This window comes from Struthio camelus, chromosome 1 (genome assembly GCF_040807025.1).
Source record: "Struthio camelus isolate bStrCam1 chromosome 1, bStrCam1.hap1, whole genome shotgun sequence".
NCBI classification, from domain to species: domain Eukaryota; kingdom Metazoa; phylum Chordata; class Aves; order Struthioniformes; family Struthionidae; genus Struthio; species Struthio camelus.
Window position 1 is genome coordinate 124,887,461 of NC_090942.1, and position 102,323 is coordinate 124,989,783.

A 102,323-nucleotide genomic window follows, 5' to 3' on the forward strand; every position below is an offset into this window, starting at 1 on the left:
TGATATTAGCTGTAACAGGAAGCATACCCTTTCCAGAGACATTCGGTAATCTGATCTGCGGTGAGTGCGCACATTAAAAGATACATTTTCAGAGGTGTTTTCAGTTATATCCTTTTCTTCAGATTGTTACAGGTTTGTTCTTTGTTGCTAGCTCCAGTCTGCACTCTGCTCCTTCGCTGTCCTAGTTTTTTCCTGTTAATTCTGTCAATCAAATATAGGTTTCCCTCATTGCATCAAAATGTATGACTTCTGAGACCGTTTCCTCGACTATGATTGCTTTAGTAAATAACCGAATTTCCTCATTCGCTGAAGACCCACACAAGGAATCATCTGTAATGACAAACATTTTCTATTTAGCTGTATTAGAAACTGAAGCACTGATTGCAGAAAGCTGTTACGATTACAGACAGTTTAAGACTACCAGGCATTCATGATTTTAAATGTCATTTACTAGTCGCGTAATAGCCTCATCAGCACCAATTAGTCCTATTAGTGTAGTACCTTTGCTGACGAAAATCATGAAGTTGACCTCTTTTTTCCACATAAAACTATTTAGAATTTTGTTCATTTATTTTGCATTATCTCTGGGTTTGCAAGCAGAGTTGTGAGTTCAATGATTACTACACAGTAAGTAAAAAATAAACTACATGTTTCAAAATATAAGAAGTATTTTCTGGTGGTATAGCATCTTTTTTGAAAAACATGATTTCAAACTCCTCAGCACGTAGGCACGCGAATAATTCCAGCATAATACATATTTGTTTGTGGGATTAAGGCTGACAGCTTCACACTGTATAAACTACACAAATACCTAAGGTGAAATGAATTATGCAGCTAGTCATGTTTAAATCTACAGTACTTCTTTCTGAGTTACGGACAGCTGTTGTAGATACAAAAGATAAGTCTTCATTTATGCATCCCATATTTGCTTGTTAAAATTAATTCACATTAGTGACAAGAGTCCTGCATTTCATTACAAGAGAAGTCTCATTGTATGTTTATCCTGCACCTTTCCCTCGACAACTTTTCGGTCGCTGAAAGATGCAATGCCAGATGAGCCTTTGAAATGACCCATATGGCCATCTGTCTGGTCTCAGGGCATCATGGGCACACTAGGTCTCCTTTGCATTGTATGAGTTAAATTTGGGTAAACTAACCAACCTGAAATATTAAAAACAGTTTTACAGTTTCCATTTTAATTTCTCTTCCCAGTGCTGGACAGCCCTCCATAAAAACAGCAGCAACAACAACAAAAAAAAAGGACAGAAAAGGCAGAAAAAGACTTTATATCATCCTATAATTTGAAGCTATTTCTACTGTTAGGTGGTGAAGCTTGTTAATCTATTGATGCAAAGTAAATGATGGAACTGCTCCTATCTGTTGGCCATACTGTGAACACTAAAATAAAATCAATTGCCAGCAATCAGGACCCTTCTGTTCTAGTTCAGTGATTTGTCTTTGGCTAGAAAAGCTAGCATAAAGTGAAAAAATCTGTGGCAGGGCAGTTGTGTTCCTCATATATCTGTCTCATGTTCCCTGAGTTTTTCAGTGAGAGGCTCTGTACAGCATCTCAAGGCATAGACCAAAAGATCCAGGAAATGAAAACAGGTAAATGTGGCCTTCTCCACTGCCGGCTTTGCTGCAGACGCACGCACGTGAACTGCCTGCATGGCTTCCCCCTCACGGCCGGGAGAGAAGGAGGCCTTTTTGGGCAGTTCAATTCACCCTATTAGGGACGTCTGAAATAGTCAGATGGTGGCCCAGAAGCGTCTTTTTGTCTCTGAGGACTGTAAATGGAGGCCAAGGTGACTAGCTAAGGTGTGAGTAGCCCAAAGAGTGGGTGTGAAAATGAGGAGGGTCACACCTCACACCTCTCTTTCTGCAAAGCTGTGACGGAAGCTTCTCTGCCCTCCTCTTCCAGCTACTCTACCACAGCTTTGCCTACCACCTTCAAATCCTCAACAACTGTAGCTTTTATTCTGGTTTTACCAGCTTCTTTTCTCATCAAAAATTTCATTTTTAAGAATTCTAGACAGTTTTTCAAGTGTATTTGGGCAGCAGTGGATAACAGTCTCCGCTAGCCATTTAATATAAATTTCTGAGAGTGCCATTGTCCATTAGGGCTTGTTTTCGATGACTGATCCCTAGGTCATGATTTCTCTGTGCTGTAGAGCTACTAACTCTTATCTGTAACCTCGAATGTCCAGAGCAGCTACTTGAGCCGCTGCCTGGGCACAGCAGGCTGTTGAGCTGTTTGTGGCACAGCACACATAAGTTAATGTTTTTTTGCAGGGAAGATGCTCCTGGGGCCTTGCCATGCCCAGCAGCAGCTAGTGGTTGGTAAGAGCGTAACACTTGGTCCTTTTGGGGCCAGCCTGCTGCCAGTGTGGCTTCATTGACACCCTTCAACGTACAGACTGTTTTGATAGAGATTTAAGCAGCTCCCCAGAGTTGAGTGTGCTGTTCTTTGCTGGGCTGTGTTTCCAGATTAGGTTTTGCAGCAGAGAACATACTGCTAAGCTGAAGGAGCATGACTGAGTTACACCACTGTACCCTCCACCACCCTTACTAACACACTTCTGATAATAATTATTCGTGCAAAGCCAAATACAACTCCAGCATGTTGTGGTGGAGGATAGGCAGCAGGACCGCTAACCTGTCCCTGCCTTGCTGGTACCACCCCTGTGGAGCAATCTGGGAGAGTGAGACAAGCGTAGTAAGCTGATATCCATCTGAGCCTGTTTTCCCAGAATACCCTCACATCCCCCTAAAACGTTGTGTTGCACACAGCAGCACATCCGACTGCGGAAGGAAAAGCCTTTTGGTGCCTATGTGTGGCTCTGTAAGAGCTCTGCCCTTGAAGTCGCTGACTCCAGAATCCTAATTTCAATCCATGCTGATGATTTACTATAGCACTACTTAAGGTGACCCTTTTCAGCACGGTTGGGACTAAATCCTTAATGTTTCTGCATTTTCATTCTCCCAGGATGACTCTTACATAGACCCTATTACCTGGCGAATGCACTCAGTTGTTGCACCAAATTTTGCAATGCAGCGTCATCATGATTAGGCTATACTTAGGCCTTCCAAATTCAATTGGGCTAGACCCTCTAAACTTTCCTTAACAAAGACCTTCAGGAGCCTTAGATTACTGCTCATATTACAGCTAATATCCTACTGTTTTCAAACTATATTATTGACCCTACCGCAAGTATGAGATAATCAAATTTTATGAATAGCTAATTTTGCCCACCTGGATAACAATCAGCATAAAAGAGTGCTTACAGAAATCCCTAAGTAGACAGGTGTCTTCATTTTTCTCTCTCCTTTCTGCTAAGCCACTGACCATGGCTTGCTGTGAGGACATTCTTATATTACTGATTTTGTTCCCAAAGGTACTCATAGAGGTTTTTTGTGGTACTATCACTCAGATGAGCCAGGAAAGCATTTGAGCTCTCAAGCATTGAAGACAGTGAGGAGAAAGCATTCACACTTGACTGGAGACCCAGGAGCTTCTCTTGTGTCTGGTGAGATACAACAGGCTCTGTTTTAGATACTGACCTGGGCCAGTGGGACCTGTTTCTTGACTTGCTTTTAGTGTTCCAGAGGCTGAATCGGACTCTTTTTTGCACGTGAACTGCTGGACTTGCCAGTGGTGAAGCTGATAAACAGTGAACATGCAGGTGATTTAGCTGCAAGTTGCATCAGCTGTGGGTCAGCAGCCAGAGGCCCATGTTACGTTAGGTGCAGTGCCACGTGGGTTAGGGACTGACTTGTCCTGAGCAACTCTGTGCCCAGCTGGTAAGGGGAATGAGGGATGGCAGGCATCAGAGGTAAAGCGATGGAGGGACCAGGCGGTGCAAAGAGCAGGAGGTCCCTGAGTCAGACCAACTTGGTGGTCAGCTAACAAAGTTGTCCTTCGCTGTGTCTTGAGGGGAAAAAAATAGCAGCTATAGCTATATACAAAGAAATATTAATTTTTTTCCCAGTATTCAGAAGGGCCAGTGGCCCTTGTAAAGCCATGTATCACGTAAAAAATGCAAATGATCTTTTGTATAAACCAAGCAGGTGTGATGTAATACTAACACAAACAGTAAAAGGGCTATGTTTTCTTTCAGAAGTGTTACTGACTATTTTCTCATCTGTGGGATGCTGATTTCCTGGGAAAGAGAAGTACACAGCTTTAAAATAAAGAAACACAAAACTTATGAATTGTATCAGTTCTTTTATTTCTTTGAAAAACTGCACAGTACTAGACTACTGAAAGAATAAAAGCTGTGATTAAGTATCTTCAGAAAGGAGTCAATCCGAGGGAAAAAAAAAAAAGACCTAGAAATCTTAGCTATTACAGAGTATGAAGTTTGAGCTGGGATGTCTGGCTGTTATTTCCTGTTTGAGTAAGTCCAGAAATGGAGAAGTTATTGATGGAAGTTTCTAGTTTAACAAGCTGTGGAGGAAAAGAGAAGAAACAGGTTAAGGGATATATTGTTTTTCCCTCAGATTACAAGAGGTGTTAGAAAGTACTTGCTAGAAGTAGCATATCAAAAAGAGTGTGTGCATGCATCAGGCAATTTTTACCAATTGCTTGCCCACCCATCCTTCAAAGTGCCTACTAACTACGATTCCATTTAGTAAAACTGAATTATGGTGAATTTTTACAGGGACAAAATACGCTATGAGGTGGGTTGGAATCAACTGGGGCTACTAATTATCAGATATGCTGAAAGGTTTCTCCTAATTAAAAAATGGAAGGGGGAGGTATCAGAAATTTTTCTTAGGTTCATGTCAAGTTTCTAAAGCAAAGTACTTTATCTCTTAGCATAAAGCAGATAGATAGCTGCACCTCTACTGTCATGTTTGTTGAGGGCTTGAGCTCACATGTGAGGCCAAACTACCTGCACAGCCACATCGCTTACAACTGATTGGCCACTAACACCTGCCTTTTTTGCAAGAAGTTGGTCTTTTTAGGATTAAGCCACCAGCTCCTCACACCTTTGGCAATGGAGCTCTGAACTTACACCGGTAAGGAAGAGAGATCGCATCCTGCTTGTTGCCTTTAACGCCACTGCTCCCAATATATGACTTGCAGAGCAAACCAAGAGCAGACATGACATAATGCCCTGCTAGGAGCTGTTGTGCGTTCCCAGGGAAGAATAGGAAAATGTTTCATGCGGGTCCTTACCTTCCTGCACTGTGCGGCGGTAGAAGCACCAGGGGACACCAGCGGGGTGTGGCACAAAGCAGCAGCCCAGCTTTTCACACTGTTGAGCTGTGATGCCGGGGAAGCCGCAGTTTACTCTGGCATGAACCTCAGAAGGACATACTTTCTTGACTGCGTAAAACAAAAACAAAGGAAGGGAGGAGGACATATTACTTTATATTTCTTTTACCTGGTACAATATTATTACTCTGACTGGGGAGCCAGAGCTATAAATGAGCAGAGCCTACAGCCACGCTTAAAAGGCAGGGCAGAGCCTGTGGTTGTCTGTTACCCTCTCATTAAAACTCCTTGGTAGTACAGAGGGTGGAGACCCAGGCTCCCTGCTACACCAAGCACAGGCAGTCACACAGATGATGGTGGGAGTTTTGTCACAGCCTAGGTTATAAATCCCTGGTGAAAAGAGCGTTATACTAGCTGGAGCTGCCTAGGATGCAGTTGGCTGCCTTGCAGGGCGCAGGGCCTCAGTCCTCCAGTGCCTTCTGGGGTACAGCCAGCTACATTTGTGCCAGCAAGCCTCAGAGAGGAACTGGGGGGCAAAACCAGAGCATTCACCACAGCAGGGCTGAGCTGCTGCGCTCTAGGGCTTGGAGGGTGCAAAATCCTGCCCTGTGGGCAGAGACCTGGCTTTACCCTTCTATAGATCTAGTGATGGGGTGAAAAGCCGTATGTCTCCCATAATGATGCCACAGATGCTAGCTTTGGTCCAGGGTGTTGCCCGGAGGTGGCTTGATGCAAGGAGCTAACCTGAGGGCAGCCTGGCTAATGCAAAAGAGTTGGCTGCAGTGAGTGGGAGGAAGGACCAGCCACCTCTGCATGCAAACTCCGGTTATAGAAAGGAGGTAAGCCATTTATGGGGAAATCATTGTAATCCTGTTCAAGAAAAGAAAGGAAAAAATGAAGGCAGGAGTTTAAATTTTCCAGTATGGATTTACTGGAAATGCAATGGAGAAAAGGATCTGCCTGAAGTAGTTTGATGATTTCACTGGATGGTGACCTGGAGCAAAATAGGAGAGAGAGAGAACAACCGAGGGGAATTATACTGGGAAGTGGGCTGAAAAGGAAGGAAGCAGCAAGTATCAAAAGAACCTGGAGAAAAGAAGACAAACCTAGAAGTTATAGGATGCCTGGGGTCTTTTAAAGAGTCATTAAAAATCTGCAGATGGACTCACCTACTGAGGACTTTCTGATTTCTTTGCTAGGCAGTGCTAAGGTCCTCATTAGCCACTTAAAAAACCTGTTTAAATAAGTGCTGAGGATCCCTTGCTCCACTGATGAACAAGACAATGGCTGGCAGTGACACATTTTAAAATCATTAGCTTGGGTTATTTGATGATTGGAAGCCTGATGGGAAAAGAGGTGGTTGCTGCAAGGATAATGGGGTGCAAGACTGATGGGTAAGCAAGGTCTAAGTCTGCATGCTGCTATCAGCAGTTTTCTGTTACAGGTCTATGCCCACTTGGTTGGCCTTACTGTAAAAGTAGAGCTATTCTCCAGTTTTACACATTTCCGCATAATCAAGCACTAGGCAGATCAGTGTTTCTGGCGGATGTATTACCTCTCCTTTCTTTTGGAGCGAAGCACCAGGGAACGCCAGGGACTGAAGCACTGAAACAGCATCCAGCTCTCCTGCACTCTTCTGCTGTGATTCCTGGATGTCCGCAGTTCTTCCTCTCAGTGGGGGCCGTTTTACACTGGCATCTTGCTGTTGAGGACAAAAATAGTAAGTTATTGGGTGCCTGTTGGTGTGCTTGTTAGTGGAAGTCCAGGTATCAGTTGTCTATTGGAAACAATGAACTTTCCCTAGACTATGGCAGTCTTGTTAGCATACATTTTCTGCGGCTTGCTGAGATCAGAACCTGAGTGGTTTAAAATCTGCTATTGGTAAAAAGATATCAGGTGAAATGCTGGACGTGTTACTTTTGGGGTGAAACTCCCACCGATTTCAGTAAGAAAAGTATAAGTGAAAAGTGAAGTAAGCATACTTCACTCATTAAGAATCTGTGGTCTCACCTGCACCCTGCCCAGCCCAGCACATTGAGGGCCAGGCAGTTCAATTAGACCAGACCTAATGGTAAAAGAAATGTAACTTACACTAGCAAATGTTTGTTGTTTTGCCCATCTCACAGAATCACAGAATATTTGGGGTTGGAAGGCACCTCTTGAGATCGTCAGGTCCAACCCCCCTGCTCAAGCAGGGTCAGGTAGAGCATGCTGTCCAGGACTTTGTGCAGTCAGTTTTGAATATCTCCAGAAACGGAGGCTGCACAGTTTCTCTGGGCAACCCGTTCCAGCCACCTTCACAGTAAACAAATTTCTTCTCAAGTTCAGGTGGAATTTCCTGTATTTCAGTTTGTGCCCACTGCTTCTCATCCTGTCAGTGGGCACCACTGAGAATAGTCCGGCTCCATCTTCCTTACTCCCCTCGACCAGATATCTCATTTGATGAAGGAAAGAGTTAGGGATATTAGAATAGGTGGAAAGATGCAAAATCTCTGCACTGTCTTCAGGAGAGCACAAAAAATATAGGATTATGTACAAATAGTTACAGCTGTACTTTCAACATTTTAAGTCTACCTCATAGACATCCCCAACCAAGAAACTCTGGAGATGTCGTTAGGGATCTGTTACTGAGTTACTTACTTCTCACTTTTTAGATTGTCTAAATGACTCTCTTTTATTGAGGAGGCAGATAGATTTCTTTGAACTTGCATTCACATAACAAAGTAGCATAAAATACATGTCAGAGGACTATTGAGACAGAGCTAGTTCCTGCAGTCCTTCTGGAGGAAAGGTTTGTCTAGTAAACTAGGTAAGTCATTTTAGGTATTTCTGCCCCTCCGCCTTTATAGCAGACTCCTGATTGTTCTGCTAACATAAGAGTTCTCCTGGAGTCTGCTCCTCATGTTAATACTATATATACATGTATATTTTTTTGCCTTAGATTTCTCTGCAAAAATTAAAAAAATAGACCCCAGTTTCTGGATGCATATCAGAGCAAGATATTCACTATTTGATACATAAACTGGGGACATGCTCTTGCTGCAATTACAATCAGTAGCAGCAGGCCCACATACATACCCGTTAAAGCAACAGCAAGCAAGCGTACTTACTCGGTGGCAACTTTGCTTCTGCCAAGGTGCTGAGGGCTATGACGAGGATGACGGAGAGCACACAGATCCCTTTCAGATCCATTGTTGTCAAGAGCCCCCAGGCCTCGAACTACTTTAAGTAGGAAGGGAGATCGAGGTGAGGTGCTGCTTTCCCTCGGAGCAGCTCATTTTATACATTCCTTGTGTTTGCGCAGCGAGACCTGATAACATTGTTCCACAAGATGCTTCAGCCAGAGGTTGTTTTTTTTTCTTTAATTAGGAAATGTTACTATGTATATTCTGATATCTCTGATCCCTGAGATAAATTTCCAGGCTCTTGTGACCAATTCCATTACCGTGTGCCTCTGACAGCCTCAGCTGACCTCATTGTCATTAGAGTATTTCAAATCTCTGAGCAGCTTTAAATGATTGCCACTATTGAAAACACATGTATATGTATATAAAATATAGTCTATTTATACATACACACGCACACACACAACATATATATATATATATATATAAAAATTCCCTCTCCAAGTATATCCTTTCTGCCTCAGACTTTCCTTGGCCTTAAGTCCAGTTCAGGTTACGCTTACTCTGAAAATGGTAAGGCAAGAGAAGCTGAAGGTCTGACATCTCCAAGCTTTGGAAGACCATAGCATGTGCTTTGCTGGGAAACTAAGATCTTTTCTAGTCCAGGGGTTGGATTCAAACATCTCAGCTGATATTTCGAATGATATATCCAAAGCAAGAAAGAAGATCAGACTCTCTGGAGCAAACCCCATCAGGCCCTGTAGAGTTTTTCTTGAGAAAGTCATGGTAGAGTCTGCTTTCCTTTTCTCCGCCCTGTAGAGAAAACTACCTGAAAACTAACTTCTGAAGCACTAGGTTTAGCCTGTTAATTTCCTCATTGTTTCCTTTCTGATTTAACAAATGACTTTTAATGCAGCCTTTGGACTGTATCAAGACACGGAACCTTTTGGACTGGACTGTTCATTCAAGTTTTAATCTCCCTTTTGGACCTTTTTGCATCATTTATTGTCAGATTTCTTAACTTTTAACTACTTTCTAGTGTTTGAACACAGTTAGTCCTGCTAGATTTCACACTTAATAGAACAGAAGGCACCATTTCCCTGGGGAAATTAATTTGATTCCTAACTCTGGTGGGTTGCATGATGGAACAACCATGATTCTCTAACCAAAAGAGAATGAAACGTGTCTTAAGGAAAAGACCAAAGAAGAGAAAAGAAGAGAAAAGAAGAGAAAAGAAGAGAAAAGAAGAGAAAAGAAAAACCAGATCAAAGAAAAATCAGTTCCTCCTAGCAGCAACACTCACTTGGAGAACAGGCACAGTCATTCAGGGACCGGCACGGGAGGGAGACCATGGTTGCAAACTGGGGCACCTGCGGAAGGGGCAGAGATGGCCACAGCTCACATCAGGCAGTCACAGCACCCCTTTTCATTACACTGAAACATGCTATGGGGAAGCTGGGTCTGGTGCATCCCAACAGGGGACATTGGGCTCAGGGGCGAAGAGTGCCCTATGGCAAAACTTGTGAGGCACTGGACTGACATTTCCAGAGAAACTCCAAGGAATCAGATGCTTTGCTAAGAAGTGTTGTATTTACCCCACAGAAATCTTACTTTTTTAAAGAATAGCTTTTCATCATTGAAAACCTTGTTGCCTGAGTTAATTGTTTTTTCTTTACTAGTCTCAGTTATGTGAACCTAGATAAAACATACATACTGTCAATATTAATAGCTCTGCCTTCTCAACCACCAGGGAGTTCTTCCTGTTCATCAGTAGGAAGAGGATTAAATGTATTTTTTGATCTTTGATAGGACTATGTCTTTGTGTCTTTGGTTATTATATATGAGGTTGTTTTGTGCCTCTTTCGTTGACGAAGTTCAAAGCAGGAACATTTAACTTCTACAGTTGTGCTTTGAGGGTAATTTATCTGTTGAAAAGTATTTTGAACCCTGTAGGAGGGTGTTGGGTCTACAAGGGCAAAAATAACGGAGCTCATTTTCTTACTGTCCATCTGCATTTAATACATTAATGGCATTTCTTATTGAAAGGTATGATTTGCAAAACAGACATTTTGCGTATTCTTCAATTCACAAACCATCAAGCTGCAAGCAGAAGGGGACTGTGCTCCAACACTCAAGCAATATTGTAATTTTTACTTCCATCACTGGGAGAAAAAATTGGATCTAAACTTCAAAAATCCAGTCTTTTCCTTACGTGCGATGTTGACAGTGATCTTGATGATCAGCTGTGGTGCTAAATCCACTGAAGTTATTGGCAATTTTTCCACTGATTTTATCTGTGATTTTATCTGGACCAACACCACTTCATGCAGAAGGTGTGAACGGCTGAAACAGTGCCTTTGTACAAAACAAAAATGATTATGTGGAATGGGGAACTTTGTTGCTTTCAGGGAGCTGCAAGAGTTCTCAGCAGATTATCAGCCCATAGTATGAGTCAGGTGAAACTGCTGATAAAGTTTGTCACTCCTGCCTCTTACTGAATACTTAATTAAATCCTTATCCATCAGCTGTCACCTATTGGGCCTGATCCCACTGCATGCACAAAGACAAATCTACCACTGAGTTTTCACTGCGGAAAGAGTATATGATTGGCATCTTAAACAAATATCCTGAAAGAAATAGGCTTCTTGCTTTTTGCCAGCAGATTACTTTAAATTCTTTAATATATTTGTATAATAAAGCCTTGAAAATTAACTTGGATTTCATTGCAAAAGCTTTTCCTTCTCTTGGGCCAGCATCCACCTAGACCATTTGGTAACTCCATGTTGAGTGCCCAGGCTCTGCTAGTCCTTGAAGAGCTGACCAACCACTACAGGCACCGAGAAGGGAGGCGTGCTGGGGCCAAAAGGGACTTGAAGGGCTTCTCTCCTTCTCTCCTAGCCTCCTTGTCCTCTCTCTCCAGCCTCCTACTGCCTCATGAGGCTTTTAATTGAACTGTGGTGCTCACAACAGAGGTAAGCTTCTGCCTCCCAGCCTATTTTTCCATCCCAGAAGTAGCACTGGGAAATGAGAAATCACAACAGCTGGCTGCCCTTTTTTAAGGCTGTAACATTTTATTCTGATATTTCAGAACTTCTAAAGGGCATATTTTTTCCCCCACTTCTTTTAAAACAAAGACCCAGAAACCGACAGCACAAATTAGTTTTTCATCCTTGAGAGTATTTCTATTTTAGTAACTACCAGTGAGTGCCAATCTGAAAAATCTGTCATTTGGCCAATACTGCTGTATGTGCTCCTACAAAACGTGTCTAAAGTTTCATTATAAAAGAGAAAAAAATAGAGAGAAAGGAACAAAGAACCTCTTTGTTGGAGATGTGGAGGTGTTGGGGGTGTTTTTTTTCATTCCTTCTTGCTACGAGAAGAGCATTCACCTGAAGGAGAGACTCAGGAGAAGTGATAGTCTGACAATGCTACTTTGGGCATAAGCAACTTCATGCCACTCATTTACTGGAATGCTGTTTTTAAGAGACTATTTATAGAGAGGATAGCCATGAGTCCCATATCATGAGACTTACTGTTTGCCTTGCTCCACTATGGTCATTCATGTCATCACCAGCTATCACCTTCTACCCTTCCTCTGGCCCATTTGTGGGGAGAAGAGTCAGTACAGTGACTTCCATCTCCCACGATATGACCAGGACCGCTCTCCTCAGTGGGCTAACCAGGCAGTTTGCCTGCAGAGGTCTCAGGACTCGACTCCATCAGAGATGGAGGCAGGGGCGCTGCAATTACCCCAACAGGAGCAGCCAGTGGGGCCAGAAGAATGAGTAGACTGGATTTTGTGTGTCTTTCTGCAACAAGGAGGTGAGGCAATGCCCCCATGCAGCTCCCTGCAGCTGCACTCCCCTTCACGGCTTGTCCTTGCAAGACATGATGCAGCAATGAGCTTCCTTGCTGCTGCTGCTAATACCTAGAGAAAACTAAAAAAAGTTAAATAAAGAAAGGGACTGGATTTGGAGCTGCAAGTTTCCGCGTACAGCAGGTTTCCTGGGCAATAGCAGAAACCATTCCGGTTTGCCCCAATCCCTGATGTAAGTTAGAGTGACCCAGAGACTGAATAACTTGCAGCTTCAAGTGACGTTGTAGTCAACTCTTGGTGCTTTTTCCTGTCCTGTGAAAGAGTAGAGCCAGTGCCCATTTATTTCTATGTCAAACACACCTGGAGATGGGAATTTCAAGAGGCCAGCAGGGACATGTGGACTGTGTAGGGGTGTGCATTTGGATAGGAGCGAAAACATCAGGAAGAGGTGCTCAGTAAGAGTTGCAGCTCACCCGTTCAGGTCAGCTGCATGACAAACAGGTGGGCTCAGTGCGCGGTACCAGAAACCGCCTCTGCTCGAGTAGCAGGTGTCACGGTCTCAGATTTGCATTTGGTTCTCTAGCAGGGGTTATTCTCTACCTGAAGTAACAAATACATGTTTTTGAAGCTAAAAAGACAGTACTTTGAGTGGATGTGAGAGGAGTTTGTGTTATTTGTAGAAACAGACTTCATCGAAAAACAGGCCCAAGAATTTTGTTTTCCACACAGCAAGGAAGCTGTTGTGCTGACACTGTGCCACAGCATGGAGGTGTCTGCGCAGGGCGCTAGGTGCCGCCTTGCACACATGTGCCACCCTCACCAAGCTCTGGCTGGGCCTCGCTTGCCCCTCTTTCAGAGTGGCACTGTGCTGGAAGCAATCAGCGAAGTCATGTTTCAGAGCCAAGCTTAAAAACACCACTTCTGGAAAAACACAGCCAAACCTACCTAGAGAGTAGAAGTCCATAAAGCTTGAAATTGTGCATGCCATTAAACGCAGACTAAAATCTGGGACAGGTGAGATTTTGGAAAAATTTAAACACTTATTATACATCTAAGAAAGCCCCTACAGTCCAGCCACAGATTTTGTAGGGCTCTATTGCACAGCTGCTATCTGGCTTACTTCTGCAAGCCACACTACAGAGAAACCTTTCTTTGTTGCTTAGAAATCTCAGCCATTGGAGCAGGGGTAAAGGAAACCATAGGGAGGTGTTGGGTCAGGAGAAATAGGAAAGAGAGAGGAACTCTGTGACCTTATGTACATGTAGGTACAGTTGCACGTTACTGCAGCAAGGAGTGTCTCAGAGTACTTTTTGTCTCCCTCAAGCTGCTAAGTCCACTGTCAAGGGGACTAAAATCTGAGCTGGGTGGGTTTGGAGGCAGAACTGTAAGCCTCAAGCAGTAAAGGAAAACAAAACGTGACAGTAGTAGAGACAGAGATACTATATGGTGTCTGACAGGTCTGCTCACTAAGATTTGTGATCCGTGCCTCACGGGTAGTGAGAAAACCTTGGCATTTCCAGTGTAAATGAGGGAGGGCCATTAGCCTCCTATGTATTTTAACAAGGTGAATTAGTGCATAAAAGCCCTCAGTTCAGGTTGTTATCTACCTATCTACCAAACAACACTGTGAGTTCAAAAATAAACAGAGAAAAGCCCTGCATTTTAACTCTGGGAATGAACAGTTCAAAGTAAAAGTTCAGATCCATTCAAAAGCTGTTATATCGCCTAGATAAACATATCTACGTAAGATATACTAATGCAGATGCCAAAACCAACTTTGACTTGGTGTGTACAAACTCATTCAGGGGACTTTTGTAAAAGAATATATCATTTCTAAAAAACAGAGGCATTGGTGGAAGAGGGTTTTGTCACATCTCTGTGGTCAATATCCACAAATGAGGTAAAATGGAAAAAAAAATTAATTACCTGAAGTTAATTAGATATATAAGTCGGAGATGAGGCAGATCTAAAAGTCTGAATTTAAATATACAACACATTGCAAAAAGATTCAGTTTCAACTGCAAAATTCAATGCCAATTTAGAAATACAACTCTGAGTCTATTATTTTCCTAATGCTTCTGGATTCTCCAGCCAGGACATGATGCCTCCTTTGCCAGCATTCACTTTTTTTTTTTTTTTGGGGGGGGGGGGGGGGTGAACACTGAAGCAACACCAACAAATGCTTATTGTTTCTGAGATGAGGCAGGGGCCAGTACAACAAATGAAAAAAGTACCCGAACACCTGAAACACATTGGCTGTAAACAGCCAGTCAGGGAAAGTGCATTTGGTAGTTTCTTTTCTAGACCTCATAAATCAGTGCAGAGTGGAGCAACTTGTCAGACACCCCAGAGGAGGACAAGCAGCTTTCAAATTGGTCCTGAGAAATGCAGAAGATCTGGTTCAAGACATGGCCGTTGAAGAGTCTCTTTATCACAGTGGTTGGACATATTCCAGTTTACCATGCCTTCAAGAGTAAAAAAGCCCAAATCTTGAACTATTACCTTCTGAAAGGGGAAATATATAAACTGGGAAAGGTTATTAAAAGGAACTTAAAGGAAGAACAAAATGAGTGAAATGCTTGCAAACAGCAGGATGCTATTTAAAGACACGATACAAGAGGCTCAGAGTAAATATTTACCACCAAATAAAAGAATAGGAAAAGGACGTCCTCAGGCATACACACCGAACCAGAATAGTTAAGTAGTTCAGCAAAAGAAGCTGCTAGAAGCAAAAAGACTCTCTTCAAAAAGGACCCTGGAGCCAAATAAGGAAAATAAATAGAAAAACAAACTGACTGCAGGGAAATAAAATAGTAGAGAAGTAAATAAATGACTTCTTTTAAGAGAAGAGACAAAGGTCAGCTATCAAAAGGGAGAGAAGAGCATTTTGCTGTTCAATATATTCATAAATGATCAAGAAATGTTGGTGAATAATGAGGTGATGAATTTGATGATGACTCATAATAATTATTTTCCATATTTTTCTTATTTTTCAGAAGTGCAGGTAACTGAAAAGCTGCAGAAACATATCAAAAGACTGAGTGACTGGATGATAAATGGCAGGTGAAATGCAGGGTGGGTATGTGCAAAGTAATGTGCATGGAGGAAAAATAATCCTAATTATATAAACAAAAAGATGGTCTTTAACTATTGTCACTCAGAAAGAGAGCCTAGCATAACCGTAGACATGCCAACTGAATATTCAAAGTGTCAAAAAGGCAAATTGAGTTTTAGGAGCGAAAGAATTGAGGATAAAACAGCAAACATCATTTTAATTACATTGAAATTGATGCTGCACTCATGCCTGGATCACTCTGTGAAGCTCTGGTTGTCCCAAGTTAAAAAGGAGAAAATATAACAGGGAGAGTAACAGGAAGAGCTCTCTGGCTCATGGTAGCTATGAGCAATGAAAAAAAGTTTTAAAAACTGTAAGAATCATAGAAACTAAGTAGTCACAGGATAAAAGGAGCAGTTATCTTCTGGATAAATAGCTTTAGTAATAAGCAGAGGGGAAAGTCAATGGTCAATTTTCACTGTAGGGAGAGGTCATAAGGAGTCTCCTGCAGCTATGCTGAGACCTTTGCAGTGAAACAAATTTATAAACTCTGTCGGGAGAAAGAGGTGCAAGGGCTAAATTTATTGACAATACAAAGTTTTCATGGTGGTAAAGATATAAGGCAACTATGGAGAAGGATTTTACAAAATTGGATGGCTGCAGAATGAGATGGTGGGTGGTGTGTAAATATAAAGTGAATGTACACAAGGAAGAAGAGCAATCCTCCCTTTAAAAATAAAATGATGGGCTCTGAGCTGCTTATTATCACTCAGGTCTGAGAGAGTGTAAGTAGCATCATATCAGCATATGGAGTACAACAGACAGTTTTGTGAAAACAGCAGCTCCGTGCTTAGCAGCCACCAGAAAAGCAAATGGAAGGTTGACAACTATCAGGGAAGGGATAGAAAATAACACAGAGAACAGAGTTATGCCTTTGTAGGCTGACTTTTTAAATACTGTATTCTCAAATTCCAGCCTAGAGCTGTAAAATGTCTCATGAAGGGCAGAAGGGAAGGTGAGAGGCACCGAACAGCACCCAGGCTGTGAGGAAGCATGGCAGAGGTCTGTAAGAATCAAAAGAGGCACAGGACAACAATTCGTTTGAACAATAATTTGTTGTCTCATCTAAAATAAAAGTTATATTACCTCCAATAAAGTCAAACTCCTGAGTTGCAGATTTAAAACAAGGGAAAGAAGACAGTTCTTCACAGAACATGTAGGTAAGACGGAGTTTAGCTGTGGGACTCCTTGCTACACAACATTCTGGGTGCTAAACCTTTATATGGGTTGGAAAACCAATTGGACGAATTCATAGAAAAAATTTCAGTTGATGCTATTAAATCCAAAAACCGTAAGTCTATCTCAGGAAATCTCTAAGCTGAAAATCACTGAAGATTAGAGGAAAATTTTAGGAAAGTATCACTGCCTGACTGGCCTTAAACTCTTTCCTTGAGGACAGGATACTGGCTGGATTTTAGGTAATATTGCTCACTATTTCTCATAATACAGTAACAGGAGAGCATTCAATACAATGCTGAGGCAGTAGTTATAAATAAGAAGAATATAGTGTATGAGTGGATTAGAATTCAGAGCTCCAAAAGTAGAAGGCCAGAGACACGAACAAAACAAATGAGAAGAATTCCTAGAGGAGGAGGCTGTTAGCCGTTGTTATTTACGATAGTCCAGATACACACTCTGTCTTTGGAAGACCCTAAAGCTCTGACTGTTGATCCTGGGAAGATGTCCAAGGAGGATTGCTCTATAATGTTTTGTAAAGTTTTCCTGTAAGCATCTGTAACTGGTCATTCCTGATCCTGGGAAATGGACTTTAGCCTGGCTTAGTCTGGCTTAGTCTATGTTTTAATCATTATACTTTTTCATCTTTTGTCTTTTTTTTAGGAATACCTTTTCAAACACTCCTTTCAGATTGAGGAGGTTAATCATCTGGTGAAAGTTTTGAGCCCAAAATCTACAGACAGTTTGTTTTTAATTCTGAATCTGATTAAAAAAAAAAATGCGTTTTCAGAATAGAAAATATTGCCATACATAGAGTTTCACAGATGCTGCTGAAACTCACCAAAAACCAAAGCAAACCTACCCTCACAGATCAATTGTGTTTGCCAGAATAAAGATGCAAACCTAGAACCGCTCATGAAAAGTGGTGGTGGCTTTTCCGGATTAGTTCCCCTCCATGGTAATTAGCAGGAGGGACAGATCCTTCCAGGTGCAGGGAAATTGATCAGCCACAGGATGATGAATGAGGGATAGAAACAAGCCAACACCTCTCACCCGTGCTGGGGGGAGAGGATGGCGTATGCATGGAGATGGGCCAGCTACTTGGGAGGAAGATAGATATCCTCCCAGGCAGGCACTTTCGAGATGCTCTTTGTGGAAGACATGAATCCCTGAAGGCAAATCGATTGTCTCTTAGGGCTAAGCATTTCATAGATCAGCAAGCTCTAGCCTGCCAAGACCTCTCTGCTCCTGGCTGTTCAGAAGGACAGAAGGGAAAGTCGTTTTACAGTCCCAGAAACTTCCTTCTCTACAGGCACATGGGGCCAGGTAATACCCATTTGAGGACCTCATAACGTCTGGATCACTGATGTTCTGACAGCAGTTATGCAGAACAGCCAATAAATATTGCCTATATTGTACCATCATTCGATAATACCATAGCAGGTGGTAGTATTAATAGGAGCGTTCAGGGTTGGTAGCCATTAGTTCTGCAAGCTAAGTGTAAACATTTCCCTTCTAATTTTCTTGCAGCTTGTTAGACCAGATTGTGAGCTCTGATTTTCACCTTACGTTTCCAGGACTGAACATTTTTCAGGACAGACAAAAAAAAAATGCCTGCTTCTTTAAAAGCCTGATAATCTGTAGTTCTTATTTGTTACTATGGAAGAGTGAGTGGTCAAAACCCTTGAAAAGGGGCAATACAGGCAAAGGGGCATAAGGTTATTTCTGGTACAAATAGCTAAAGACAGAAATACAAATGAGAAATTCTTGAGAAAGGAGAAGCAGGAAACCTAGGAAACAATAAGTGAGCCTAAGACATCATGTGGGAGGAAAGGGTCAGAGCTGTTTTGCCTCACCTATTTCAAAAGAGAGTATGAAGAGGATACTTACTAAACCGCTTCGTATCCAAATAGCAGGGAAGACTGGAGGTGGCTGAGAAGCAGGTATCAACAGAAGATTCTGTACAAAATGGAAAAAAAAAATAGAGGTCAGAAAGTGACCTGGACTGGCTGGAACCAAAGCAGAGCTGCTAACAAAAATTACCTACTATGATGGCAGAGTGCTGTCAAAACAATTGCTGTTTTCAATACTTTTCAATTATTGCTATTTTCGTTAGTAACTGTGAATGGAGGAATTACCAGCCAGAAAGTGTTTCTTTTGTACCAATTAATTAAACTCTTAGGTTAGTGTGAGAACATGGGGAAGAACAGAACTACTTCAGGGGAAAACCCTTTCTCTACACAGTTAAATTCTTCAAAGGAGTTAACAAATGAATGAGGGAAAAAAGTAGATGTGATGCATTTTGATTTCGAAAAGAAAAAAATGATTGCTATAAAATGCCTTTTAAAATCTCCTTTTAAGAGTTTTAAGGAGAGTAAACTGTAAAGTTTGGCAAGAAACAGAAAGGGAAAAAAATTAAACTACATGCAGTATTCTCCTCCTCTGAAAACTAATGAATCTTAATAAGAACATTTTCCTTTCGTGTCTTTTTATCATATGTTACCAGAGGTGAGAGCATGTTTAGATTAGGTTTAGATAAGCATGTTAGCGGTCTCCAGCAGAGGTGGAGAACAGCAAGGCACATGAAATGGGACCTGAAGCTGCCCTTTCTGGATCCTGCTTTCCTGGTGTAACCTGCCAAAAGCTGATAAAATACATTGGAGTATACCTGAAATGTAAGAACTAGATCGAATGTACTCAGCAGGATTAAAACGTTACTCTTCAAGAGTTGGTTGAGAATTTTTTCATATAACGTTCTGTCAAGATCGTTAAAATGGAAATTTAGCACATGAAAGGATTATTTTGACAAAATGCCACTGTGAAAGGTCTTCCTGGTTCAGATGGCATTTTGGGATGTGACAGAGAGCAAGAGAGCCCAACCTAACAAAAAGCAACGTGCAACAATTCCTGAAAGGGAAAATCTATTAAGTCTATTAAAAACAAAAATGTCATATTTGGTTCATGATTTTCCTGAGTCACAGTATCCAGAGGCTGGGAGCATATTAGAGGTAAATGCTTGCCCTCTTGTTGTCACAGCTGACACTGGTGTCTGGGGCACAACTGTAAGCTGCAGGACCTTGGTTTGGCCCAATACAATCAGAGATATCAAGATGGCCATTAGAGCTGTGGGAGAGGCAGGTTCAAGTCCCTTCTCCCACACCGTACAGTGCGAGCTTTTTGCAAGTACTGGGAAGGCCAATGCGTTATTCTGAAGCCAAATAAGAAAAAAATGTCAAAATCTTTAAAGTTTAGCAGGGGGAGTAAAGCATTTCCCATTCAATTTGTGTCCCCTCTATAACAAGTTTTTGTCTTGTCCATCTAGCCAAAACCAGATACATATCATAATGCAATTTATAGATAGCAGGACATTTTTATAGCATTAGCTTGCTTGGGAATGGTTATCTTTTTATGCAGAGAGGAAGTCAAAAGACCTGTGTACCACAGCAAAAAGTATGGTTCAGGAGGTGCTATAGGTTCCAGATTCCGATCACAAGTGTATCTTAAGTTAATGGGAGAAAAATGATACAATTCCATCAGTGCAGTTTCTCAGTCTTGATGGGGCCTGGGTGAACCTCTTGTACAGGTGTGGCCAGCCTGTAGCTCTTGAATATCTCACATACAGCTCCCCGTAAGGAAGGAGTATGTCTTGGTCCAAGGCTGAGCTGGAAATTGGAAACCCTGGCTGGGAGGAATGCAGGTGGGATCAGCCAGAGGTGGGTGCTGAGGATGATGTCCTTGAGGTGCCCCGCACGCCCTTGAATCTGCTGCACGCCCAGGTCCACCCAGCAGTGGCAGAGTGAGCCCTATTGTGGGCTGTTTCCTTCTCCCATATGTGGTGCAGTCTCCATCTCTCTGCAGTGTATGGTCTGTGTTGTGTGGTCCTTTGGCTTGGGAAGATGGATTAAAAGGTCAGGGCTGCTGGCCACCACAGTCCTAGGACCTGAGTGCAAACAAGGGTCTGCAATGAGCCGTTCTAGTGCAAATAATTTTCATTCTGTGTGTTTAAATACATCCAAAGGCTAAAGATGACAACTATAATCTAGAAGAAGGGGCTTTTGTTCCTAGCAGTTCTCCTAATGTTGGGCTTCAACACCCTTATAGAAGGCAGTGAACTCTTGAGTGCATATACTTCATATTTAATTTTGAAATGACCTACGCTAGCTTGATCCTTCTGCTGTTGAATTCAGTGACAAGACTCATGTTGACTTCAGCGCTGGCAAGTGCAGCCCCTGGATTCTTTTGAAAATAAGCACTAAGTCAGATTAATGGAGAAGCCTGTTTAGAGTTGGGCTACGCATTATAAAGGTGGAAAGAGATTTCTTAATTGAGTGACATACCATATCCATCTGTCTAATAAGTTGGTGCTTTGCAATTACAGCCTCCTCATTCTTCTTCAGACCTGTACATTCATTATCAAGGAAAATCTCTGAGTTTCTTCCATACTCCAGTCATTTCCTAACTCAGAGAAATGATAGCAATTATCATCGAGGTCGGAGTAGCATTCTGCAAGTGTGTTGACTGTAATGCTCCTTATTTGCCCATGGTTAAAAGGTGGGGAATACATTTGGATTTGAACACCATAGAAACTCAGGAAGGGTACTTACACTACCTGCTTTGGCTGCCCAAGTAAGATCAGTAGAATCATAGTCATCCTGCCCATGTCCTTGGAGAAATGGACAAAAGGGCAAGTCAGTGGAGGGTCTAACCTACATGTCCCATGTCATGCTCCAGAAGAGCTTCTCTCTCTGCATGGTCTAGGTCAGGAAACTAGGTCATGGAAACTAGGTCAGGCCAAGCTGTGTGGTATGCATATCTTTCCTGAAAACAGAGTCGTATACATTGAGGAATGCACATGATTGATAGCTTTCAGTCCAGGCCCAGTACTGTCAATTTTACCATGGCAGAGAAAAAGGGGACCAAGGGAGTCAATACATACAGATACAGATAACATCTCTCTATGCTATTCTTAGGTGTGGAAGCTGCAGGCCTCAGCCTCTGTACAGCTACGCTACAGCTACACTGAAGTAAATGGAGCTTTGCTCTTTCACACTTGGTAAGAACATGGCACCAGCTCAATCTCTTCCCCTTTGGAATAAAACTATATCTCAGTTCTGTGAGGCAAAGTGAGAGCTAAAGCCGGAAAACCCCTTTAACGGTGAGAACACAAGGCCTTTTTAGTGCAAATAGGAAAGTAATTAAAATTTGATGATAAAAGATACTGTTCACATAGTCTATCCATGTCACACAGATAATACAGTGGCCCAGGAGGGCCCTCACGTGTGATCACTGGATTAAGTCTCTCGTTTGTTGCACAACCAAATAAATTCTTGACTGTACTTCTGGCCACAGTATTAAAACAGCTGTTGATTCACGCTCATAAACGCAGGGATGAAAATATTTCAGTAATCAAGGAGCTTCCATCTCTACCATATTTTGCTTTTCAGAAGTGAGACCTGAATTCTCAGTGTCTCTCTGCTAATGGAAACATTCTAAAACGTCATTAAGAAGTCTCTATTCAATGGGCTGTGGAGAATTTACAACAGTGAAATTGTGTATGTCAGACAAATATGCTATTGATAGTCTTGTGGGAACTAATGATGAAAGGACTACACATAGGAATGAAGGAGCGAGAAAGGAAATACGCCGTAGGCTGGGCTTAGTTTCAAACAGCTGGACGCTAGGGTGCAGGCAGGCCAGGGAAGAGAGAGGGCTGGGGTTACGCTGGTGTCAGTGCTAATGAACCACCACTCCTAGAGAGGTTTTGATTGGAGAATGAGAGATGCTTTGGGAGGTATTTCTCAAAGAAGGAGAAGATGTGGTTCAACTCTGGGTGAAAAGGTCTCAGCTTTCCACCACTCCTGCCCTGCAGGCTTTTGCAGTCTGACACTGAGGCTGGCTGCAAAATGGACTAACGTAGCCACGAATATGTTTCTCTGGCACTGTCAGCCAGTGATAAACCAAAAGAGCTTTCTGGAGATGAGAAATGTTCTGCGCCCATCCATAGAGGCCCCTCCAGCCTGCACCAGCGACCTGGGTTGCAGAGGGGCTGGCTGCCCTATCTCTGCAAACCTTCAGCACCTAGGATGGCATCAACCATCCCACCAAGCATCCCTAACCAGCCATACCAAGGACCCCACGTGGAAGGCAAAGACAAATACTGAAATAGAGCACCAGATGCCCTACAGAGATCTGCTGTGCACACGGCCCCAGCTTTTCCCAGCTTTTTCTCCCTGCAGCTCCCTCCCCAATCCGACTTACGGCCCTCAGTCACGTCAAGAATTTGATACCTTGCTCATAGGCTAAGGTACATTAGCCACATCTGAGCTAGCTAATAAGCGCTGGTGAGCCTGTGTAAGCAGGGCTTCTTGATGGCCCTTTTCAGGCCATCTGTGAAGCCACATGCATGTGGAGGGGAGGCTTTACCATTGATCATCTTAATTCCTGATGCAAACCTGATAGACTTCAGGTTTAGTCCATGGTATTTGTCATTTCACCAGACAGAGATCGGAAACTACATTTTCTCCAAAGTCAAATCAGGTTTCTCAAAGCAGGAACAGGCCCTCACTCAGCTGTTACAGGCACTTTCACACTACTCAAGTAATGGAAAGCAGCCCAACTTTCACATCAGATCTGTCCCACGGCAAGTGTCTCCTGGGCTGCAGATGCCCCCTCTCATGTCCCTAGAGACCCACTTTGCTGAGAGCAGAGTTACTTTGGCTGGCTCCTGTTCCTAAAACAACTTAAGATTCAGTAACTTAAAAACTGACTGATGAGTTTTAGGTTGCTAGAGCCCACAGTTACTTTGCTCCCCAAATGCTCTTCCTGGGTTTTAGTTTGGGGCTGACCAGGCAACCACCTTGCTTGGTAAAGTTCTACAACTGTTTATTAATCTCCACGATAACAAAGGAGACCTTTCAAAACGTGAGAGACACAAGGCCCCTGTGAGAAAGGCCCTGATTTCTGAACAGCATGCCAGGTGCCTTTACCTTCCTGCCAAATGTCCTTCTCATTAGGCAGTAGTGTCAGCCACTTTTACCTAATGTGTATTTAATTGTTTGCATTAAGGAGGAGAATTTCTCCTCTTGCAAGAGGAGAAATTGAGGGGGGGAGTCAGTGAGTCAGAGTGTGGCTTTGGGAACTAGGAGCCTCTGCCAGGTGCCCTAATCTATAGGTTTCCGGCTCTGCTGGTTTGGGGATTTTTCCCTCATTCTCTACAAATTTCAGCCTGGATGGGAGGTAAATTCCTGACTCAATCCCTTTATCCTTTTATAGCGCTTTTCTTCAGTGAAATTATTTTCATCAGAAAAAAAAGTTCCGCGGGTAATTTAACTCATTTATTACCCTCTATAGCCTGTGATGATTGTGGTTGGAACATATTCAGAGTAATTATTGTTTAGCAAATGTTTTATTTGTGATTGCTAACTGTAGCTTTATACAAACTTTGATCAGATTTTTCCCTGCCCAGCTGTCCAGTTAACGGAGCCAACACACTGTTCAGAAATTTTTTTCCCCTATGTTATTACTAAACCTGGCTATTATAATGGTATATAGAAGCAAAATGATCGTTACGTAAATGAAAAATTCAGAGAATTCTAGGGTGTTACATTACTTCAAGAGATTTTTTTATGTTCAAGCAAATGCCCCCTATTGTTGGCCCCTGGGAACCTAGCAATGGTGCAAAGCAGGGACCCTGATGGGTTATTCTCAGCCAAGATGCTTCTGAAGAAATAACTTCTAAGCAGGCTTCAAATAGGAGATACCATCAGCAAAGCTGAGAGGTTCTCCAGAGGGTAACTTAAGAGTGATTTAGTTAGGCTTGTTCCTTTTCTGTGTTGCTTCTAAAAGAGACTCTTTTCCCACTGGCCCTGGACGGAGCCAGGAAGGAGAGTGTCACTTGCTTTACACAGAATCACAGAACCATTGAGGCTGGAAGAGACCTCTGGAGATCATCTAGTCCAACCTCCCTGCTCAAGCAGGATGGCCTAGAGCACAGTTGTGTCCAGACGGCTTTTGAGTATCTCCAAGGAAGGGAACTCCACAACCTCTCTGGGCAACCTGTGCCAGTGCTCAGTCACCCTCACAGTCAAGAAGTTTTTCCGCATGTTCAGATGGAACTTCCTGTGTTTCAGCTGGTGCCTGTTGCCGCTCGTCCTATCTCTGGGCACCACTGAAAAGAGTCTGGCCTCGTCTTCTTTGCACCCTCCTTTCAGATACTTACACACACTGATCAGATCCCCCTTCAGTCTTCTTTTCTCTAGGCTGAACAGGCCCAGCTCTCTCAGCCCTTCCTCATAGGAGAGATGCTCCAGTCCCTTAACCATCTTAATAGTTCTTTGTGGGACTTGCTCCAATAGCTCTGTGTCTCTCTTTAAATAAGCTTTTGTGACCAACCATCAGTATGTTGAACTTTGTCTTTAACAGCTACCACTGAAAGTGTTGCGAGAGTAACAGGAAGCCCTGCCCATACCCAAATACCAGTGAAAGGGAATGCAAGAACGGTGGGTGTTTTTATTCCCAGCACCCAGGAGTACCCCAGTGTTTTCATCCTCTCATAAAAGCAGGTAAATGATCTGCCTGAAATGTGTTGGCTAATCGTGATTGGCTGGTGGTTGAACATACACACACATACAAACACACAAATCCTGCTGATGGGGAGTATTTGCTTCACAGCATTATCTTACACTCCTTGACTGCATTTTATGGGTTTTCCTGTGAGCTGCATAGCTTTCTTTTGCACGTAGTCTGTTGGTCCACACAGTCGTAAGTCACCCAAAATTTTCTCCCTGTAGGAATGGCTGCTCATGTGCCAGTTTGAAAACATCCCCTGATGTCTAGTATAGTAAGGAGACCTTCATAGGGTGCCTTTTCTAACAAACGAACAGCAATAAAAAGCACTTCAGCTGATGTCAGTAGTACAACTTAGCTGTGTTTGTTAGCATGTAGACACACTGTTGGGGATAAGAAAACAATTGCTTTGTTTTCTTCACAAAGTGTATAGCTGAGTAAAAAATGTAGACAAAAATTTCTTATCGGCTGAAGGGATGGTTGGAAACTTGAGGCCAGAAAGGAAAGTAGTAAAATGAACAGGTTAAAAATACTTGGCAATTTCTCCTTAGAAAGTTGTTTTAAATAGCTTTAGAGAAACTCCTGCCTTCTCCAGCCAGAAAAATTATTATTATTTTTTCCCATGGGCATTGTAGCTATACTGCCTAGAGGGATATGTAGTTCATACAGACATGGGAGACCCATGAGCGGTAGGTACTGTTGTTTTTCTGCTGAGCCTTTTTTGGCAGCGAACACTGTACTGGTGATCAGGGCTTCGGTTCTCCATGAACGTTTGGTTCCCATTCATATTAGATGAGTAATCATCTTAGTTGCAGCAGGATTTACTGATGCTGGCTTGATCTCACTCATTTACCCTTTTAGCAGAAAGAAAGAAAACAAGTTCACGTGTGTTTTTGGAAAGACCTGTTCCTGTGCTGTGGCCACAGCAAAATGGGTGGAAGAGGATAAAAGGCTTTATATGAGCCTCTCCATCTGTCATCATTCTTCATCTGTCATCTGAATCTTCTATGATATAGAAATGTGAGTCATTTATTTGTAGGCCTGATTCAGAGAAAATAAACCCTTTATTATATTATTTATTTCTCTCTCTCTCTCCCACTTTTTTCTTTCTTACTATTTGATAGGTGCTGCACAGGCAAGTGTGGGACTCAGGATGGTGCAGCCCATAGGAGATGGGTTTGCTCTGGGGCGCTCCCCAAGAGTTAAGGAACCCTGGGTGCACTATGGCCGGAGTCAGCACGCTCTGGGGTTGCTGTAGCCCTCCAATGACCCCATGAGTGCTAAGCAAACCTAGTCAGCAAAGGGGAAGTGACACTGCAGTCTCGTACTGTAGGCATCTAGGTACTGTGGAACTTTGCACGGGGTTATCTGTTGAACAACCATACTATTATCTGTTGACCATCCTGCTATCGGCTGAAGCCGTGTATTCTGTTGTGTAACTGTTGTCTGGCTTTGTTCAAATGGATAATGAACTAAGCCTGGGAAGGACAAAAGAAAGCAAGCCGCCTACCTCTGTGCAGACTCAGACTCACTGTCAGGTGGCTTGTGGACCTGACATCCCACCCATTGGCGTGGACACCCCTGATGCCAACTGCCAGGGAGAACATGAATCGTCCCAGCACAGCTCAAGTGTGGTGACAGCAATCTGGAGATAAGTACACTGGAGGGGTGGCCCCATAAGAACAAGGAAAGGGTGAGAACGGTCATTGTACCGTGCATCCATGGATTAACTGTAGAGCTCTGATATGTATATCTATTTTTAGTTCTGTTATATTTCTAGCTTCACTATGCTTTTTAGCTTTGTTAGACTTGTAGATTGTTCGGTGTTAAGTGTTTAGTGTTGTCCAGCGTCCGTCATACGTGTAGAACCACTTAGCTCTAATAAATTCTTGTACTTGACAAATGATGGTTTTTTGAGTTCAGCGCAACTAATCCCAGAATTTGAAAGAATCACGGACTCTCCTCTATTGGTGCATCACACTATTCTCAATCAGTTAAATCACAGCAGCTCTAGGCATATAGATGTCTATGAAGCAGAACTTTTTAAAATCCTATGCTTTGTTACATTAATGTTCAGGTCATTCCTGCCTTGAACTCATTACTTTCCTGTGATACAGCTAATAACTGGAAGGAGGAAAAAGTTTTCAAAAATATATGCCTCTGAGCACCCTTTTACCCTGTAGGTATTTTAAAATAGAATTTATACATGATATAGCGAACACTAGCTTTAATAGTTTTCATCTTGCCTGTTGCACTGCAAGTTACCCTCCATGCATATTCATGCAGGGGACTGCATGCTCCCTGAGCTCAGTGTGGAGCAGTGGTGGCTTCAGAGAGCTTGACGTGACTGCATCTTGCAACATGGGAAAACAGCTCAGCTATTTTTATTTTAAATAAATATTTAAATTATTTAATTTATTTTAAAATTATACTTAATTTTATTATATATAAGAAGGCTTACACTAACGTTGCTGGTTGGTTCCCACTTGGCCTGGTGGGTTTTAATGTGATGCATCTTGAACTAGTTTTCAGGAAAATGCTACAGCAGAACCAGACTTACAGAGCCAATCATCCTTTGGCCTGCCTTGATGAACCAGGGGGTTGTGTTATACTAGTGCAAATAATAAAGGAAAACTTCCTAGTAAACGCAGAGGTCCTGCCTGCTGCTGCCAGGCCTGTGCTCCATGGGCCTGACCTGAGGCTCTCCCACTGCCCAGATGCTGGTAACCGCCTGGCAGAGAGCGATCACTACTGCGATGTCCTGTGTTGGCATCACAGCAGAGCTGTGCAGAGAAGGTGAAGGTTGGCCAGGAAAAGCTGAGCAGGGATGCTGAGCCCCACCAAAAGCCTCCACTTTGTGTGCTCCCCCCTTCAAGTCCATGCGCTCCCAGCTGTGCAGGGGACAGAGGAGGGGGAAGCGATGGGGCTGGTGCTGGCCCCTGGGGAGGCAAGGCTGCATGTGCTAGATGAGCCCTCTGCCCTGGGCTCTGGGTACCAGACTTCCCATCAGGGCTTGTTAGCCCAGTTTGCTCAGAGGACCTGTGCAACAAGCCCTCTCTGCAAGAGCAGGAGGAAATCAGTTTTCAGCAGGTCATATCTTCCTCTGCCCCTGCTCCCTGCCCCAGCAAGGCCTGAGCAGTGAGTTTCAGAAGGCATCTTTCCTCTCTTGCCCTCTGTACGAAACCTCCCGCACCTAAAAGCCAAACAATGAGCAAAACTATTTGGAAACTGGCTTTCGCAGGCTCTAGGCTATGATTAGTTATCCAGATTCAAAATCACTGAAGCAAACCCCTTCTGAAAGGCAATATACCTGTGGGAGATGGGGAAAAGACAGAGTTGCAGCAGCTGCTGCACTGGGCAGGTTTCATGGTGTGCTTGGCACATGGCGCAGCACAGTGGCTGTTTGCCAGCACTAACAGCTTGCTGCTTGCAGGGGAGCACCTCTGAGACTGGGGGGGCAAAAGGTTCATTTTTGCTGTCTGAGCCTTTCCTTCCTGCTTCCCATGAAAATACAAATGTCCAAAGGTAAAGTAGCAAAAGTTCAGTTTTAGGTGAGCCGTGGGAGGGCAGACTGGACTGCAGCTGCAGCTGGACTATCCCTGCCTTGCCCCAGTCTGCCCACAGCGGTGGCCAAGGGGCCACTCCTGACCCAGAGAGCTGCTCCTCACCCAGAGCAAATTCCTGCTCTGCCAGCCCACACCATTGCACACGAGGGATCGATAATTGCTGTATTTTTCTCCTGCTTTCTCCTCTGCAGCAATATTTTGGAACTGGAAATATGAAGGGACTAGTTATTGGAGATAAAGGTCCTAAATTTTTGTTTATAAACTGAGCACACTGAAATAAGGGAGCACTGATCTTCCAAAGTGCTGAGCCTTGGTTTATGAGCAGGCCTTGGACTCCCTCTTCTGGCGTACGGACCAGGTGCCGCTGAGGCAGGAAGCTGTGGGACCATTATGGTCTCCTGCAGAGATGCTGGCTGCTCAGAGGGGTTGCCAGCCAGGCCTGCCACAACCCGCACAGCCCCACTGCCACCTCTGAGCTCGCCCTGGCCGCCCTCACCTGCCATGCGAGGCCCATGGTTCAGGGGGGCTCCTCTTGTCTTGGCTAGAGAAACTGCTTGCCCTTTTTTTGACAGGAGCCTCCTGCCCCTGCTGGGTAGTGCAGACCTTGAGGGGGTCCTGCAGCAGAGAGATGGGGAAATGTCCCAAGGGCATTTGCTTGTGAGCTGGGTTTGCACGCTTGAGGGTCTCTGAAAGCTTTGGATCACAGCTCAATTCAGTTGTCTGCACCCCTAGCGCTGGCTGAGCTGCCCCAGGGCGTCTGCGACACCCCTGGGTGCTGGTGACTATAACACAGGACCCAGACCCCTGGGTGCTGGTGAATATAACACAGGACTCAGCGACTGGGAGTTGGTGGCCTGGGGCACCTTAGGGGTTTCCTATGGGGCACTCGACAGCTGTGTGTGAACCACTTAATCCAGCCCTCAGCCGTGCTCTTCTTTGTTACGGTTTCTGGACACACACTACCCTGTACTCCTTATTTAAGTGGTCCCCCGCAATCCAGGTGCCAGGGGGTCCTAAATGGTCATCCTCCTGTTCCCCCTTCCCCTCCCCCCATCCATCAGCCACTGAGCACCCTGTGCTGAAGCACCACCACAAGTGGTGCTTCTAGTGCTTTCTAGTGCTTTCTCGTTTGCAGAAAGGGAAAGGAAATGGTAGTTTCTAGTAGTACTTAATGGCCTTACAATATGATTGTTTCCTCTGATTTGGTCCAGTATGTGGATACCCATGAGCACCTCCTACTAACACTTTTTCTTGCTCCCCAGTCACCCTTGTGTTAGCCTGGAAGAAAATTTCTCAGATATTAGCCTATGATGCGTAGGCTATGATGCATATTGTAGTTGTTCGAGTTGACTAAAAGTTTTTCTTGGGGTACAAATCTTTGCCTATTTTTTCCTCTTCCTTTGGAACTGCCAGATGCAAATTTCAGTGCTTGGCTTCATTTTTACATATGACCTAGGCAAGTGCCCTTAACCCTGCTTTGCGTTTGCTGTTACAGATCAAAAAGGCTTGTGCCAATAGCATTGCAGGGCTAGCAACAAGAGCAGCACTGCATGGGGACCGAGCTGGGTCAGGCTCTCCCTGGGATGCAGGGAAAAACAAAATTAGTCCCTGCCGAGATGGAGGGACTGATGTAAAATTGGGATGTAGCTCGAGCAAGAGAGAAAGATGGTCCTGATGTTGCTGAGGGAGGTGTAAGCTTGGGGCACTGGCGGCTACTGCTCTTTCCTGGATACAGAAGCATCTGCTGCGCGTGCCCTGAGCTTGCTTGGATCCCAGTGCTTTACACTGGCAGAGGATGTGGTGGGATTACGCTTAGTTCACTTTCTGTCTCAAGGACTGTATCCAACCCTGCAATGCAGTCTGCTTGCTGCTTCGTGACCCCCACCCTCACCCCTCAGCCTGACACAGCGGAGCTGCCTAGCCAACCACGCAGATCATCATGCACGGGGAAAATGAAGTGCTGTGGCAGCAGCTAGCAAAACCTGCTCTTGCTGGAGTGCCGCTGCGTGGCATGGTGCAGCCCATCCTCCATACGACTTCTCCTCTCTTGTATGACCTGACACTTCAGACATTTTCTCATGGTGCTTCCTCATATGCTGAAGCTAGTGACATGGCATGATATAAGTAAGTGCTCAGCATTGATTTTAGTAGCAGATTGATTTGTAGGCATTTCTGGGATACCTAGAAGCTTAGAAGTTGGACACTAGTATGCAGCTGCTGAAATTCTGCTAAGTGTATTTGTTTCTAAAGCTACATCTGAGAATTATTAGTCTTCCTAGCTACTCCCTTTTTCTTCTCTTCTTGCTAGAGGACAGAGTAAAAGCTTCTCTGCAAGAAGCCCAGAAGACTATCCTAGGCATAGTTCATGTCAAAGCACAGAAAACCTGTGCTGAAACCTCAGCTGAGAAGGGAACCCCATGTTCCAGGTTTGCACTAACAAGTGGCCTTTGCCATCTCCCAGTAAAGCCAATGAAAAGTTGTGATGGGAACTGGATTAAGCCCAAGATAGCTTTCTATTGAGAGCTTCCATGACAGGTAGCTCTTGTGTTTTCACCTCAAAGCTGCAGAGCTCACCTGCTCTCTTCATTTACATACAGTTTCATCTATTCGGTATGTAAATGTTTCTAATACCGGTGGAAAGATGTGTCCTAAAACCTGAAGAGACATAATTCTGTTAAGGTTAGTGCGGGCAGAGGTATTGCCTGCTTCTCTCCCTTGCACTGTGTTGCACAAACTATGATGGAGCGAGAAGTGGAATAAGGAGATAATTAACTGATCCTTTATGCCCTGAGGGCCCAGTAAGACAGCTAAGAAGACTAACTTTTGATGCCCTGTGTCAGTTTCTCAAACTTTTTCTTAATGTGCTCCCTGCAGGATCTATTTCCTTCCTTCTCCACCCATCTCCTCCCCAAGCTGAAAGCCGTGTCTGCTGCTTTACGCTTTGTCTGTGCGCTCCTTGCTCATTCCCAAATGCACTATCCCACGTAGAGCAAAGAGTGGCCTTTGCTTCATCACAGTTCCTATTGATTAAATGACAATGTAGGATATTCTTGCCCTTTCGCTTACTTTTTGTTCACAGTCTTGCTTTCTGTTTTATTAACAAAATGCTGCTGAATGTGTTTAACACAGGAAAGTTGCTAACTGATTTCTCTGCTAATTGGTTTTCCTCTGTCTTCCAGGGGAATGAAAGAAGGAGGAGAGGTCTCACATGGTTCATCTTGATTCTTTTAATCTTTCAGGCAGGGAAAGAGCCAGAGGAAAGAAGGTGAGTGGTAAACTAAATCATCAAGAAGAAAAGAGATGCTCAGAAATGGCCTGGCCAGGCGTCAGTGAGATGCTGGAGTAGAGCTACCACTAGCACCGCTTTCTGTCACTGCTGTTAGTTGAGGACTCCAGGGTAGAGACAAGCTTCCGGTAGAAACCCGTTTTAAGGAGGGTAGTCTGAATGGAGACAGAAGGAAAAAGAGATGGTGCAAATTAACATTGCAAAGTGCTTCATAGAGCTCAGCCTGTCCTATGAAATCTTGCATTGACACTGAGAAATGCAACTCAAAGTTATGGTGCTGTTTATTTTCCCGCTGTTATTACTTATGAAATGAACCACTGACTTGAGCTCTGAATATGCTCACGTGAGAGGATGGGGAAAAGATGGTGCTGAATGGGGGCAGAGAGACAAAAAAAGGGAAGATTGGAACTGGTAGAACAGCATTTCTTAAGGCATCTTTCACAACCTCCCACTTTCTGTGCCCCTTTCCACTGTTTCTTTATCTTCTTTCACTGACTATTAACTGCAAACAGCTAATTTTGCAAGTGCCTGCCTTGAAGGGTTATCCTCCCTTAATTCCTGACTGTTGGCTACACAGCGCAGTGTTACCACGAGTGGAGCTAAGAGGGTTCCCCCGGCCTAGTATTTCCCAGCACCTCTTCCCGTGCCGCAGCCCCAGCAAATCACATGCACAGATTGCACCATGCTGCAGCCTTGCCTCCTTGGCATGACCTGAAGGTGGTATGTCCCAGGGCCCTGGTGTCATCAGGGCAGAGGCGAAGCAGCCTTTCCCTTAGCCCCCCAGTCACCTCAGGGCCATGCCTGCCCCTGCTGTCGTGCCCATTAGCAGGTAACCAGGCATGTAACTATATACTGCTTTCCTTCACCTTGTGGCATTGAGCTATTAGCAAGGGAGCAACAGCTGCTGCAGGTGGTGTGATATTTAGTTGACCCTGGCATCTGTTCTGCAAGTTCTGGCACTGATCTTAAAGCAAAGATGCTCAGCACCTATACTGAGCCCTCAGTGTGGCACAGAGCTAGGAGCAGCCTACAGGCAGAAAGGTATATGTTAATTACTGAGGAGAACTGGCAGTGCTTCTCATGGACACTCACAATCTGGAGACAGAGGTCCGAAGCACCAGGGCACGTCTGGGATGACTGAGTCAAAACAGCACTTTTGTTCTAAGCATTCTGTCTCCGTGATGCCTGGAAACCCACAGTTTTCCCTTGCTTTGGGGTGCACATTGCATTCACTAGAGTCTATTCAAAGCAAAGGATAAGGTAAAGAAGGTGCATATCCGTATATGTCATGCAAACACATGTGTGCATATGCACATGTACACATGCACGCACACACACACACACACACATGCATACAAACACACGCACGTACTTAAGCATAGAGATAAATATATATTTTTCCTTACTAATCAGTGCTGCCACTGCAGGGTTATAAGCCTGTGTGTTCACATATCAGATGTATCTGTCTGATGAATTCAAGGATGTGTTGCCTTCCACTATAAATAGGTTCAGCGCAGGTCAGTCCTTTAAGCAAAGGGCTACGTGGTGAAGTGGGTTATGGTCTTGGCCTGATATGAGAGGTGGAATATGTTAATTTTCATGGTTAAATAGTTTATCTCTCCTCACAGTAGCCCTAATACATATCTGTGCTGATGGCCATAACATTGCTGCACAGATTGGTATGCCTGGCAAGGTCACCCTGAGGAGCCTCTGAGGCTGTGATGCTGTGCACTGCGCTGCTTCACTGCAGAAACATGCAGCTGATAGTGGTGGCAAGTTGTCAGTGTGAGATACAGAACTCCGTTAGGCATAAACATGAAGCCGGGAATGACTTTGCAGCAGTAATGTGAGAGTGACACCACCGAAACTGGGGTGTTGTGTTAGGGAAGGGCCATGTGAAAAGTAAGTGGGGCTCACTCAAAAAGTTTCAGCTCCAATACACCAGTGGAGATGGACTTACCTAGTGAGGTGCCTTACTTACTTTGCACATCCTGTGTAAAACCATGCTTTTTTTTACCTTCATATGTTGGAAAAGCTGTTTCAGGCTTCTTCACAGAGGATGCCCTTGGGACAAGACATCAAGCTGGAGCTACTTGCACTGTCCAGAGGTCTGAATCCCCACAGCTTGTCTCCCCCTATCTAGGCACTAAGTTCCCACAGCAGGAATCCTTGTTTTGTGTTTTATATTGTATTACCTATACACTCGTACCGCAAACACCTGAGAGAGCCTCTGACTGACCCAGTGGCTCTTAGGCCCCTCTTCTCTGCCAGAGAAGCTGAAGGTACCTGCGTAAGGAACATTTCCGAGCCTTGTACAACAAGGATTATACATGACAACACCTTAGAAACTCACACACTTAAAAAAATCTTTCTTATTAGCACTTATCGTTAGCACTAGATAAACTAAATATTTGGAAAATCTTCTTTACTTCTTAGTACTGGCTTATTTTTGGATTTCATTTAACTTGCAGAACGAAAACTGATTAGATCTTTTGTAATGTAATCTTTAAGGATGTTCCCAATACCGCTTTATTTTTCCTGATGTCACTTATGTAATAGAGTGAAAGGCAGCCATACACACTCTGAAAGCAGCTAAACAGCTTCACTCTCCATTTCTCTGCCAGTAGAATAATGCTTGCCTCTTTGAGCTGCTGAATAATTTCAACACAAAACAGAATTTGCTTTTCATCAACTCAAAAAAGAAAAAAGTCCACAGTAATTTCTGACAGGATTCAGAAAATTGTTAGTTTGGGCTGTTATTTCCTAAAATCAATTCTCCCAGTGAAGAACATGAAAATTGCCCTTCTCAAAAGTTACTTCTCACTTCATTACACTTCCATATTGTGTAAGCAGTTGTCTTTCACATACTGGAGCACATTGGTCTCAAAGATAGTGTTATGCTAACTTTTTTTCCGAACTTTGTCGCAGCACTGTCCTGTGTGCTGCAGGATCCCATATGCCTATTAGAGACTACCTGGAGATAGGATGACAAGCAGGAATCTCTCCATAGAGCAGATGTAGGCAGCTAGTGCAGCAGCTTCACATTCCTCACTCCAAGGTAATATTGTGAACAATTCCTCAGAAGGAGGTGTTCTCATTCCTTTTTCTCCCCTTGGATGAATGCAACTTGCACGGAGGTCCGTGGAAGGTCAGACCCTCACCACTGTCAAGGTTTAGTCCTTCTCAGAGAAAGGCTCAACACGGAGTATTGCTGGAAAAACAGACCTACTTATGGCTAAATTACCACAGCTAAGAGGAACATAAATCGTCAGCTCCCAGACATCTTTCCTCCCTCCTTTCTCGCTTCCCTCTGAAGGAAGAACACTGAGTCCTAATTTTTTGTATCTATCTGTCCAATTGTTTATGATCACCTACTTCATTATGTTATGTTTTACATCTGCACATAGCTTTACAATTACGAGCATAATGTTTGATTAAAGTTTAGCATTTCTTATGAACGAGGCTATTTAGCAGCCCCTCCTAGCTAGTAGCGCCCCTCACTAGGACAGGCTAATTTCAGATAGCTTGATTTTACACCTGGTACAATTCCTGGATGCTGATATAGAAACTTATGCACTTACTTTCTGAGGTACTGCTAAGCCCTACAATCATCGAGATGGTCAGGAGCCAAAAAACCTTGCTTTCCATTGCTGTCCTCCATCTGCAGACTTTAGGCAGAATGTGTTTCTAGGGACATAAGTCACTTTTAAGGCTTTTATTTTATACCAGTTTTGTTTGTCCCAATACTCTAGTTTACATTTGCTTAAGGAGGAGCTTTTTGGCTGTTCTGTTTTTTTAATCACTCTTGATTAACATGTTGTTAGCACATCCAGTGTCCCATAAACAGCCAGGTAGCTGGTACTGGGAGAAGACTGACAAAGATACTCAATGTAGTGTAAGGTCAGTGTGGTAGAAAAGTTTGCTCTTCAAATTGGTCATCCTAACCTGCCCGCCCAGCAATCTTTTATCATTGCATGTGTTCTGCCAGTTGCTAAATAGGTTATTTTCAATACACCAAGTCAATGTTTCTATGTGTACCTACAGCAAATTTTTTTTTATTTACTTCTTGAATTATGCAGATGATGGGAAGTCTTAAAATAATGTTCAATCTAGGGGCAAGATGAAAAGTGGCTGCAAGTCCTGGGAAAAGAGCAGGAACTGGGATTTCTTCTTCAGTAGGGTATGTACCTACACACAGAGCCAGCTGCTAGTGGATTGGCAAAGGCAGCTGTTGCTACCTCTCCTTTCTTTTAACAGTGCCCAGTAGATACATGCCCCCAGGCAAACGGCAGGGGAGCAGTTGTGCAGCCCCTTGGCAGCCCCATTTCTCTTCTCATTCCCTTGCTGGTTAATATGCATAGGATGTCCTCAGCAACAGGGAAAACAGGGATGCAGCACAAGCGCTTCTCTCCTTCATGGTGCAAAAACGTCAGCAACAAAGTAGTCTGAAAGAAACATCAAGCTCCTGCATATGTCTATGGTTTCTGTTGCTTCTCAGAAACTTCTCTCTTAAATGATATCAGCAGGGCCTGAAAAAGGTCTTTAGGACATTACAGGCACTATAATTGCAAATGCCATCCAGAAGGGCTGGTAAAGGCAAAGTCAACAGTACCAAGCTGGTGGCTTGGGTGCAGTGGAAGGGGTGACACTCAGTGCAGTGAGGTGGAGGGGTTACGCCTGCGGTAGGGGTGAGCTGAGTGGCACAAAGCAATGTAGAGCAGCATAGAGTTCTTTATGGGACAATTCGCATTGTTTTTTGGGAGGAATTCTGAACTGCTGGTTTTATTTTCCAGGATTCTGTACAGAAAAGCAGAATTTATAAGCATCATTTACAATAAGCCCTTCACTCTATTCTAGTAGTTTCTTGAGATGTTGCTACTTGCATACACTGCTGACACGCATATAGGAAAAAAGGCCAACAAGCCACAGCTCAGCATCACAGCTTGCCTGAGGCACTCCCGAGGTAAGAGCCTGTTTTATGAGAGTGGGTGAAGCGATTGTATCAGCAAGTGGGCTCGCTGATGGCATTTTAATACTTGCCAAATGCAAAAGAGCCCTGCTATTCGTCACAGGAGGGCTGGCAAGGGTCAACCCACACGTGGTGGGGTCAGTGTCTGGGGAAGGGACAGCCCCATATCTGATGTCTGGCGATATATGGGCATTTGGCAGCTGTGCAGAGACTGGACCACAGCTGAGCGATGCTGAACTGGGAAGGGAACCTCAGGGCAGAGCTGGGTTGGACTATGCCCAGTGGTGCTGGTGGGGGCTCTCCACTAGCTCCGGGTGGATGCTGGTTTTCTCCTGGGAAGGCCTCAAGTCTGTGCTTGTTCTACTGTATTTTGGTTATTGGGTCCCAGAGTGCAGTCTTCACAAAAACTACATTTCTTCTGCAACTCTTTGTTATACAAGACTGGGATGGCAACAGGGTTGTCTCTAAACGAGAGGATAAAGTTGGGTTGCAGGGAGGTGCTGCATACCCGTTTCTTTGGCAACACCTTGTTCTAAGCCATCTTGAAAGGCATATTCTGGGCTGCTAGACTGTTTATAAGTGTGTGTGTATGTGTGTATGGTTTATAAAATTCCAGTGAGTGATAAATCCCCATGACATGCAGATCTGTGTAAGGAAAGGTCTTGCAGTGATATCCCTAGTGCCTCGGAAAGGGATGCTACGAGAGCTGAAAGGGCTGCTCTGAACAGCAACTGCTGCTGTCCTCTCTGACACCTCTGTCTTAATGGGGGATGAGTAAAGTCAAGTCCTGTAGGAGTCAACAGTCAGCATTTTCTTACTGGTCTACCACAACATGAGGGGGAATTAATTCATCATCTGGAGCAGCATTTCTGAGCCTACAGTCCCAGTCTGTCAGAAACCAAAAGCTGGTCTGCAGCATGGCTGGAAAAAAAAAATTAAAAAAAGAAAAACTAGTTATTTCTAAACATAAGCACACGTCCCTGCACACAGGCAGGTGAACAAAATAAGGAAGCTAGTGAAAATAAACGAGTAAAAACATGTGGACCACATGGTACAAGATGGTCCCCAGTTTTGTTCAAAATGACTACCTAGTCCTCCGTTTCAGAAAGGTGGGAGATTCCAATCTGAGTGTAGCATACATATGATGCGTCTGACGTTATACAGCAGGTAGGGCTGTCAGCAAAAAAAGAGTTTGGTAATATGTAACTCGGGATCCTTCCAATTTGCTCTTCCCACTGCTGGCAGAAGAGATGGGGGCATAGCTGGGGGGAACAACTATGAGTCCCTGTGCCAAAGGCAGGGATTCACCATGAAGGTCCTCACAGCTGCCGGGGGGGGGCAGTGAAATGTGACCCGTCTCTGTAAGAGCTGAGCTGGATTTGATTTTTCTCTTTGAAGCTCAGTATCCACTGAGCACAACCTTTGAGGCTGAGGGTTGCAGTGAATCACATAAGCAAGCTATGAGGCCATGGAGGGATGCTGAAGGTGAAATACAATGCTAAAGTTGTTAAACTTGTTGGTCCAAGGCTATTTTTTTGTATATTTTCCTACTCACTCTTGTCTCTTAATTTCTCTGTATTTCTGAGGCTTCCTTCCTTTCTCCTATTCATCTAAGAAGGAAAATGTCAAAAGGCTCAGTAACCTCAGGCAAAAGAACCTGAGCTCAGATCACCTCCGTCGGAGGTGCTGAGGTTGCCCTAGAGGTGACGAGTTCTTAGTGCTTTGACTTCCCCATTGCCACGCTGCGACTCGCGCGTGAGGTTCTCTCATTGCAGCAGGGAGGACGAGGCTCTTCCACACTCCTGCATCCTGAGACCTTTTATACAAAGGTGACAGAGAAACTGAGGTCTCAACATTATTAAGTTCTGGTAAGTTTTGCCTTAATTTGCAGCTAGGAGGAAGAAAGAGAACTGAATCACTGTCTGTGCTGAAAAAAGGCAGGGAGGTTTCAGGCTTTCTTTCAGTATCAGATCAGCCTCTCGGTTGACTTTTGAACAGTGCCTGTCTGCCTCTTGCCCAGCCATCAGGCCAGATGATAGAGGTAGAGGACACAAGGGGCAGCTAGAGGAATTTAAGGAGGGAAATGTGTAATTAGGGATACAGGGACAGAGAAAGTGAAGCACTTGTGAGGCAAGAAAGAGGTCTTGAGACGTGGAGGGGGTCTAAGGATATTGCAGACTGGAACTATAAAAAGCACAGAAAAGTTGGGATTACCGTGGCACGGGTGCGTATAAGGATGCAGAGCCTGACCTCATGAGTCCTTCTAGAAGAGCCACGTGTTATTTCTGCCACAGAGATAAGCAGAAGGATGAGGTGAAAGAAGCAAACTTAAAATGGGTGACCAGCCTTTCCGTCCTCTCTCGCTGCGGTCTATGTGGAGAGATTTATGGAATGATACCGGTTTCAGTTTATCAACAGGAGAGCTAGGTGTGGAGAGTATCTCTGATAATAAGGCTATTTCAGTCTTACACATGCATAACACAATCCAGCACCTCACAACTGAGGCTTGACAAAGAAGAAACTTCAAAAGAGATATAATTTGTATATATTTAATATAAAGGTAAGTAGACTAGGGGTAAGGTCCTTAATTGAACTGTTTACCTGGAGATATATTTTCACTGTACTATGTGAAATGGGCACTGTGATTGAAATAATCAAAATAGTTCATTTTAGCTTTCTGTTCTGGATATCCATTTGCTTTTGATGGTTGCTGTTGTATTTAGGTGTCAATGTGCACTTTCTGCAAGTGGAATTACGTAATTGTGTCCAAAATACTTGATGTTTGTGAGGGGAAAGACAGTCCATAGTGAGATGAAGTAAGTTGTTTCTGGAGACGCTTAGCTTTCATTTCTGTATCAGGATTAAGGCTTTCTTAACATTAAGCTATCTAAGGGGTATCTGCACATGACTGTAAATGTCTAGCATTGGGTATCCATACTAGAATATTTTTATGTGACAGTTATTTTTTTGACCTGATGCCTGTAAGTGGTGATACCATCATAGCCTGGTGCTGGTATAAAGGCAGGCTGTTAAAACTTTAAATAAAGTTATTTTCTTTCTGTCATTGGTAAGTGATATAAAATGTTTTTTAGGGATAAGGTTTATTTTAATTATTCAATTACAGTTTCAGTCTCCAATGGGAATAGTCAGGCCAAGTAGTTCTAGAAAAGATACTGCCCATTAGATCTCTCTGGATTAAGACCGGCTCCACAGCGGTGTTTCACAGCTATTTCACAGTCCCATTTTTGTTCTCATTCTGGTTGCTGAGACACAAACTAATTTTTTGTTGTTGTAGTTATGGAAGATACAGGCAAAATTTTGATGTATGCTGCCATCTGCTGTGGGCTGAATATTATCCTGAGCATTTCAACTTTGTTGCTGCAAGTTGTATTTGTGCTGAGGTTATGAGCGCCTGAATAAATGATACACAATAGTCATGCTGGTTCTATAAGAATGATCTAAAACTCACTTCGACTTGACCTTCCGTGAAAAACATACTTCACGAAATGCTGTCAGGGTAAAGTGCTAATCATAGTTTGCTTAGCTTACAGACTTTTGCAAAGCCCTAAAAAAAAAGGAAATGCTGCAAAACAGCAGTTGTGGACCAGCCGTGATCTGGCAGCTCCGCTCTGCCAGATAGATAAGATACGGGGGTGAGCTGCAGTGGTATCAGCACGCGGTGCACTCTGCTCCCACGTGCCTGCCTCTGCTGCAGCCAGCACCCAGCTCCCCGCGTGCGCACGGACACCTGGGCAGGGTGCCAAAGCTGTCTCACTGCCTCAGAGGATGAGGCTCCCTTGACTTACTGGTCCTGCTGCTCTCAGAGGACAGATCATGGAGGGGGGGAACCGAAAGTAAAGGGGCAGTGAGAGCCCCGCACACTTCCCTCAAGAAGGGAGGGAAATTTGTCACTTAAAATACAGAAATTGATGTTGTGAACCCTGATTCTTTTGACTGAGCAACAGGTAAGGACCTGTCGCGTGGGGGAAACACATAGGAAGGATTGATGATGATTTTATTTTTAAGTGCAAATGATTTTGCCCTCAAGTTTCATGCTGTGTAGCTTCAAGATAGTCTTATTCTTTACGCCTTCTTTCTCATTTTTCATTCTCTTATTGCCCTTCCTCTCTCATTGGAAAGCTTTGGGGGAACCATATTTATTTTAAAATCACACCTCAGAAAAGGCCTCGTTCCTCATAACGCCCTTGGGGACTATGTTAGTGCAATTCAGCAGTACCCACGTAAACAGATCTTTTCTTGCAATTACAGCAGTTGCTTTGCCCTTGTCTTCTAAGGCTTTGTGCCGTTAATGTCATTTTTGCAGGATAGCTGTAGCAAGCCCTGGAAACGGGGACACATCCGGGAGTGCTGACAACCTAAGACCAGATGTTTAATGTAGGTGCCTGAAGTGAGAGCTTTCAACTGCCTGCTAGGCTCTTAAGGCAGCCCCAGTCACATGCCTTCATCTAGACTGTGTAAATGCACTCCAGCATTAATATATGGGTTATCGACATCTTTCCCTCTTACCTGTTATGCTGTAAATGTTCATCTTGCTAAGACTGGCACTTACCAAAGCGTTCTTGAGAAAAGTGAGTCAGGTACAGAGTCAATTGACTTTAATCAGTAAAAATTGTTTTGACCTTTTTGTGCCATCCACAAGGCTGCCTTATTACCTCTTCTATGCCAAGTTTGGAAGCAAACTGCTCAAAATCCTACCTAGCTAACTGGTGTCTGGGTGGGTGATACAACTCTGTTGCATTGTACTGAGGCAGGAGTCCCACCAGTAAGAAAACATGTGCCAATAACAACAAAACAAACAAAGAAGCCTCAGTCCCTCTAAAATATGTAAAAGCAGAGATTAAAGGCAATGATGGAGTGTACTTTTTCAGCTCAGATAAGAAACGCTTCCTTGTTCCTTCCCTGAAGTTAAACAGTTGATGTAAGCTTATTGCTTATTGTACCTTATGTAATCTCTTAGGTTCCTGCAGCATGTTAATGTGATACTGCTTCTCACGGGGATAGCTGTTCAAGAAAAAAGTCAGACCTGCGTGTCTTAAAATGGCACTATGCTCACAGAGATATTGAAGAACGTACACCTTTTAATGATCAAACAGCAAAGTTTACAGCGCAGCACTTAGAACATAAGATTTTTGACCTCCTTTGTTTGAATGTCAAAAATTGGATCAGCAAGATCTATTGTTTTTTAATTTAATATGCAATTGTATCCACGTTCTCACACTTACAGGAATATTGACAGAGGTAAAGCTTTTAGGAACAGAGCTCTACAACACCTCTTCCTTTCTGTGCATCAGCTGCTTCCTGATGTAGAATGTGTTAGTATGGAAAAGCAGGCAATGCCTCAGAAAACACTTTTACTTTCTCAAACACTAAACTTACTCATGCTTTTGCTTTTATGCTAATCTCTGCACCTTTAAAGAAATTGCCTATTTATTTAAACATCTCAGGTGAAAAAAAAAAATTCTGGATTGGCCAAAGGAGAGATGTGATATCTCTGTGATATTTATCAGAGTTCTGTAGCATATCTGGGAAAACTGCATGTGGAATAAAAGTTTCATCTGGTTCATCCAAACTTATCAGCTTTGTTTCGGTTTTCAGACTTAAATATTTATCTATCTCGATGACAGAACAGGTGATGGGAAAAGGATTTTTTTCGTATGCTGAATGTTCATTGTAATGTTATACATTGGTTTCATATTCGAAGGCTATATCACATGTTGTGGATGTAAGTCTGCGCCACAAGCTATGCATACAAGCAGGTTGTATTTCTAAGGGATACTATGACTGTAATGTAACCCTGTGTCAAATCAACCATTTTAACCAGTGATCAGGGTTTACAAGCGTCTCACCAGCCTCTCTAATAATGTAGTGGAAGTACACCCCTCTAGTATAAAGATTTTAAGTACTTCCAAGATGTTTACTACAAAATTCCTAATCAGAAAACTTAGTTAAACTGGAGCTGTCCTCACCCCTACCTGATTTGACAGGCCTCTATATGTGCAGAAGCTGTGTAGCTAACCATATGAATTGAACAGAAAGAAGAAAATCCAGAGGAAGGGGCTTGGTAACCTATAGTTACATCAACTCCTTGCAAAGTTACTTTACTATCTGCCAGTTAGACTTCATTCCAGCTGTAATATTGACTACCAGCAGAGACTAAAAATTCAATTACAAGGTTTTTATCTACTAACCTTTCTGGAGGCATAGTTCGAGGATATGACAGAGGGTAGCTGTGTCTGGCAGGTGCTACTTAAGTTTAAGGTATGGAGCTATGCTAATTTCCAAGGCATCGGATGGTAAACATTGCCCTAACCCTGGAGCACAGTGGCTGCAGCGATGCCACATGGTGGTCTGTGCTCTGGCCAGGCCACCCCTGCAGTGAGGCAGCCCCCCAGGCCCCTGGCCACCCCTGCCTGCCTGGGCACAGCCCCCTTCCTCACCCTCCTCCAAAAGCAGGACATACTAGCGCAAGCATGCACTCGCAGGCCATTTATACTTTTTTTTTTTATATCAACAGAAGAAAGTAAAGATGTTCTAAGCGTGAATGAGATACAGTCCGTTAAAACTGACCGCTCTTTGAACAAAATGCCATACTCACCTCCGTATAAAACCCCCCCTTCTTCACCTGGGTGAACTCAAAGAAATATGCTCATGCTGTGGTCATATTTATTTTTAAGCCTCCTGCAAACATTAATGGCATAAATTGGAGGAGGAAAATCTAGCTTTACAGACTGAATTCTGGTAACAGCGTTCTGCCTATACCTAAAATGCCACAGCCAGGGGCATAACAGAAACCGGGGAAAGATTGGCTTTGCAGGCCAATGAGAGCGCTCTAGGTCCTTCCATAACTGATTGTCATTGACTTGGGGAAGATGTGGCTTCTTGTACTTATCTGAAAAACTTCACTAGCTTTCTAAATTCTGCATTAGATTCCTTTTTAATACATAGGCAAACCACAATGGGTATTTATTGTACAGTCTAACTGTGAAATTAGAAGGAGTTGAAAAGATCATTTCAAGATGTTTTCAGAGATATGAAACAGCCACTCCGTGAGCTTAAAGAGCAGTCCCCTCATCTCCTGCCTGCTGATAATAGTAAAATATGAACTGTTTACTGAACTGAATGCTAGGATAACAAACAATTGGATGTTAAAATACTTCTGAAAACCTCTTATTTACACAAGACTTTGACATACTTGGTTTTAATTTTGTCACAGTTCAGGCAAGCTGAAATTTCCCATTTCATTCTAATTTTTATGTGAGATAGTTGATCATGATTCCTTCTTCTTTGTAACAACATGATTTCTGGAAATGTTATTCCGATTGCACTTGCAGGTTTCTTTATGGTGAAACTTATTGGAACAGTCATCTCTGATACCAAAGTGAGTGTCCACAGAACAGACTTTGGTTTGACAGTTCGTGCTGGCTTGCTGGTCTCTCCTTTTTAACCTGATACATTGCAGTAAGACTGTAGTTCAGACTTCTCCTGTGCTTTCTTGCAGAAGTGGAGGATATCTGTGATGCAGATATTGATTTAGAGGCAAACAGACTGCATCCAAAACCTCATTTCAAGCAGACCAGCAGCAGCATTTGATCAGATGGCAAGGTTAGCTTTGACTGGTGTTGAAAAGCTCTGACAATAATCTCTATCATTCAGCCTACCCAGCCCCTGGCACTCAGTTCTAAAATTGTTAACTTGCGTCCCATGATTTTTACAAAGAGCAGGTGCAAAATGATCAGATACTTTGCAACCTAACCACAAGAGGTGGTTGCATTAGAATGGCTTGTACATCAGGAAACCACAATAGAACTTTAGATATTTTGTCCCTGCATTAGCTGCTTGCCCTACTGACATCAGTTCACCTGCACCGCTGCTCTTGCTAGTGGGTACAGAGACTGCAGGATCTATACTGTGCAGAGAAAGGGAGAGAAAACAGAGAAGGTAGTTGAGCATGAGTGCCTCAGTGAACTGTGCTGTGTTATGTGAGCTTGGGAGTACCGAGGGTATTTGATAGATATTGCCCTGCATGGTACACTATAGATAGAACACTGTTTTTGGAAAAGCAGTAAAGAAGCTCCCTTTAAGGTTGTTTAGCAATCTCAGAATTTGTCAGTAAAGTTACAGCTTGCGTGTTGCTTGTTCCAGAGCCATTTACAGCAATAAATCACCTCAGGTTTCAATTTTTAGAGATAAGGTTTGCAGCCTCATGATAAGGATGTGCATCCAGTTTTTTTTTCTATCAGGAGCTGAATGTACTCAGAAGATTGCCAGCTGCTTGCTTCCTGCTGGCTTTATAGCTTTCAAGAAAGCTGCTGATACCTGTGCAACAGAGCATGGACCTTATATATGAACACTTTCAAGACAGAAGTCTTTTTGTAGTATGGTTCTTGGAAAAGAAGAATTGAAATAGTAACTAACAACCTAATTTGAAGTGCCTGTAGTCTTTAACTTTTGTTGCTTGCAAAACTTTAATTATGATAGGATTCTGGATTCTCAGTCTTAGCACTTTTTCTTTAGGTGAAATTTGTAGTTGACAGTATATATGCATGCTCGTCATCCACTCCTACTGGCTTGTTCTATCTGAAGAAGGCTGAACGCACAACAGTTTTCATTTAGTACAGTGACCAGTACCAAAAAAAAGATGATAAGAAATAGTTGCTGAAGGTAGGACGTTCAGAGCAGGTGTCCAAAAGTACATCCTTCTCTGCAGCTGGAATTTGATGTGGATTTTCAGAAGTCCAGGGAATCACTGCTCTCTTCAGTTTTGCAGTTCTTCTCTCTAGAAATCAAAACCAATTATGTATCTATTCAAATGTTCCTGTTGCTACCTATTGAATTCTGAAATGGAGTGACTTTTTTTTTTCTTTTTGTGGTACGGTTACGAAAGGAACCGTGAAGGTGCTGAAGCCGTTGCTATTATCTGGCAGTGTTCATTCTTCAGAAAAATGCATCACCTCTTTAAAAGAGAAGCAGACAAATTCCCATTGCATGCATTGTGAACCTGAGCACACACAATTAGCTTCTGTCACCACCTTAATTCACTGATTCTCAGCCTTGTGTGGGCTGAGACAGGAACAGAAGATTCATTAAAAAAATGTGGTTATGGGGGTGGAGGAATATATTAGTAGTGATGGAGACTGTGCGTGGGTCAAGTGAGTGATACAGGCAGCTAAGTAGATTTTGAAGGGATTCATGTTGTTTCTGCTCAGTTGCTCCATTGCTGGGTTTTTTTTTGCTGAGGTGGGCGCCTTTCACATCTATTCAGATTTAATAGTTGAAGCATAGTATTTCTCAGTCAGTAATGTGTTTAGGTCTCTGATACTCCAGTTACATGCTATAAACTCTTTGCTTCCTCTGAAATGGGAGAGCAGTTCAAAACGGAGGAAACATCCTGCTCACAGTGTTGGAGAAACATCTTGTTAAACAGTATCAGCTAATTTTTCCCATCTAGGGGAAAGCAATAAAAAAATCTTTTTGGACTTGCGGGAGAGAGCTATTAGCAAAACGGTTGCAGGATCAGAAGATCAGAAAACACAGATGCCTCCTCCTTGATCGTGCCTTGCATTAGATGCTTTCGCCACTGAAAGGTGAGCAATTATTAACCTAATTTCCAGAAAGCAAGCCTTTAAGTGCATGCTCAGTGGCCAGATTCCTTACCTTTCAGATCTAGACCACTTTTTCCTAAATGGATCCCTTTCCTAACTCCTTCAATAAGCTTTAACCACAAGAGCTGATTTAATCTAAAGAAAGTACAGGAACTTCAGGAGGGACCAAGCAAACCCCGACGTTAGTTAGTAGTTAAAAGCAGGTCAGGACTGTTCTACTACAGTACAGACTTGTTAGGCACAAGCCAATTCTCTTGGCCCTATTTGCAGAGGTACACTGTTGTTACTGCACTTGCTGGTTTCTTCTGGAGCTCATCAATGCCAAAATTGAAAATCCTTGTTAAGAGGATAAGGTGATAAACTAATGTTTACACCTCACGGACGTCCCTGCCAAAACTTAGAACGTGGTAGCACCCATTAAATAAAGACTTAACTGTACTTTCCCCTCCTTGATTACTTATTTATAATGGAAATCTGTGCATTTGAAATGTCTGCACTTCTAGGATATGTGCAAAATACCAGCCATTTCTGGAACCTCTGCTTAGACTTTGGGGAGTTTCAATGACAAAAACATTTATGGGAAAAAATTAGAAATAAAGCTGACATTCCTTAAACTTGTTTTCCAGGCTTCTTTAGCCTTGTTGAGCAATGGCTAGCCATGTGATAACAGAAGCCTTTGTGTGTAATACTGGTCATGAGGACTGTGTGCGTGTCATACAGTGTACAGATCAGGGCTGAACTAAATTTGCACGTATAACCTTATTTCTAGCATTTCCTTGTCTGTGAATGCTTGACATTGCACTTTACTTTGAAGATCAAATCTTAAATATTTCACAAATCAGGAAGAGAGGGGCTAGTTCTGCCACATCGCATCATGGTGACACATGCTGGTGTCAAGGCAGGGGAAAGGAGCTGCTTTGCTCCCGCCAAATCCCCAGTCCTGGTGGTGTTGGAATAGCAGCACTGTTGTCTTCTGTGAGGACCAAGGCTAGAACAGGCTGGGTCACGCGTTTTGATGCTTAGGGCGGTTTTGACTTGATGCTAAGGAAATAACATTTCAGAGTCTGCACACAGGTGTCAACCTGTGAACTATGTGTCTAAGTGCCTACCAGAGCAGTGGAAGCAGGTTCAGCTTCCTGCACATGCACTGCCCAGTGCCATCTAAGTTGCCCTATGGCACTTTGCCTAACCTCCAACAGCTGGTCCAGGAGGGCCCTGAGCTCCCATAGAGCCTGGGTTGTATCTGCCAGCCCCAAGCAGGTATCTGCTTGGCATCATCTTCAATAACAGATACTTCAGTGTGAACCGCTGAACTGAGCCCTGCAGATTGTGTCGGTGGTGTCTGTAGGGCTGGGAGAGCTTTTCTGCTGATCAGCCACCTGAGGCATGATTCAGCCACCTACATATGGTGTCTGGCACCACTTGAGACATTGCAGCGTACCTGAGACACCCTCAGGGCAATGGCAGATATGACCAAGGCTGGCTGGAGATCTCTGGCCTCCTACAAGGACAACTGGAAGCCAGGCAGGACACCCTTGGGTGTCTAAAATGGCTAGATGCTTCTGCTTAGGCAATAGATCCCCCTAGCCTGGGGTCCACCCAAAGCAAAATGACTCTCCCAACTCTGCCAGCTGTGCCCACCAGCTCTTCAGCAGCACTGGAGGGGGGCTGAGGGCTCAAGCTTCGGGGAGCAGGCTTTTCTCAGGGAACTGGCAAAGGCAGCTGCAGTGTCCCCCCCTTTCCCTCACACTGCACTCGGCTCCTTCCAGCCCGCACAGTCTCTCCCCTGTTCCCAACTCCCTTCTCCCCACTCAGCTTCCTCTCCCCAGGTGCCTTTGAAGTAACCTCATAGCTCCAGGTAAAGTCCCCTGGCGCCTCTTCCCTGGCTCCCAGTCTCCTTGCTCAGCCGTTTCACATCTCCCCACTCCCTGCTCACCACTGCCAGGCTCCCTCCTGGTCATGCCTACCCTCCTTTTTCATCTCTGTCCCAGTCCCTGTCTTACCTAGGCCTCCCTAAGACCCCCATCCCAAGCCTCCCTAAGACCCCCATCCCAAGCCACTACCCCACCTCCTGCCTTTGCCACACAGGCCTTCCGCCTTCCCTCACCCCAGCCCAGCACAGGGAGCACAGGATAAACAGGCTTTGTGCTCTCGGCTTATGGGTTGCCGTACAACACAAGTCAGCTGTGATAAATGTGAGCTAAATCCCGTGCGGCGCAAACAGGCAACACAAAGTTGTTACCGGACATGAAGAGAAAGGGCAAAGCCACACCTCCATCTGCTCGTGTATCCAGTCCAGGAATGACGTGGTTCGGCTGTAGACTCCTGGTTTGTTCTCTTCTGCGCAGCCCACCCCAAAGCTAGTGGTCCCCACCAATTTCCAGATACTCGTGTCTTCGCATGCTAGGGGTCCTCCACTATCTCCCTGGAAAACAAAGAATTAAAACAAAAGTCAGTGCCCCAGAAAAGGAAGGGAACGGGGGAGCGGGGCATAGTCTAGAAATTCAGTTTTTCCTGTTTTTGCTCCCTTTTGGGTCCTAGGAAAGGCATATGTTACAGCAGAAGTTCGCAGCTTCTCAGGGAGGTGTATTAGATCATATTTTTCTTCTCCCCTTAGGAGTACAGTGCCACAAAAGCAAGATTTTAGCCTGTGGTTAGACAACATTGAGGTACTGGGGAATGCATCTTTGTTCTGGAGGCAAGGCATTGCTAATCTGCAGTCTCCAAGGCATGGTCTCTCACAGCTGCTTCTCTCAAAAAGTTCCTAGCTATTGAGCTGAGCTGATCCAACATTTTCTGTGCCTGGATGGGAAGCTCATACCTCCCTCCTTCGCCTGCTCCTGCCTGCAGGCTCACACGCTGCTTTGCACCAGCTCTGGCCCTCCCCAGATACTTTGCTGAGTAGCTTCGACTCAACTGACTCATGCTTAACTACTGAAAACTCCCAATTTCCTGAGACAGCTTCTTGCCCTTCTAGCATCGGAGCCAGCGCGATAAAAAAAGAAAAGGGAATTTAGAAAGAGACTGTCCCTTCTGAAGTAGGACTCATTCTGTTATATAAAGCCATACCGTGAGCATGCTGACTTTGGATGGCTCTCCTGGGTGCAGTGCTGGGCTGCTGCTGGGTACCTCACTGCAGGGGTTTCTGCTCTTTTGCTCTAGCAAACAAGCACTTAAGTGAAGACCTGTATTCTAGGCATCTAATTGCCTTCATTTTGTCTTGTACCTTGTGTAGTTGGGACTGAGCAGCTCGTGAAACATTAAGCCCTCATCCCATGTTGCTCTTCATTCATGCCTAGCAAGGTGATGCTGTGTTTCTGTGTTTTGGGATGAGACCTGGCACAAGGTGGGCATTCTCATGATGCAAACAGTAATTTTGGATCTTTACCACCCTGTGCTGTTAAGGAGCCTTGGATCCTCTGCCACTATGAACCTCTCTCCCTCGCAATTCATTATGGATCCTGTGAGCTACTCAAACCCTTCTCCTACTCTCCTGCCACATTCTAGTTTTCGCAGATTTAAGTACTTCTGCTTCTCTCTTGCTGTATGCTTTGGCTGCTTTTCGCCTTGGAATTTCTGCACCTTGCAGGTCTTCCAAGCTATTCACGTTGCCAACTTTTCCCTTAGCCAGTGGCCAAGGCAAAGAAAGGATGGTACCATGCTATAATATATACAAGAAATTAAAAATTTCCTTAAGTAAATTTGACTTTAGAAGTAGCAGATATGGTTCACAGAAGAAATAAGAAAGAAATTGTAGCGTACGAACGTCAACACAGTCAGTGGTATATACTTATGGTAAATAGAGCAAATGGCAAAAAAACAAATATTTGCCCAACAGAAGCATGGGAGTGCCTCCTGATAATGTATTACTCATGCTTTTCCACAGCTGCTGTTAAAGAGCACAGTTGTAGTTTGGAAACTTCCATACCTGGCAGGTGTCTACGCCTCCCTTTAGGAAACCAGCACAAAGCATTGAAGGAGTTATGATCCCACCATAGACATCCCTGTGATTGCAAATTGTATTAGAAATCAAAGGAACACCTGCGTAATTCATGGTCTCTGATGTATCACCTGTACCAAAAAAAAAAAAAAAACTCCTTATCAAAGTATATTTTTTGATGTCCTGAAATATTTCCTTGAAACTAAAGTATAATTATGAACAGAAAGGTTTTAGAAGAATTGGCAAACAAAGGTAAAAGAAATATGACAGTATACAGGTAAGGAACTGGATGTATCCTCACTTGCAGAATCCGGAACTAGCAACTATATAGAGCTTTGGATTAGCACAGTATATACTATATAGCTGCACATTATGTTTCTGCCTCAAACTAGACAATCAATGTCTACAATGAACTTAAAGGCTGGTTGGACACTCTTCTAATACTAGTACGTTGATCTGTTTTGAATTTAACCCCTGTTCTACGAGTCAACAAATCATCTGCAAACATCTGGTTTATTTTATAAGTATTCTCCAGAGAGTCTGAATGAATCATTTCCACAAATGGGAGGATTTTCACACTGTATTCTTCCAACTATTTATACCTGACTTTTATGCCGTGCAGTAAGTCCTGCTTTCTTTTTCTTTTTTCTTTTCTTTTTTTTTTTTAATTCTGACTTTCCAAAGCAGCTTTTGCTATTTATTATCTCTAGGTCAAGTAATATTGTTCTTGTTCTCTGAACAATGGGAACATTTTAAATGAGACAGATGAAGAATGAATAAAAAATAATGACCTGAGCAGTCAACCACTTTCAGTGAAAGTGATTCAGTATGTATTATTGACTAACATAACCCGTGAATCAGAGTAAAAAAAGGAATCACTTTCCTTTGTGACATTATTCACAAATCAGTTTTCTTTGTCACCCAGCCGGCCTGAAAATACATACACGCTTTCTCTGAAATAATAGCTGCTTGATTCTTGCATTCCTGCTGTTCTTTCTGTGCTTGAAGTTACAAAAACACAGCCAGTTTCACCAAGGTCTGAATACAATACATTGGATGTCATTGCTGTCTACATGTGATTTTCAGCCTTCTCATGGAGTGTACCCATCCATTCCTTGTGGTAAGGGTTTGAACAGCACTTTTGCCTCAACTGGCACCATACAGAAGGTTGAGTTTGCATGCTGGGCAAGCATAAAATTTAGGAAGAGGTCGTTTGTTTTTTTTTCCACCCAGAATTCCAAAAAAAGTAATGTTGAACGGTGCTACAGCCAAATCCTGTATTTACTCTGTGTGAGACGTTTTCATGTGGTGTAACTAAAGCAAACTTTTAAAATACCTCCTTCAACAGTTGCTCCCCATCCTGATACCCAACACATTTTCCCTTCTGGGAACTGCTCACCAAAATTAGGCAGACAAATTGGCTCTATGTGACCTATTTATAAAAGAGAGAGAGGAGAGAGAACTGTTTTAAAATGCAGCAAAAACTGTATGCCTGAGTAAAGCTTTCAGAATCTGGCTTACAGTGAGCTTGTTTTGAAAATCATCTAATCCCTGCATATAATAGCCTGGCAACTCTAATTTTTTCATCTTACAGCCAAGGTTTGAAACAAAACCTACACCAGGGCTACCTTGGTTCAAGTAAGAAGTAATAGGATGACGTGTTGGCATGTCAATAAATTAAAATACGAGCAAGCAAGAAATACACATAGTACTCAGCTGACAGGTAGAACAGAGACCCCCACTAGGTTCTGTGTAATTCCACGTGATAAGAGCCCTGAGCGCACATTACTCTGCTCTGCTGAAAGGGCAACAAGTCGCCTGGGCTGCCTTTTGCTTCCTGCCCTCCAGCTCAGAGATGCAGTGCCTTTGCACTCGGGGGTGCTGATTACTGTGCATTATAAGCAATGTGCACACTTGTGATGCTTATGGCGACAAACTGCAATGTACCAAGATGACCTGGCTCTGAGCAAAGGGAGGGAAGATGTGGGAATATCACTGAGTGATTGGTAGCGGTTCAGTTGTCCCTTGTGAAATGATCCCAGCCTAAAGCATCCAGCCGCAAACATGGAGCCCCTCAAGTCTCCCTGGGCTGCATGTCAGCTGTCCGGGGCATACTGGGTGCATGGTTTGGGTGCAGAGCTGTTGCTGTTCTTGATAGCCTCCCAAACTTATTCCTGAACAAAAGAAAACAGCAGTAGCAGACATTTAAAACAGAACAAAATCCCTCAAGCTTAATTTTCATTTAAACAAAAAGCTCAAAAGATTTCAAGAGAAGTGATTTAGGAACTGAAAATCAAAATAAGTCAGAGACCACCAGCCCCTCCTTTGCAGAAGGGCCCACTGTGATTAGGAGGCATTGGCAGGCTATAATTTAAATCTATACAACATTACTACTCATTATTTCAGTTCACTCACTTTGTCAGCTGCAGGTAGCATCCTGCTGAGAAAATAAGAGGGGTTGTCATTTAAATGAATCATTATATTTTAACTGCCTTGACTTCTCTTTGAAATTTAAGCTTGATTTTCAGCTTTAAATACTGCTGGACCTTCCCATACTCACAGAAATGAGGACAGCAAGGACATTGTAAAAATCTCTGTGAATTCCAATAAAAACAAGGTAAGGCATTTGTTTTAGATAAGACAAAATACTTAGAAAGAGTAAAGATAATATAGCTCAGCATAGGTTACTTCCCCCTCTATTGCTCTCACATAGCTTTGTTTTGCCTATTATTAAATGATTTCAATAAGCCAACAACAGAATGTACTGAAATATTTTTTCAGAGCCCTATATTCATATTATGCTTTCTCTTTGGCTGGATAATGAGTATGGAGGAGTTCCTGATATTGAGGACGGGGGGATTTTCCACTGCCACGCAGGGCCAGCACCCATCGGGGCAGCCAGGACCCTCTCCATTGCTGGAGGGGATTGCTGGAGGGGAGTGCTGGTGCAATTTGAACAGGGAGTCCTTGCTTTGCAATTACAAGGACAAACTCACGCCATCAGCATAGCTCTGATCTGGCCTGAGCTGAAAACCAGGTTGTGCTGTTTTTTGTTTCTGGCCCAGAATTTGAACTGCTATTTGGAAGTTCCTATAGACAAACCTGAAGCAGAGCTGACCTGAGAAATATTATTTCCTGCCAGCAACACAAAACAGCAGGTTTTTAAAAACTGAGGTAGTGCGTTGAGGGATTTTGCATTTCCTCACCTCAGTGAGCAGCAGAGGGCATTAGTTCTCCATCCTGGTGCTGCCTCTCGCCATGCCCTGCACTGCCATTGGCATGGCAGGGCAAAGGGGCAGGTAGGCACTGTCATGGGGACCGGGAGCAAGGCAGTGACCGAGGCAGGTTCACAGCTCACTTCCCTGTCAAATTAAGTTGGGTTTGCTCTCCTGGGGCTTGGTAGTGGTGCGGCCCGAGCAGCAGCGCCCATGTGAGGATCTTGCACCGAGCCTCCCCACAGGACGCCTGACCTGGGCTCTGGGCTGAGCCCCATTGAAGTCGGTGGGGCTTTTCCCCTTGCTCTTAGAGCAAGTGGGGATCCACCCTACTGTCCCGGATGAGGCCTAGGATGCTGACAGAAATGTCCTTGGTCTATCCTAGGAGGGATACTTTTTACTTTTAGCTAGAAAGGTGAAATGAAGTGAGAACTAACAAAGGATTACCGTTGAGAGCAAGCGGTGCTGCTAGTTTCATCAGTGCGATATCATTTCCCATTGTCTTGGGTTTATAATTTCGATGGTATATGATTTTTTCCACTGAATACGGGTGAACTTGGGTGTCTTGCTGAGTCACAAAGCCAACCTGCACGCTCCATGAGCTCGGCAGGTACAGGCTGAAACAAAGAGGTAAGAGAGTGACAAACCTTCAAGAAAACTCACAGATTTTCCAGTTATCACCTGACCTTACAAACTACATGAATCTCCACAGGCAAATAGCTACAGTCAACTGTACTTCCTTACTGATGTATTAATATTGGCTACGTTTTAGATCTAATTTCAATATAATAGAAAGAATGGTAAGTGTTAGCAATGTACTGGCTTACTGGCAATTTGTTTGTGTAGTTTTCTACAAATATTTAAGAGCTTTGCCTCTTTGTACCTTTAAAAAGCAGCTTCCTTGCTATGCAGCCCCACAGCAGTTGATACTGTCAGATCAGTTTTTAGATTAATTTAGTGGCACTTGTGGCAAGATGTTTTCAAGGGAGTGGCTTTTATTCTCGGGCTTACTTCTGCCCCCAGTTCATTCGTAGCCACACCTTCAGCATGTAACTTCTCTTCTCTTGGGTTTGCCCTGCTGTGCTAGTGGTAGATTAGTGGAGGTCCGAGAAAAGGACTCCAGGGATGAGGGTTGCCAGCTCCTCGCACAATCAACCTTTGAATAAATCAAATCAAATCACAGTCAACCTTTGAACAAATGATTGGATTGTGGGGGACAGAGCTACAAAAGTAGAGAGATGCTTAATTCCTAAGTAACTATTTTTATGGCAACATACGGCTTCAAATAGGATCTGGGAGTGGGATTTGTCTGTCCCCTTTCTTCTCTCCACAGGCTACAAAAGGATCCTAGAGGACTTGATTGGAAGTCATCCACCCGTGTTGTGGATGTCTAAAACTGGTTGGACAAATCCCGTTTTAGCTGTCTTAAGTGACTTCAGTGAATGCGGTTTGAATTTGGAATTTCCTAAGAGCAAGAGATGCAAGCTTGTAGCATTTTCAAGCAAACATGAATGCACAACTGGACAGCTGCTCTCATTATAAATAAGAGATGGGACCATGTTTATTGTTACACTAAGAAGAAGAGTCTAAGTAATTATTTAGCATCTGTTTACAACTCTAAGGATACTTTTTACAGCATAAAAAGGAGCAGTGGACCACGTGAAAGGCATTAGGAAGTATACTACAACTCACTGACTATGATTGATTGATTTTGTAAAACTTGAAAAGGAGCTTGTAATTTATTTTGGAGCTCCTGAATACCAGAAGAGCCAAGTACAAAATCCTCCTGATCAATTCACATGCAGTAAAGCCAAACCACAGATCAGGAAGCCTAAAAACTGTCACTTCAACTTTTTTTAGGGTGATTTTCCAGGCAGCTGGGAGTGCCCAGAATATGTGAAGACTGGGCCACTTGTTTCTGGTATAGCTTTTTTGAAAGACTATAAAGACTTGCACTAGTGCAAGAACAGAGAAATCTAGTTTAAATATTATGGAGCAAGCCAGTGAAATAAGGATGGCACTTAGTGTCTCCTACATTTTTTTACTGAAAAGAAAGCATGGTGCTTTAGCCTGCTTCTGCAATGACCTCCCTGTGTGGATACACCACAAGCTGGGTCAGCGGGGCGCCCCGAACACGGCGGCATAGGGACTTACTCATACACGCAGTGTGCAGCTGTAATGATCCAGCGTGAGGTGATGACAGAGCCGCCGCAGAGGTGGAGCCCATGAAACTGTAGGCTGACCTGCCACGGCCACTGTCGGGGGGAGGACGCGTTTCCCCCCACAATGCGTGGCCCGTAGCTGGCCCGCGTCCCGCACACTGCCAGAAAGCAAAGGTTATGCATCAGTTTTCGTCACCTCGAACACCCCCTCCTCACTCACTCTCAGCCCCACCGAGGCTGGGTGGTTTGACAGTGGGACTGTCCCTGAGGTCTTCTCTGCCCCTGTAGCCCCCAAGCGCCATGTGTGGCTGAAGGGGAGCTCCCATGGGCTCCCTTGGACACCTCACACTCAACAGAGCTGCAGAACCTGCTGCTCTGTTATAAACACACAGTAACCCAGGGGCCTACACAGGGAGGCTGAAGCATCCCATCCCTGGATGGTTTTTTTTCCTATGCCATTCTGAAAACTAGTTGACATGGAGACCCAAGGGATGAAAATTCGTGTTTAAGATGGAATTTCCCTTTCCCTGGCAAGGTGACAGTGAGTTGAGTTACCATACCAGTCCTCATACTGAACTCACAATCCTTAAATGTTTGCTGCTTTGTGTGATTCGCATGAAAACACTCCTGTTACCTGATACAATCTGCCCTCCCAGTCTACTCTGACCTCAGGAAATTATTTGAAATTTTATGCATGAAATGCAATTTTTTCTTGACATCATAAACTGATGGTGTGCCCCTGAGCATGCAACTTCTCCCAACTCTTGCCCTGTAGTGGGCAAAAAAGGACAGATTTTAATCTTATTTTCACTTTTCCTGATGCTTACCCAGACATTTTAAGATGATCACATTGCCAGAAGTACATTCTTCTCTAAGATGAAAAGACAGCAATATTAGTTCCAGTGCAGGAATACTGTTTTTTTCCATACTTGTGTTATCTCCTTGCCTAGCTGTGTACATGCAAATATATATTTATATGTATCTCTCATATCTTAAAAGAACGACATAGTTGGGTATTCATCCAATCTCCTTAAGACGTTTAAGAGAAATATTTAAGTTGAGAATTCAGATATCATCAGGAGCCTATAGACCACATGTTGCACTGCTGAAAAATTCATCACGGGACTCATCAGTGGTTTTCAACATGTGATCTGTAACCTCCTTGGATCCATAAATTGCTTCTCAGTGAAAGGTAAGTAAGAAGAACAAGCAATCAACAGGAGGAAGAAATTCACCATAAAGGCTTTGTACTTCCTTTGGGAAATTACCTAGAGATCTGCAAACTGAAATAAATTGCTCTGCAATAAAGATAAGTGCCTAGTGACTAATCATTGACTGTAGAGGGATCACGGGATGAGTAAATTTTTCAAATAGCTCATTTTAAGGCCTTTGTTTGATTTTAATGGGCCTTGGATCAGGCCTTTAATTCATATTCTAACAAAACTGCAATTGAACGATGATATGTAACATCACAAACCGTTTATGAAGTGCTACATGCCTGAGAAAATTAGACAACAATCTTAAACTATTAATAATTCTTCTTCCATTAATTACTCTATTTCTATCAGAATAAATAAACTGATGTTCTTCCATTCAACCAAAAATCTGAAACTTACCTTAAGTTTGTTGCATTGTGTAGGGATGTCACTTGGTCAGCCGATAACCAATGGCTGAGGGACACAAAATGTCTTTGAAACTGCTTTTCAACTGCAGCCACAGGCAAATAACCTGAACTCACGTAACTGCAAATAAACCATAAAAATAACTTCCAAATACAGAATTTCAGTAATCCATTTAAATAATTCAATAATTGTACTAATGAAAAAGCCAGTGTAGTAAGTATAATAATCAGATTCTGACACTTGATAAAGTAATCCTATCCTTTTCCAGAAAGATTTCTTACAAAGTGTAGGAATTTTTGCCATAATCTTGTGTGGAAGTCACACATACTGGGAGGTATTTAACTGGTAGAGAAGGTAAATTTTAATTCTAATATTGTATTAAAGCTTTTATTGTAACTGGTTGGCACATCTCCTGAAACACTAACATGCTTTTTGTCTCCTTTTTCTAGAGTTATGTTTTGCCGCAGGAAGGATGAATAATTTGAAATTTGTTCTTGTCTTTTACTTTGAACAATTGAGTTGTACTTTATGCTAGTGGCAACAAAAATTTATTCAAAGACACTTTATATTGCTGACAATAATATGCAGAAACCAGAATGACTCAATGACATGAAATAATCACTGCAAGTCACAACATTAAATTCTTTCTAAATAGTGTAGTAGTTCATGAAAGAAATGGTGCTTTTCCAGGAATCGAACCAATCCACTAAGAACTGCGTCATCACCTTTTTCTCTAATTGCAAGGTAGACTTAGCTTGGGCCTCTCTAATAAAAGTGCAAAGCATTCCCTAACAGATTCAATGACACAAATCATGTGTATACTTTTCCCACTGAGGAAGTAAGAGACATGGAAAATGCATCATTTGTTGCTTAGTGCCTCTCTGACTAGTTGTAAGTTACTAGAGAGACAAGCATGATTCAGGAACCTACATCCCATAGAAAAGATTTAATTGTGTCATTGTATTTAGCCATCATCCAGGATTTATAGCAGCAATAAATGGTGTTTGCTGTGCATAAGTATTCAAATCATCCCAAACCTACTGAGTCTTGTTATTCAAAAAGCTGGATGGGTCAGTCCTTTTTCTTTTAAATGACAGGCAAATACAGGGCTAATCAGAAGGACTGAAGACCTCAGAGTTTGTTCAACATGCCAATTAGTTTCTTCCATTTTGTATACGTACCTTGAGAAACCTAAGTGTTTGCAGGTAGTATTTCCATACTCAGCTTTCCAGTCGTCAGAGCAGACTGTTCTCCAGGATCCAGAAGTGAACACTTGCAGCACTGCTTTCTTGCCGCTCAACCTGACTTTGAGATTCAGAAGAAGAAAAGCCTGAGTGAGCTGTAAATTACAGCCACTGAGTACACAACATATAATACACCACTTCAGCATCCACATTTTCTGTTTTTACTACTTGTTTTTTTCACCACTCTGTTCCTTTGAAATGATTTGTCTGTTTTTTGTTGTTGTTCTTTCTCCTTAAGGAGGGAACTGGTTTACCAGTGTCCCTCTTCATCAATGTACCAAGGCACATCGAAGTAGAGTAGCCTAAAGAAAAAATTCCCATGCTCATGGGAAGGAATACAGGATGCTAGTTCTAATACAGAGAAGACTGGCCTGCCCTCCAGTGGGTCTAAACAGGTCTTGCTGACTGCTGTGAGCTGGAGCTGCAGATGCCTGCCTGGCACTGAGGACAACCATACCCAAGCTAAGTAACAACAGAGAGTTTAATGAAACATAGCTGGCATAACCCAAGCTGCACAGCAGTCAGAGAAGTGGATATACTTGGCCAGGACGTAAAGCCCAGCTGCCCCTGGGTTGCTGTGGAGTTTTCCAGTCCCATCCCCTCTGCTGCAAGGCACTGCTTCCCCTATGGCAGCTCTTCCTGGTGGCCCAGCAGCAGGGGCTGAGCCATGCCGGGGAGATAAAGCCGTGATCCACACTGCCCCTTGCCAGGAGGACCATGGAGAAGCACCACAGGAGGCCCAGAATCAACAATGGCATCTGTAGCCCTTTGTCCTGCATCCCATGTGTCCTGATTCCCGCACCCTGTCACCCCACATCGTGGCTGCCAGAGCCTCAGCTGAACAGGGGACACCAAGGACAGAGCACCTCTCTGTGGTCTGCTGCACACTTTCAAGGAGAAGGGCACTGCACACGCAATCACTGCTGGCCAGGGAGTTTCCAGCAGGGGCCCATGGGCTATTGTTACGGAATTGCTAAAGTAGACGCAAAAGCATATGTATAATCAACAGGCTCCACAGCAGTCCGAAGCTTCCCAGGGAAAAAGAGACCAAAGGTTGAAAGCGTTGTGCAGCATTAGCTGGGGCCAAAGCTGATGGTTCTTCTCATTCCTCACATCACACAGACTGAAATGTCTGTGATGTCCTTACCAAAGGACAAGGTGCAGGATTCAAAATTACAAGTACACTGATCTAAAAATCAAATCTGCTGTTCCGAAATTTTAAGGTCACTACCTCCCAGCTGTTGAAAGCATCACCCTCAGCTTCTATAAAACAGGACAGAGAGGTACTATGTAAAATGGTTCTGCAATGCCAGAAATGGTTACAAAGAGAAACTCCGATATAAGGGCATATATTTCACACGAGAAACAGCATGTTCTGCAGTACCGAACACACAAAAGCCAGTGCTGATCTCTCCATTTCCTGAGTCCCTTAAGATAACATCAGGCCTGCACAATTTTCAGAATTGGCACAGTGTTACTGTATGATACTGAATACAGTGATCATCTCATTTATCTTAAGAGTAGTTTGATTTCTTGTGAATTGTAGCTCTATAGTTCAGAGAGACTCTTTCTCTGAAGCCACAATTTAGACAAGCCGTCAGTCTCTCTGTCTTGCCCAAACTCTTTATAACATACATCTCTTGAAAACATGCCAAATGCTACAGGAGGAGGTAGGAGAGATTCATAATCAAATTTAAATTACCGCATCCGTACTCATCGTCCCCTTCTTTACAGTTGAAGACACCATTGCACCTGGCTGATTTCTGGATGCACTTAAAGGATGATCGGCAGCGAAACTTCCCAATGCAGTTGTATTGAACTAACAAGAATGAAAGAAAACAGGGTGATGAAAACAGACTTGGATATTAGTTTAGCACTTCTGAGTTTCTTCATCTGGCCAGATTTCTATCTTGCTAATGAAAAGACAAGTCCTGTATTCTAGGAATGTTTGAAATGCAGCCTGGGGGTTGCTACACAGTGCTGTAAAACCCATCTATTAGTAATGACCTCTAGACCAAATAAGCCTTGCTGTCTGCACCGGCCCCTTCCCAGCTCCCTCAACCCAGGTTATGTTTCATTGCAGGGAGGGTTTCTGGGTGCCTCAGCTCCTCATCAGCAAAACGGGGAGAATCTGACAAAATAATGCAAGCACACTCTCTTCCTGCGGGGATACCTCAACTTTCTGCAAGCTCATCCCTGTTGTAGATGTGAAGGTTCTGCTCAAAATCCACATATTTGATACCTAGACCTGGGCAGATCGCACTTTCAAGTTGCAACTAAACTCAATCTATATATATTTTTTTCTTTCATAGAGGTTGTTCGTGGCAGGGGAAAGTTCATTAGTTCTTTGAAAGCTTAAAGAAGTGAAATACAGGGCAAAAATATCATTGCGTTACCTGAAACCTCCCCCAGTTTCTAAAGTCTTAGCTCACCACCTAAAGAGGAATCAGAGAAATTTAACGGGAGAAAGGGTTCTAGTGTGGCACATTCCCCAATGTGTTAATATTACACCAGTCCTCTCATGAGTGCCAGATCCATTTTATCCATACATGTAAATAAAATTTAAAGCCATCACATCAACAGGATTTTTTACTTCAGTAAACAAGCTGTAGTGGCAGTTTAATTCCATTCTCAGTAAAAGGCTCATGAAAAATTAAGCATTTGAATGGTTAATTGAGAACTTAATGAATAACTAATTGTACTCACCACCCAGGCCAATGGCAACTGCTAGGATTACTACAAGTAATAAAACACAGATATATGGAAGAGATTTGGGGGAGATTAAAACATGGCACATCGAAGGTGGTTGGATATCTCCTAGAAACCAAACAGAGACAACAGCTTCTGTGAAGTTAGAACAGCTTAATTTTTCGACGGAAAAGATTTATCTAACACTAGGATAGATGCCAGCGGCAACTTGTGCATACACTTTGGGAGCTGACCTGACCTGACCTGACCTGACAGGGGTCGGCTCCCCTCGACCCAGGGGCTGAGAAGGCTCCAAGTCCTCCAGGGCTGGACAACACTCTTGAATACAGGGCCTATGTCTGGGAAGCCCCTTTGTCTTGTGAGGGGTTTGAATCATGCCCTTACAGAGCACATGGCCTGTCCCCAGTCCAGGTCAGAATGGGAACTCAAAGTTCTTTCACTTTCATGGGCTACATCACACTGATAGCTTTAAAAGTATATGAGCACATCTCTTTAAAATGTGAGACCCAGAAGAAAAACAAAATTCAGACCCGTTTTCTTTGCATAATCGCGTCTGTGTAAGGAGTAGAGATGTACTTTTCAAAGAATTCAGAAAGCTGAAATGGATTCACAAATTCTTTCAGCAGAAGTAACAAAGAACTAACTATTCTAACGTGAGATTTAGTGCCATTGTTATGATGATTACTGTCCGTGATGTCTCCTGATGCTTTTTTGTATCAAGTCTCTGGCCCCGATACTCCCTCCAACCATGCTCCCAGCTGGAAGCTGTTGTGAGAGCACTGTATTTGGGAGAAATAAAATCCTGGGCCAAGGCTGGGGGTGATAAACCTCCCCTTCACTCACTCGGGATCTAAGTCAAATGCATGCTGCGTTCCTCCAAGTTTAGAGGAACAGTGATGTGGAAGAGAGTAAGGGTTGCCTAAAGAGCTTAGCAGGAGCAGGAATATTTGAAATAAGACAGGACTAGCTGGTAGCTAGGTGCTCAAGACAAGAAGGAAGCCAGCTACAGGTACTTTTGGACTTGTAAGCAAGGTTGATTGCAATAACAGAAAGCTAAATTTGCAAAAATCAGGACCCGCAAATTAGAAGATAGCTTGAAAAATGTGGGAAAAGGTGATCTGGCCAAAATTTTGCTGTAAAGGCAAGGAGTACCTCAAGTTAAAGTGAGCATCAGCAGTAATCGCTGCATACATTTCATAAGCTGACCTGATCTGGAATGGTTTTGCTCACTGTCCATCTCCATAGCTGACCTCCAACTTAACGGCATTGTGAATAAAGACGACAACTGAAAATAACGAATGGTCCGCTTTTGTCAAATATATTCTGATATACAAAGGGCAAGCTCAAGAAAAGAGCATACACAGCTCAGTTACATATGTACACAGGAGCTGGCAGAACTTTGTCTTCAATTTTAATTCATGCAGCTCTTCACCCTCTCATTCTTAAATTTTTGAATTTGGGAATGGCAGAAACTTAAAATTCTATCAAGGCTGCTAAGTGTGTCCTAGTAGTTATAAAACTAGAAGTAAATCCCAATTTACTCAGACCCTCTCAGGAGAAACCGAGTATCTGGTTTTGGTAACAGAACAGGTGTTTGGTATGTAATCATTTTCAGACAACTGTAGTGGCTCATGGACTAGAAAATTAAATTGGTCTGCCTGCATCCTTGATGCTCATCTTGCTTCTGTTGGAATTAAAGGACATCTCTGTCAGTGATTTCAGCAGGTAAAAAAATGAAACCTATGTGAGGTAGCAAACACGTTATTCCTCCCAGGCTACTCTATTATGTATTCACTTTTTTTTAATGGATTCAATTTTCACGTTGGGAAAACTTCAAATGAGCCGTTCAAAAACGTATCAAAAAAGCATGAGCAAATATCTGTTCTGGGGCTGAAGCATGTAAATAGTCTGGCTGTGAGAAATGCTTGCATATGCATGCAGACACAGGATGTCATCCCCTGCTAACATGCTGGCAAATGTCATGGTTCGGGGAGTGAGATTCTGTTTCTTCTTCCCCTAAGTAATTGTTTTCTCCGAATGAGTGGGCAAGCACAGTTTTGCGAGGATAAGCACTCGGATTAGCTGTTTAGACTGCGATGGGCCGAAAGCTATGCAGTATCCCTACCGGATCCATCTGCACTGGGGTCCACCTTTGTTTGTGGTATGCAGAAGAATCTTTTGAAGGAAAAATGAAGTTCTGTTACTGGCAGTTCATCTTCTGTAATGGAGATGATTTCAAGACTTCCAATATTGGGATTTGTCTCTTGTACCTGGCTCAACAGAAAACAAAAGACAATATTTAAATAAATTAATTCTATCACCTCTAAAAAGTCCAATACCCTTCTGATATTAAGGAACATGTAGTTTTCCTTCAGACTCCCATTGCTGTTTTTGAATCAAACACAGAGGCAAAGTGCATCCACAGGGTTTTTCAAGAATCTTCAAGAATGTCAAGAATGCTGTGTCTGCCCAAGAGAAGTCACCTTGTAAAATGGTATGCACTTCAAGGTCATTAGAAGAGCTCTCATATTTAAAATATATAAGCACTACATATGAAGTACTGAAGTTAAATTTTGTTCAAGTTTTCCTAAGCACCACAGCCACTTGTAATAACTCACACTGTAGGACATTTTCCCTTAAGTGTCAAGTCTGTCTCAGCGAGATACTCTTTAACTGCAAATGGGAACAAGAGAAGGACGGAAGTATGTGACACCTGAACAGAGCGTTATAGGACCCTCATGCATGCACCCATTGAATTTTATTCCAGAGAACCTTTGATCACTTTGTACACAATGTAAAGCAATTAAAATGGGCTACACTATAATTAGAATTTTAAAGTTATTCATCCTGAATTCCGATTTCTAACTTTAGTTCTGAACACTAGGCAATCAATGACAGGAGAAATCAGATTTTTGAACTTACAGTGGCGTGAAAGAAGTTCAAGTTGGCTAGACAGTGGAGCTGGTAAGCTATAAAAGTGTTTACAGAGTCAACTCAAAGAAATGTTTGCAAGGACAAGCCTTAGGCAAAGTAGGTGTCTTTTGTCTGTGACATTAATTTTGAAGTCACATGGAATATCTTTTCACCTATCACCAAATAGCTATAACAAGGTTACTACTCTTCCATTTGATAAAATTTCACATATATTTCAAGATGCTATAATTCTGAACATTTCTCTTTAAATTTTATACAGAAATTGCTAATCTTAAGGCAGAGGAACAGACACCTAAATGCTCATCATTTTTAAACATAAAAAGAACCCTTCTAACTGGTACATAAGTTGTTCATCTGGAAATAAAATAACATTGAGTAGCGTACCACACAAAAGATAAACACTGATGTATCATTATCTAGAAGACATCACACCCTCCCAAAGCTTCACTTACCTCTTCCTGCGAAGTCATAGTTAAAAGCAAAACTGTTTTCTCTCTTCATTATCAAAAGAAGCCAAAAGGAAATTCTGAGGTTGCTAAGCCAGTCTGCTCTGGAAACGTTTTCACTGAGCTGCTAGCTCAGTCATTTGTTGCATACGGCATTATTGTAGCAGCCTGGGTAATTCGACCTGATGAGAGATATCAGGTGGCATTGGATGGCATGGCTACAGAAAGGGGAAGATAAAAAAATCAGCAAGCTTTTTAATTAGCATAAGAGTGTAAGATAATATTGTAGTATTTGAAAACCTTTCTGTAACCTCCCAGCAAAGAAACTCCACAGAGGTTAAGCCCCAGGCTCACATTTGCTCCTTTTTCTGTCAGAAATCATGCAGCTGAAGAGACAGGCCTGGCAAAACCTGCGAGAGGCAGAAGCCCCAGGTGCTTTGTCTCTCTGACAAACAAGGCCTTAGGTTAATACTGCTCTTCATTAACTTGATTTCCCCTTTGCTGCGCGCATGCAGCAAAGAGGACGCTTAAAGAGAGTTTTTGAAACGGACCCATGCTTTACTTATGGATAACTTCAATTATTACATATTTGACAATATTTTGGAAGTGCTTTGCAAGCAGTAACTCCTAATCCTGAAAATAACATGTTTGATTTGATAGGGTAAGGATCAGCTTACCTCTACTTTGGGGTTTAGAGACTGAAAACGTATGGTCAGCTTCAGAGAATACTCAAGTATAAGCATGATTTGGCTTGATTTTTTTTTTTTAAGACGAGAGAGAGATGGCAGAAAGGTGGAGGCAAGAAGCGGGAGGAGAGGTAGAGCAAAAAGCTATAGTAAATTTAAGTAAAGCAAGGCTCCAGAGAGCAGGAAAGAAATTAAGGTTTTGCAGATTAAACACATGCTCCCTGGAGCCTGGTACCAATGAGGGAAGCTGTTTAGTCCCTTCGCTGAGCAAGATGGAAACTGGCATTTCCAAAGGACAGGATGTCACATAACACTCCGTTAATCTCTGATTTCTGGTTCAAATCCAGGCTGTGACATGCAGAGTTTTTCCTTGTCTGTTACCTCACTTTTTCAGCAGCTTTCACTTCAAACAGGAATTGAAGGAGGATATAAAAAGAAAAGAGGATATATAAAGAAGCTGCCATGCTTTAATCACTCTCTGTGCTCTGACTCTCTCCCCTTGGCTGCACAGGCATCCTGCCATGGGAGAGAGCCTACCAGCATGCTCCTAAGGAAACTTCGGCTCGGGGCGTAGTTGGGGCTCTTTTCAGCACGCTGGCCCTTCCCTCTGGTGTCCCTTTCCGTCCAGCAGACACAGGGAGCAGCGTGGGTTGGAGGTGCCCCTCTGAGTGCGTCCCAGACCAGGGAGCACCTTAGGGCCCTCTCCAGCCGATTTGCCTTCTTCTGCAGCACAGGAAGGGGAATGCTGACCTGTCACCTCGAGAGGCCCTCGGGATCAACCAAAGCATCTCTGTGAAGGCACTGTTAAATCGTGGTCCCTTGCTGAAAGCAGCAGTAGCAGGGGAAGGAAAAGCTTTTCCCAGCTGCCTCTTTTACCTGCCCCAAGCCTGGCTTCAAATGATCACACCTAAAAAGTGAAATTTGATTTCATTTCCCATAGTTGGCCGGCTCATGCCCTTTTGGCTGAGGACACCAAAATGGGAGCTGTGTACAGTAGAGACTAGAGTATGTGAAAGTCTAGCTCAAAAGAGTTGGTTCAACTCATCAGCCAACTTCATACATGCCACAGGACATCCCTTCAGTAGCAGCTCAAGTAAATTTCTTGGCTTCCAGAAGAGAATTTAAAATGAACAGCTGAGGGAAGAAGATCCAGTCTCACACTCCTGACAAGCCTATGCTGACCGTGTCTTTTACCTCTGGACTTGTTCTGCTAGGGTGGTCAGGAAAAAACTGCAGACAGCTTTTGCTTTTTTAGCTGCTCTAAAACAAAAATTTAGAGATGCACATGATATGAAAACAGGATATCAGCTTTTGTCAAAAAGATCACAGGAGGTTTGAGGTTATTTTGTTTTAGCTGCCTTTTTCTCTCTCTCTTTCATTTTCTCTCTCTCCTGCCCTCATCCTCCCACCCTAGTTTCTGTGAGCACTGAACACACATTTGAAGGAGGAGTGGAAGAGATGGCGGTGGCTGAGACACAGCTGTATGCAAAGGTGTCCAACAAACACAGGAACAAAAGCACCTCTTCCCTCCTTGAGTCCCTCTTAGCCAAAGGATTCCCAGCTCATATCGCGTGAGTAATGTGCTTCAGCTCCCTTTACATAGCAGGAGGTATTTCTGGTAAGAATTTGAACACAGAGAACTTGCGGAGAAAGCATGCCCTTTCTAGGTGGGGATATCTCTACACAGGGATTAGATAAGTCTTACTTTGAATTTCTTGTAAAACAGTGTGTTGTTGGTATTCCGAAAATAACCTGCTCTGTATCCATTTTGTACAATATTATGTGTATATCTGAAGATCCATACTCATCTTGAGGTTGAGAGGCTTCAAAATGACTTAAGAAGCTGACATCCATACCTCACTCTCGGGATAATTCCTCTTTTATTTTTGGGCTTATCATCATTCTTATAAGGGAGTTAAATGTGGATGTGCCTTCTATCCTACGTTGTTGTCAGGTCTGGCAAAGATCTCTTGCTGGATTTTGTCACTGAAAACTGCTTTAAAAGAGTAAGCTTTTTTTAACAAAATGCTGTATTTTGTTAATGCTATAATTTGTTACTAACAAATTTTGTTTTGTTAGTATATAAGTAGGTTTTTTATGTTAATGACATTAATATGTTTAACAAAATGTCAAAAAGTCTATCACTTTCTTAAGTCAGAATCTTGTTCCAAGAGCATGTCCTAACTGGAAAATACTGTGTAATAATAAAACATCAGATGCTGTTCTTCGCAACCCCAATTGATAAAAGATTAACTGGGGACAGCATTTGCAACTGAGCTAATAAAAGAGAAACGTGATGGTCACTCCCTTGCCAGATATCATTCAGATTAGATAGACAGGCTTTATGTGAGATTTTCAAATTTCTGGACGACAACTTTGGACGCTTCTGCGGTGGTCAGTTGAACCATATACTTGCCAAAACTGGCTCTTCAAAAAATAACTCCCTTTATTTAAACATCAAAGAACTCCTCATGAAAATTATTTGAAAAGGGAGAGCAGCATGTCTTTGTGGCTTCCATTTTGACTTTTCACTGAAAATTAAACCAGTTGAGAAGGTGCAGTACAAAAATACTGCGTTTATTTTTCTAGGAACATCTCTGTTTAGTGGAACTACCACAGACATAATGGGCACAGCTTACGAAGATACTCTGGGCCTCTTGTTCCCAATCATTCCCCGTGGAATTTTAGCTGTGGAGCTTATCTGAAAATCTAACTCACTGTTTGTCTAGTAGGTATTACAAGTTTGTTCACTCCAGAGTAATGGATAGTTTTAAAATTTTTGGTTCTGAAGTTGATGTTCTTCAAATTCCCTTTGAAACATTTTCTGCTGTTATTGACATGGGTTTTTGCTTCCCAGGTCAAAAATAACAAACAGTGGCCAAAGTACCATGAAAATCAACATAAAAAAACAAAATGTCAAAAAGTCTTTTTTTTTTAACTTTTGTTTGCCTTTAATGATTTTAAGTTCTTCAAATTTTGAAATACATTTTATAAAATCTGTTAGCTTTCTCTGCAATTCTTGGTTTCAGCTGTAAATCAAAGTACTGAAAGACTGTTATTCTGTGATATCCTGGCCTGAAGAAAACAAGACTGGATAGAAATATCACAATATCTCTTATAATGTAGAACTGAAATGCCAAAGTAACATTTCCTAAAAGAACAAAAACAATATATGAAGGGATCAAGCCAGGCATCAAGTCAGCAAAATGGGCCTCCCCTCGTGCTTAGACCACACTGAACTGTGACAGCGGTTTCTGCTTTAGGGAAGCCCCAGTTTCTTCTGTCTGTAAAGCTATTATTTGTAACATAAATTTTCTAGTGTTTCTTCCTACTTTCTATATGAGAGAATTCTGTACATACAGAATTTATTTTATGCATTATCTTTCCACCTTCACTGCTCAGCTTGGAGGCATGGGAAGCCTAGCCACAGCCTAGTGCTTCGCTCACACTAAGGGCTGTACAAGCTCTGCCAGAAGGCACCCTACAACCAAAATAAATGTTGAGATAAAAGGCAGGTACCAACTGAGAGAGGAGCAGGGGGGAGCAAGGAGACAATAGTGGCCCACCATGACAGACAATGGTCTCAGGATGCCACTTGTCATATTACTCTTATGATCATGTAGGCACTATGGTAAAGAAAAGCTAAAGTCAGGCTTGGTTTCAGGGCTGTTTGTAAAGAGCTTCTCTCCTAGTGGGAGGAGCAGCAAGGCATAAAGTGGTAAAACGCTCACTTTGAGGTTTAAGAAGCGGCAGATAAAGGCTGGCATCTCTGGCAGAGCAGAGGCAGGCAACGGCTTTTCAACAGCATATGGGCAGAAAGGGCTGCATTGACACAAACGCAGGTCATTTGTGTTTGATGTGATGGTGAAACGGGAGCCAGAGGAAGGATGGAAAGAAAGAGTGCAGGAGTACTTAAGTTACAGAAGATGTACACTAGTTTTATGCCAGCTAGCTTAAGTTTTTGACTTTGATTTGGCCGTGACAGTTAATTTACTATATGAAGAAAGAAAGTAGGTGGTATAGCTGGAGCTGAAAGACTCACATTAGCGTTCAGCCATGTCAAGCCCCCACTAATGAGCCAAGCACAGTTTATCATGCACATAAAGTACATTTCACTGTTTTTAACAAGCCGTATGTAGCTTTTGCATTAGAGAGAAGGCAGAAGGCTGGGAAGAAGCACCCAGGATGAGCCTGGGTCCTGCTGTTTAACGCCCTGCTGGCGCATGCTCAGGTGCCATGGGGATGAGTGGAGGATAAGAACTTGAGAAGACTAAGTTAAACCAATGCCCTCAGCACCCAGCTGCCAGAAAGCGTGATCTCAAGAGAGAAGGCAAAGGCAAAAGAAAGATATGGACGGATGCAAAGTAATTTAGCATTTTTTCCCCATGCCCACTGTTTGTCACTCCTATTTGTGTCTTCTGAAAAGTTCATACATGGGTTCCAGGGCTGAAAATACAATTCATGTGTACAAGTGCTATTTAAACAATGGAAATCCTTCACTCTCCACAAACCTTGCCTTTAGTCACAAAAACTTGTTCATGTGAAGGACATCAGTGGCATTTTGAAGCTCTGTGAAAAAAGGAAATGTGAATGAAATTTGTTTCCAGAGAATGACAGTTGCATATGGGAGAGAAACTTGGGACATTGTCCCTTACCTTGGACGGAGTTTGCATCTGAGCTTGTGGCTCAGATCTGGCTCTCTGCTGGGCTATGGGAAATTTTTAATATAGATTTTCAAACCCCAAGTATAAGTATGTTTTGCTTTGGTTGTATGTGTGGAATGTGATCTTGGGCCTGGCCTTTGAATTCGTCATTAGCAAGAACACTACTCTATGAATAGAGCAAACTCTGCTCTTACAGTCTGTGCAGGGATGGGTTATCCAACCGTAAGTAAATCCGGATATTCGGTAGGAGTGCTAAGGAAATATCTCTGGAATACAAAGGACAGGACATCCTGTGGGGACATCCTGTGGGGAGGACAAGACAATTATCTTTAGAGAATTAAAGACTTGCAGTGGAAAAGACTGTCTGGAGGGCTTTACAAACGTGTTACACAAACATCTTTCAGGAATAACCTAGTCACAGTAGGTCTTATTTGTACTGGAAAATAGACTTGATGGCTGCAGAATGTCCGTTCTCTTTTATGGAGTCATGGAAAACCATTTCAATTCTTTCTACTATTCTGGTGAACGCATTTTGTTATTTCTAGGCAAAAAGCCTTGGCTGCTACTGGACAAAAGACAGTGGAAGATGCTGCAAAATGGTAAGTGTCTGTGATTTCTAAGGAGTGCTTTCATATCAAACCTAGTTAAAAATACTTCTTCATGTACTGATTGTGTCAGTGAGTTTGAAGTCAGCAGCCTTCACCCTTAAAAAACCTTGCATTTATTTTATTTTTATCCAGTTCATCTTTATTTAATTTTAGTTCACAAAGAGAAAGAAATAATTGCATTTAACTGCTTGTTCTGGGAAGTGAAGTTATTTGCAGTAGGCACAGGTAAATCAAAAGCTGAGGAGGAAGGGGCAGTCTTGGACAAGTGCAGAGGCTTTAAATCCAGTGATGATGGTCATCTCATATGACCAGCAACAGAGGGCACAGATGCCTCCTCCGTTTTAAGCCTCATGCTTCTTTATAGAATTGCTCATCAGGGCCTGCTTTTGCCTGCAGCTGCCTCTGTCAGCGCAGAGTTATTGCATTTGTGAAGGCCCCTCCATGCCCCAGCAGGGAACAGAGCTTGGACACAAGGTATAGACCTGGAAAGAAGGAAGAAAACGTGGAAAATAAGTCAGCCTCATAGTAGTTATTGTTACAAATCCATAGTTACAGCATGAGGTTAAACAGCACTGACTGAAGGCAATCAGGTCAGTCGTCTTGCCCTGAGAAAGGCTCCTATAAAGTAAGTTGAAGGGCTGACAGTCAGGGGGAGGAGGAAGTGAGTCAAAATCACTTGTTAGTCTTGAACATGCTGAGTTTTTCCTCCATTCTGAGACTCCCACAGAGCATTCATAGGCTGATAAGTTACTCTTTTGTTTTAATCCTTATTCAAATCAAATCCAGTCTCTCCTCACCCTCTCTTCTATTTTTGCTGTTGTTGTTGTTCTGAGTTTTTGGTTTGATTTGGTGGGGGTTTTTTGTGTGAAAAGACAGAGGAAGCATTAGAGAATGGCATGTTCAGCCCGAACCAAGGTAATATGAAAGAGAGCTTTGTCAGGGACGCTATCTCCTTTCCAAAAATCACCCCCAATCTAAAAGCTGTGAAGCTAAATATACGGGACGTCAGAACAAGGTGGAGGCTGTCATCGTCTGCGATACACGTTTTTGGTTTTTGCTTTTGCATTTTCTGGTTTGTCGTTTTTGCTTTTATTAGGGCTGAATAAAAATGATAGTTCTTTTTGAGTATATTTTAAAACTTCAATTGTTTTTCATTCTGTCGTTCTTTAACTTTTTCTACCCATTACCTTTTTCTTTTTCCAGTCCTCTATTTCCAGTCATGAAAAAGAGGGAAAAGTAACCCTACAGCATGACAAAAACTCTTTTTTTCTGTCTTTCGTTTTCAGACATGTAAAAAATTAAGACATGTAATAAAATGCCCAACATACACACGCACCCACAAAAACAGAAACAAAGCCCTGAAGGTCTTTCTCCATTAGTTAATATTCCATAGAGAAAAGCTGTGAGCAGCTTTCATTTTAGCTTTTTATTTCTAATCTTCAGCGAATAACAACTTTATATTTCCTTTTCCTACTCTCTGTAGCAGATGTCTTCAAGCAAGGGAAAGAAGAGTAAGCGGTGCAATCACTAACTTTGTGTAATATGCTCTCAATTTCAGGTTACACTCCCACTGCAATGATCCCTCGTTGGATGACCCAATCCCTCAGGAGTATGCTCTTTACTTGTGCCCCACTGGCCGCTTGAATAACTGCTTGCAACAGTTTTGGAAGGAGAGCAAGCACCAGTGTGGGAAAAACAGAGCCCATGAGATTTTTCCACACATCACAATTTGTGATTTCTTCACGGTAAGGCACAAAAGACGTGCAAGGGCCAAATATTGACTACTGGTGACACTAGGCCACCTGCAGTTGTTTCCCACCAGAACCTCTCCCTGGTGATCAAACTGACATGACTTAGGTTCAGGCATGTGTGTAAACTCTACTAGTGTATTCAGCTGCTGCATAGGTACTGAGGACCACCTTCCCACCACACGCTTTAAATACCTGACTTAGACCTCAGCATGTCTAAAAATGAGGTGCTGGGATGAGTGGGATGATTCTGGGTAGCCAGCTGACACGTCTATCACACATCAAGAGCAGCCCTGTGCAGCCTTGGCTGAGCAGGCCCCATTAATGGGAAACACTTCTCACCGCGTGCAGTTCGCCACTTGGATCCGGGATATTAAGCCTTCCTCTTTGCCAGGCAGCAGCTGCCTTTAGCCAATGGTGAAACAGTGAGAACATTTTCATAGGATGTAGGAGGCTTTGGTACTAGACCTGTGGCAGTCTCAAGGAAACTCCTGCCTCCCCCAGAGCGCCCTAGTCAGTAGGCTTTTACCATGATGGCAGGGTCCTTCCTTACCCTTGCTATTGAAGCTTGGCCACTGTGAAAAATAAGATTGCACAGGAAAGAAGGAGCAAAGAGAGTCAGACTATGTAGTCAATCAATGCAACCGAGTCATTTTGACTATAGTTTAATAGGGAAATTAGGCTCCAGAGCTGGACTCTTGGTGGGTAGTTTTCTTGTTCTGGAGATGCTACTGTCCTCCTAGTTGACCATGTGAATACTGGTGACACTTTAGAGAATGTCTCAGCCGAGCTGTCTTCTCATGTTTCAGTGAATGTGCCAATATAAGCTAAGGCTAGCAGAAATTCACTGGTCTGGGAAAACTCTGGAGCCAGCCAAAATCCACTTTCCGCATGTTGACCATGCTGCACACGAACATGAGCTGCATTTGAGATGCACTGAAACAGAAACGACCTAGAGCAACTGGACAAAGTTATTGCATTCAATCATACTTTCATGCTAAACCATACTGCTGAGCACAGGCAGTGAAAACAAGAGTATCTTGTCGCAAAATTTTGAATATCTTGTTATCATGTGGCCATTAATCACAATTATATGGAACAAAAAGATTAATTAATAATGAATGCTGTGCTCTTGAAAGGTGTCAAGTTTAAAGGCCTGACCTGGAAGAGATGACTGAATTGTAACCCTCATCTCATGCATCTCACTCTTGTTTCAGGTAGCATATTTCTAGAGATAAATGTACCCTCCATGAACATCCGCCACTAGTTCTTTGTTCCTCAGCTGTCAGCAAGAGCTGACCGGGGGAGTCTCACACATAGAAAGTGATACACACTGAACTGGCTCCCACCTTTTCCTCTCGGCTTGTCCATCTCCTGTTTCCTGACTCTACAAGTCTCCTGCAGCTCACAGACTTGTCACGTGGTGCCGGGGGCTCAGAGCAGGCTATGCGATGGCGCCTGCCTTAGGTGCACTCCCCAGTTCCCCCCACATGGACCAGTATGCTAATGCCCTCCTTTAGCACGTCCTCCTGCCCCTGGCTTATCTGAGAGGAGCTTGCATGGCTTGCAGAAGTGAGAGACAACCATGCCGTTGTGGTGGCTTGCAACTGAAGCGTGGGTCCACTTGAGAATGGACAGTGCAAATGCTTAACAGAGAACAACTGTTTAAGTAGCAAGTGGAAATGCTTTAAAGGTGAGCACTGGAGAGTTCAAAAGACAGCAACGAGAGAGGGGTGATGGGATCTGAGCGCCCATGCTCTGAACAAATAAACCTCAGTATGAGAATGGAGTGCGATGGGTACAAGCTTTGAACCTCCTCTCTGGTTGGATTCTGTTCCATTTTTTGTAGCTCTTTTCTTCTCTTTGGCTCTTCTCTTGACCAGCTTGACCTGATATAAAGGTTAAATGGAACAAATAGCTCAGTTAAGGAGAATAAAGCAGTATGGAGAGGGAGCATCGTTAAAGTTTGTGTCTTTGGCTAGATGGCACAAATTTCATCTTTATCTCTTCATTTCTTAAATTGCTTAATTGCTAGTTTTTGCTGAGGCATGTCATGGTATAATCCTTTAATTTATTGTAATTAGAGCATTAAAGATCATCTGACAAAGATTCCTTGTGAATTTTACTATATATGTAGCTCAATATATGAGATTTTGAAGGTTTAATAGGACCAATTTCAGATTAAAGGCTGTAAGATAACAATAATATAAATTCTTACTTAAAATTAAAGAGGGAAGTCATAGTCACTGCCTCATTTCAGATTAGCTACTGAGCAGTTATCAGATGATAAAATCTTTTTGCCCCTTGCTACCTAGGCTAAATAAACCTAACGGTAAAAGGCTCTATCTCCTATTATAGCACCAAGATACTGTGCTGACCAAACTGCCCTGTATTAGTGATTTTAATACCAGCCAAGTTCATAGATGTGCTATCTTTCTCAAGGAATCTAACTTCCATCATCCTTCTGGTATTACTATATGAAACAGTCTAGGAAAGTGCCTGTTAAAGATGGTTTGTAAAGCATATTCTTCTGTTTTCTTTCAGTGCGAAGACCAGAAGGTGGAATTATTGTATGAGGCCTTAAAGCGAGTGGGTGAAAGTTTTTCACAGTGCTTTCCATCATTCATTTCCCTGTCACTACATTCATCCACCAGCTACCTTGGTTTCTTTGTCGGTGACAGCCATGCAAATATCCTCAAAGAATTTGCTATGGCGTTCTCTGCAGAGGCTTCAGCCTTAGCGGGTAGGATCAACATCAGTGGGAAAATGGGTGGATTGTAAAACAAATGCTTAGATGTGATACTGAAGGCATCTCCTGTATCTCTAGGGGAGCTAAGCTGATATTTTACTGCAAGCAAGCATCCTTTCCTCCTACAGAATGGAAAATATTACGTCTAGGAGAGTTTTGTAGCTTGTTTTAGACTCTGAAGACACAATGCTTTTGTCTAGAAGGTTTTGCTTTTGCTGAAATCAGTAGATAAGAAAAAAGAAAAATGCTAAAAGCCTTTGTTAGTTTTCTCTTCTTTAGGAAATTCAGGCAGAGGCTTTACTTGGTAACATCTTGCAGACAGCTGATGGGTAGAGCAGTTCCTCAAAATGGAACAATTAGCTGTTGGTTTAGTGGGCATTTATACTGTGCTCCTCTCCAAGGATTTTGAAAACGGCTTAAGGGCTATTCATTTTTGAGCTGCTACATACAAATTTCTGTGGGATTGGCTTCACTGGGGTTATTGCTATCTGATTGTGCTTTTATTCGCATTTTTTTTCTTGAGCCACAAGATGAAATGGTTGGCTGTGTAACTCGACAGGCTAATGATCCGGATATCCAAGATGGGCAGAGATATAATCCTCCCTATTCGTAGACCTCTGTACCTAACCCCTACTTCTTCTTTCTCTCACCAAGGATCGGTGTCATGATCAGGAGGGGACAAAAGGAAGATAGAAAAGATGGGCTTGGAGGGGAAAAAATAAATCATACCTATACCTGGTTCTCTGTCTCACATGCAGCCTTGGGAGACAGTAGACCTTTCTGTCTTTGGGGGTATTCAAATCTCTTTGGCCAGGCTGAAAAGAAAGGCAGAAATGAAAGAAAGAAGAAATACAGCCCAGCAGGCCTGGATTTTCCCCAGTGCTCATGTAGGTCTCTCTGCTCCTGAGTTTGAGTCACCTATTTCCTTTCAGCGGTTGTGTAACAGCTAGTGATCCCCCTGACCCCCAGAATTGCTCATCTTAGGCACAGCAAGGACAGACGAGTTTTTAACACTCATCTTACAGGTGACTAAGGTACCTTGTGCAGTAGTGGTTGGCAGGGTGATAAATGCAATAAGGAAATGCAGAGGTATATTCTAAACCAAGCCCCCAGTACTAAGGAAGAGAGACCCCTGTAAGGTCCTAGGAGCATGCTGGTGCTTTTAGATGCTAGTGCAATGGGCACTCTAGAGATTTTCCCTGCCTTGTAGTGTATATTACATGTCACCGGGGGGTCCAGCCCCGTGTTGCTGGTATCGTACAAGTGAAAGGAAGGGACGGCCGAGGACAAAGGAACAGTGAGACAGCGATAGCAGCTGTGTCAGCCCATGAGCAGCCCTTACGGGCTGATGAGAGCAGGTTCAGCTTGCCCTAGAGGGAGGCTTGGCCAAGGAGGGACCAGGAGACCCTGCCTGCCTTCCAGTTTTCTTTAGGGAAAAAGGAAAAAGGGCCTCTTTCCCTCTTAGGGAAAAAGGGCAAAGGACCTCTTCAGCCGCAGAGGTGTGTAAGAGGTCTGCATTTGGGAGCCATTGATCTCCCTTTAAACGTCCTCTCCTGCCTGCCTGCCTCTCTGCTGCCCTGGGATTGCCAAAAGCCTGGGCTATAGAGGAAAGGAGAGCACCAGATTTGGGGTTAGGGTTCCAGTGAAAAGGGCTTGTTACAGAGCATTTTGTCCAAGTCCCCTCTTTTAACTGCCCTTCTGGCTCAAGCCATCCTCCCTCAAGACAAGCCTGTTCAGCGTGGCTCGGTCAGAGCAGCAGTGGGGAAGAGAAAGGGATGAAGCATGTAGTGCAACCTACCATTTCTTCCAGTGGCAAATTCAATGTAGGAAGATCAGCCCCCGCCCCTGCCATGTTCAGCTTCACATCCCTGCTGCCTTTCCTCTGCACTCCTTATGCTATTGCCTGCTCTCATGGCAGAGCCCTTGCAGGAGCTCCCAGCTGCCTTTGCCATCAGCCCCATGTTTCCAGCCCCACAACTCAGGTCGTTGCATGGAGGCCATCACTTTCAAGGTCGCTCTGTAAAGCAGATTGGTGAAGTCATGGTTAAAAATAACTGTTCCTCCTCCTTGTTGGATGCACATTCATCCTTCAGCACTGATCACTTTTGTAGTCTGGTTTAGCAGGCAGCTGTGCCGGCAGCTGTGCAGCTGAGGATGTGGTGAGCTGCGGCATGAGGGGGTGGCAGTGAAAGCCTGGATGCAGCAGAGCGCTGTGGCCCTGAAGGTGATGCGCTGCCAAACTGCACCCTGCGCAAGCAAAGACGGGCCAGGAGGTTGCCTGGAAGAGGCTGTGAGAGAGGCAGGATGATCTGGCTCACAAGCCACGAGACTATGCACCAGTGCAGAGCCTCACGGGTACTTTCATTGCCACAGGCCCTGCATTCGGATTTGACTGATTTTTTTTTTTCATTTTTCCATTGCGGTGTTTGAAAACCAAAAGCAAAGAGGCCTTAAGCATGCCAAGCAGAAAGAAATGAAGGCCTGGGAGCATGGGTGTTATTTATTTGGCTGCTGGTTTTGGTGGAAAGAGATGTGCTGCAATAAGATAAGGCAAAGGTGTTAACAGGGTAGTATTGAAAGAGAGGCTTTAATTAGGGCCACAGAAGTCACTAATGGTTCAGACTGGCAGGCAAGCCAATCGCAGAACTAAATCCTCTTGGATCAAGTCAAATTATTTTTTTAACTTTTTCTCAGTGACATAGAATCAACATTTGGCTTTTATGTCAAATGAAAATATCTTTCTGGCCCAAAACACAGCATGAAAAGTCAAGGAAATGAAGACAGAGGAGGAAACGCCATTCTCCCCTGTGCTAACCAGTATTTCAGTGGTTAGATCATTTCCCCAGAGGCTGGGAGACACAGTTTCAAAACACCTCTCTGCCTGAGAAGACTTGAACCCAACCCTGCCATCTCCCAGGAGAACACTTTACCCAGCTTTATGTAGCTTGTGTGGGTATGAGGTCACCTCAGTCTTTCCTGCTGGAGCTCCTCTGATTTGCCTGGAATAACTGAGCCAGGAAGCACTCCCAGGGTGCAATTGTCCAGCTTTATGGCCTGACTGCATCCCTGAGAAATAAGTCTTATTCCCTAGTCCAGTGACAACCAAGTGAAGCTGGATCACCAGTGGAGACTGAAGGGCCTTGGCTCCAGAATAGCTTTGTCTGGGAGACGCAAGTTTGAAGCATCTCGGATTGAGAGAGGAACTCAAATCCTGTTTGTTCTTCTTTGGAGAACAACCCAAGGAACAATAAACAAAACCAAACCCCCATGGGCAGTTTTTTAAAACTGTCTTTTCCCAGCTAAAGCTTAAAAGCAAATCCAGTCCAGATCTGTGAATTATTTTGGCATGATTAAAATGATGATATTCTGAAAAACAGTTATTCAATAAACATACGGTCAGCTCTACCACCAAGCACTATGATATTTTCTGCATCATGCAGAGTATATAGGACAAACCAATAAGAGCATTAAATGGTCTTCACTTCTATCTTGTGACATGGGCCGACCGTTTTATCCCTAGATTGCCACGTGAAACCTTGCCAAAAGCAGGTCCATCTGACCTTGGCTCATAAGTTTTATCCTCACCATCAGAAGACTTTGGAACAATTGGCCAAATCCATCAACCCAGCAGAGGCCTGCCAGTGGGTAGCTGCTCTCTACTCAAGGGATATGCGTTTTGTACATTACCAGGTACTGCCATCAGAGTTATTTAATTTTATGACTCATTAATTATAATCTTTTCTACAGATATCTTGCTTCTTCTCCATGAACAAAATTGGTGTGTGCACAGCACAATATTTCAAACTGCTTGGTTGTTTCAAGTATCTCTGAGTTTAAAAATGTACTTTTGCATCAGTAGAAGATACCCTTATGGTTGATTTGATTCCAGGAAAGCTGAGCTTACAATGACACACACACACAAAAAAAAGAGACAGGTGATGGTCTTTGAATATTTGCTAGAACTGACCAAATCACAGCTTTGCAGTAAAATTGCATTCAGTAAAATTACAGTTTTCTTGATTGTTCCAATGCAGGTTAAATATCAGAGAGCAGGGCACAGTTCACTCACTAATTTCCTGCTTAATAGACTATTAGTTTAAAACCATCAACGTTTTTCCTATTGTCTTTTCCATATTGAAACTGTAGAATGATAAATTGTGACTGTTTTTTTAGTCAGATCTATATATCATTCTGGTATAAGTCATGTATTGGATTTTGGTCACAGTCAGGAGAACTGCAAATTATAACAGAAAGACCTGGTAATGCTTTTACTATGTCTGCTTTTAGTTTGTACTAAAAGTAGATACGATAAAGGTTTGTACTTTTTACAGGAAAAAAGTATTTTTATGAATGCCAAATGCCTATTTTTACACATACTGTAAGGCATCATTAATTTTTTTCTTTGCTGAAGTGCCATTAAGGAATAAATTGCAGAGTGGAGAATAGATTGTTATGTACAATACAGAGGTGAGCAAGCATCCTCCGAAATGCTGCAACATATGCAACAGCTGTGTCCTGTTTATTCTCCTCCAGACTCTGAGGGCCATCTTCCAGTATAAGCCCCAGAACATCGATGAACTAATGATAAATGCTGGGGACTTCATATATGTTGACCCAACACAGCAATCTGATGTGAGCGAAGGCTGGGTGATCGGGACCTCGCATCGGACTGGCTGCAGAGGTTTTCTTCCTGAAAACTACACAGAGAGAGCCAACGAGTCAGACACTTGGGTTAAGCACAGGTAAGTTGCGGTCCCCTCTGTAGGTGCTGGGGTTTAATGCCTATTGCTTGCGTTGTACCAGTCACTTGTCATATGGCAGGGACATGGCAGAGTTCATCCCCGCTGTGAGCTGTCGGCTGCCAGGCACCACCTGGAGGTGGCATGGGCAGAGGGGAGGGGAGCACGCCAAGCCTTGTGGCTGGAGGGGTTGAACCCTTGGGGTTTGCATGGGGAGCTGGGATTTCTGCAATAAAAGATGTAAGATACCAACCTGTAGAAACCCAGAGCGCATTAGCTCAGCTGCTGAAAGGATGACCTCTGTTTGCTCTTGAATAACCTAAACATGCTAATGAATTTTAAGATTTCAGTCTGGCTTACTACTTTCTTTTCTCTTTTATTCGTCTCATTTCAAGAGGTTGCAAAGTTAACTTGAAATGAAAAAATGCACCACCTTAGCCCATCCTTGTATTGTTGAATCACCCCATATCAACCGGCATCTATCTGGCTTCCTGTGCTTTGCTCTGTAGTTGGCAGTGCTGTTGATGGTACTTGTAGATTAGATCCAATTTTGCTAAGCAGGGAACTGTAGGTGCAGTCCTTGCTCAGTCCACGAAGACAGAGAGAAGGTAATCAGGTAACATTTTCCTTTCCAAGTTCATACTTTAGAAGGGTTACACTCAATATATGCTGTCAGTTACTATTATTTTAACCTCTTTCTACTACTGTATCTGTGCTTCTGGACAGATTCTAGCTAAAGAGTAAGGTGACGAAGTGGATAGCAAGTGTGTAAAGAGTACCGAACAGAATATGAATCTTGGCTTTCACACTCTTGTATAAAATGTGATGATTTTAAAATCCCTTCTATTGGTGTGTGTGCACCCATATTTATGTATATATTGCTTCTACTTTTTCTGCAGAGAATATGCTTTTGTACCAGCTTCGAGATTTTTCACCCAAGCTGATAGTGAACCTAATGTAAAGCTGAATGGAGAAGCCCATAATCCAGTTATGTCAAGAAGCGTAACCAACATACTTTCAGTTCAGGTAGCTGAGGTTTTTTTTCCTTACCTTTGTCATGTGCTTGTGCAAATACACTCTTAAATAAAAACATTTAGTAAATTTAATTATATCTTCCTGTTCCTTCTTAACATTGTCATGTTATAGTAGAGTGTATATATATGTGATATACATATAGCTGTACACATACGCTCACACTATATGTTAGAGTATCTCATATATATTTTGTGATGTGTACTCTAGCCTTCATAAATCTCTTTTTATTCCTCTCATAATAGTACAACATATAAACTGTCTGCTCAGCTTTCTCTGTGCACAGACTTAACAGGCAAGCTGTGCAGAGGTATGGAGACAAGTCTCACAAATAAGGTACAGACAGATATTTTTCTCAAGTTACGTATTCCCTTGTCTTTCAAATGAGTTCTTAGAAGAGTAACTAGAGCAGAATTAGTTAGTTGTTACTTTTATAACCAAATTCTAAGGATTTCACCTTAATGGTTTATGTAGTTCCACATCAGAGTACACTTAAATGTTTTATCTCAGGAACGTCTGTAAGAGAGACACTCCTGCAAAAGTCGCACACCCTTACTCTGGCTTTTCCCCTTTTACTGGCTCAGATCTGTGGCAGAGTCACCGCTCGGCCTGAAGACGTTCACATCTGCAGTGTAGGAGTTTCCCCAGCTTCTGAGTTCCTCCCAAGCAGAAGAACAAGACCACAAAACCTTAGTTTTGAACTCTGATCTTCTTGTGGTGGCTGATTAGAGACTTATGGCAGAAATGCAGTACTATTCTGTGTTTACCAGAATACATGAGTGTAAGTCTCGTACTGCTTCTTGAGAATTCCCTTCTCCACTTCTGAAGATGCACGTCTCTAACCTCAGTGCTGCAGCAGTGACACTATGATTGGTTACTCTTGAGAAAATTTAAGCCTTTGATTTGTTTCTTTTTGTCTCTTCATCTGTATCTATGTGTGCTGTAAACTAACCCCAAACTATTTAAAATATATTTATAATTCCACGCAATCTGATTGTAAAACTAGCCACAGAGGAGATCTAGGTTCACTGCTGACTTGGCCAAACACAGTTATGAAAAATATAAAGCAGGTAAAATTACTGTTTTCACTAGGAAAAGAAGGATGTGCTTCCTGTTAGTCCTGGTGTAGAAAAGAGCATTACCACTAACATCTGTTAATTAGTTTCCCTCTTTTGTTTATACCAGCCATATAATATGTATTAAAATTATAATTATTTCCTACACAAGGATTAAAAGATTTGTTATCAGCACTGCCTTTTGCTGACGAAAATATAGAGCTGAAACCTAATTTGTAGCTTATGGAAGTCAGAGACATCTTTCTTTTGCCTTCATCGGAAAGTTGATCAGGCTTACTAGGTGTCCTAAAGACACTCCTCTACTATAGCAGCTGCTTTCTCCAGCTTTCAGTGCTTCTTTATGCTGTAAACCTTTCAGGAACAAACAGCTGTCCTTACTCTGTTGGGCAGCATCTAGACAATGGCATCTTGACCTATTATGCAGATTAAATATAATACCATAACAAAAACAATTTTTATACAGCTTTCTCAGAACACTACTCTCCGAAGAGGTATGCTGGTGATGCGTCATGGTGAAAGAGTTGATCAGGTTTTTGGGAAGTCTTGGCTTCAACAATGCTTAACTGCAGACGGTGAGTAAAAGAATGGAAGGTTCTTACCAAAACAGAACCAAAAACACTTGACCCTCAGCCTCAGGGATACAAAAAATTCAGTCTCCTGCAGGTAAATCTAAGTGCTGAGACAGAAGAGTTAAAGACATTGCAAAGTCAGACACAACACTGCTTTGACCTGCCCATAATCAGTATTTAACACACATACCACGTCCTACATACTGATGTCAGACAAATTCTGCAGAATAAGTAAAGCTCTTGTGATACTACTCATTTATCTCACCGAGGGATGCACCAAAACTCTACTGCTAGGCACACAATCGATCTAGGTGGTGCTTCTCAGATGTGTATATCTTTCAGTGCTAGAGTCAGAATCAGGATAGTTCATCATGTTGATCAGAGTCACAGTACACTACTAATCAAACCTGGTGAGGAAGAGTAGGAACAAACCATAATGGAAATGGCATGTCAGCACTTACCTAAATTAAAAGTTGAATTTCTTGATTCTCTCTCTCTCTTGCTCTCCAAAAAGTATGTTTTTGGGTACAGAAAACCAACTCAGAGCAGGGAGGTATTTGTTGAGGGGAAGGAGGGGAACAAAGAGAAGGAAGAGTTTGGAAGGAAGCTTTATGCTGAAAGCCATCTTCGTTATCCTGAGGATCTGCCACATGATGATGAATTTCCCACTAGATAACGAAGGTGGAACCTTCTGGCTCTATAATCAATTCATTGGTTTCATTTTTATTCAGTAGAAATACTGGATTTTGGTAAAAGAATATTGGTAAAAGAACATTGATATGGAGTGAGTTTTTGTCTTATCTGAGTCCCACAAAGCACAACTCCTGTGATTTCCTGTCCTCTTGCAAAGCTGAGCTTGCAAAAGAGGTGTTATTTGCTTAGGACAGGTGATTTCCCAAATCACTATTGTGACCTTAAAATCTGATCTCTTCAAGGTAACAGTAGTCACTGTTTTATTTATTTACTTATTTATTTATTTTCATCAATGAGACACTATGTCTATACTGGTAAACTAATCCTGTAGACACGTGAGTTCAGGCATTGCCCCATGATCCTCCGAACCGTTCAGTTATTAGCTAGCTCCCTGGCATGATCTTGGCTGATGATAGCTCCCTTGCATCCACGCAGTTTCCAGATGAGATTTGAGGTACAGCACAGATCAGAGATTGTTCCTTGTGGACAGTTTGGATGTTTGGGGTGGCAGGAAGAGAATTTAGCTCTTTGGGCAAATGCTCTCATGGTCAGAGAATGCGTCTCAACCTGTTTTATTACCAATAAAGAAGTAACTTTTGGGGTGGGTTCTCAGAATCAGCCACTGAAGAATTCAAAAAAATTGATTAAGCACTTATAACGAAATGCAGCATGGTATTCGGCTATTGCCTCCTTCATACTGCAGCAAAATGTTCCACCTTATTTCAGGAAAATACCACAGAGCTGATCTGAACTTTCCTTCCACCCTCCCAAAACGGAGAGACAGCATGAAGAATTTTGAGTACGATCCTCCTTTATCTTGCTGTGGTATATTCCAGTCAAGACTAATAGGTAAGCTGCATAATATTCCACTGCAAACTTAGGGGTTTGGGAAACAAGCTTTCATCATGTGCAAAAATTCACACTGGCCTTGCAGTAGAAATACTTTTGAGCAGTGTCCCTCATGATAACATGTCTCTTTGGTCAACTACTACGAGATCTTGTTATATAGTAAAATAGAGAACTGTGCTGGTTGCTCTTCTTGGACAGACAGCCTGCCAGTTCCTGGCAAAGACACCTGAAAGAAAGAAGCTGCAACACTACACATGCCTTCCTGCATGTCTGCGAGGGACTAATGTCTTATACAGCTGTCATTAACCGGGTAGAGTGAGAAGTGAAGGGTCTCGCCTCAGGAAGCAGCTTCATGGTCAGCAAACCGTGGTCAGCTCATCACAGGTAGCAGTTACCTGGGCAATATGGGTTGGTCCACTTCCAAGATGAAGTTGTTTCTGCACCCAGAGCATGCAAGCCTGACTGCGACAAGAAATCAATGCTTGCTTGCTTGCTTGTCTCTGATGATTTAGAAATATGGAGACAGCCAAATACCAAAGTGCCATTTGCAGATTTGGGATGAATCTTCCATAATTCTCTTTCCAGCATTCACTTTAAGCTTGCTATTGCCACCAGAATGAGCTTTCTAGTGAGCTCAGTCGACTGCTTGTAAAAATTAATAGGAATGGACTGTCAATATACCCCATGTTGAAGGAATTAAAATGCTCCAAGATGGTTTTTGCAGAAAATGCTTTGCAGTAGCTTCTCATCTCTAGTGATGTGTAAAACAGCAATTCGCATTGCTGTTTCCTTCCAGGGGAAGCTCTGCTGGACCAGGAGGTGGCAGTCAGCTATGTGTACTCATCACCTGCGCTCCGCTGCATACAGACAGCTCAACACATACTGGAAGGTAAGGCAGCAGACCTGATTAGGGTTTTTGCCATGGTGAAAAAGTCTCTGTCAAATTTCTATAAAGTCTCTGAGATGTGCAATTACAATGACGTACAATTCTCTGATCGTTTACTGTTAAGCGGACAAGGCCATTTTGTCTAATTGGTAATGTAGGCAGTAATAAAACTGTTGCCATATGTATGATCTTAAGAGGATGATCCTATCAAATCCAATCCTTTCTAGTTATAATTCAATCTAATATGATATGAAACAGAGGCCTTTCATGCAAGGTAGAATTCAACATTAGTGGCTTCTACTCAAATCACTAATGCCACCTCTTCTAGTAAATATTTGGAGCCAAAAAGTAAATGTTTCCAGCACTCTGAAGGAATACATATTTGAATCAGGGAAGATGGCTTTCTCCTGAAAGAGTTTACCTTTGGAAATCAAATGATTTTAACTCCCTCATATTTCGAATCTCTCTCCTCTCCTCCCTCCTCCCTCTCCTTCTCCCTCTCCCTCTTCCTTTTTCTCTTCCCTTTTCTCTTCTCTGTGATAGGTCTGTCAAAGCTTCTCGGTTCATTATCCTGTCTATGTTAGAATTAGGCAGAGAGTGCATTTCTTCTGGGAATCTGTGTAATTCAGTAACCTCGCTTGAGAATAATGAACAAAAGAATGTGTCTTTTTACAACAGAATTCCATTTCTAACACTGTAGCATGATTGTTTGTCCCATTAAGGACCACCGAACAAAATACTGTGCAAAACAGTGAAAACATTTTCCATCTGATGTTTATTCAGACTGGAACATTACTGAGGTCTTCTCTTCTAACCTCTTCTGTATCTTTCAGATCAGCACAACAGAACTCCAGAAATAATAATAGTGCAAGAATTTTTTTGTGCCTTAACATTAGTCAGGGAGGAGTATAGCGCTGGTTTCATCTAATCAACGTGATCCTCTTTTGTTTGGCAATAAGTATTTCATTTTGTTAATGAAAATATTACAGCAAACAAGGGGAAATGTACAGTCTGAATGCAGCACTTTGAGTGTATCTTTCTCTTTTTAAGAAGCATGTCTCATTCTTGCAGGGCTTAAATTAGATCAAAAAGTCAAAATAAGGGTGGAACCAGGACTCTTTGAATGGACAAAGTGGGAAGCAAGCAGACTAATTCCTAACTTTATGACTGTGACAGAACTGACAGAGGCCTCTTACAAAATAGATACAAGTTACAGGTAACTGCTGTGTATCTAGCTGTAAAAATGTTTTTTTTTCCTCAGATTTCTTCTATTCTTTTCCCGGTTCTTACATGTCATAAACCTAATGGTTTATGCTATTGCAAAAATGGGTGATTCTGATCAGATTGGAATCTGCATGATCTGTTGCCGAAATAAGGTGTGCTGTCAGCTGCCTTGTGACAGGAATCAGTTGCGTTTGCTGCTCTGACATAGAGACAAACCATTTTTTATGTGAAAACATACACACATATGGGAACGTGCATACATAGAACAAGTGGTCACACCTGCACCCACACAAACATCTAGTATTTGTATACAGCTTCAGTCCTACTTCAGCGTTGTCTGCAGATTTGCCAGTTCAGGCCCACGGTTTGTTATGCGCAAGCACAGCTATATTGTACGCACTAGCGTCAGGGGTCAGGATTCCTGTTTTTACCTTTGGCTCATGTGAAGCATGTTTGAGAAATGTGAAGAAGAACCTGTCGAGGTAAATAACACATTGGTTTTCAGCAACGGAAGGATGTGACTTTAGAAAAAGAAAGTAAAGCCTTTGTTTAGGACACAGCCCTTTGCCTCCAGGGCAGAACCAAGAGAGGGTTTCGAGGTCTGCTCTGAGGGAGCTCCCTCAAAGCAGAGAATGAACCCAGAGAGTGGATGTGCACAGCCCTGTGGCAGGTTAGCACAGCTCCACACCGTTCAACGTCACTCGTTTGTGTCCCTGAGGCCTCGGAAGCAACAGCTACACCAGAAGGAGACAGCAGGGGCTGTTCCCATGCATCCTGGGGCAGAGCTGGAGGAAGCAAAGCAAGCGTTTGACAGAGAGAGACAACCCGAAAGCAAGCCAGCTGTCATTCGGTTTTTAGAGGCAGGCAGGATAACAGCATTTCACTATGATTGATGTTGGCACCAAATTCAGTGGGGGAAGGCGGTTATTTTGTTTTGAGTTCTTCAAAGATAACTGCTGTGCTCAGCAAAGACTTTTTGGGGCCCTCACAACTTGGGGGTTGGATGCAGCTTCTAAGCACTCGCAAACCACTGCAGAGCAGGAAATGATAAGCCTCCAATTCAGGCTTGCTCTTCATCTTGCTCACAAACCAGGCAGCTCTGTGTTTGCAGTGCACAGCCAGATCCAGGAAATAGCTAATAAAAGTAAGTATCTCTGGGGTTTCCCACATGTGTAAGAAAGGGTGAAAGGAAACGTCTCATGCCTTAACCTATTTCTTACAGCCAAGCAAATGTCTCCATTTTAAATCACAAGAAGGTAAAAAATCCTTCATTTTCTTGAGTCACGGCATGTCCTGTTGTGTTTTACCACCAGCAGGGCTACTTCCCCTAGTTTTTTTCTATACAGACTCACTTGTCTCAAAAATTAACCAACTTCCACATAGAAAAGGGTGCAAGTGGGGATCCATGGAAAATTCAGTGGGAAAGCTCTGAAGCAGTGCTAACTACAGCTTTCAGACCACCCCTCAAAACTCACTGTGATCAGAAACAGAGTGGATGAGCTATCAACTTGCACATGTGACAATGTTTTCTTGTTTTCTTCCTGTCACAGACAGAATTCAAAATTCACTGGTTCCAGGGGGTAGTTTTAATGTATTCACCCACCACAGAGGGACAACCTTTGACTAGGCTGAAGTCCCTGACCATTTCCCATCAGTAGTGGCCTTGGCCCAAGGTTGCCTGTTTCTAGTGCCACTAGGAGGCAATGCAAGTGAGTGGTGCTGAAGCATCAGCTGCCCAGGTGTTATGTGGCTGAGATAAAATCATTTTGAGATTCACCTCACCTAATTGCAGCCATCTCCAAGTTGGGTGCCCATGCTGATGTAGTTATCTAGCAGCCTTCTCATCAGTAGAAAGACGGGGCATCTCCAGAGGGCAATTTTCTGTCTTAGTCTTTGTCAGATACTTTAGATAGCATGAATTTCTCTCTGCAGGGGCTTATTTGTCTCAATTCACCTAGACGGACACCTAAATTGTAGGCAGCTAAAGTTAGTGAGATTTAATTTGCCTTTCTCTCTCCTCTCACCCTTTCACAGCAGCAGAAGGGTGGTAGATACTCCCTGCTCCCTGTCCTGAAGCAGGATAAACTCTGCCTTTGCCATTTGTGCTCTTAAAGAGCGACAAGTGCAGACACTCAAAGATCTACCTTGGGAACCAGTCCCCCTGCGCACTATTCTTACTTGAGAAACGTTTCTAACCTAGAGCTTTCTTCCTTCAATGTAAGCTGCTTATTTCTTTCCTCTTCACTTTGTACATGGAGGACAGATCCTTCCTTTATTCTTCATAACAGCCCTTTGCAGACTTCTATCATATCCTTTTTCAGTCTTTTTCTCCAAGCTAAAGTCTTCTAAACTTTCCTTGTACGTTGTGCTTTCTGGACCTCTGTTTACTGCTCTCCTCTGGATTATCTCTACTTGGTCCTCATCTCACTTGAACTGTAGGACTCACAGCTGGACATGGCACTACCACTGAGACCTTAACCTGGGCTGAACGCCTATGTTATTGTTTAGCCTGGAAGCCACTTGGGCCAGCACCTGCTTCCACATATACCCAATGGGCACAGAAGCTATGGTATGGGTGTCTGATCTTTGTTGGGGGTGCTCAGTTCAGTTGCAGCTCAAGCAGTTAATAACGGGGTTAATATTGAAGGGACTGAGGTGCTAAAGGCCAATATATAAAAAAAATTGTAGCTCTGCCAAAAGGCTGACCAGTTTTGGTCCACCATTCTAGACTCCTCTCGCCTAGCCAGAATTAATATTAACTATAGTTAAAAATTTAGATGAGCCTGTCACACAGTTTTACCACCTATTTTCTGCTTCTGCAGCTTGTACTGACATAACGTACTGAGGGCTCACCTGTAAAATACATTATGATACCATACCTTAGGCCAATATATTAATCTAATCTCACTACTGCCTATTTATGGGGTAAGGAGGCAGTCAGACTGGGGGAAGGAGGGGAGGGTTGTTTGTAGAAGAAAATCAGCATCCTGTATTGTATCTCAGCACATGACTAACCACGTTTACTAGCCCTAGCTGTGAATCTCTCTGGTTCCCAGGAAAGATATATAGTAAGAGGATGAAATGAAAAATAGGAAATGAGTTTGAGGAGGTTGAATTCTGGCACCAAGAATGCCGTGGCATGGCATGGACGTGCATGGACACCTTAACGATGGAGATAACTAATTGATGCAGGCAATCTTACCCGGAGGACAGGACACGGACCAGCTTAAACTAGAACATCAGCTAAGTAGGCAGATTTCACAAGCAGGAGTCTGCTGAGAGGAAGGCTGGTGGGCAGCAGTCGCAGCCAGTGAAGGTGGCCTTCCCAGCACCAGCCAGCACTGCACCACCACTGGCCCCCTGGCCATGGCACCGTCAGCACACCGCAGGCTCTTCCCTCTGCTCTCGGCTGAGGTCACGGAGCCTGCCCACAGCAGTTCCCAACCCTCCTCTGTAAGTTGGCATGATCTGGTTTTGTGAAAGTTGCTGAGGAGCTTTGAGCCTGGTCTGGGAAGGGTACATGGTATTTATCAAGTCATGTCCGCTCAGTGAAGCTGCCCTGGGTTACAGTAGTTTGAAGATCTGGCTCTTACTTTTTTGGAAAAGGATTTTTTCATTGTCTGAAGAACCTCTCTATAAAAAAGAAAGAGGAAAGCCTGGTCTTAATAGAAGTGCTCAGATACAGAGGAGTGGCACATTGTGATACATTTTCTTGGAAACATACATTTTTTTAATTCTAGGAAGAAAAGTCTTTTCCATGCATTTGTTCAACTAAAGCACATATGCTTTTTTAGTTGTTGATTTTGGTTTGTTTCGTCTATTAAGGAGACTAACCCCGAGAGACCAAATCTTGAAATCATTCACATCATCAGAGTCTTGCCTATGGTATGAACTTGGTCAGGATTGCTAGAGCTGGACAGCTCTGTAAGTCTGCATCCAGGCAGGTACACTCCAGTCTGCGCACCTGGGCAATGGTTTTTCCTAGCTGAATTGTGCAAAGCACAAGCTTTTCTCAGGCAAAAATCCTATTTTAAATAATCTCTACTCTAAATTATAAGTTTTATTCAAGTGTGGTTTTCCTTGCCTCTGGTGCTAGCCAGCTTTGTGGGCTATAAGATTTGGCCAGAAGATTTAATGGAAATTACTACGGAGGAAGCTGATGTCCCATGCCAGCTGCAGTATCAGTATACCAGCTATGTCAGTGGATAGGCCTATATCCTTTCAACCAAGTACCTTTTCTCTGTGTACTCATTCAACAGTGCTAACAGTGTCCCAATGTTCATCTAGATTAACACTTTCTTATGATTTTATTGTCAGGGGTAACTTCTCAGTCTCTTCTCTGGTGCCGTCAGAAAGTTATGAAGACTATGTAAGCAGAAGCTCCACAGTTATAAAACAGATTGTCACCGCCTGCCCCAGCAAAGGTAAACGTTTCAGATCTTTGTATATCCCATCATACACTTTCAGCAACAGGTTCAGAAACTGGTAGTAATTTGCTCTTAGAAGCACATTTGTCACGGATTGTTGGTATGGCCCAGCGCTTTAAGGCAGACACTTAGTCCTTGGCCATCACTATACTACATCAAATGTATATAAGATTATATATGTATATATATATATATATATATAAACTTGGGATAGAAACAAAAAAGCAAAATTAAACAGAAGACAGTAGAATACTTCATTGCAAAAGTATAATCTTTCCTTGGTCTTTCTACATCAGGATATAGCTCAACATCAGATAAGGTGCTTTTCTGTAAAGCTAGTTTTTCTCTTTCACTAGCAAATGCTTTTCCTCACTAGCATGCATATGATACGTGAGACTTTTTCTGACCAGCACAATACACCCTGCTACACTTATCAAAGAGGTCTACAAAATAAAGAGGCCCAGAACAGCCTCGCACTTATCAGCATGATCATCAGATAGTGTTACATCTCCCTTACTACTTTTCTTGGTTTATTCTAATATGTCAGGTGTCATCCTCATTGTGGGCCATGGCTCCTCCTTGGCATCTTTCACCCGACCTCTCGTAGGGCTCCCAGCCAGAGAAAGCAGTGACTTTGCCCAGGTTGTCCGAAAGGTAAGAAGTTTTTTCAGTGAGAAGTTTTCTTTTTGTATTATTCTATTTTGAATAAGGAGCTTGCTTATGCTGTGAGGCATACATGTAACTGCATGCTAATACCAACGACATTAGTTCCCTCACTACAAAGGGAATTTCATGTAGTTTTAGCATAGCATTGGTGTTCAAGAGATGCATTTTCTCCTCGTGAACTGTATATGGCTAGAAACCAAGTCTTTGGAGAAAAGTTTCATGCAATTTCCACAGAAAGTCAATGTCAAGTAATAGTAACACAATAAGAACGTTTGAAAACCTTTCCATCTGGAGCTAGCCTCGTTAGTATAGAAACAGGACTAGGAGTCTTCCCTCTTCTTCCAGTGTTGTTGTGAGTCTAAAATCAGCTATATTCAACGAGTCACTCTCTAAGAAGTTGTGTGTTTTTAGGTCACTGTATGTACACACTTTATTTGCTCAGCTTCAGATTGAAACGGAGATGGGTTTTGCTGCTAGCTTTACAATTCAGGTCTGCACTTGGGACTTGTTGTCCAAGGTATATGTACATTTTTTGATTTGTGCGTTATCACCAGTAGCAGATTTCTTCATCCCAGTTTCCCTTTTGTCCAGGACGTATTGGTAATACCAGCTGCCCTGGTATTGCGAAGGGGAGCATTTAGTCTTTAGCTGTATTTTTACTACCGGTATGATGCATAAGAAGTGAATACAGCTTGATCATCAAATCCAGGTGTGAATTTGGGGTGATGGCACAAGCTCAGCTAGTGTCCAACAGGCCTCCTTTCCGTTTTCAGTTCATTTCAGAAATGACAAACTATCCTGGTATGTATTCCCGGAATGTTCTCAGGATCTGTCCTCTTCTGTTTTGCAGCAAAACTCTGTCCTCCACACCAAAGTAAAGACTCTACTAGTAATTCCTGCTTGTGTCCTTCTTTCCTAGATCCCTTCTCTGGGCATGTGCTTCTGTGAAGAGCTTAACGAGGAGAACAAATGGCAGTTGGCTAATCCACCAGTGAAGACGCTAACTCATGGAGCAAATGCAGCATTTAATTGGAGAAATGGCATCCTGGGTGATTAGAAGCCCAGCTCTGTCTTTGAAATTGTCAGAAATGAAACGACAATTAATTATTTGGCACAGTCCAGGGATTCATTCACAATACAACTTCTGGGAATTACTCTTTCTAAGTTGTCTAAGAACAATAAGTACTTCTGAGTTTGGTGCCTGAATATATTTTTTTATTTCAGTGACTGAGAAGAAGGAAAGTAGGAACTGGCATAAAATTGAGCAATAACGCTTCAGAGAATATAGGATATAGAATTACCTGGTTATAAATTCCACTGCAATTCTATTCCAGGCACAAAAGAAAACTGTTGCATTTTCCAAGAGCAACATACAGCCAATAAGAATTACTTTTTTCATGCACTTAGAAATTTTCAGACAAACTGAGATATTTGAACTGAAAAAAGTCATCTAGACCATTCTCCCATTGGAAGAGGAGATCGACGGTACCTAAAGCCACTTGGTTTCCTATTGACTGTTCTAGTTCTGTGAGAGGACGGGAGGAGAAACATCATACTGATTATTTATTTACCTCCTCTACAAAGGCGATTCATTTTCTATCACAGCAGCTTCTCCACTCACTGATTCTGAGATGGTTCATTTTGCAAAATGGACTCAATGATTTCTTTTCATAGAAAACTGAACTGATTGCTTTAATGTTGCTGAAACAAACAGATACCTGCCTTGTTGTACTAGTTACAAAACCCAACGTGAGCAACTCTAACGGCTGAATGTTTCCTGAGATGGCACTTGCAAGACAACAGCTTTATTTTGTGTTGTTCTATGCCAAATTATATAAATGGTGATACACCCATCAGGATGGTTCACCTGGAAGGCTTTTCTCTTGGTTATTTTTTTGGTTAAGGAAACATAGTCCCAAAATCTTATGCACAAACAGGAACAGGTCTTTTCACTGGTTCAGATTTTCTTTATAAATGCTCCTCTCAGACAACTACCTCTGAGAAAGCACAAGCATTTGTTTCAAGGAGAGGAAAAACGGAGGCTTTCCTTTCTCTCTTAATATGATTGACATCATTTTCATTTTCAATCTTAATCTCCCCATTCCTTCTTGACATGGCTCTGCATGCATGCCACCAACCTCCTGAGGAGGCTGCGACTTGGCTGCTTCCCCATGTCTCACCCGTCTGAGAGGGGTAGATGTGAGGAGCAACAATTTTGCCCTGACCCCAGAGACAGACGCACTGCTCCTCTGTGGTCTCGAAGCAGAGCTCTGAGTCAGAGCTTATACCCGAGAAAGGCCTGTGCCGTAACAAGAAAACTAACATATAGGAGAAGAGCAAGGTAACAGGGTGGGGAGGTGACATCTCCACGGTGCACGCAGCCAGGCTAGCAACCACTAAAAGCCATCTCTGATTAAACCGCTGCACTCCCCCAGGGCTGCACTTGGCTGTGTCTTCGGGGGCAAGCCTCGTCGCCCGTGGACGAAAAGCGGCCCCACTGCGAGCTCCTATCCGCGCAGGGCGCCCCACTTCCTCGCCAAGAGGCCTGTCCCTGGGGGACAGGGTGGGAGGGGGGATGTAGGGATGGTGGGGAGACGGGGCCGGGACACGGAGCAGCAGAGGAGACATTGCCCACCCTGCAGTGCTCCCGTGGGATCTTCCCCTCTGCGGATGCTGCTGTTTTTGGCGTGATCTGCTCTGATTTTATCAAGCCGTAGGACAGGTGCCACAGGAGAAGCCGTGAGGGCCAGACCCAAGCGTGGTCTCAAACGCCTCCATCAGCGATGGGCCCAGGAGCCGGGCTCTGCCAGGGGCTTGGCCCACTGCTGCTGGTGTTGTGCCTATTTTAGTACACGTGTCTGCATCGAGCTAATGCTGGGGATAAAGGTCTATGGATAGGGACCTGGCCTGGTTTTAACATACCATGAAATGCTGCCCACCTGGGGATGGAGCCAGGACGAGATATGGAGGAGGAGGAGGTGGGACCTATTTTCCCCTCCTTATGCGACGCGCCTGCCCACAGGGCACAAACTTGGTGCTAATGGACGAGAAAGAGAAAGAGGAAAGTTCCCCCGGGTATAGGAACGTCCAAAGCTGTTTAAAAGATTGGTCATTTTTAAAGCATCACTGAGGTAAAATTTCATGTGCTTTCATTGGAAAATTTTCCCTTACCTATTTAGAAATAAGATTTTTTTTTCCATAATATCTCTTACATTAATTATACTGTAAATACCAGTTTGGGTTAGGAATATGGGTCTTCCTTCTAAAATGACAAAATGAAACACAAAATAAAATCTCTCTTTGCACTCAGTAAGCACTAAAATATTTTTCGGTGTGGTTCTATTCCAAAAAATAATCTTTAAAAGGAGGATCTTACTATTTCTTTGAACAACTTTCCTAAACTGCCACCACAGTGACAGCAGAGACCACAGTCTCTGCTTTTTACTCCTACTGGCCTGCAGAAATAATGTGACTAAAAGCCAATGTATCACACTCTAACTCTGTCAGCGTTAATGTCTGTTAAGCTCCTACCAGTAACAAGCATGTGCAGCCCAGCCCAGCAGGCAGCTGCCAAGAGGAGGTGACCACCCTTGGAGGAAGCGCCTCTCCATCTGGTAGGAGCTTCATTACCGCTGGAGACATCGGAGAAGGTTTCAACCGATTTATCCAATCTTGTCATGCAATCAAAGGACACACAGAACATAAAGAACATCATTTGTGAAAAAGTATGCTTGTTACGAAGACTGCTAAGACACCTGAACCAAAATCCCACAATGTTATATATATGTATATATTTTTGATACAGATGCACTCTAGTGAATTTAAATTCAGTGAATGCAACAAATAAAATTGCTTTGAATGTGACAAAGAGGGTTTGAGGACTTAAATAGTTCTCTTGCAGTGTTTTCCAGTCCAGACACTGCAGTGCTGAGCAGGTGAGGAGAAATGCTTAGTTACAAAATACTTCAATTTTTAGAAACTGGTTGTCCAGAGAGGTTGTGGAGTCTCCTTCCCTGGAGATATTCAAAACCTGCCTGGATGTGATCCTGGGAAATATACTCTAGAGGACCCTGCCTGAGTAGGGGAGTTGGACTAGATGATCTCCAGAGGTCCCTTCCAGCACTGGTCATTCTGTGATTCTGTGATTCTGATCTGTTCTCACTGCCCAAATTAACTGAACAGAAAAAACAAACAGCAGAGATAGCAAGCAAAAGTGGATTTCAATCTTTGTAACGAAAGAGCAAGGACAAACTGTTCCATTCAAAATGATGCCACTTTTGGCTTCCTGGAACTCCAGCTGAGCACAGGTTCTCCTCCTAAGGACACTTTCCAGGATCAAAGTTGAAATCATATCCTTAACATGTGAGTGTTCCTAGTTGTAAAAAATATCAGCTAATAGATAGACTTCCCAGACAGTGTGGTGTGCTCATAATACGAAAAAAAATGCTGAACACAGATGAAATGAAGAAGTTGTCTCTGAAGGGTTTCAAGTTGTTTCCGTAGTAAACAAAAGACATAGGAAATTATTTTCCAGTTTCTTCATTTTTATGCAACTCTAAAAAGCAGATTTTACTTTTTCCCATTTTAATTTTCTTCAATTTGATCGACTTCATTACTGAAGGAGGAAAGCTTATGTACTTTAGTAGATTTGATTGTTTTGTTTAATCTTAAAAAATGAAAAGGGTAAACTTTTGATAAAGGTCTGTCATGGTATGTAGTGGTATTAACCTATGGTGACACCTTGTGGGAAAACAGTCACAAAATTATTTGCCTAAATATGATCTACAGTGATCGAGGGAGGGGAGGAAGCAGCAGTTGTTGTTTTGAACAAGAATGAAGAACACTGCAACAGTCATTCCTATCATACCCTTCGAAAAGAGAAAAACATGGAAATTTGTCATTTAATAATGTTTGGGAATACTTTTAGACAGAACTGTTTGAAGAAACATTTGAGTTCAGTTCTTCTGACAAGGAAGAAGAAGAAAAAAAAACAGTGACTATTTTGTTCCTGATTTTCCCAAAGCCTTATTCCTTGTGCAGCCATTGATATTGGTGCAAAGTTAATGTGAATTTTTGCTGACTCAGAACAGTAGGGTTTTTTCCCTTCACTTTGCACATTTTTTAGTCACAATAAAGCAGTCAGGTAGATTTCTGACTGTCTCCTGGAAGCTTTGCTATTAAAATGCTGTGTAAGAATAGAAAATGGAGCAGTTTTTCTTGAGTTCAGAAGGGGGTGTGGGTCCGGTCTTGATCTTTTACAGCTTCTTTATGGGTGATTAAAAATTAAAATGTTCATTTCTCTTTAAACCTGAGAACAGCATGAAAGCTTTGAACAAAGCAAATACTGTATTCTGGTGTATAGGAAGGAGTTAGTGGATCACTGAATTTTACAGTCCAGCTTTCTGTGGAGATCTGATACCTCTCACAAAGTGTCTGGAGAGAAGCCTGAAAGCATTCTGGGCTTTCTGATTCTAACCCCTCGCTCAGGACCATGTTCAGTTTCTTTATCCTTCAGAAGCATATTGGACTATAATCAAAACACCAAAGCGCTTACTAGATGAAGTTTGAGTAGTTTTGCAGAGGCTTGGATTCACATTCTTTGCTGTTTCCCCCCCTTTTCCTTGCACCTTACCCCTCTTGGGGGGCTTGCAGCCTCCGCCTTTGCCTGAATCCCCACTGAAAGGAAAGTCCCAGCAGCCTCGTATGTTTAAAGGTGACTTCAGCATCATGTGGCAGCAGAAAATTACTGTTCCCCTCTTCTCTTCTACTTCTGCAGCTGGGACAGTATTGGCTAGAAACCCCACTAACCCTACTTCTGAAGGCACCTGCAAAGACACTTCCCCATCTCTGAAACAGCAGGATCTCACATGAACTCTTTGGGATCCTGCCAATCTGCTTTTCAGATTTTAACCCTTTTAACCTAAGCCTCTGTACTCTGCAAAGGGGAAATCCACCATCAGTATCGTTGTCTGCATTCAAAGGAAGTTGGCTGATTTGTTTTTTAACATGAGCCCCCAAACCTGTGTCCTTAGCTAAGCAGGAAGCTTCGCCTGAACAGCGTAGCAGCAAATTTGCTGGTGATAGCTACTACCTGATGCATATGACAAGCTGGGAAAGGCATTAAAAAGCCATGGTAAAGACCAGATCCACCCTGACTTCTTCTGTGAGAAGACAATATAGGACTACTCTCTCCACATTTCCCCCAGGGGCAAAGACAACTGACAATTCCACTGGGTTTAACCCCATGAATCCTGTAGAGATTGGGTTCCTCGGGTGAGGTACTGCTCCATCCTAATTCATCTTCCGCTGCTGTGAGAAATGCTCAGGTTCAATAATTAACTTAGTGAAGGAGGAGAAAGAGATTGTGAGCAACCGTCAGCAGTAGCCCATGAAGGCTTTGCTGCCATGAGGTTGGTGCAGAAGGAAAACCCTGCAACAGAGTATTAGCCTGGTACCTTGTACTGACTTTTCCACTGGAGCACTCACATCTCCTGTGGCTCTCAGGAACTTCTAGTAACGTGAAGTCAGTGCTGTGCATCTGTGCAGATACTGCCCTGCCTATTCCTTCAGAGACAAATTGTGCAAACAACTCCAAAAGGCAGCATCTTCTGCCTCTAAGGATGCAAAGAATAAAAACAAGACCACAATGCTAGAAGCATTTAACCTGACTCATCTGAAGGTGCCTCCTTAATAGAACTACTTGTGTAATTAAGCATTTGGAGGATCAGAGATTAAATCCGGAACATTTTGGTATTCAGACATCACTAGGGAAAGAAAAAAGCAAATGGAGAGAGAAGCCACCAACATACATATGTTTTTTAATTCATAGCAGGTCTTTGTGTTGCACTCTGTTTATGAAAACTCATTAATGCAGTTTTAACAGAAAACATTTAAAATACAATGACTTTATTTCTGTACCAAGAGGGAGCAATGTCTTTTAAGACTCATCTGTTCCTACATTTGTTTGATACTGAGTCGTCATTTCCCAGGTGTTTTACCAGGTTTCTCTTGTGGGCTAGCTAGCTGAATAAATAATATACAAAATAAAAACTACATGCAATATATCCTATTCTCCAGTTCCAGCTTACTCAAAAGAAGCTTTCCCAAGCATCAGTCTTTATAAAAAATAGCAAGCCAGATGTATGTAAAAAAGAGGTCCCGCAGTTGTCTCAGGAAATTCATTTATTATATAGCATGGTGTTTAGTTTTAAGTCATATAGTAGATCACTGTATTTGAGGATAGTTCGGAAACTGATACAGCACAGGAGAGTAATTGTGCTATTTAAAAAACCTCTGAAGAGTGGTTTGTGAAAGTATCTCTGCCAAAGAGAATATCTCTGTAATTATGTGGAGTTGGAAAACGAATCATAAATAATTGCTCTCCTTCACGAATGGAACCAAGTCGTTTATTCCAGATGGAAGAATAAGGAATGTACATGCAAATCTCTTTTATGGCTTTGTTTCCAACTTCATGTACACAGTAAAACTTCAGGCTCTGTGGGCTGTGCTGTTGTGCAGGGCTGTCTGCGCATTTCAGTGCTGCAGAAGAGCACAGACATCTGCTTTTGTGCTGTAGCTCCTCTGCTCGCTTACCTGCACACCTCAGCAGTGCTTTGAGCAGAGATCTTTGAGCTCACGCCAGACCTAGAGAGGTGCTCCCACAGACCCAGCTCAGCACAGAACTATGCCAATATGTAACCTTAATAAATAATGGGACTTACTAGCTCAGCTACGGCATTGTGGTAATGCGGCTATAACTTTGGGATTCTGAGCTGTTATCTGCAGAGAACTGCTCTGTGCTGGATGAATACAGGAGTGAGCACAGCAATGTGTTCCCTGCATTCCTTCATGGAGTCTAACCATGCCTTTTTATGTCTCTAAAAGAAGCACATTACGGATAACCTCTTTGCTGGGCCTACAGACCCTTTCAAGGAGACATCATCTTTCAGGGTGTGTACGTGGGGAAGTTGTTGAACCAACTGCAAAAGCAATTTCATGTCTCCTTAACCCGTTTCCTTCCCCTAACATTTGATTTCTGACATATTTGCCTTATTTCTAAATTAAAATTGGTAAGACTCCCCAGGCTGAACAGAGTCATTTAAAAAAAATCTACTTTCTACTGTATAAAAATGTATTGGCCTCTAAAGGGGCAGGGGGGAAGACAGTTTGCTCTTCCAGCACAGCCCTCCAAAAAAAAAAGATGTTCACTTATGTTCCACTGCATGTGGAGTCTTCTTAGAAGAAAAGAAGTCCTAGATACTGCAAGCTATCCCCCTGCAGTCCCTCAAACTTGAAGGAAGTGAAGACTCATAAAATCTGACAGACCAGAACGGATGTTCCCTGCATCTTGCATGCATAGATCATAACACTTATGGAAAATAGCTTAAATTTCCTTAGCATGAAGTGGAATAAAGAGGGAAAAGCCTACTTTAGACAACGGGTCAAATAGGTCTCATTTCTCTTATCATCTGTGAATGTGAAATGGGCCTCTTTCTGAGAGATACTTGCATTTTGAGGCGGAAATAGGTGCACTGCAAGACCTCCTTGGTGTGAGAGAACTGGAGAACCCAGGTGCCTCCTGTAGCTACAATGAACTCTCGTGACCAGCCTCTTTGTCAAATTTCAAGAGAGGCCTGTCTTTGGGGAAGAAGCAGGTCTGAAAGTCAAATATGATGGCATTTCCTAATGATTTTTTAAGATTTGTGGAACATAGATACTCTAAACACCATTTTTTTCATAAGCAGCTTCATATTTCGATGACCATTACTGACTCTTGAGCTCAGACTTACCCATAGTGGCTTACAAGTCATAGGTTTAAAGGCATAAAGTTAGGCACCTAAATCAATATTACGTAAATATGGTTAAAATGGTCTAATACTTTTAGAGAATACTTGTGCTGCCTTTGAATAAGCCATTCAGACATCAGAGTGATAATCTGAGGATGAAAAGCTGGAAGAAAAGCTCCAGAGTCTTAAGTTCAACATCATATCCCAGCATTCAGCACTTACTTTATTACACTATTTAGGAAGAGGTCTCCAATATAAATAAACTAATACTATTTAAAATGGTATTTGCCTGCTACTGAAAAGTGAAAAGGCAGATGGGTGAGAGGGGCTTGGTACACTTTAGCAAAACAAGCTTTTGTGGGGGGTTCCTCCCTCTCCCAGATAGGGACACAGGTACTACTATTAACCAGTTTACAGATTAGCCTAAAGGTATTTCTGGAAGTTACAGTGAAATGGAATGTCTCTGCTAACAAAAGCACTGATGTTTTCCAGAAGGAGTGAATTATCTTTTCAGGAGCGCTTTTTAACATACTAGAGACTTCCAGACGTCCTCAGCTATCCTTGATTGCGTGGCAGATAGGATGCACTTTTTGCAGGTATACCACTGGAGGTCACTCAGGTGCTAATAAACAGTACAGTACTGGCTGCTACAGGGGAAAAGGCAATTTCATACATCAGCCAAGAATGAATTCAGTTTGAACTGAAGACTACCATAAAAATGGAAATGAGTTAGGGTGAAATATGTTGTGCAGATATTTCTCAAATTTACAGTGGAATATATTAAAACAAGCAACTATTGACTTGTAGGATTTCATGAAAAAACAAAAACCCCAACATTACTTTCAAGGTTACTTTGATCTAGCTACACTGATATGGAGATGCAGCACTTCTGTTCACCAAAGAAAGCAAAAAGAGGATGTACAGTAAATGACAAAGATAACCGCTTCTAAAAGGGCTCACAGAGGTCACACAAAAATTGTAAACAAAGTGACATGTAAGATATGACGGAAATGATCACGTGGGAATTTTCTTGATGATATTTCTCACAACAACATTTCCGATGTTTTAACATACCATGTTTTAACATTTTAGGGGAAAAACTACAGGGAGAAGTAATAAACTCTATTTATTTCATATATCTCGTCTCCTTATCACCACTTTCTGTTAATTCATTTTTATCACTAACTTTCACACTTCTGGGCTTATCTTGCCTGAAATTGTGAGTTGTAAAGAAAAGGAACTTGTTAAAATGTTTCCCCCTTTTCTCCTGAAATAAAATTTTAGTACAGATTTCCTGCTTTAAGGTGAATAAGAGAAAAATGAGTCATGTTTCAGCAATATTGGTGCAACGTCTCTTACCTCATCTGGGCCAAAATCAGTTATTTTACTTTAAAAACAAGCTGCTACTGCCTGGTAACTCTTCATCCCAGGTTCCAAGCCCATCAACATTCATACCAATACTCTAACAATATGAGAAAGCCATAAAGGCAGACACATACACATGTTAACAATTAAGCTACTGTTTACATATTAATAGGAAGAAATGTTTTAGAGTAGCTTTATTCACCTGCAGAAGAGGAGAAAAGATCCATTTATGGCATTTAGTGCTTGCTCAATATTTTTTGCAGCTCTGCCTTGCTTCATACTTTAAACTTACTAAACTATTTATATAAAACCTTTTGATCCTGATAGCCTTTAGGGGCTTCTGCAACTGGTATCTCTTCCCAGCTGTTTCCTGATTGACAAGTTCTTGATTAAAAAGGGCCTGCAGGTTTAATTGTTAGCTGGTTGCTGATTAGAGAGTGCTGGAACAGCTACCTAGCTGGGAGTTCAGCAGAGAGGTTTTGGTACTTGTGTGGGTGGCAAGATGTGAGAGGGGACAGAAGCTCTGCTCCAAGCAGTGTGGGATTGTGCAGTACCAGGGTGATGGGCTGCTGGGCTTCATCCCTAGCACTGACTGAGGAAGTGCCCCTGGTGTATCTAAGCGGGCTTGGGCAGAGGGAGGTGGTGTCTCTGTCTGTAGCTGGAGGGAAAGCCCAACTAGGGCTGAGAATGATGATGGTGTCCCTGTGGGAGGTGTGCATGGCCCTGGGCTGTGCCACCAGGTGAAGAGCCTGTGGGAGGAGGTGAGTGGGCTGTGCCCCACTGGAGGGCATGTGGGAGGTTTTCAGAGTCTCGCAGGGGCC

The 102,323-nt window shown here is 42.9% G+C and overlaps 3 protein-coding genes across 3 annotated transcripts; 1 reads left to right on the forward strand and 2 right to left on the reverse strand.

Annotated features, from left to right (window-relative positions):
* Positions 1 to 4,212: 4,212 nt before the first annotated feature.
* LOC104147150 (trefoil factor 2) lies at positions 4,213 to 8,473 on the reverse strand. The gene is made up of 4 exons (XM_009679584.2): positions 8,332 to 8,473; positions 6,777 to 6,923; positions 5,183 to 5,332; positions 4,213 to 4,447 (listed from the first exon to the last, which is right to left on the reverse strand). The coding sequence occupies exons 1-4, from the start codon at positions 8,411 to 8,413 to the stop codon at positions 4,440 to 4,442; spliced, it is 387 nt and encodes a 128-aa protein (XP_009677879.2). The 5' UTR covers positions 8,414 to 8,473; the 3' UTR covers positions 4,213 to 4,439.
* A 37,034-nt stretch (positions 8,474 to 45,507) lies between these two features.
* TMPRSS3 (transmembrane serine protease 3) lies at positions 45,508 to 64,938 on the reverse strand. Its single transcript, XM_009679509.2, has 13 exons — positions 64,742 to 64,938; positions 63,481 to 63,625; positions 61,353 to 61,463; positions 60,349 to 60,465; positions 58,584 to 58,707; positions 57,397 to 57,522; positions 56,608 to 56,651; positions 55,773 to 55,938; positions 54,066 to 54,235; positions 51,740 to 51,835; positions 50,392 to 50,534; positions 48,736 to 48,888; positions 45,508 to 45,637 (listed from the first exon to the last, which is right to left on the reverse strand). Exons 1-13 carry the CDS (start codon positions 64,757 to 64,759, stop codon positions 45,617 to 45,619), a joined length of 1,434 nt encoding a protein of 477 aa, XP_009677804.1. The 5' UTR covers positions 64,760 to 64,938; the 3' UTR covers positions 45,508 to 45,616.
* Positions 64,939 to 66,814: 1,876 nt separating this feature from the next.
* UBASH3A (ubiquitin associated and SH3 domain containing A) lies at positions 66,815 to 93,904 on the forward strand. Its single transcript, XM_009679510.2, has 14 exons — positions 66,815 to 66,992; positions 70,631 to 70,684; positions 72,252 to 72,438; positions 74,986 to 75,184; positions 78,711 to 78,880; positions 79,724 to 79,932; positions 80,829 to 80,955; positions 82,501 to 82,609; positions 84,026 to 84,148; positions 84,945 to 85,037; positions 86,106 to 86,250; positions 90,576 to 90,682; positions 91,233 to 91,339; positions 92,271 to 93,904. Exons 1-14 carry the CDS (start codon positions 66,880 to 66,882, stop codon positions 92,406 to 92,408), a joined length of 1,881 nt encoding a protein of 626 aa, XP_009677805.1. The 5' UTR covers positions 66,815 to 66,879; the 3' UTR covers positions 92,409 to 93,904.
* Positions 93,905 to 102,323: the final 8,419 nt, after the last annotated feature.

Bases quoted from the DNA above. Each gene is read 5' to 3' on its own strand.
- LOC104147150 (XM_009679584.2), bottom strand. From the start codon at position 8,413: ATGGATCTGAAAGGGATCTGTGTGCTCTCCGTCATCCTCGTCATAGCC. The intron at 6,924-8,331 runs GTAAGTACGCTT...TGTCCTCAACAG, and splicing joins AGAAGCAAAGTTGCCACCGA to CAAGATGCCAGTGTAAAACG. The intron at 5,333-6,776 runs GTAATACATCCG...TGTTTTACGCAG, and splicing joins CGCTCCAAAAGAAAGGAGAG to TCAAGAAAGTATGTCCTTCT.
- TMPRSS3 (XM_009679509.2), bottom strand. The intron at 61,464-63,480 runs GTAGGGATACTG...TTTGGTTTCTAG, and splicing joins CCCCAGTGCAGATGGATCCG to GAGATATCCAACCACCTTCG. The intron at 57,523-58,583 runs GTACGTATACAA...GTTTATTTGCAG, and splicing joins AAACACTTAGGTTTCTCAAG to TTACGTGAGTTCAGGTTATT.
- UBASH3A (XM_009679510.2), top strand. From the start codon at position 66,880: ATGGCGGTGGCTGAGACACAGCTGTATGCAAAGGTGTCCAACAAACAC. The intron at 84,149-84,944 runs GTAAGCTGCATA...GTTTCCTTCCAG, and splicing joins ATTCCAGTCAAGACTAATAG to GGGAAGCTCTGCTGGACCAG. The intron at 90,683-91,232 runs GTAAACGTTTCA...CTAATATGTCAG, and splicing joins CACCGCCTGCCCCAGCAAAG to GTGTCATCCTCATTGTGGGC.